Source organism: Scyliorhinus torazame, chromosome 9 (genome assembly GCF_047496885.1).
Source record: "Scyliorhinus torazame isolate Kashiwa2021f chromosome 9, sScyTor2.1, whole genome shotgun sequence".
Classification (NCBI taxonomy): Eukaryota; Metazoa; Chordata; class Chondrichthyes; order Carcharhiniformes; family Scyliorhinidae; genus Scyliorhinus; species Scyliorhinus torazame.
The window spans coordinates 220,927,583-221,071,761 of NC_092715.1; positions in this window are offsets into that span (position 1 = coordinate 220,927,583).

Here is a 144,179-nt window from a genome sequence, read left to right on the forward strand (position 1 = left end):
GCGGAGATCGCCGTGGCACTGGAGCTGCTGCGGTAACTGGATCTTGAACATCTTGCCTGGGTATCGTTGCTGGTTGTCAGTGTACGCTGAGGTGCCGGCGATGCGGAGCGGCGGCGGCGGGTTGATGTTCTCCATACTTCAGGATGCCGGAAAGCTGATTAGTTGCAGGTGGGTCTCAGAAGTGCTAGTATGCAACCACTCCTTGTACCATGATGTGTTGTGTGTTCTGGATCACAAACAGGTCACCAACACTGAAAGTGGTGCAACTCTATTTTATTATAAGGTTAACTATATTAACATACTTGAACTGTGGGTAAATGCAATACCAGCTTGAACTGTTGACCCTTGCCTAGTCCTAACCAGGTGATGCACTCAGCACATGGTGAAGGTGTGTGTTGCAGGCTGTGAGCTCTGTGCTCTGAGCTGGCTGCTACTAGAATGAGTGGGAACTCTCCTGTCCCCTGTCTTTATAGTGCATGTGCTCTCACTGCTGATTGGCTGCGGTGTTGTGTATGCTGATTGGTCCCACTGCATGTCCATCAGTGTGTGTGTGTGTGTGTCTGCACCATGATATACTGGTGTATATTATGACATCCCCCCTTTTATATAAAGAATATGTGCCTGTGTGACAATAAATATCGTGTAGTGAATGTACCTGACTATGTGTGTGCGTGTTATTTACATGACTATGTACATGCGGCTAATCATTTACACGGGAAGGTGCCTGGTGCCGAGAAATAGGGTGTCACACCAACAACGAAATGAACATTATATACAAACTACTGGACGATGAAACAGGATAACAGAACAGATCAAAGAGTCCAACATCGTAAAACTCAGAAGTCAAGTCTCTGAGGTGGGCGACGAATTCTGGTTGACCGTCAGGGTGGCACACCACTCGTCGTCTGGGTCAATGCTGTGCACTGACTGCGGCTGGTGGTTTTGATTCGGGGACAGCCTGTTCTTTGTTATAACAGCGACTCAAAAAGGCTCCCTCGGGTCCTCGGTGTCACTGGTCTGTGGGAAGTCGGAATCGGACTCGGTTTGGGGGTCGGTAACTGCTTGTTGCAGGGTTCTTCGGAGGTTTATTTCATTTCCTGGTTCAATTTGAGGCATTGTGCTGTCAGTCCAGGTGAAGGAAGCTTGTTTTACAGCTTTAAAAGATTTTTTCTTTGATTTGGGACATTTCCCCTTTAAATGGGCATGGTCCGGGACCTCTGACGTCATGACGCGCGTGACGTAGCACGTAGGAGGCATTTGCATATGCGCAGATCGGAGTTCCTTTACTGATGGCCGTTTTCGTGATTGCGCATGCGCGGCGTCACACAACTGCGCAAGTGCAGTCCCTTTAGAAAGGTGGCCACTGACCAAAATCGTTCTCTGCTCTGGGATTTCGGCCTCGTGGTGAGTACTGGCGCTTCTCTTACCTTTCCTTGCTGGTTGGAGTGTGTTTTCCTCACAGTATTTGCCAAATTAATCCAGGACTGCCTGGAAGTCGCTCCTGTTTTGCCCCTTGGAGAACTTGAATTTTTAAAGATTTCTTCTGTTCTGGCACCAGCGATGGTGAGGAGAAGCTCTGTTTCTTCAGGATCAGCCAGGTCTTCTAGTTCGGCTGCCAGCAGGAAGATTTCAAACTTTTGCCGGAATGCCCGCCAGTTTTCGTGGAGATCGCCGTGGCACTGGAGCTGCTGCGGTAACTGGATCTTGAACATCTTGCCTGGGTATCGTTGCTGGTTGTCAGTGTACGCTGAGGTGCTGGCGATGCGGAGCGGCGGCGGCGGGTTGATGTTCTCCATGCTTCAGGATGCCGGAAAGCTGATTAGTTGCAGGTGGGTCTCAGAAGTGCTAGTATGCAACCACTCCTTGTACCATGATGTGTTGTGTGGTCTGGATCACAAACAGGTCACCAACACTGAAAGTGGTGCAACTCTATTTTATTATAAGGTTAACTATATTAACATACTTGAACTGTGGGTAAATGCAATACCAGCTTGAACTGTTGACCCTTGCCTAGTCCTAACCAGGTGATGCACTCAGCACATGGTGAATGTCTGTGTTGCAGGCTGTGAGCTCTGTGCTCCGAGCTGGCTGCTACTAGAATGAGCGGGAACTCTCCTGTCCCCTGTCTTTATAGTGCGTGTGCTCTCACTGGTGATTGGCTGCGGTGTTGTGTATGCTGATTGGTCCCACTGCATGTCCATCGGTGTGTGTGTGTGTGTCTGCACCATGATATACTGGTATATATTATGACATGCATGTGCCTACCTCTGCCTCTGGAAAGTCTACCAGAAAGCCTGTGCCTGGTATCAAGGACCATGGATGATTCCAGAACCAACTTGGCACATGGATTTGCACAGTGCATGGGACCCATCCTTTCCAACGTGGAATTTGTGGAACCCACCATGATGCAGCATCTGATGGGCAATCTCGCAGCTCCCATTACAGCATGAGCAGATTCCATCAAAACTCTTAGTAATGCGCTGGAAGCTGTGACAGCTATCAGTACGGCTCTGGATTTTACCGTTCTCAAGGGCTTCCATGGCATCACAGCGATCGGTCAACCTGTTCTCCAACACATTAGTAGGATTGCTGCAGCATTTCCGTGGAAGAGAGGCGATAACACCATGGTGAAAAAACCCAATTTTCTCCTCTCAGGATGAGAACATTCCTACTCGCACTTTCACTACACCAGTTTTCATACTGTTACCTGTCAGCCAGTTATCCAGACTGCGGCAGTCCTGGCCAAGATGGTGCAGCCTGAAAGCAGGCCAGCCTGGCCCAGAGCTTCTCGAGCTTGTTCATCGTGATTAACTGAGTCCTTTCAACAGGAGGTCAGCAATATTCTTACAGCAGTCTGCAATATTTCGATGTAAAGGTGCATGTCATCATATCACAACATCCCTGTTTTTTGCTAGCTGAAGTTTTACCTTTAAAGAATCAAACTATTTATCTAAAAGAAAAAGAAAAGAAAATTGTGTCTGCAAGTACTTTAACATAGAATTATAAATTTACAAGTCTCTGAAACATATCACTGGTTTCTTTATCCATCCAATTTTAGTTACGGTAAGCTTTGCTGGAGGCTGATGGGTGTTGTTGCATTTCAGACCATATTCTAATCACAACTGGATTTCTCGGTCTTTCTAATTGTGATATTGTCTTAAGTTGGCATCTGTTTTTCTGTACTGCCATGCCATTTGATGCTTGCATTTGATATTTCTGGACACGTGCTGATGATTTAGCTGAATTCCAGGTGTCATCGATTGAATGGTGTACTGAAACTTTCTGTCCAGTGTTCAGTTTGGGTATTTTGTTACCCACATGCTAATCAAGGACATCTTTTATCTTCATCTTTTTGTTGAGTAACGCGTCCCATATTCAAAGAACAAATAAATGTACAGCACAGGAACAGGCCCTTTGGCCCTCCAAGCCCGTGCCGACCATGCTGCCCGACTAAACTACAATCTTCTACACTTCCTGGGACCGTATCCCTCTATTCCCATCCTATTCATGTATTTGTCAAGATGCCCCTTAAATGTCACTATCGTCCCTGCTTCCACCACCTCCTCCGGTAGCGAGTTCCAGGCACCCACTACCCTCTGCGTAAAAAACTTGCCTCGTACATCTACTCTACCTTGCCCCTCTCACCTTAAACCTATGCCCCCTAGTAATTGACCCCTCTACCCCGGGGAAAAACCTCTGACTATCCACTCTGTCTATGCCCTTCATAATTTTGTAGACCTCTATCAGTTCGCCCCTCAACCTCCTTCGTTCCAGTGAGAACAAACCGAGTTTATTCAACCGCTCCTCATAGCTAATGCCCTCCATACCAGGCAACATTCTGGTAAACCTCTTCTGCACCCTCTCTAAAGCCTCCACATCCTTCTGGTAGTGTGGCGACCAGAATTGAACACTGTACTCCAAGTGTGGCCTAACTAAGGTTCTATACAGCTGCAACATGACTTACCAATTCTTATACTCAATGCCCCGGCCAATGAAGGCAAGCATGCCGTATGCCTTCTTGACTACCTTCTCCACCTGTGTTGCCCCTTTCAGTGACCTGTGGACCTGTACTCCTAGATCTCTTTGACTTTCAATACTCTTGAGAGTTCTACCATTCACTGTATATTCCCTACCTGAATTAGACCTTCCAAAATGCATTACCTCACATTTGTCCGGATTAAACTCCATCTGCCATCTCTCCGCCCAAGTCTCCAAACAATCTAAATCCTGCTGTATCCTCTGACAGTCCTCATCGCTATCCGCAATTCCACCAACCTTTGTGTCGTCTGCAAACTTACTAATCAGACCAGTTACATTTTCCTCCAAATCATTTATATATACTACAAGCAGCAAAGGTCCCAGCACTGATCCCTGTGGAACACCACTGGTCACAGCCCTCCAATTAGAAAAGCATCCTTCCATTGCTACTCTCTGCCTTCTATGACCTAGCCAGTTCTGTATCCACCTTGCCAGCTCGCCCCTGATCCCGTGTGACTTCACCTTTTGTACTAGTCTACCATGAGGGACCTTGTCAAAGGCCTTACTGAAGTCCATATAGACAACATCCATTGCCCTACCTGCATCAATCATCTTTGTGAACGCCTCGGAAAACTCTATCAAGTTAGTGAGACACGACCTCCCCTTCACAAAACCATGCTGCCTCTCACTAATACGTCCATTTGCTTCCAAATGGGAGTAGATCCTGTCTCGAAGAATTCTCTCCAGTAATTTCCCTACCACTGAAGTAAGGCTCACCGGCCTGTAGTTCCCTGGATTATCCTTGCTACCCTTCTTAAACAGAGGAACAACATTGGCTATTCTCCAGTCCTCCGGGACATCACCTGAAGACAGTGAGGATCCAAAGATTTCTGTCAAGGCCTCAGCAATTTCCTCTCCAGCCTCCTTCAGTATTCTGGGGTAGATCCCATCAGGCCCTGGGGACTTATCTACCTTAATATTTTATATTACCTTAATATTCCTGGGAGTATTGATGGGCAATGGCTGGAGTGATTTGTCTGCACTTGTCTTCTGCATATTAATTCCCTTGGTTCCGCAATCTGAAGTTTGCAAGTTTAGAATGGGTATACATAATTGATTTAACCAGTTTTGTGTAGCCTGTTGGCTGATGACCTGTGTTACTGTGAGGTAATCTCCCAGTGGAACCACAGAATATCAGGTGGTTCTCCTTGTGGTCCATGGTCCCCATCATTGTCTTGATGATACCATGGATGGTGATCAAGAATAGGTCCTGACATGCTGGTCCAGCTATGATCACTCAACCTGTGGACATGTCCACAACATAAATAACCAGGCTGGGTTGTTGCAGTGACACTTGAATGTAATGGATCTCAGCGATCTCTAAGCTGTTACACCCAGTGAATTTGGCAGTGGTTGGTTGAATCATCACTTGCCTGTCTATGGCTACATACATTTTAGTGAACACAGTGGAAGGATTTTTGCACCTGCACCAGTATCCAGTTTTGCATATAGATTATCCAGTGCGGGAATTCTGTGCAGAATTTAGCTGGCTCATTCGCCAAAGGTGAAAATCCTGTCATGGCCATTAAATCTCGTGAGAGAGCCATAACAGGAGTTGCGCCAGTGAGATCTCAGTTTAAGATTTTCCCATGCCTCCTGCCATGTCATATATTTAAATATTAATTCATGGGGTGGGGGCATCGCTGGTTAGGCAGTATTTATTGCCTATCCCTAATTGCCCTTCAGATGGTGGTGATGAGTTGCCTTCTTGAACCGCAGCAGTCCCTGAGGTAGAGGTACATTCACTGTGTTGTTAGGGAGGAAGTTCCCTTGTGGGGAATACTTCTTTTCCAGAAAGGGCATAGATCTGATTTCCATAATTTGTATTATATTTACATATACTCACCAGGCGTGGTGCGTAACATCTGCCCACGTTTGTCCCTTATTTAAGTCTGCCATGGGCAGCTCCAAGACTTGCTCTTTCCACATGTGTATATAAAACACAATAAAATCTGGCTCTACAGTGTGAGGCGGGTGTAGGCAGTGAGCAGAGCAACAAGTAGTGACAGATGAAGCACTGTTAGTTTTGTGCCAAACTTCCTAGTGTCAATTGATAAATATCTCGGTAGGAGTCAAAAACAAAGGCATTGAATTAACAAAATTTGACAGTTTTTTGTGCAGCAAATGTATTTAAAAAAACACAATTTATAGCTGACCAGACATCACAGAGGATCAGCAGGAAGAATGTTATTACCCCACCACCTGATCAAACAAGAGCTGCAGGCACAGACCCCATATAATTAGTCACAGATTGATGTATTGTGGAGTTAATAAGTGCCCCCACTGCCCCTCGTGCAAGTATTTGCACAGGCCTCAGCATCAAGCTTCAACAGTAACACAAAGAGGCAATTTGCTTCTGGTATCTTCCCTGGGGCGTGTCATAATAAACCCAGTATAAATGATCACATGCAGACATTTATGAAATGTCATCACCTTCCTGAAGTAAAGTAACAATTGTTATCGTTCACTATATTTAAATTCTCAATTTATGTCCCAACTCTCCGAATAGAAAGAAAGATAAATACGGTGTTTTCTGATACCTCCACGGAAGGGATCACCTGCTGATTTTCTAAATGTTGACAGTTCTGCTTGACTCTGTGAAAAGTGAAAATGTCAGGTTTTTTGTATTTGAATACTATTGCTCATACGTGCTATGTTATTTTGGTGCTTATTGCAAAAATACAGAAATACTTTTCTGCCTCTTCTGTCTCTGTGTTTCTATCTTTATATCCCCCTTTCTGTACTTCTCTCTCTGATTATGTATCCTTACTCTTATTATCTAGACCCTAGCATTAAAGGCTAACCAACCTTTGCCTTCCTAATTAATTGCTGTACCGGTATGTAAACTTTTCTGTAATTAGTGCACAGGAGCACCCGAATCCTTCTGAATACTGACAAACTTCCTTTTAAAAGGGCAGCACGGTGCTTGTGACTTGGGTTTGATTCCGGTCTTGGGTGACTATGTGGAATTTGCACGTTCTCCCCGTATCTGCGTGGGTTTGCTCCGGGTGCTCCAGTGCTCCCACAGTCCAAAGATTTGCAGGTTATGTGGATTGGCCATGATCAATGCACGAGGTTAAGGATAGGGTGGGGGAGTGGGCCTTGGCAGAGTGCTCTTTCGGAGGGTGATGGACTGAACGGACTCCTTCTGCATTGTCATGATTCTATTACAAAATATTCAGTAGGTGATAACTTAACAATGCTATTCTGAATGGAGGGTGCTAGAAAGCAGAAAGAAAATAATGGGAATCCTGCAATTATATAATGCTTCTTACATCCACAGGGCATCCCAAAGCACTTTGCTGTCAACTGAATTAGACTGCAGTTCATTTTACAATCTCGCAAACAGACCGCCAATTCGCACAATGCAAGCTACCACAAAGAAGAACGTATTAATGTCCAGATAGTCTGTGTTAGCGATGATGATTGAAGGATAAATATCCTCATGATACTTTGGACTTCTTCCAGAGATTGTTGTGGTATCTTTTATGTCACCTTGAGAGGCCAAATAAGACTGAGACTTAACATCTCATTTAAAAGTTGGCACTCCCAATAGTGTAGCATTCCCTCAGTATTGCACTGCACAACCTAGATTTTTGTGTTTGAGTTTGTGGAGAGAGGAATTCAGTGATGGTAATGCCATTGAATGGCAAGGGACGATGGCTAGATCCTCTCTTGTAGTAGATGGTCAATGCCTAGCACTCGTGTGGTGTGAATGTAACTTGCCAGCCCAAGCCTGGATATTGTCCATTTGGACATGGACTGCTTCATTATTTGAGGAATCGTGAATCGTGCTGAACATTGTGCAGTCATCTGCAAACATCCCCACCTCTGACCTTATGATGGAAGGGAGGTCATTGATGAAGCACCTGAGGAACTCCTGCAGTAATGTCCTGGAGCTGGGATGATTGACCTCCAACCACCACAACTATCTTCCTTTCTGCCACATATGATTCAAGCCAGTGGAGAGTTTCCCCCCTGTTTTCCATTAACTCCAGTTTTGCTCGGGTACCTTGATGCTATACTCGGTCAAATGCTGCCTTGATGTCAAGGGCAGTCACTCTCACCTCATCTCTGGCATTCAGATCTTTTGTCCATGTTTGAACCAAGGTTGTAATGAGGCCAGGAGCTGAGTGAACCTAGAAAAACCCAGACTGAGCGACTGTGAGCAGGTTCTTGCTGAGTAAGTGCCACTTGATAGCACTGTTGATGGCCCCTTCCATCACTTTGCTGATGATGGGGAGTAGACTGATCGGGTGGTAATTGACTAGGTTAGACGTGTCCTGATTCTTGTGTACAGGACACACCTGGGCAATTTTCCACATTGCCGGGTAGATGCCAGTGTTGTAGCTGTACTGGAACAGCTTGGCTAGGTATCCGGCAAGTTCTGGTGCACAACTCTTCAGTACTATTGCCGGAATATTGTCTGGGCCCATAGCCTTTGTAATATCCAGTGCCTTCAGTCATTTCTTCATTTCACGTGGAGTGAATCAGATTGGATGAAGACTGACATCTGTGATACCGGGGAAGTCCGGAGGAGACTGAGATGGATCATCCACTCAGCAATTCCTATTAAAGATTGTTGTGAATGCCTTAGCCTTGTCTTTTGTACAGATATGTTGGGCTCCTCCATCATTGAGGATGGGGATATTTGTGGAGCTTCCTCCTCCAGTGAGTTGTTTAATTCTCCACTACTATTAACGGCTGGATGTGACAAGACTGCAGAGCTTAAATCTGATGCGCTCGTTGTGGAGTCGCTTAGTTCTGTCGATTACTTTCTGCATATGCTGTTTGGAACACAAGTAGTCCTGTGTTGTAGCTTTCCCATGTTGCCTCTTCATTTTTAGGTATACCTGGTGTTGCTCCTGGCATGCTCTACATTATTCTTCATTGAACCAGGGTTGATTCCCTGGCTTGGTGGTAATGGTAGAGTGGGGGATATGCTGGCCATAGGTTTGCAGATTGTGCTTGAGTACAATTCTGCTGCTGCTGATGGCCAACAGCACCTCATAGATGCCCAGTCTTGAGTTTCTAGATCTTTTCAAAGTCTATCCCATTTAGCACGGTGGTAGTGGCACACAACACAATGGAGAGTTTCCTCAATACAAAGAAGTGACTTTCTCGCCACGCGGACTGTGCGGTGGTCACTTCTACCGATACCGTCATGGACAGATGCATCTGCAGCAGGCAGATTGGCATTTCCTCTTGTTGATTCCCTCACCACCTGTTGCAGTCCCAGTCTGGCACCTATGTCATTTAGGACCCGGCAAGCTTGGTTTGTGGTGGTACGACCAAGTCACTCTTGGTGATGGACATTGAAGTCCCCCATCCAGAGTATATTCTGCACCCTTACCATCCTCACTGCTTTCACCAAGTGGTGTTCAACATGGGGGAGTACTGATTCATCAGCTGATGGTGGCTGGAATGTGGTAATCAGCAGGTTTCCTTACCCATGTTTAACCTGAAGCCATGGGACTTCATGGGGTCCAGAGTCAATGTTGAGGACTCCCAGGGAAATGCCCTTCTGATTGTATACCCCTGCACTGCCACCTCTGCTAGGTCTGTCCTACTGGTGAGACAGGGCTGATGGTGGTGTCTGGGACATTATCTGCAAGGTATGATTCCGTGAGTATGACTATGTCAAGCTGTTGCTCCCAATTTTGACACAAGCCACCAGATGTGGGTGGCATGGTAGCACAATGGTTAGCACTGTTGCTTCATAGCGCCAGCGACTTGGGTTCGACTCCCAGCTTCGGTCACTGTCTGTGCGGAGCCTGCACGTTCTCCCCGTGTCTGTGTGGGTTTCCTCCGGCAGCTCCGGTTTCCTCCCACAGTCCAAAGATGTGCAGGTTAGGTGGATTGGCCACACTAAATTACTCTTAGTGTCCAAAAAGGTTAGGTGAGGTTACTGGCTTACGGGAATAGGGTGGATGTGTGGGCTTAAGTAGGGTGCTCTTTCCAAGAGCCAGTGCAAACTCGATGGGCCGAATGGCCTCATTCTGCGCTGTAAATTCTATAACTATGATCCATGATGATGTTAGTAAGGAGCTGAAGCTATGGAGTGTTTAAGAATATCCTGAGGTTATAAAGGCTCAAATAAATGAAAACATTTTCTTTTCCTGATTCCTTTAATTCACTATTTGTAAAGGTTGGAATGTATCAAAATAAGCCAACCATGAACTGCACATTGTTTGAACCAAATAAATCAGTGTTGTCTCAGTTCCCGGACCGAAACATGTGCTTATTTGGACAAACACATATTCAAATATTTTACGAATGAAAAGGGGTGATTGATTCCTAATCCCAGAGTATGTTAACATTTAAAGCAAAGGTCAAGTAGCTGAGGACAACGGGAGAAAACAGCTCAGTAATTACACATGGTAAACAAATCGGGAGCATCATATGCAAATTTGAACTTGGATACTGTCATGATATCCACATCAGCACATCATGGTGCAATCATACACACACTGATGGACAGGCAGTTGGACCAACCAGCACACACATAAGATCGCAGCCAATCACCAGTGAGAGCACACGCACTATAAAACAGAGAACACCCGCTCATTCGACCAGGAGATAGCTCAGAGCACAGAGCTCACAGCGTGCCACTCGGACATAGACCATGTGCTGAGGGCCTCACTAAGATAGTGATAGGGCTGGGTCCACAGGTTATCTGGTGAAGCACGTACCCAAGCCAGTAGTTAATTGTTATTGTTGATTAGACAATAAAACAGAGTTGTACCATCTACAGCCGTGTTGGATCATTTGTGCATCAGAACACCCAACACGACAGATACAACCAGGTTAGTAGGGGTGAACTGACTTCTCTTTTGTACCACTCCTGATTTAGTTATAACTATAAGGTCTGCCCAGTGCCCCGACTTATTGGCAGATGGAGGAAAGGAGGAGAATCCACATGGAGGCCCGAACAGGCCAACTCCAAGGCCCGATTCCAGGAATGCCTGACCAGACCACAATGCTGGAACCGAACATATGACCCGACCCAACCTGACCCAGAAAGCCCCTGCCCCTAAACACCCCCAAACCAGAGAAGACCCGACACGAGGATCTGCACATGCCGAAAGGTAGACAAGTACTCGCGGAACCCCAGGGATCCCCCTATGCGACCCTGAATTTGCATCCAGTTCCCGGGACCCCACAAGACACAATTCCGAAATTGTAACCACCTGGACCCTGTCGGACGCAACCACTTATCTTCCACAAGGTCAGACTTCTTCCATCGGATCCCGGGACCATTGAGAAGCTCTCCAACCCCAGGTCCTCCGGTATACTACAGCGCTGTAAATTTAACTTGGCTGTCAGGGACCCAGGAAAGATGTTTTTGTTGCCAACCTTCGCCAAAATTGCCGAACGCTGCGAATTCAGCACGGCATTGAGTGACACGTTGCATGACTGTCTGGTATGTGACTGCAATAACATCAATATGCAAGGGAAATTGCTGGCCGAGATGAAGATATCCCTGGCGAAGGCAATTAAAATAGCCCAAGTTACTGAATGCAATGAGAAAGGTGTATCAGAGCTTTAATGTGTTCAGGAGGGTGAGGAAAACAAATTGTGGAGTGGAATGGCTGGAAGACACCCACCCAGGCTCACAGGTACAGAAGAGGCTCAGCCACGATCCCAGGAGCAGAATTGTATTCAGAGGTCAGGAGGAAAAACCGTCCGTCAAGCCAGGAATTATGATGAGTGTTATAGATATGGGGGAAGGCAACCTCAGCAGCCACAATTGAAACCCTGTGTCGCATCTTCACTGTCCATGGTCTTCCTGAGGTTTTGGTATTTGGTAACAGCGTATCTTTTCCAGGGGGAGGAATTTCAGCACTTTGTCAAAATAACAGCATCCACCACTTTCAAACAGCCCCTTACCATCCGGTCTCAAACCAGTTAGCAGAAAGATCGGTGCAGACATTTAAATCTGCAATGAAGAAACAAACTGCTAGACCATTACCCCTCAAGTTGGCTAATTTCCTTCTCTTGTACAATACGATCTCCACATCACCACTGGAGTCAAGCCAGCAGAGCTCCTAATGGATTGCTGTCTTTGTACTCGCTTAGAAAATGACATAACTAACATCTCTAAATTGTCTTCCACTGCTCCTCATCGAGGTGATGTGGAGATGCCGGCGTTGGACTGGGGTGAGCACAGTACGAAGTCTTACAACACCAGGTTAAAGTCCAACAGGTTTGTTTCGATGTCACTAGCTTTCGGAGCGCTGCTCCTTCCTCAGGTGAATGAAGAGGTATGTTCCAGAAACATATATATCGACAAATTCAAAGATGCCAAACAATGCTTGGAATGCGACCATTAGCAGGTGCTTCAATCTTTACAGATCCAGAGATGGGGTAACCCCAGGTTAAAGAGGTGTGAATTGTGTCAAGCCAGGATAGTTGGTAGGATTTCGCAGGCCAGATGGTGGGGGATGAATGTAATGCGACATGAATCCCAGGTCCCGGTTGAGGCCGCACTCATGTGTGCGGAACTTGGCTATAAGTTTCTGCTCGGTGATTCTGTGTTGTCGCGCGTCCTGAAAGGCCGCCTCATTGAGGTGACTGTGGGCTCTCTTGAACGCAGGCCATAACTGACACATCACACAAACTACTTGCACAGGTATTCTTGAATCAAGTTTTCTTTATTCGGATCAAATGTGTCACATAGACTCATATGTAGTCAATTATTGTCACACAGGCTAATACTTAACCTTTAACAAAACCATCACACTGACTAATATTCGATAACTGTCACACAGAATTTCACTCAATAAGTGATAATCTACTCGACTCACGAACCAAACTCAAACGTTACCCTGAGCACAACAGCTGGCCTTGCTCTTCTCAAAGGATGTTTTCCTGCTCAACATTGGGTCCTTGGGGTAATCTTCTGCGATGGTTGTTCCCAGGTTTTCACTGGAGAAGCTTCGAATCCATGCTTCTTTATATGATTTCTTCCAAATTTCTGAAGGTTCGATGATGTTAGTTTTATGACCCTCTGGTTGCTGAGGTTGTGTTTTACAGATATAGTAAATAGGATCCATTTATTCAGACAGATCCTGGCAAATTCGCCTGTTTCGTCAAACCATAGCAGCTGCTAATGTTTTATGGCAGTGTTTTTGAAACTTTGTTTCTGGCAACCCATTTTTACGGGATGGCCAACTCTCACAACCTATGCCACATTCACAATAGATTCTCCATCACTGCGTTTAAAAGAACATAGACATTACAGCGCAGTTCAGGCCCTTCGGCCCTCGATGTTGCGCCGACCTGTGAAACCACTCGAAAGCCCATCTACCCTATTCCCTTATCGTCCATATGTCTATCCAATGACCATTTGAATGCCCTTAGTGTTGGCGAGTCCACTACCGTTGCAGGCAGGGCATTCCACGCCCTTACTACTCTCCGAGTAAAGAACTTACCTCTGACATCTGTCTTATAACTATCACCCCTCAATTTAAAGGTATGTCCCCTCGTGCTAGAGATCACCATCTGAGGAAAACGGCTCTCACTGTCCACCCTATCCAATCCTCTGATCATCTTATATGCCTCAATTAAGTCATCTCTTAACCTTCTCCTCTCTAACGAAAACAGCCTCAAGTCCCTCAGCCTTTCCTCATAAGAACTTCCCTCCATACCAGGCAACATTCTCGTAAATCTCCTCTGCACCCTTTCCAATGCTTCCACATCCTTCCTATAATGCGGTGACTAGAATTGCATGCAATACTCCAAATGCGGCCGCACCAGAGTTTTGTACAGCTGCAACATGACCTCATGGCTCCGAAACTCAATCCCTCTACCAATAAAGGCTAACACACTGTATGCCTTCTTAACAACCCTCTCAACCTGGGTGGTGACTTTCAGGGATCTATGTACATGGACACCGAGATCTCTCTGCTCATCCACACTGCCAAGAATCTTACCATTAGCCCAGTACTCTGTCTTCCTGTTATTCCTTCCAAAATGAATCACCTCACACTTTTCTGCATTGACCTCCATTTTCCACCTCTCAGCCTAGCGCTGCAGCTTATCTATGTCCCTCTGTAACTTGTAACATCCTTCCGCACTGTCCACAACTCCACCGACTTTCGTGTCATCTGCAAATTTACTCACCCATCCTTCTACGCCCTCCTCCAGGTCATTTATAAAAATGATAAACAGCAGTGGCCCCAAAACAGATCCTTGTGGTACACCACTAGTAACTGGACTCCAGTCTGAACATTTCCCATCAACCACCACCCTTTGTCTTCTTCCAGCTCGCCAATTTCTGATCCAAACTGCTAAATCACCCTGAATCTCATGCCTCCGTATTTTCTGCAGTAGCCTACCATGGGGAGCCTTATCAAACGCTTTACTGAAATCTTGAACAAGGGGACAACATTTGCTATCATCCAGTCTTCTGGCACTATTCCTGTAGACAAAGATGACTTAAAGATCAAAGCCAACGGCTCAGCAATTTCCTCCCTAGCTTCCCAGAGAATCCTAGAATAAATCCCATCCGGCCCAGGGGACTTATCTATTTTCACACTTTCCAGAATTGCTAACACCTCCTCCTTATGAACCTCAAGCCCTTACAATCTAGTAGCCTGAATCTCAGTGTGCTCCTCAAAAACATTGTCTTTTTCCTGTGTGAATACTGACGAAAAATATTCATTCAGCACCTCGCCTATCTCCTCGGACTCCAAGCACAACTTCCCGCTACTGTCCTTGACTGGCCCTACTCTTACCCTAGTTATTTGTTTATTCCTGACATATCTAGAGAAAGCTTTAGGGTTATTCTTGATCCTACCTGCCAAAGACTTCTCATGTCCCCTCCTGGCTCTTCTTAGCTCTCTCTTTAGGTCCTTCCTAGCTAACTTGTAACTCTCGAGCGTCCTAACTGAACCTTCATGTCTCATCTTTACATAAGCCTCCTTCTTCCTCTTGACAAGTGTTTCGACTGCTTTAGTAAACCACAGTTCCCTTGCTCGACCACTTCCTCCCTGCCAGACAGGTACATACTTATCAAGGACACGCAGTAGCTGTTCCTTGAACAAGCTCCACATTTCCATTGTGCCCATCCCCTGCAGTTTTCCTCTCCATCTGATGCATCCTAAGTCTTGCCTCATCGCATCATAATTGCCTTTCCCCCAGATATAACTCTTGCCCTGCGGTATATACCTACCCCTTTCCATCACTAAAGTAAATGTAATGGAATTGTGGTCACTATCATCAAAGTGCTCACCTACCTTCAAATCTAACACCTGTCCTGGTTCATTACCCAGTACCAAATCCAATACGGCCTCGCCACTCGTTGGCCTATCTACATACTGTGTCAGAAAACCCTCCTGCACTCATTGGACAAAAACAGACCCATCTAAAGTACTCGAACTATTGCGTTTCCAGTCAATATTTGGAAAGTTAAAGTCCCCCATAACAACTACCCTGTTGCTTTCGCTCCTATCCAGTATCATCTTTGCAATCCTTTCCTCTACATCTCTGGAACTTTTTGGAGGCCTATAGAAAACCCCTAACAGGGTGACCTCTCCTTTCCTGTTTCTAACCTCAGCCCATACTACCTCAGTCGACCAGTGCTCATCAAACGTCCTTTCTGCCACTGTAATACTGTCCTTGACTAACAATGCCACCCCTCCCCCCTTTTACCAACTTTTCTGAGCTTACTAAAATATCTAAACCCCGGCACCAGCAGCAACCATTCCTGTCCCTGCTCTTTCCATGTCTCCGAAATGGCTAACAACATGTTGGCACTTCTAGATTATTAAATGTAAAAATTGTAACTTGCGCTGCTGTTTCACCTTAAAGGACAGCTCTATCCTGACACCTTGCTAAAGGGTGTAACTCAGGATTATTTAATTATTTTATGTCTTCACACCCATTGTTAGCATTTGGAGATTTGCGTGCAAGGGCTGGAAAGATTAGGGGCCATATTCTCTGATTCTGAGGCGGAGCGGAGGATCCGTGGCACTTTACGTGGAAAAAAAATCGACAGCGCCTCGTCACCGATGCTGCGCCGGCCTCCACGAAATAAGCAGCCAAAGAATGGCCGGGTCCATGGCCGTGCATGTGCACGGCGACGACCTGCAGTGGTCAAGCCGTACAACATGACGCTTGTCGTGTGTGGACTCGACCTACCACATAGTGTCCCTCTGAACACCCCTTGCCACCCCCTGGCCACCCACCACGCGCCCCCCCCAGCCCTCGCAGAAGCCCCACCAAGCAGTAGCACAGCTGTCGTCCGACTGTGACGACGCTGGACACAGTCCGCAGCCACCATGCTGGGTTCCCGCATGGCTGGGACCACTCACCCCCGCGCCATCATGAACTCGGCCCATTGGGGGCGGAGCATTTGGGAAGGGCCTTCAGGTGACACGCTGGGGCCATCCCAATGGCGTGCGGCGCGCACCGCGATTTCGGCATTAAAATGTGATTCTCCGCCCGATCGCCGATTATGAAATCGGAATCGGGGAACAGAGAATCCAGCCCTAAGAGACTCAGCATTATCAGTTTCAACAACGTCATGTTCACTCTTTCAAACCCTAACATGACCTCCGATAAGAAATTAAACTTAAAATTTCCACTTAGAAACAGGATCACTAACTGCTGAAAGAAAAACATGGTCAGGCAGAATGTCACTGGACGCCTGTCAGTACCAGGTAAATATGTAAAGACTTAAAACATGCTAAAAAAAACAATGCTGGGCAGAACTCAGCTGCCCAATATACAAAACGTGCAGACACATTCCATTCCATACACCTGCAACATTCTACCGGCTCCTGTATACATGAGTGTAGTTTAGTCACCAGCTAATGAAAAAGTTTGTGTGGTACAGGAACCAATTCAGCTGATGTAGTCCATGTAGCCAGATGTCAGAGACTGATGCTTGGGATGAGTACCTGGGAAGAGGGGGTGGATAGTGGTGGGGGAGGTGATAAAAAAAGAAGCGTTCTTGAAGGACAAGATCCCGGTGTGGAGAGACAATTCGGAAGTGGAGTGAGTGGACTTAGGGGGTGAGGCCGTGGAATGCCCTACCTGCAACAGTAGTGAACTCGCCAACATTGAGGGCATTTAAAAGTTTATTGGATAAGCATATGGATGATAATGGCATAGTGTAGGTTAGATGGTTTTTGTTTTTTGACTTCCCATGTCGGTGCAACATCGTGGGCCGAAGGGCCTCTACTGCACTGTATCTTTCTATGTTCTATGTTCTATGTTAAATGCACACAATAAATATACTTTTTCGTTTCGAAAAAGAATAATATAGTCCATTTTCTTTCTTCTTCCTCCAACTGGAATCCATCTTGATTGACAGTCTCTTTGAACAAGGAGGTCTCTGCACGATCGATCCATTTCTCTATGCCTTGGCATGTCTCTTTAAAGTCAGATACTTTAGTTCAATCTGATCACAGAGTCTCTAGTAATTCTCCAACACAGGAGCATTGGTTATCACAGCTTTCAGGCAGTCAAATGCCGGTTGAAACTGCACTGTCCACTGAGATTTTTGACGTTTCTTCAGCAAGTCCATCAGTGGAGCAATTACGCTACAAACCTTTTGCACAAATGTTCGATCAAATCCACTCATGCCAAGAAATCGCATCATTTCCCTTCGTCTTGAGGGTATCGGAAACTCCTCAATAACTGTTGGTTTCACATCCCGTGTGACCATTCGATCCTTTCCGATTGTATGGCCAAGGAAAGTGACTTGGGCTTTTCCAAATTCACTTTTGGCTAGGTTTATCACCAAACCCCACCTCCTGAAGTCAATCGAATAACTCCATCAGATGTTTTAAATGTTCTTTCCATGTCTGGCTGAAAATTACCAGATCGTCGATGTATATAGCACAATTGGGTAATCCTGAAATGACTTTGTTAGTTAACTGCTGAAATGTGGCTAGGGTGCTTTTCATGCCAACTGGCACAACTTTGATTGGTATACACCTTCTGGAGTCACAAAAGCTGAAATCTCCTTTGCCCTTTCGGATAAAGGTACCTGCCAGTAACCTTTGAGTAAATCCAGTTTGGAAATAAAAGCTGATTGTCCCATTTTCTCAATGCAATCCTCCAAACGTGGGATAGGATAAGAGTCTGTTCTTGTAACTGCATTAATGTTTCTATAGTGCACACACAACCTTTGGGTACCGTATGGTTTTGGTACCATCACCATGGGTGAGCTCCATTGGTTGCAACCCACTTCAATTGTACCATATTTTAGCATACTCTTAATCTCTTTGTTAACCTGTGCCAATTATAAAGGGTTAAGTCTATTTGGATGTGTTTGATTGGAACAGCACTTCCCACATCTACATCATGTATAGCCATTTCAGTACTTCCCAATTTATCTCCACAAACATGCCCATGTGATATCAATAACTCTTTCAGGTCAGTCCGTTTTTCCTCTGGAAGGTAACTCAACAATTTATCCCAATTTTTAAGTCTCATTTTCCAATTTAATTTGAGGTAAGTCAAATTCACAGTCATCTGGTTTTGGTTCATCACTTTGAGTTAGAATCATTAAAACCTCCTCCTTTTTCGCCCTTTCCGTTCAAAGTACCTTTTAAGCATATTCACATGACATACTTGGTGAGTTTTCCTTCTATCTGCCGTTTTTGCCACTTAATTCACCTCACTTAATTTCCTTTCAATCTGATAAGGTCCACAAAACCTTGCTTTTAAAGGTTCACCTACCACTGGTAACAATATTAAATCTTTATCTCCACTGGCAAAACTACAAACTTTGGATTTCTTGTCCTCTACCCGTTTCATCACATTTAGTGCAACTTTTAAATGTTGTCTAGCCAATTCACCTGCTCTGTTCAATCGTTCCCTAAAATTTGACACGTAATCCAATAATCTAATTTCCGATTTCTCATTCACCAATTTTTCCTGAATCAATTTAAGTGGTCCTCTTACCTCATCACCAAAAATTAGTTCAAAAGGACCAAATTTGGTTGACTCATTAGGAGCATCCCTAATTGCAAACAGTGCGAATGGAATTCCTTTATCCCAATCCTCTGGATATTCATGACAATACACCCTCAACATTGTCTTTAATGTCTGATGCCTTTCTAATGCTCCCTGTGATTCTGGATGGCATGCAGTTGATATAAATTGTTTTATTCCTAAGCTATCCATAACTTCTTTGAATAACTTTGAGGTAAAATTTGATCCGATTGTATTTTTGTGGGTAGTCCATATCCAGTAAAGAATTTAAAGTAACTCCTCCACAATCTTTTTAGCTTTAATATTACGTACTGGAATGGCCTCTGGAAACCTAGTAGACACATCCATTATCGTCAAAAGATATTGATTCCCACTTTTCGTTTTAGGAAGCGGTCCTACACAATCAATTAGGGCCCTTGTAAAAGGTTCCTCAAATGCTGGAATGGGTATTAAGGGCACTGGTTTTATCACTTCTTGAGGTTTCCCTATCACTTGACATGTGTGACATGATCGACAAAATTTAACTACATCTTTATCTAGTCCAGGCCAATAAAAATGTTTTGGATTTTAGCTTGAGTTTTCCTTATTCCCAAATGACCTCCCACTGGTACCTCATGTGCAACTCGCAGCACCTCCTTTCTATACCCTACCGGCAATACTACTTGATGAACTTCTGCCCACTTTTCATTTGCCTGCATATGTCAAGGTCTCCATTTTCTTGTCAGGACATCACTTTTATGGTAATAACACTCTGGTATACATGCAGATTCCTCTTCCGTGTATGCTTTCTGATAAAACATCCGTTTTATTTCTATATCTTTTTGTTGTAACTCCGCCAATTTTCCTGAACTAAAAATATCCACCTCATCCTCCACCTGTTCTTGTTCTTTTTCAACCATCTGATCAAAAATAATTTCTGATAATTGCACTTCAACGTCATCTTCACTCTTTGATTTATCCTCTTGTCTTAACCTGTGACTTTGCGACCTTGTTACTACTCAATCCGGAAAATCCCAGGATATTCGTCCTTCAACACTTCAGTTGTCTGATTTTCCACTGGCTTATCAACCACAGTAGGCATCACTCACACCTGCGATCCAGCTATATCATTACCCAAGATAATCTGTATTCCTGGACAAGATTGTTTCTCTATTACTCCTACTACCACTTCACCACTCTTCACTGGACTTTCCAACCTTTCCTTATATAATGGACACTACACCTCTCACCCTGAATTCCACATAGTACCACTTTTTCTGGCAATATTCTTACCAAACTAAATAACTCCTCATCTCTTACCATTAAAGATTGACTAGCTTCTGTATCTCTTAAAATTGTGACTTCTTTACCTGCACCTCCTGATGCACATGAGTAAACTTTACCCACACAAGTAAATTATTTCAAGAGATCTGGCACCTTCTTATCAATCACCTCTTGATCAGGCTGTACAATCTTTTGCACCTCCTTCGCTTTACTTGGGCTGTCCTTTACCACTTCAACAAACTTCACTGTCTTATCCTCTTTTACCACATCAGCCTTCCCAGTGCTTTTTTTCAACACTGTGACTTGACATGGTCTAGTTTATTACAGTGAAAACATTTGAAACTTTTCATTTCTTTTCCACCGTCCTGGAGTTCTTTTTTAGTCTGAGGTATACTCTCCTTATTATCTCCCATCAGATCACCTTTACCTTTACACTTGAGTATTTCTCATGTCCCCAGTTTCTATCCCTCACCGGCTGAAACTGATGTCGGAAACCAATCTTTGATTTATGAACAAATTCATAATAATCTGCCATTTCTGCTGCTAATCTCGCAGTTTTAACCCTCTGCTCTTCCACATAAGTTCTCACTACATCAGGAATTGAATTTTTAAACTCCTCCAAAAGCATAATTTCTCTGAGAGCTTCATATGTTTGGTCTATTTTCAAAGCCCTTTTCCACCTATCAAAATTACTCTGATCCTTTCAAACTCCATGTATGTTTGACCAAATTCTTTCCTTAAAATCCTAAACCCTTGTCTGTAGGCTTCAGGTACCAGTTCATATGCACCTAAGATGGATTTTTTCACCTCCTCATACATCCCAGGTACCTCCTCCGGTAGTGATGCAAACACTTCACTAGCCCTACCTACCAGCTTTGTTTGAATCAGCAATACCCACATGTCCTGTGGCCATTTCATTTGTTTAGCCACCTTCTCAAATGAAATGAAAAAGGCTTCTACCTCCTTCTCGTCAAACCTTGGCAATGCTTGGACATACTTAAATAGATCCCCACCAAGCCTTCAACTATGACGCTCTTTCTCACTATCCTCATCACTATCATCCAACTGTACTTTCTGCCAATTTTGACTTACTGTCATGTTTCATGGCCATTTTCTGAAGTTCAAGCTCTCTCTCTTTATCTTTTTCCCTGATCTGTATCTCCCTTTCTCTTTCTTTTTGTTCTGCTAGGGCTATTCTTTCTTTTCTCTTTTCTTCGCTCTCCTTTTCTTTTTCCTCGCGCTCTCTTTCGTATTCAAGCTGCTTTAATTCTTTCTCATGTTCCATTTGTTTAATTTGTAACTGAATTTTTGCCACGTCCAATGAGTCAAACTGTATCTCAGGCAACTTTAAATGCTTAGCCACCGCCATAATTACCTCATCTTTTCGCATTTTGTTAGGGAATGTTAACTGCAATGTTTTTGCCAAATCTAACAGTCTGCTTTTAGTCTCTGTCCGTAAGGTACTGTGTGTGACCGTCTCCACCCCCAGAAACTTCAGAGCCTCTGAAAGAGCCATTGTCCACAACACACTCCCCACTTAAACTAGAATACCACACCTGCAAAGCAACCACAATATGCTCACCCCTCACTGTCGTTAAGTTCACTAAGCCAATCCAACAGATAGACTTTTATCCCTTTGAGCCCCCAATATGTTATGGGCCAGGATTTAGAGAACCTCAAAGTGTATCATGGAGTTCACCAGACCCACCACTTTTGATAGATTGTGGTATGGGGAGCACACGGCCTACTCAACAGGTGTGGTACAGCAGAAATCGAAAAGTATTTTTTAAAGCAAAACAATGTTTATTCTATGAACTCAAGTTAACCTTTTTAAACATGCAGTGAACATCTTAGCAACCATCAATTCAAATACAACCCCAAAAGAATACAAGACTAATAATCCTTAATAACTTCCCAAACAACATCCAGAAGACAAAAGAAACACCTTTTAACAGAAGCACATCAGGTTTACATTCACTACTGAGAACATTTATAATTCTGAATTCGCCAAATGATCAAGAGATAGTCTTTTCATGGCAGAGAGAACAGCAGTACACCTGCTTTATCTGGCTTCAGCTCCAACACTGAAAACGAAACCAAAAAACACAGACACACCCAAGCTTTTCTCAAAGTGAAACTAAAAAGCAGAGCCAGAGCTCAGCTCCACCACACTCTGACATCACTGCAGTAAAATGAGCAGACAGACATTTACTAAAGTGACATTCTCATGACAATATTATTATACCATGCTTTTCTCCCAGTCTCCGCTCTAGTGCATCCATAGTCAGCATCCACTATATTTGTTTTTTCCATCTTTGCAGTAGAATGGTTACAAGTGACTGATAGGTGAGGTTGCCCTAGTCCCAGATGACCATAGGCTGCTTTCCTCTTTGAGGGGGGAGAACTGGCTAATGGCGATTTAAGCTGCAGATCACCAAATCTCAGACGCAGGGCAAGGTTGAGAAGTCAGGTCTTCATGAATAACCTCAGCTGGTACAGGGATTGAATCCGCACTGCTGCCGTTGCTCTGCATCACTAACCACCTGTCCAGCCAGTGAGTCCCCAATTGACTGCTGCACCACTATTAACATCATTATTATTATTATAACGTAAGATGGCAATCGTACCCATTGGTGTATTTTCACATTATTTCCCCTGTTACACATGTCATCCCACTGTGTAGTATCTTTTATAGCTTGTAGTTTCTTGTCAATCCTCTCAATCTCTTGTTTTGCTCACACAAATGCTTCAAATACTTCTACAATTCATCTCCTTTTCCTCATTTTTGTTTTCTTCTTATCGCTACCTCCTGTCTTAGTAAAGTATCTGTCAACTTATCAAATAATTGTGTGAGGATTGCTGAATATCATGAGGGTAACTGAATATCAGATATGTTCGAAATAAGTGGCACCAATTTGTGTTGAACATTATTGTCCAAAGTTGAATCTGTTTTCCCTAATACAATCTGTTCACAGGTCCTTCTACTTGCTCAGGTCATGTCAATTTAAATTTTGGGGTTACAGTCATACTGATTGTTGTCGTGATCATGGTTCTTTCTGTACTCTTAGGCTTGGGAGTGGTAGTTTTGGATCGGAAACATAATTTTTAAAAAATAAATTTAGATTACCCAATTCATTTTTTCCAATTAAGGGGCAATTTAGCATGGCCAATCTACCTATCCTACACATCTTTGGGTTGTGGGGACAAAACCCACGCAATTACAGGGAGAATGCGCAAACTTCACACGGACAGTGACCCAGAGCCGGGAATGAACCTGGGACCTCAGCGCCGTGAGGCAGCAATGCTAACCACTGCGCCATCGTGTTGCCCCAATAGGAAACATACTTGTCCATATCCCCTCGCGTTCTCATGTGTACTGGACCTCATTCAATCTCTAAAACGCTTTGCATCTTCCCAACAAGCTGTCTTGTCGGATTTCACCATTGCATGAATATCTGTGTGGTGCGTTCCACAAATGAATGGTGAACAGTTCCAATTTCCTTCCCAAAAGACCATAAGATATAGGAGCAGAATTAGGCCATTCGGCCCATCGAGTCTGCTTGGCCATTCGATCATGGCTGATATCTTTCTCATCCCCATTCTCCTGCCTTCTCCCCATAACCCCTGATCCCCTTATTAATCATGAACCTTTCTATCTCTCTCTTAAAGCCACTCAGTGATTTGGCCTCCACAGCCTTCTGTGGCAAAGAGTTTCACAGATTCACCACCCTCTGGCTGAAGAAATTCCTCCTCATCTCTGTTTTAAAGGATCGCCCCTTTCATCTGAGGCTGTGCCCTCGGGTTCTAGTTTCTCCTACTTGTGGACACATCTTCTCCACATTCACTCTATCTAAGCCTCTCAGTATTCTGGATGTTTCAATAACATCTCCCCTCATCATTCCAGCATCCCCTTCATCATTCTACACACCATCAAATACAGACCCAGAGTCCTCAACCGCTCCTCATATGACAAGTCCTTCATTCCATCAAGTCCATCATTCTTGTAAACCTCCTCTGGTTCTGGTCATACATTCCACTCTTACCAAAGGGTATATACTGAACCAATATCTGGTTCTATGTTAAGATGCACAGGCTAACCGTTGTCTCTTTCCTCCCATGATCCATTGGTAGAGTTGTGGATGAACACGGCTATTAAATTTGTCTTGACGTCAGGGGCCTAGATAGTCACGGTGTTCAGGATCAGCAAATATCCTTGTCAATTCATCTTTCCTCACTTATGCTTCGAATCTGTGTGGATCACGGCAGTACCTGATATGATTTACAGTTTATTTGCAGCTGGTATCTTTTTTATAAGCACAGTTCTTATTTCACCCAATTGATCTGACTGAGATCGATATCATCGTTTACACGATTCAAACGTCCATCATTCAATAGATGTATCCAGGTCGGGGAGAATAACATTTGTCTGGGCTTATGCTTCATTTTCCATTACGGCAATGCTACCGGAGTTCCTTGGTTGATACTGGGGCTGATCTGCCTGCTGCTGCCGGTAGGGGGCGGGGGGGGGGGGGGGGGGGGGGGGGGAGCTGCAACAACTGGTACTGGAGCGGGCACCCTGGGGCGTCTCTTTGTACCTCTCCAGCGTCCATCATCATATGCTGGTGTTGGCATGCCTGTGCACCGTATGCTTTTACTTGATTGGCATGGTACCATCCGCTTTTCCCAGAGTCCAATTAAACCTTATAGGCAGACGGGCTAACTTTATCCACAATTGCATATGGCCCGTGGTATTTTAGGGATAGAAAGATTCCTGGTTGGTATACCTGTATCATGATCTTTTATCTCACTTCGTATTCAACTGGTGAAACGTTTCCATCAAAATGTGCCTTACTTTTCTTTTTCTGCCCCATCTTGACAGCTGAAGCCACATTATTCAGTATCAGTTGTATTGCTTTCCCATGGCTGATAGCTGATAATTGCAGTTCCAAAATGTTGAGACCCATTAGGGTCTCTTATCCTTCCATGCATTGTCCTGTCATTAAGACATGTGGAGTGGATCTAATTGCTGAGGATACAGAACCTCGCACTAATATTAGAACAAAATGCAAGACTACATTCCAAGTGTGGTTATTTTCTTGTACTGTTTTCCAAATCATCGTTTTCAGAGTTCTATTCATTCATCCCATGATTGCACTGGACTTTGGTGGTAAGCAATGTGAAATTCCCGAATAAGGTCATGACATTTTGCATGATCTGGGCAGTAAGTGTGAACCTTGATCAGATTCTACATTTCGAGGAACTCCTCACTGGGTGAATACATAGATTTTCATAGAATTTACAGAGCAGAAGGAGGCCATTCGGCCCATCGAGTCTGCGCCGGCTCTTGGAAAGAGCACCTACCTAAGGTCAACACCCCCACCCTATCCCCATAACCCAGTAACCCCACCCAATACTAAGGGCAATTTATCAGGTCAATCCACCTAACATGCACATCTTTGGACTGTGGGAGGAAACCGGAGTACCCGGAGGAAACCCACGCAGACACGGCGAGAACGTGCAGACTCCGCACAGACAGTGACCCAAGCCGGAATCGAACCTGGGACCCTGGTGCTGTGAAGCAATTGTGCTATCCACAATGCTACCGTGCTGCCCTTCACATGTTGTTGCAGTATATTGGCAGTCACATTTGCCATGTTGGTTCTTGTGGGGCAAGCTTATACCCATTTTCTGTGACAAAAAAAAACAGAATGCGAAGGGCTCCGTCCTGACTTCCTATAAGGAAAAGTTGTAACTAATGTGCACCAATGCTTCCCAAACTTTATTCCCGCAGCCACTCTGTTTTAATGGTTTTAAACTGACGTGATGCCGGACTGAGAGTGGGGGTTGAGGGTGTGTATGTGGTGGGGTGGGGGGGGCAGGGATTCGGGCATTGCCACACTACCTCTGCCTCTCACAACTATGGTAATCCCTAAAATAGTGATCCCTATCAACATTTTAGCTGTATTTGCAGTGCTTCAGCAGGAAGCTTCACACAATTACGATATCCCACCATACATGAGGACTGATATAAAGCAGCAGCATTAAAACTTCTATTCAAATGACACAGGAATGTTTCATTCCTAATTGAGCCATGGAGTTTATTTGACAAAGGACTATACCTCAGAGCACACATGCCTTGCTCTACATGTAAGTGCACAATAAACAATGCAGAGAATGTGCAGTTACTATTCAGGCTGCAATGTACGTTGGAGGTATGTGTAACCAAAATGTCGGCAACTCCCTCCTGCACCTGAGCCTGCCGATTGCTGGATCAGTCCCGAAAATAGCGTAGTGTCTATCACTGGATCAAACTCAAGGCAACAAAATAGAGGCCGGCTCCAGCAGATCAGACTAATATCCAACAGACTCTGTGTGGAGTACAGTGGGGAGTAATAATTTTATCAATGTGGCCCGTTACAAGAGTACCATTGGGTCACTTCAAGGCTGTCATTTTGATCTCAGGTCTTGCAAATCCAACATTTCATCCTGAAACCCACTGTTTGAGAAACCCACGGATTACACATATGTATAACAGAATCTGTACAGTGCAGAAGGAAACCATTAGGCCCATCCAGTCTGCAACGACCTTTGAAGACCACCCAACCTAGGCCCAATCCTCCATCTTATCCTGGAATGCCACCCAACCTTTGGACACTTCAGGGCAATTTAGCATGGCCAATCCTTGAAACCTGTACATATTTGGACTGTATAACGATGGATTTCACAAAATCAACCAGAACATTTTATCAACAACAATAAAATCCATTCCATCAATGTACAACTGCTGCAGAGCCACTAGAAGTGATTCATGCAGGTATATTAGGGCAGCACGGTAGCAGAGTGGTTAGCACTGTTGCTTCACAGCACCAGGGTCCCAGGTTCAATTACTGGTTTGGGTCATTGTCTGTCTGTGTGGAGTCTACACGTTCTCCCTCTGCCTGTGTCGATTTCCTCCGGGTACTCCGGTTTCCTCCCAAAAGGCCCGAAAGACGTGCTGCTAGGGGAATTGGACATTCTGAATTCTCCCTCTGTGTACCCGAACAGGTGCCGGAATGTGGCGAATAGGGGCTTTTCACAGTAACTTCATTGCAGTGTTACTGTAAGCCTACTTGTGACAATAAAGATTATCATTATTATGTTAGCTTCCCTGGGAGAGATTGAGATATTTATTTTATTCGTTCAAGGTACGTGAGCTTCGATAACTTGGCCAGCATTTATTGCCCATCCCTGATTGTCCTTGAGGATGTTTTTGTGAGCTGCTTCCTTTAATTGTTGCAGTCAATGAGGTGTAGGCACACCACAGTGCAGTTAGGGTGGGAATTCCAGGGTTTGACACAGTGACCGTGAAGGAATAGTCATATATTTCCAAGTCAGGATGGTGAATGACTTGGAGCAGAACTTCCAGGTGATGGTGTTCCCAAGTGTCTGCTGCCCTTCTCCTTCTAGATGATAGCAGTTGTGGGGTTGGACGGTGCTGTCAAAGAGCCTTGGTGAGTTTCTGCAGTGCATCTTGTAGATGGTACACACTGATGCTACTTGATGTTAATGATAGAGGGGGAGAATGTTTGGGAATGAGTTGCCAATCAAGTGGTTGCTTTGTCCTGGATGGTGCCAAATTTCTTGAGTGTTGTTGGAGCTGCACTCATCCAGGCAAGTAGAGAGTATTCCATTAAATTCCTGACTTATGCCTTGAAGGTGGTGGACAGGCTTTGGGGGGTCAGGAGGTGAGTTCACCACAGGATTCCTAGCCTCTGGCCTGTTCTTATAGCCACAGTTTTATATGGCTGGCCAGTTCAGTTTCTGGTCAATGGTAACCCCCAGGACATTGGTATGGTAACTGAGCGATGGTACTGTCAAGCATCAATGATTGGATTCACTTGTGTTGGAAATTCAAGACAAAGCCTGTGTTCCATAGAGTCCCTACAGTGAAGAAGGAGGTCACTTGGCCCATTGAGTCTGCACCAACACTCATATATCATACCCATTTTACTGATTATCGAGAGCAGATTGATGGGGCGGTAATTGGCTGGGTTAGATTTGTGCTGCGATTTGTGTTCAGAATATACCTGGCTAATTTTCCACATTGTTGGGTAGATGCCAGTGTTTTAATTGCACTAGAACAGTTTGGCGAGGAGCGTGGCAAGTGTTGGAGCATCTGCAGCAGGCAGGTTGGTGAGGATGAGGTCACGTATGTTTTTTCCTCTTGTTGGTTCTGTTCTCCATCATCTGCAGTATACTCAGTTAGAAGTCAACCATCTGAAATGAAATGAAAATCGCTTATTGTCACAAGTAGGCTTCAAATGAAGTTACTGTGAAAAGCCCCTAGTCGCCACATTCCGGCACCTGCTCGGGGAGGCTGGTACGGGAATTGAACCATGCTACTGGCCGGACTTGGTCTGCTTTCAAAGCCAGCAATTTAGCTCTGTGCTAAACCAGCCCCTTCTCAGTCAGTAGTGGTGCTGCTGCGTCGCTCTTGGCAATAGAAATTGAAGTCCCCCACCCAGAGTACATTCTGCACCCTCCAAATGGTGTTCAACATAGAGGAATACTGAATCATCAGTTGATGTGAGTGACATGAGGTAATCAGCAGGAGGTTTCCTTGTCCATTTTTGACCTGATGCCATTTGAATTCATGGGACTCTGGAGTTGATGTTAAGGACTGCCAGGGCAACTGCCTCCCATCTGTATACCATTGTGCTGCCCCACAATATCTATTGGGGTTGTCCTGCTGGTGAGACAGGGCATACCCAGAGATGGTGATGGTGGAGTGTCAGTCTAGTCTATGGGACACCTGTCTCAACATTGGCATTAGCCCCCCAGGTGGTAGCAAGGAGGACTTTGCAGGATCGACAGGGCGAAGTGTGCCATTTCTGGTGCATCGGTCGACTTTTAATTTATTCAAATTCCACCCCCTGCCATGGTGGGATTCGAACCCGGGTCCCCAGAACATGACCGTGAGTCTCTGGATTACCAGCCCAGTGGCAATACCACCATTGCTTTGCCTTCACAAAGCACCCAGTCAACATTCCAGACCTCTTTTTGTCAGGAAACAAAATAAAGGGCTGCCTTGTCAGGAACAAGCCTGTAAGATGCAAGAGCCCACCAATGAGAGGCACATGACCAACAGCTATGTTGTTCAACCAGCACACATGTCCTTCTTATGTTAAAGATGTGCTACAGATGCCAAGAAAGGGGGGCTAAAGTATGAGTGTCGTGTTGCTTCCTGTACAACAGTGCGCAGATAAAGGATTACAAATTTAGGATGGCCGAGGCACTCATCAGCCATCTTTGGATGAGGATATCATAGATGAGGTTGAGGACAAGGATGAAATGAGTACTTTGTTGCTGGCCATAACTTGCCAATTCAGCCACAAGAATTGCTGCTTGAATGTCCTAAAAGCTTAAAGGTTCAGCCAGCAATGACTCTCAAAGGATAAAAATAGTACTTTAACCATCTCACATACACCCAATGAATTCTGTTGTGGATTGACATCATGAAATAATGAAAAGGGCAATGAGGCATTTGGGACATAATAATGACTAGAAATATATAGGGTGAATGTTGGAACAATGGTTAGCACTGGTGCCTCATGGCGCCAGGGACCCAGACTCATTTCGGTCTTGGGTGATTGTACTGTGGAGTTTGCACTTTCTCCCCATGTGTTTCCTCCGGGTGCTCTGGTTTCTTCCCACAATCCAAAGATGTTCAGGTTAGGTGGATTGGCCATGCTAAATTGCCTCTTAGTGTCCAAAGGTTAGATGGGGATAGGACAGGTGTGTGAGCCTAGGTAGGGTGCACTTTCAGAGGGTCAGTGCAGATTCAATGGGCCAAATAGCCTCCTTCTGCACCGTATTCTATAGTTCTAATATTGAAGTGGTGCTGAAGAATGCATTTGATGTGGTGTTATATAATTGGAATTTTAACAACATTACATCTTGATAAACATTCATGTGCATATCTTTGGAGAATTATAATTGGTTAACTTGCACTCCCTAGGCGAAATTCTCCCGAAACGGCGTGATGTCCGCCGCTGTTGGATTTCGGCGGGAGCGGTGCGCAAGGCATTTCTGGGAGGTAAGTTTTTCCTTTAAAAAACACTTACCTTCACAGGAGCAGGCCGTTGGATTTCGGCGGGAGCGGTGCGCAAGGCATTTCTGGGAGGTAAGTTTTTCCTTTAAAAAACGCTTATCCTCACAGGAGCAGGCCGTTGGATTTCAGCGGGAGCGGTGCGCAAGGCATTTCTGGGAGGTAAGTTTTTCCTTTTTCCTTTAAAAAAACACTTCTTTTCTGTTTGATTTTTTTTCGACCCGCGGACTTCTGGGAAGGCCCCCCCCCCCCCAACCAATAAATTCTGGTGGAGAGGAAGGGCCTGTTCCTGTGCTGTACATTTCTTTGTTCTTTGTTCTTTGTTTGTTCAGTGTTCTGGCGAAAAGAGTAAATAGGGTGGTCAATAGGACTTTAAACTAAAGATTGGGGGGGAAGGAATATCAGGGAACCAAGAGGTGATGCAATCAGCGGGGAGTGTAGCTGCTTAGGAATACAAAAAAACACGAACAGACAAAACTCAAGAGTGGTTACGATTGTCCCCATCCCACAAAATATGACACAGTGTATGGAAAGGCTCAGGAAACCAAGGTCCACCACACTAAGAAAACAAAAAGGGACGGTCAATAGAGAATTAAAGGTGCTATATTTAAATGCGCGCAGTGTACGGAACAAGGTAGATGAGCTTGTGGCCCAGATTGTGACTGGCAGGTATGATGTGGTAGGCATCACAGAGACATGGTTGCAGGGGGTTCAGGACTGGCATTTAAACATCCAGGGATTCACAACCTATCGAAAAGACAGAGAGGTGGGCAGAGGGGGCGGGGTTGCCTTGTTAATTAGGAATGAAATTAAATCAATAGCACTAAACGACATAGGGTCAGATGATGTGGAGTCTGTGTGGGTAGAGTTGAGGAACCACAAAGGCAAAAAAACCATAATTGGAGTTATGTACAGGCCTCCTAACAGTGGTCAGGACCAGGGGCACAAAATGCACCACGAAATAGAAAGTGCATGTCAGAAAGGCAAGTGATCATGGGGGACTTTAATATGCAGGTGGACTGGGTAAATAATACTGCCAGTGGACCCAAGGAAAGGGAATTCATTGAATGTTTACAGGAGGGATTTTTGGAACAGCTTGTGATGGAGCCCACGAGGGAACAGGCCATTCTGGACTTAGTGTTATGTAATGAGCCAGACTTGATTAAAGATCTTAAAGTAAGGGAACACTTAGGAGGCAGTGATCATAACATGGTCGAATTCAATCTCCAATTTGAAAGAAAATAGGTAGAATCAGATGTAAAGATATTACAGTTAAATAAAGGTAACTACAGGGGCATGAGGGAGGAACTGACGAAAATTGACTGGGAGCAGAGCCTAGTGGGAAAGACAGTAGAACAGCAATGGCAGGAGTTTCTGGGAGTAATTGAGGACACAGTACAGAGGTTCATCCCAAAGAAAAGAAAGGTTATCAGAGGGGGGATTAGGCAGCCATGGCTGACAAAGGAAGTTAGGGAATGCATCAAAGCAAAAGAGAAAGCCTATAATGTGGCAAAGAGTAGTGGGAAGTCAGAAGATTGGGAAGGCTACAAAAACAAACAGAGGATAACAAAGAGAGAGATAAGGAAAGAGAGGATCAAATTTGAAGGTAGGCTAGCCAGTAACATTAGGAATGATAGTAAAAGTTTATTTCAATACATTAAAAACAAACGGGAGGCAAAAGTAGACATTGGGCCGCTCCAAAATGACGCTGGTAATTTTGTGATGGGAGACAAGGAAATAGCTGAGGAACTGAATAAGCACTTTGCGTCAGTCTTCACAGTAGAAGACATGAGTAATATCCCAACAATTTCGGAGAGTCAGGGGGCAGAGTTGAATATGGTAGCCATCACAAAGGAGAAAGTGCTAGAGAAACTAAGAGGTCTAAAAATTGATAAATCTCCGTGCCCAGATGGGCTACATCCTAGAGTTCTAAAGGAGATAGCTGAAGAAATAGTGGAGGCGTTAGTTATGATCTTTCAAAAGTCACTGGAGTCAGAGAAAGTCCCAGAGGATTGGAAAATCGCTGTTGTAACCCCCCTGTTCAAGAAGGGAACAAGGAAAAAGATGGAAAATTATAGGCCAATTAGCCTAACCTCGGTTGTTGGCAAGATTCTAGAATCCATTGTTAAGGATGAGATTTCTAAATTCCTGGAAGTGCAGGGTCGGATTAGGACAAGTCAGCATGGATTTAGTAAGGGGAGGTCGTGCCTGACAAACCTATTAGAGTTCTTTGAAAAGATAACAAATAGGTTAGACCAAGGAGAGCCAATGGATGTTATCTATCTTGACTTCCAAAAGGCCTTTGATAAGGTGCCTCACGGGAGACTGCTGAGTAAAATAAGGGCCCATGGTATTCGAGGCAAGGTACTAACATGGATTGACGATTGGCTGTCAGGCAGAAGGCAGAGAGTTGGGATAAAAGGTTCTTTTTTGGAATGGCAACCGGTGACGAGTGGTGTCCCGCAGGGTTCAGTGTTGGGGCCACAGCTGTTCTCTTTATATATTAACGATCTGGATGACGGGTCTGGGGGCATTCTGTCTAAGTTTGCCGATGATACAAAGATAGGTGGAGGGGCAGGTAGTATGGAGGAGGTGGGGAGGCTGCAGAAAGATTTAGACAGTTTAGGAGAGTGGTCCAAGAAATGGCTGATGAAATTCAACGTGGGCAAGTGCGAGGTCTTGCACTTTGGAAAAAAGAATAGAGGCATGGACTATTTTCTAAACGGTGACAAAATTCATAATGCTGAAGTGCAAAGGGACTTGAGAGTCCTAGCCCAGGATTCTCTAAAGGTAAACTTGCAGGTTGAGTCCGTAATTAAGAAAGCAAATGCAATGTTGTCATTCATCTCAAGAGGCTTGGAATATAAAAGCAGGGATGTACTTCTGAAGCTTTCTAAAGCATTAGTTAGGCTCCATTTAGAATACTGTGAGCAATTTTGGGCCCCACACTTCAGGAAGGACATACTGGCACTGGAGCGGGTCCAGCGGAGATTCACACGGATGATCCCAGGAATGGTAGGCCTAACATACGATGAACGTCTGAGGATCCTGGGATTATATTCATTGGAGTTTAGGAGGTTGAGGGGAGATCTAATAGAAACTTACAAGATAATGAATGGCTTAGAGAGGGTGGATGTAGAGAAGTTGTTTCCATTAGCAGGGGAGACTAGGACCCGGGGGCACAGCCTTAGAATAAAAGGGAGTCACTTTAGAACAGAGATGAGGAGAAATTTCTTCAGTCAGAGAGTGGTGGGTCTGTGGAATTCATTGCCACAGAGGGCGGTGGAGGCCGGGACGTTAAGTGTCTTTAAGACAGAAGTTGATAAATTCTTGATTTCTCGAGGAATTAAGGGCTATGGAGAGAGAGCGGGTAAATGGAGTTGAAATCAGCCATGATTGAATGGCGGAGTGGACTCGATGGGCTGAATGGCCTTACTTCCGCTCCTATGTCTTGTGGTCTTATGGACTGGCGCCCAAAACGGCGCCAATCAGACGGGCATCGCGCCGCCCCAAAGGTGCGGAATGCTCCGCATCTTTCGGGGCCGAGACCCAACATTGAGGGGCTAGGCCGACGCCGGAGGAATTTCCGCCCCGCCAGCTGGCGGAAACGGCCTTTGGTGCCCTGCCAGCTGGCGCGGAAATGACATCCCCGGGCGGCGCATGCGCGGGAGCGTCAGCGGCCGCTGACAGCTTCCCACGCATGCGCAGTGAAGGGAGTCTCTTCCGCCTCCACCATGGTGGAGACCGTGGCGGAGGCGGAAGGGAAAGAGTGCCCCCACGGCACAGGCCCGCCCGCGGATCGGTGGGCCCCGATCGTGGGCCAGGCCACCGTGGGGGCACCCCCCGGGGCCAGATCGCCCCACGCCCCCCCCAGGACCCCGGAGCCCGCCCACGCCGCCTTGTCCCGCCGTTCAAAAAGTGGTTGAATCCACGCCGGCGGGACAGGCAATTTATCGGCGGGACTTCGCATACGGGCCGGAGAATCGAGCGGGGGGGCCCGCCAACCGGCGCGGCCCGATTCCCGCCCCTGCCGAATATCTGGTGCCGGAGACTTCGGCAACCGGCGGCGGCGGGATTCACGGCAGCCCCCGGCGATTCTCCAACCCGGCGGGGGGTCGGAGAATGGCGCCCCCTATCTCTTATATGTAGTGCATGCTGTATTGCGTTAGTGGAGGTAGAAACAGGCTGCTAAGACCCCTGACTGACTGCGGAGATATCTTCGGCTGGATTCTCCAGTTGCCGACGCTGAAATCGCGTTCGGCGATCAGCCGAGAATCAAAGTTCCCAACCAAATTGGGGGCGGCGCCGCTTTGGCGATGCTCCGCCCCCTCCAAAGCGGCATACCGTAGGAGTACTCATTTGACATATCGACGGCCTCGGCCTGCCCCCGATGCTCTACCCCTGACCGACCGAGTTCCCGACGGTGTGGGTCTCTCATGGCCTCACCCGTCGGAACTCAGCATGGCGACTGCGGACTGAGTCCACTGTCAGAGGAGGGCCGATCCGCGGGCAGGGGGGACTTTATCTGGGGCTGGGGGCACTGTTGGGGGGTGTCCTGGAGTGCACGAGCTGGCCAAACGGGGGCCACTATTTCGCAGGCCGGGTCTGCATGCGTGACCACGGACCCGGCAATTCTCCGGGCAGTACCGGCAGCTAGAGCCGGGTGCTCTACGCTGCCAGCATGCTAGCCCCCAGCTACACGGAGGATCGGTAGCCATTGCGAACCAAATATTTGGGCGTAAAACATTACCATTCCCACGCCGGATGAGGACATAGCATCATAATCGGAGAATCCAGACCCTTTTGTTTATTCTGTCTGGGAGTTGGAACGTCTCAATGCTCAACAAAGACTCCTCCACGTGCACTTGTACAGGTACAGACTTGGCTGTTGAGAGACGATGCAGTCAGTTGAGTGCTGCCGCACTGATGGAGTCTCAGCGGATGGCAACAGCTGAGAAGTGAGAGCACCTCTTTCATCAATCAGTCTTCTCCATGACCAGTGCTTCAATATCCCTATCACTCTGTTGGAGATCAACTTTTGAAGATCAGTGACGCACTGTAAGGCCACAAACAAGGTATCTGGCATCCATTAAGGCAACAGATTTCTCTCACATCGTCATGGCACTGGTCTGAATAGACTCGTTCTTGAAGATCCATTGAGTTCTCACCATGGCAGACATTTTCAAAATGATCTGTAACACTCAACCACCAAGTCAAGTTGTGCTTTGTTCATCATCTACGCTATGGTGTCGCATGTCATAGATTATCATAGAATTTAGAGTGCAGAAGGAGGCCATTCGGCCCATCGAGTCTGCACCGGCTCTTAGAAAGAGCACCCTACCCAAGGTCAATACCCCCACCCTATCCCCATAACCCAGTAACCCCACCCAACACTAAGGGCAATTTTGGACACTAAGGGCAATTTATCATGGCCAATCCACCTAACCTGCACATCTTTGGACTGTGGGAGGAAACCGGAGCACCCGGAGGAAACCCACGCACACACGGGAAGGATGTGCAGACTCCGCACAGACAGTGACCCAAGCCAGAATCGAACCTGGGACCCTGGAGCTGTGAAGCAATTGTGCTATCCACAAGGCTACCGTGTCTGTCAGTTGTTGCTGTACTTCTATCAATGTCCTTCTCAAAGAATGCACCTAGGCCTCAGCATCTGAGCAAAGCTTAGGGAATGCTATAGCCCATTCCGTAATACAAACTCTACACCGCTGTCCCTGCCACCGGTGTACGCTTGCATTTATCTGTGAATTGTGAATGAACAGGTGAACACCCAACTAACACTCTAATTCGACCCAGGGAAGTGTGAGTATTTGCACTGATGTGCTATGACATCCTGTGGCATGGCACCCTTAGGGAAAATGATGTCCTCTGAGGAACTAGTCTTATGCACACCCAGCAACACTCATTGGGTGTATGAAGGCCCTCTGAGAAACTAAAAGACAACAATTTGATTTAGTCCCAAAAATCAGCACACTCAAGTTTCTCATAATTCACTTATTGATGACATAGGCTGGAATTCTCCGGTGGATCCGATTCAATTTTCCCACCGGCAGTGCAACCCTGCCATTGGGCTTTGCAGGGGTGTGAGATAGTTTCAATGGCAATTCCCATTGACAATCGGCGGGAAGATAGGATCCCGCCAGCAGAGAACAGCATACGGCCGCAAAACACGTGGCTGGTGGACCGGAGAATCCCATCCATACTGTCTGTCATAATATATACCTATGTATACAATGGATTGCAGACAGACAGTTATTGACACACAGGATGACCAATAAGCACACAGAACAGAGCAGCCAATCACCAGACAGGACACAACCACTATAAAGCCAGAGGGCACCAGTTTTCCCACTCTCTCGGGACCCAGCCTCTGAGACAATCAGAGTTAGTGAGCTGGCCAGTGCAAACACCATGTGGTAGCTAGTAAGTCTGGTTAGGCTAGTATCAGGTCTGCAGTCAAGTCAGCATAGTGTCAACCCACAGTTGAACATGTATAATAGTTTAGATGTTGAATAAAATCATGTTGCATCTTATCAAGTGTTGGAGGTCTGTCTCTCGCTACACTGCATCAAGTGCAGTCCACATCGACCCAGCCTACCCAACACATCACTGTCAACTTATGTGCCCCTTACGTCCATGGTCTCCTTGGCCTGCATCTATGAGCAACATGAACTGTGGCATGCCCTTGGCAGCCCTCTCCCTTGCAGTTAGCTCCATCTTCTTTTACAAGCAACAAAAGTGAGTGGGACAGTGAGTGATTGAATGACCTGATGGGTGCAGTGCAATCGGTAAACATGGCGATCAGATCGATGCATCACATTGTATGAGGATTAGGGTGAGTGGCAATGATAGATGGAGACATTAGGAGCAGAGATGGTGCAGAGAAAGTGAAGAATGGATAATGGTGAAACTGTATTGGATGTGAGAATTGATTTGATCGAATAAGCTTGACAAGACGGCGCCTGTGGGGCTGAGGGTCCTCGGTTGGGGCGATGATGTACACCAGCAAATGTATTAACTTTTCTGACCTGGTCCAAGACCAAGCACAAAAAATGCATTTAAATTCAGCTGCAAGAGTAGCTTTCTTCATTGACTCGAGAGCACTTTGGGAACTCCTGAGGCTGTGAAATGCATTATATACATGCAAATAATTCTTTCTTTCCTTTTCTCACTGCGTGGATTAATCAAGGTGGAGAAAATGGTCTTCATAATCTGTAATGATGATAAATTACTGACAAATAAGGGTGACACTGCAACGGGTCGACAATCGTCTCCTTATTTGAGTGGCATCACTGATTTAACAATCTAAACATGAGGTCTAATTCAACAAAGTTTACAATCATAATAATATCAATGTTTATTCGATTTTCTTGACCGTACAGTCACTGAAGGCCCCAAATACATGGCCGTGTCCACTGCATGTTCCCTCTCCATGGCCACCCAGGTATGAGCAAAAGCGAGACAGGCAAGCAGAGTGACCATCTTTGTGAGCCACGATAATTATTTTTAATCTGGTGGAGATAAAAATGTTTAATTGCTTGAAGTCACAGAAATAAATAACCCAACTGTGGGAGTTTGTAAAATTGTGACGGAATAGGCATTAAGTAGTGACACAATACACAATCACAGTATAACATCAAAATATATCATGCACACAAAAGAATTCATCACCAGGGTCTTTGAAAGATTTGCCTTTTGTCACATTCAGCCATCTGTGATGTTCCCAGCAAATTGAATACCTTACGCAACAATGTGCAGTAATTGAAGAAAAACTGGAACAATAAAAATCACATCTTATCGGAGCAGAATCTTCCAGAGCTCCTCATCTGCAAGATTTTCCTGCACACCCGTGGCATGTTTTCCAGTGGCGGAGGCAGCTCGCCATTGGCTGTTGGTGGGATCTTCCGGTCCTGCCAATGTCTGCAGCATATTTTTCAGGCTCACCCATCCTGCCGCAGGGAAGTCGCCTTTGGTGGGACCAGAAGATACCACCATTGGGAAGGCATGGAGAATATTGCCTTAAATGTGTTTGCATCCTCATAGAGTAACTTGGTTAGGCCTCAGAGCGAATTACGGTATCTCATGATGTCGAAATGGCATGATTATTGCATTTTTAAGGTTAAGGCTGCACAGGTGGAGAGCATTGATTGATTAATCTGGATTACAATGTGAGCCACTAACAAACTGGCATCGAGTTAATAAGATCAGAGAGTTAAATGCATGGCTCAAAGATTGGTGTGGGAAAAATGAGTTTTGATTCATAGAGTATTGTCACCCAGTACCCGAGAAAAAGGGGAGTTGTGTCATGAGGGCATTTTTACCTGTATTGCCAAGAAGGCATCAAATTAATTATTGTGGGAGTGTGAGTTGGGGGGGGGGGGCAAGGATTCGCATGTGAGGAGATTTAGAAAATTAAAATGAAAGGATAAAGCAATCGCGAAGTATAATGATGTGGGAAATGATAACTAGAGTGTGACAGGAAGGGACAAAGAGAGTTGTGAGATCCAGACTTAACCCATCAGCGAGCAGGAGTCAGCAAATCCAAGTTCCAAGAGACCTCGCGAATTTTCTGAATGCACAGACTGAGAGCAGGCAGTGCACATACAATCAGGCGTTCTATAGATCTTCAAACTGCTGTCCCACCCAATGCGCCTTGGTGAATACAAAAAGAAAGAAATGGTGTGGACACAGGATCAGGTGACCAGGAATGGAACAGCATAATCAAGAAGAGTCCAGGGCAGGGGACATGGAGAAGGTGAAGGGAGAGGTCCCAGTTAAAAAGAAAGAACAGCAGTGAAAGAGGCTTCCACTAGAAATATTTTAATTTATTTTTTTTAAATTTAGAGTTGTTGCTCTCTTTGGTTGGCTCTTAATTTGGCTCTGTTTAATTATATTTGCTCAAGAGTCACCAGGTATCTTTCGACACCGCCACAAGGTTCAGATCCGAATACTGATCAATTACTCTATACACCAGTTAGTAAGTTCAAAAGCAATGCTCATTTATTTACACACAGTCAAATCTACTCATGCATCAACTCTACAAACTAAACTACCACTGTTACTAAAGCCTATACTTAGCTTCGGGTGCCCACTCAGTCAGAGGAACAATGGCCGTTGCTCGGTTCTGAGGCTGCTGCTGTAGCTGCTAGGCAGGTCTCTCTCTTCGCTGAGAGCCAAAGCCAAAGGAGAAAGATTCTCCCTTGGGAATACCTTTATACTAAAAAGGGCTTCGCTCGCTTTTGGACGGGCCTTGAACTTGGCCTCAACTAATTGTGTCTTTCCCCAATCAGTTGTATCGATCTTCCTCCAATAGAGGGGTGGTTCCCTGATTGCTGGGCGTGTCCTAGTGACGGTTGGTCTGTTTTGTTTTAGCTTCTTCTGGCGACAGGATGTCTGCCTTAACATTGTGTATCTAAATGTTTCCCTATTGTCCCTGGAGATGGCTCATTAGTATGTAAATTGCTTGGCAGTTTCTGTCCTGTCTGAGAGTTTGAGGTTCCAATCAACAGACAGAGCTTGCACCTGCTTGTTTCTTAGTATTGTCCAATTTTCCCTGCATTCTTTGCAAGTGTCCATATTGTAACCGGGACGTGGCCATCCCAGATGGCTACACCCTCCTTGTGATCCTCAATGCGAATCCTCGTCTTCATCCTCTGACCAACCGGGGCACCCATACTTAGGCTCTACACAGTCCTATCCTATGCAACACAATTTTACCTAAACCATTTTACACACATTCATTATCATAACCCTCTACGGGGTGCTATGACATTAATACATGCATTACAGAAAAATAAAAAACTGGAACCTCTAACTATTCTCAATAAACTATCCTCATTCAAACATCCAAAAATACAAACAATCCAAAAATAATCTATACATCTTAAACTGTACAAAATAGCAGCCCACAAATGTCTCTGGCCTGGCAGTCAGACACAGAGGTTTACATCTCTTTATTCCACAGAATACCTGAAGAAAAATGGATGCATTTTAATCCAATCCAATGGGTTCGGGGATCTGGTGAAATCCGAAAATGGGGGACCTAAACCTGAAGACCGGGGTGTGAGAGCGATATTCTCTCTTTCGCCATTTCCTAACTCGAAATGTTTGCAAGACGCTGCAAAGTATCGCCAGCACAAAGAGTGCTTCGACTACATATGAGAGTGAGTACCAGGTGATAAACTTATCACACCAGGTCGGGGTATTGCTAGCTGTCGCGGGGCTAGTTATCTCGGGGTTCCGTGCATTGCAGGGGTGGGAATCATTTACAGTTTGTGTGGTAGGAGTCAGCGGGGGTAGCGTCTGCGCGCAACTGACGGGATCCCGCTAAGATCCATGTGAGCACGAAGGCTGTCTTCATCTTTGTCGGTCTTCTTCTTTGTCTTCCTCTGGGGTTCCTGGGTTTCCGGAGTTCTGTGAACACAAGCATAGTTTCTGTTATTATCTTGCTTAAGATCTTGTATGTCTGTCCTTTACTGCCAATTTCCCTTTATAATTGGTCACCAACTGTGACTCCCTCATTTTTTAAAAAAACCGAATATTTGGACTAGACATCCAAGAAAAATACTGCTGTACTGCGAGCCATCTCACAGCCTGTGTGATTTACCATCCCAGTGTTTGAGGATGTAAATAGCATAGGGAAGAAACCTGAGGGCTACCAAAACCAAACAAAAGAATTTTCAACATAACGAGCCAACAAGAGGGTGCGTGTGGGCCGTGCGCGGCGGGTAAGAAATGGGTGGAATCCCCGGGTAGGACGGTGATCAATGGCGCTTTTGCTCTGCCCGAGCATAGTTGACCAGAGGGGGGTCCTCAGGCAGGGCGGGGTCCAATGCAGTTTCTCCACTGCCTGAGCAACCGGCAAGAACGGGTAAGAATGTGGTCGTCGTGGGGGCTGCCTCTCGAATTAGGAGAGCAACTATGAGTCGTGTTCTGTCGACAAACTAGTTCCTCGGAACTATTGTCTGGGGACAAACTTGTTCCATTCACAAGTTTCTGGGGACAAACTAGTTCCTCTAACAGCCAGGGGGCGTTAAAGGAGTGGTGACGTGGGGCCGTGAAAATTTTCGAGTTTACAATCAACACTTAGCGTTAATACTAATGAACAATCATTCAACAAACATGGTGCAGGTTCCATCAGATAGGACACCGTATCTCTCCATCGGTTCCTTTTTTCTCCATCATCTGGACACCTCACTGCTCAGTAGCGAACAGGGTCGCAAAGGGATTTGTTTGGTGCGAGTCAGACTCTAAGTCATCCTTTTCTCCCGGCTGCCAAACTCTTGTCTGTAGGAACCGTGCTAAAGCTGCTTGGGGCGAATTGGGGTCCATCTCATCATTCCGGATGAGCCTGAACGAATTGTCTCGGTGCCAGAATCGTGTGTCAAGGTTGGAGCTACTATGCTTCAATCCATAATCGTCGGGCGGTGGGTCTGGGTCAGGGGCTTTGATATAAGTAATCTCAAATGGGTCAGTAGAATCATGCTCGGATTCGCTGGGAGTGGTGCCTGGTGCAGGTGTATAGTCGTAACGTGGTGTGCTGTGGCTGTCGTCATTGTGATCACTATCATGATCGCTGTCGCTGCTGGTTGAGGGAAGGGAGAGGCAGAGACGTGCCTCTGGGGGCAGAGTTGAAGTCGTGTCTGAGGGTGGGCTGGAGCGGTTGGGGGAGGTTAGGAATACGTCATCTGTGGGCGGGGCGTGATCGTCTGCTGCTGCAAGCAGGATGTGTGTGTGGTTTTCTGTGAGCCATAAGCCTTGAGCTGGTTTATATGAAACCATGCAGACTTACCATTGGGATAGGTTATTTTGTATACTGAGGGGCTGACTTTGTCCGAAATGGAGTACGGTCCGGAAAACTTTGGGGAAAGGAATGAGCTGGGGTTGTAAAGGGAAAGCATGACTTGTTGCCCTACTGTAAACTCAGTGGCGTGTAATGTTTTGTGGAAACAAGCCTTGCTCTGTTTCTTCCTGTTTCCAAGTCTCACTGCTGCTGCGAGTTGGGCTGCCTTTATGTTCTGTACCAGTTGTTTAACCATATTTTCATGTGTGAGGGCTGTAACTGCAGGGCTGGCCAAATCCAGTCCTAATAAATAATCAGTGCCTTTCATGGGGCGTCCGGTCATGAGGGTGTGGGGGGTGTATCCTGTGGATGTGGGTACCGTGTTTCCGAAAAACATCAAAGCAAATGGGAGTACTGAATCCCAGGTGCTGTTATTTTGCTGTACCATTTTCCTGAGGGTGGCTTTCAATGTCCTATTCATCCGCTCTACAGTATCATTTGACTGGGGGTGGTATGCGATATGGAACTTTTGTCCAATGCCGAAAATCGTGAGGACGTTTTTCATTACACGTCCTGTGAAATGGGAGCCTTGGTCGGACTCTATACTGCGTGGGGGGCCCCATCTTGTAAAGATGTGGTGTGCTAATATCTGAGCCATTGTCTTAGCCATATTAGTTCGCGATTGAAATGCTTCCACCCATTTTGTGAAGGTGTCTATGACCACCAACACATACTTGTAACCATTTCTGCACGGGGGTAGGGGTCCTATATAATCTATCTGGAGATTTGTCCATGGTCCATTAACGGGGCGGGTATGACTAAGTTGAGCCTTTTTAGTATATCTGTCCGGATTGTTCTAGGCACAGATTAAGCAATTCTCTCTGGGTTACATCGGCTTTTAAATCAGGCCACCAACAAAGTGATCTGAGGTGGGCTTGGATGGGTTCAATCCCTTGGTGTCCATGATTGTCATGGAACTGACAAATGATCTGGTTCCTGTCCTGGCTGGGAACTATATAAATGCCATCGTTTGAAATCACACTGTCGTGTGTGGCGATTGTGTTTCTGTATTTATCATACGGGGCTGGAAAGGTTCCCTTTAAAACTTCCCTTAGTTTCTCGTCCTCTTTCTGTGCCTTTGCGAGATCCTGAATATTGGTCTGTGAGACCTGAACTGCGTGTACTGGGGTGCTTTCAGGGGCGTTCCAAAAATAACCATGCCTGGAACCTGCCTTCGCTAGGGAGTCTGCTTTAACTTTACCAGGGGGAGAAGAACGGTAATGATTGCGAACCTTAATTATTCCGTATTTCCTATCCTTCGCTGTCACTAAGATATGGCAGATTAATGGGGCTGAGGGTAGGGGTTTACCGTCCGCGGAAACAAATCCTCTTGTTTCCCACAGGGGTAGGAATTCTGTCAAACTATTACAGACATACAAGCTATCTGAATAGATGTCTGCTGGGGTCGGAAACGGGTCGGGGTGGTCTACAATGTGTGCAATCGCTGCCAGCTCTGCTGCCTGCGAGCCTCAGTGTCCTGGCAACTTTAAGGAAATTTCATCTAGGGCGCGTCCCTGCACGTCCTCGACATATATACCGCAACCAGTAATTCTCTCTCCATTTAACACTGTGGAGGAGCCATCCAGATAAATCTTCAGGGGTGTGCACGTGTCTGTGGGCTTGGGTCTCTGGGGTGTACTACCTGTTTTCCTGGGAGGTGTCTTGGGAATAAATGAGCCTGTGTTCTGTTTAGTGGTGATGATCTCACATTCATGAGGGGTGCCTGCATACTGCAAATTATCGGCAAGGAATGTGTGGATTTTGGTTCTCTTTACCCGTGATGTCCCATTCCTGCAAAAGAAGGGTCAAATGGGCTGCGCGGATTTGGCTGACTGTGCCATCCTTAAGTCGGCCGTCTAACAATAGCTGTGTCGGTGTCTGTTCTGTGAGAATGGTGATGGGGTTGAGTCCTGTAATGTAGGCGAAGTATTGTACTGCCCAAAAAACTGCGGGCAAGTGCCTTTCACAGGCAGAAAATCCTTGCACTACGGGGTCTAACACGCGTGAGGCGTATGCTACTTGGTCGTGGTGTTCCTGGAGGAGCACGGCCGAAAGGGTTCGGTCGGTGCTTGGAACTTCGATTGCGTATGGGGAAAGTGGATCTGGGACCTGTAGTGCGGGGGCTGTGCTGAGTACTCTTTTTAAAGCGTCCACAGCATCTGTATTCTGTGGAAGCCATTCCCAAGGTGCCTGCTTCTTGAGAAGTTCGGAAAGGGGCGCTGCTTTAGTGGCGAATCCGTCAATATGGTTTCGGCAGTAACCAACTAGTCCTAAAAATGACCGGAGGGCTGAGACATTGTGGGGATGGGGCAATTTGACGATTGAGTCAATTCTCTTTTGCTCGATCTCACGTTTACCATGAGTGATCACTGTTCCTAAGTAAATCACTTTTTCTTTCAGAATTTGGGCCTTCTTGGGGTTGACTTTACAACCAATTTCTCTCAGGAGTGCTAGGAGCTCGGCGAGAAGCAAAATGTGGCGCTCACCCTTTGTGTCTGTCTGTAGTAACAAGTCGTCTACGTGCTTGACCAGACAATCGGGGCGGGAAAATATTGCTAATCCATTTGCCAGCTGTCGGTGGAAAATGGAGGGGGAGTTGTGGAAACCACGTCCCCGTGTACTGTTGCCCTTGGAATGTAAAGGTGAATTTGTACTGGTACGCTTTAACCTATGGAATGGACCAGAAGCCATTACTAATGTCCAAAACCCAAAAACATTTTGACTGGAGTCCCTGTTTGAGCATGGTCTCGGGAGTCGTGGCTACGGTGGGGCCTGCTGCTGGGGTTACTTTGTTCAGTTCCTGGTAATCAATGGTCAGTCTCCATGATCCATCGGGTTTCCTGACGGGCCAAATCGGTGCATTGTTTGTAGAGGCTACTGATCTGAGTACGCCTTGATCCAACAAACTCTCTATTACTTTGGAGATTTCTCCCTCTGCTTCCTGGGGAAACCCGTACTACTTCTGGGGTTTAGGGTCGGGACCTGTAATTTTCACAAAGCCAGCCAAATTGCCACAGTCATGCTTGTGCTGTGCAAATGCTGCTTTATGTTTCTGCAGGACTGCCCTAACCTGTTTGTCTGCCACTAATGGCTCAAAGGTCGAACCAGAAGTCTCCTACTGAGCTAATCCTGTTTACGTACTCTCCTACTGTGAGCGTGGCGGGGGATTGTGCTGCCTTTGCCATTTTCCAGACACACTTGTTAACTGGGTCGAAAGAAAGGTTATGGGAGCTCATGAAATCGATCCCAAGGATATGTTCTGCTGTCTGGGGCAGATCAACTAAAACAATGGGGTGCTTAGTCGTGATGTTCCCTATTTGTATTGCTACAGGGGCTGTGATGTGTCTCTGTTGTAAATGGCCTGTAAAACCATTGAGTGTGATGGTGTCTGTTGTGGGCCACGTGTCTCGCTGAAACATCGTGGAGGAATTGAGTGTGGTGCGGGACCCTCCTGTGTCCCAAAGAAATTCTATGGGTTGTCTCAGACTTTGCCTGCTACTACCGGTCTAACGGACTTGTCCCAAAGGGTGTCGCAGACCCCAGTTGGGGAGCCCGAACACCGTCAGTTCATGTCTGCATTCTCTGAACAGGCGCTAACGCTATGGATCAGCTTTGCCCTATTCCTGTTTAGGGTGCCTGTCTGTTGGTTTCTCTGCTGCTTCTGGTGCGCGTTGCACTCTCATGCAAAGTATCCTAGCTGTCCACAGGTGTAACATTCCTGAGCCTTGGGCTGGGGTTTGCTCTTCCTGTCCTCATTTACCCATGCGGGGTTCTGGTGTGTTTTAACTGGATTCATATCTGCCGGCTCTTCATCGGGTTTTATAAATGCGGTTTTGCTTTGGACTGATTGCTCCCAAGCACGGGACAATCTCTTCAAAACCCATTTTTCATTGTGGGACTCATCTGAGGGGTCATAATTTGTGCAAGCTTTTCGTCCTGCTTCTGTGGCATGGGAGACGAGAATTCGGCTCCATTTGGCCATATTATCTGGGGACAAATGGGCGTGGGCTAACTCTCCAAAAACTGCAGTGAAGTGAATCCACAAACGTCCAGCAAACGCTGTGGGGTGTTCTGTCTTCTTTTGCCCACACTTATTTAGGCCTTCTACGGGGTCTCCTCTGTTAAAGCCAATCCCATCAAGGATCGCTGTGTGCATCTCTTGGAGTGTGCCTCCTCCTACATTCTGTGGGTCGGGAAGGGCTGCTACGACTGAACGGTCGAGGCTTAAGACTATCAGCTTCACTTGCTCCTTTTCGTCCAGGCCGTACATGGTAGCCTGTTGTTTGACTTTCGCGAAAAATTGGTGAGGGTCTGATGTGGGAAGGAACGGTGTAATTTTTCCACACGCGTCCCGTAATTGGGTCACAGTTAACGGGGTGTATAAAGGAAAACTGCTTCTCCTTCTCCTGCGGCCCTGCGGTGTGTGGTCACAGGGTTCATCGGGGTGTCTTCTGCCTGTTCAGTTGGGGGTTGGGACGCTTTCCTTTTCTGGGGTTTTTCCTGCGTACATCTCCCATGTACGTATCTATGGGCAGTCTCGTTCAATTCCTGCCAATCAGGGCCGTTTTCTTGATCTACTTGTGGTCCGAATGTACTTTGAAATCCATTTTGAATGGAAAGCAGAGATTGCTTCCGGCATTTTGCATGGTCTACGGAGCTCTGCCTTTGTTCCGTTGTGGAAGTATGGAGTGCTCGTAGGGCTGCTTTTAAATCATTGCATTGTTTCTGCAATTTCTCAACTTGCTGTTCTGTTTCTTGTCTTACCAAGATCGCACGTTGCGTGTCCTGGTAGGCCTTATCATATAACGTCTGAAAGCTGTTCAAATGCGCGATGCCCTCTTGGCATCATCCATCACTCTGTCCCTTGCTGCTAACTGCTCTTTTAAATCTCGATTCTCCTTCTCTACCTCACTCACGTCTACCTCACTTCTGTCTCTCTCCTCTATCTCTCTACAGAGCATCCTAACGACCTCCTCTGTGCCTTGAAATTGTGCCAAGCAGGACACGATTGCCATCGGCTTGCGAGCTTTCCCTAAGCTCTTCTTGTGGATCTCTGACAGGTTCTCCCAGCAAGTATGTCCTATACTCCCGGGTCCTGTTTCCTCATTATTGCAAAATTCACTCCAAAGGGGCCATCCTTTACCTTTGAGATATTTCCTGATCTCATCTTCCCAAACGGTACACTGTCCTACTCTACTGGTCGCTGCGACCTCAAATTCCTGGGGGTTCATTCATTGCCATTGTCTCTATCTAGGTTCTCTACTGAATTTGGAACAGGGTGTGATAAGGTGGTGATGTAAACACGGGTACGGCTTACTCTAACTTCTGGCCTACAAAACTCCTGACAGTTTGACGCAACAAAATCTCTCAGGTTTACCTTCTATCCCTGTTAATACGCATGCATTAACACACTTCCTAACCTCAGAGGCTTGATCAGTACTATTTTGACGCTTGCGGTTTTTCTTTCTGTTCTCTATTGGATTCTCAATTCAAATTTTGGGTTCTCTCGGGGTGGTTAGGCCACTTCTAAATCGAGTCCCGGCAGAGTCGCCAGTAAATGTTGCTCTCTTTGGTTGGCTCTTAGTTTGGCTCTGTTTAATTATGCTTGCTCAAGAGTCGCCAGGTATCTTTCGATACCGCCACAAGGTTCAGAACCGAATACTGATCAATGACTCGGCTTAGTAAGTTCAAAAGCAATGCTCATTTATTTACACACAGTCAAATCTACTCATGCATAAACTCTACAAACGAAACTACCACTATTACTAAAGCCTATACTTAGCTTCGGGTGCCCACTCAGTCAGAGGAACAATGACCGTTGCTCGGTTCTGAGGCTGCTGGGTTGAGCTGTTTACAGAGTAGCAACTGGGAGCGTCTATCTCGTAGCGTGCGTTGACTTGGAACTTACTTGGTCTGATGTAGCTGCTAGGCTGGTCTCTCTCTCCGCTGAGAGCCAAAGCCAAAGGAGAAAGATTCTCCCTTGGGGAATACCTTTTATGCTAAAAAGGGCACAGTTTTTAGTACTGTTGCCTCACAAAGCCAGGGACTCGAGTTCAATTACGGCCTTGAGTCACCGTGTGGAGTTTGTACGTTCTCCCCATGTATGTGCCGGTTTCCTCCAGGTGGTTGGGATTTTTCCTACATTCTAAAGATGTGCAGGTTAGGTGGATTGACCATGCCAGATTGCCCCTTAGTGTCCAAAGATGTGCAGGTTAGGTTGACTAGTCATGATCAATATGCAGGATTATGGGGATAGGCTGAGGCAGTGGGCCTCGGGAGAGTGCTGTTTTGCAGACCCGATGGACTAAATTGCCTCCTTATGCACTGTAGGGATTCTATGGATTCTATGGATAACAGAATGTACCAACAAATAGGTTCAGAGTAGGCAATTATGGTAAAGAAGGAGAATTAAAGTCGCTTTACCTGAACTCTTGCAGTATTTGTAACAAGGTGAATACCTCATCACACAAATAGAAATAAATGAGTATGCTATGCTAGCTATTAAAGAGGTGTGGTTGCAAGGTGGACAATGCTGGGACCTGAATATTCAAGGATATTTGACATTTCAGAGTGGCAGATGAAAAATAAATGAGGTGAGGAAGCTCTCTTACTAAAAGATGAGATCAGTTCAAGATTGAAAAATGATCTTGGTTGAGAAAATCAAGATGCAGAATCAGGATGTGAGATAAAAGTAAAGAAAAATAGTTATTTATTGAAGTAGTGTATAGAAACTCCAACAATGGTTACATGAGACTTGTTAAACATGCAGACTGAGGGCCAAATGCAGCGCTTGAAGTCCCTCTATGCTCCCCCTGGATCCCATTTTCAAAATACTGGTCAAACAGATACGTTTAAATGAAAGAATCTGCATGAAACTGCTCCTTCAATCACAGGTATTTTCTTTCCCAAGTATGCTGTTGATAGGTTATGGCCATCATCAGCAAATATGGGAGAGAAACAATGTGTGGTTGGGGAAACAACGAACACCAGTATCAGTGAGTTCAGGGTCTGGGGAGCCAATGGCTGGAAGCCGAGGAGCATGACTCGGGAGCCGAGGGCTGGGAGAGAGAAAGCCAAGGGAGCAGAGGTGCCAGGGATTGGGGCTCTTGGTAGCAGTGGTGCCTGGGATCACAGATGCTGGGCTGCACAGGTTCATAACAATATTAGAAAATCAAAAGACAAAAGGGAAGAAGGAACTGAAACAATCACTATCACAAAAAAAACGTAATGGAAAAACTAATGGGAATTAGGCCTGACAGGTCCCCTGGACCTAATGGTCTGCATTCTAGGGTCTTAAAAGATGTGGCTGCAGAGAAAGTGGGCATATTGGTTGTAGTTTTCCAAAATTTAGAGTTTCTGGAAAGATCCAAGCCGATTGGAAAACAACAAAACAACAAGTATAACAACTGTAATCAAGAAAGGAGGGAAACAGAGAGCAGGAATCTCTTGGCTCGTTAGCTCAATGTCTGCCTTGAGGAAAATACTAGAATCTGTTATTAAAGAGGACACAGCATGATGTTTAAAAAAGAGCCAAGCAAGGTTTCTGATGTTTGACAAATTTTACATGTCATTATCGGGCAGGAACCCAAATCACCAGCCTCCTGGGATGCTACAGCAACCCCCCTCCCCCAGCTGGGAGTCATGCTGATGTGAAGTGCTGCAAGTACTGACGAGATAGGGCCTTGTACCCTGAGGGGGAGCGGGGGGCAAGTGAGTGGGCACCCTCTCTACACTTGTGTCCAGGTTGACCAAGGGGTCCTTCAGGGGATGTGGGTTTGGGGGGGCTTGGACTGTGCTGTAAAGGCTCAGGTGGGGGTTCTTCCCGGGATTTCATAGAATTTACAGTGCAGAAGGAGGCCATTCGGCCCATCGAGTCTGCACAGGCTCTTGGAAAGAGCACCCTACCCACACCTCCACCCCACCTCATCCCCATAACCCAGTAACCCCACCCAAAACTAAGGCCAATTTTGGGCACTAAGGGCAATTTAGCACGGCCAGTCCACTTAACCTGCACATCTTTGGACTGTGGGAGGAAACCGGAGCACCCGGCGGAAACCCACGCACACACGGGGAGAACATGCAGACTCCACACAGACAGGGACCCAAGCCGGGATGGAGGGCATTTGGTATGTCTTCCTATCTTGTTACAACACCTTGGGCTGATGTGTGGTCAACTCCAGCCCCACAGGCCCCGGAGTCCCAACACAAGTGAACTAAGCAATAATTTGCATAAAGTTTCTGAGATTTTTGGCTCTTGACTGCTTCAGTGGCTTACAGGCAGAAGATTTGTAGGTGAAACATATCAAATGTTTATTTATAACAATAATAGAGATAAGACATGCAATAGTTCCACTAACGGCCAGCTAATCTACTACACACCCGCCCCCCTTCACTGTCCTAACCTCAACCTAAACACACACAAGACATACATGCGCAGAGGGAGGGGGAGTGGAAAATAAAAGAGGATTAATGTGAGATGGAAGATGAGTGCCCTTGCTTCGGATGTTGAAGTTGTTTTTTCAGCTGATTGTCCTTCCAGGGCACGGAGTGATTGAGAACCACAGGTTGCATGGCTAACGAGGATCTTCTGGCTTGAACATTCAATCTGAATCCCCATACTGTGTGACTACCTCTGGGTAGTCACTTTAACTCTTATTAACCTAGGCCGTTACTCAAAGGATCCACCTCGGGTCTGGTTAATTCTGACTTGTTTCCAACTCCACCAGAATTACCAAAAGCCTATCCGAGGAAAGAACAGAGTTCTCCATACAAGATTACAAGAAGGAGTTTTTAACAACTCACCCTGCTTTCAGCTAGCTGCTGGATCAAATCCTTAAGATTCCTTGTCTCCCTTCAAACCCAGCTCTCAGCTTGTATCGTATCGCTACTTGGTGTCAAATCTCACCAGAATGTCTACCAGCTTGAGAAAACAGAGCCATCAATTGGGGTGTTTGAGAAACATCTACCATTTTTGGGAGAGATAAAGTCAAAAGAACCTCCTTCAGCCCTGAGATCAAAATGAAACAAATAGCAAAAAAACCAGTCTCGCAGAGTAAGGAACATTCCAGAGAAAAACCTCTTCAATCAGCACGGTCTATTGAAAAGGTCCAGCAAGTCTATTGGCCAACAGCCAAATCCATCAAGATGTGTCATCATTGATGTGAGAGCAACAGAACAGCTTGCTGGAGGTTCTTTATTCAAATTAAAGGGGAAATCCATCTTAAAGACATAGGCAAATTACTTGTCCATGTACAAAAAATGAAATAGCAGAATAATAGAAATTAAAAGGAAAAAAAAAAGGGACAGATAGGGTTTAAGAGGAGAATTCTTGCAATCTGTAGCCTTGAAAATGATAAACTGTCTTTCAACATGTCAGATTCCTCTGATGTGTTGGAACCCTTTGATGTCTATCCCAGCATGCCAAGTTCAAAGAACTGTCAGATAAAGGTGAAAGTGTTCCCTCTGCAGCCTTAAAATCTTTAATCCCTCTCCCAACATGTCGATATCAATGATCTGTCAGAAAAAAGTGAAAGTTCCATTTTATGTTGCGGAAATCTTTGAAGTGCTTTTTTCACAGAACTTCTAGGAAGAGCTCCCTAGAAAGAGCAGGCTCAGGGGCATCACTCAGACAGAGCACCTGTTCTTGCTAGAAAGCTCTTCAGGTCAAACAGACAGCCTCTTTAAAAGAAAACTGTGATTAGAAAGGAAACATACGCAAAAGAGGAAGCAGTTCAAAATTAATGGACCCCTGTCGACCTACAAAAATAAACAACTGTATCCCTCCTTTGAAACGGCTTGGACCTGTCAAACAAGAGGCTTGTAAAAGCCAATGGACTGTGAAATTGAATATAACAATTGCAGCTCAAAGTTTTTAAGCTTTTAAGCATGTACTGAAGCTTTAAAAAGTTAAAGAGCAATCAAATAGACTGCGGAGAAAGCACTTCAAAGGTTTGCACCATATTAATGGGGGGACTTTCACTTTCTTCAGACAGTGCATTGATAGCAACATGCTGGGAGAGAGTTTAAATGTTTTAAGCCGAAAGAGGGAACACTTTTACCTTCATCTGACACTACTTTAGAACTTGATATGCTGGGAGAGATATCAAAGGGTTCCAACACATCAGAGGTAAGGCTTTAAACTGAGACCTGACAAGCTGAAAGATAGTTTGATGATTTTCAAGGCTACAGATGGGAAGAACTGCCTCGTGGTCCACATCCCAGGAAGGACGCCCGACCTGAGACTCTCCAACCGAGCCCAAATCCCCCCCAACCCCCACCTCCATTGAAGGACCACCCTTAACTTCAACTAAATATTTCTAATTCTTGAGAGCCAGGCATGGGCAAGTGACCCTTCAGATAGCCTCAAAGGGTGAGAATATGTTGAGTCTTAGTTAAATGTCACTCTTATTTATGAAAATAGACAAGGATCTGTATGGTAAAATATTAATACGCAATTTATTTAAAGAAAAAAGGTAATACAAGTATATTTGATAAATGATACAGTTTGACAAACACAGAATATGTGATGAGTTAGCCTGTGACCTCCCTAACTACATATTTGCTTAAGCTATAAACATCTCATACTTACATTGACTAGTAGTTTCGGAATTCGATACTCAATCAATGAGCGGAACCCTACGAGTCGAGATAACAGCTTGGTCAAATAAACACCAGCAATCTCCTAAACAGCTCTCCAAGCGAAACTCTAACTTTCGCAGCTTGTTCTTAAACATTTATATCTTTTTTGTACTTAGGGAGTTCTGGGGAGTTTTTGCAGAGCATTTGCTTCTGAAAAATAGATTGACTCCCCAGTTATTTTCAGACCAAGAACAGTCTCTCTCTTGGCCGGCAAGACCTTGGTTTCTAGGGAGGTCCAGCAGGGCACTTATTCCTAAAGATATGAGGTTGATACCACCGGTCGCTATCTCCAGAAAAACACCAGCCTCCCTTCTTGGCATGGCCTCTTGCCAGACAGTATCCTCCCTTAGTGGCAAGGTCCCTAGACACGTGATATCCTCCCTTAGTTGGCAGAGCTTATTCCCAGACAAGGCCACAAGACTTAATGAGTTCACTGCATCTGGACTCTTACAAAGATAATGTCTGTATTACTTGTTGAAAAACATTATTGCGATAAGTAATGGTTTACAAAAGATAAATGACTTCATCAGTCATCGGTTTTTAATATAAAGTGAATATATGATTTAATATAAGATCAGTTCTGATCAGCCTTTAATTATAGGTGGATACCGCCACATGCCTCAATATGGCTGGGAGTCTGTAAGCCTAGAGAAGGTCAAATGTAGTTTAAGAAGGAATGAGGAAGAGTTTCATAAAATATGGTGTCCATTCATGTCTCACTTTAAGGAATTAACTCAGTCAACAGCTAAAAGGGGAGGGTGATAATTAGTCAAATAATTGTTTTTGGGTTGAGGAAGGAATTGTTAAATGTTAGTTAAATATGGATAATGTAATTTATGTACAATAAAATTTTTGAAAAAGCTAATAAAAATATTTATTAAAAACAAATTTGACCAAAAGAGGAAAATCTGTTAATGATGTGTTAATAGTTCTGAACAGTTTTGTTCCCTATTACGGGGTCTGACCAGAACCCCAGTTTCTTACTTGGGAAAATTGTGAAGCAATGTTATTGCACCACAGGAGTGACAACACTGATCAGCAGGCAGTTTTTAATTCAAACACAGAATTAAATACAATAGCCACAAAGGGGTAGCTTACATTTAATAGTTAAGCTTTTTACTTGTTTTCTAAGCATGCCTCCATTTAGATACATGTATATTCCAATTAAGCAAACCCATATGTAATAAAATACCATATGTGAATAATTTTAAAAATCCAGGTTTTACTTGCTTCCCTTGAGGATTTTTGGGAGAGGGATATTTCTTTAGAATCAAACTGGATGCTCCCTGTCTGCAATCCAAAAGCCCACCACATTCTTGTGCTTGTTACAAAATGTCATATTGCCACTGAAAAAAATCACTGATTCTCTCCATTTGTAATCTCAGCAAAAATACTAAATACAAACTTTAAAATATGAACAGATTTTAAAAGATCGCGGCCAAGTTTCGGGAGCCGTTCGGAGGAGGAGGAGCAGTCTCTGTCAGGGAGAGAACCTGAGAACATCTAAGACACTCAGAAGGTAAGAAGGTAAGTAAGTGATTTTTACTCATTTTTAATTTTATACCTTTTTCAAATTGTGTGTGTGTCGGGGGGAAACTGAAGTGACATCACAGAAAAGCTGTGACCTGAGTGGCTGGTTGGGAATATACACTAAATAAAAAAAATTAAACATTGGTAACTAAGTAAACATAATTACTTAATTATAATTTAGAGGAGTATCTAAGCCAGAGATCGGAGAGTACTATATTTAGCTTTCGCATTTATATTAGAAATCTAGTGCTAGGAAACAGATAGTTAACAGTAACGTTAAAAAAAATAAAAAATAAAAATATTTTTTCAAAATTTAAACTTTTAATTTTAATTAATTGACGCAATGTCAGTTAGAGGGGTGCAGTGCTCTGATTCTGAGATTTGGCAGGTCCGGGAGGCTTCCAGCGTCCCGGGTGGCTTCATCTGCAGACAGTGCACCCAACTGGAGCTCCTCACAGACCGCATGGTTCGGTTGGAGCAGCAATTGGATGCACTTAGGAGCATGCAGGTGGCGGAAAGCATCATAGATCGCAGTTATATAAATGTGGTCACACCCAAGGTGCAGGCAGAGAAATGGGTGACCACCAGAAAGGGCAGGTAGTCAGTGCAGGAATCCCTTGTGGTTGTCCCCCTCTCGAACAGGTATATCCCTTTGGATACTGTCGGGGGGGATAGCCGATCAGGGGAAAACAGCAGCAGCCAGAGCAGTGGCACCACGGCTGGCTCTGATGTTCAGAAGGGAGGGTCAAAGCGCAGAAGAGCAATAGTCATAGGGGATTCTATAGTCAGGGGCACAGATATGCGCTTCTGTGGACGTGAAAGAGACTCCAGGATGGTATGTTGCCTCCCTGGCCAGGGTCCAGGATGTCTCCGAACGGGTAGAGGGCATCCTGAAGGGGGAGGGCAAACAGGCAGAGGTTGTTGTACATATTGGTACTAATGACATAGACAGGAAGGGGCATGAGGTCCTGCAGCAGGAGTTCAGGGAGCTAGGCAGAAAGTTAAAAGACAGGACCTCGAGGGTTGTAATCTCGGGATTACTCCCTGTGCCACGTGCCAGTGAGGCTAGAAATAGGAAGATAGAGCAGCTAAACACGTGGCTAAACAGCTGGTGTAGGAGGGAGGGTTTCCATTATCTGGACCACTGGGAGCTCTTCCGGGACAGGTGTGACCTATATAAGAAGGACGGGTTGCATCTAAACTGGAGAGGCATAAATATCCTGGCTGCGAGGTTTGCTAGTGTCACACGGGAGGGTTTACACTAGTATGGCAGGGGGGTGGGCACGGGAGCAATAGGTCAGAAGGTGAGAACATTGAGGGAGAACTAGGGAATAGGGACAGTGGGGCCCTGAGGCAGAGCAGACAGGGAGAAGTTGCTGAACACAGCGGGTCTGGTGGCCTGAAATGCATATGTTTTAATGCAAGAAGTATTACGGGTAAGGCAGATGAACTTAGAGCTTGGATTAGTACTTGGAACTATGATGTTGTTGCCATTACAGAGACCTGGTTGAGGGAAGGGCAGGATTGGCAGCTAAACGTTCCAGGATTTAGATCTTTCAGGCGGGATAGAGGGGGATGCAAAAGGGGTGGCGGAGTTGTGCTACTGGTTCGGGAGACTATCACAGCTGTACTGCGGGAGGACACCTCAGAGAGCAGTGAGGCTATATGGGTAGAGATCAGGAATAAGAAGGGTGCAGTCACAATGTTGGGGGTTTACTACAGGCCTCCCAAGAGCTAGCGGGAGATAGAGGAGCAGAGACGTAGACAGATTTTGGAAAAGAGTAAAAACAACAGGGTTTGGTGATGGGAGACTTCAACTTCCCCAATATTGACTGGGACTCACTTAGTGCCAGGGGCTTAGACGGGGCGGAGTTTGTAAGCAGCATTCTGAGGGCTTCTTAAAACAATATGTAGACAGTCCAACTAGGGAAGGGGCGGTACTGGACCTGGTATTGGGGAATGAGCCCGGCCAGGTGGTAGATGTTTCAGTAGGGGAGCATTTCGGGAATAGTGACCACAATTCAGTAAGTTTTAAAGTGCTGATGGACAAGGATAAGAGTGGTCCTAGGATGAATGTGCTAAATTGGGGGAAGGCTAATTATAACAATATTAGGTGGGAACTGAAGAACATAGATTGGGGGCGGATGTTTGAGGGCAAATCAACATCAGACATGTGGGAGGCTTTCAAGTGTCAGTTGAAAGGAATTCAGGACCGGCATGTTCCTGTGAGGAAGAAGGATAAATACGGCAATTTTCGGGAACCTTGGATAACGAGAGATATTGTAGGCCTCGTCAAAAAGAAAAAGGAGGCACAAGTCAGGGCTAAAAGGCTTGGAACAGACGAAGCCTGTGTGGAATATAAGGAAAGTAGGAAGGAACTTAAGCAAGGAGTCAGGAGGGCTAGAAGGGGTCACTAAAAGCCATTGGCAAATAGGGTTAAGGAAAATCCCAAGGCTTTTTAACCGTACATAAAAAGCAAGAGGGTAGCCAGGGAAAGGGTTGGCCCACTGAAGGATAGGCAAGGGGACCTATGTGTGGAGCCAGAGGAAATGGGCGAGGTACTAAATGAATACTTTGCATCAGTATTCACCTAAGAGAAGAAATTGGTAGATGTTGAGTCTGGAGAAGGTTGTGTAGATAGCCTGGGTCACATTGAGATCCAAAAAGACGAGGTGTTGGGTGTCTTAAAAAATATTAAGGTAGATACGTCCCCAGGGCCTGATGGGATCTACCCCAGAATACTGAAGGAGGCTGGAGAGGAAATTGCTGAGGCCTTGACAGAAATCTTTGGATCCTCACTGTCTCCAGGTGATGTCCCGGAGGACTGGAGAATAGCCAATGTTGTTCCACTGTTTAAGAAGAGTAGCAAGGATAATCCAGGGAACTACAGGCCGGTGAGCCTTACTTCAGTGGTAGGGACATTACTGGAGAGAATTCTTCGAGACAGGATCTACTCCCATTTAGAAGCAAATGGACGTATTAGTGAGAGGCAGCACGGTTTTGTGAAGGGGAGGTCGTGTCTCACTAACTTGATAGAGTTTTTCGAGGAGGTCACTAAGATGATTGATGCAGGTAGGGCAGTGGATGTTGTCTATATGGACTTCAGTAAGGCCTTTGACAAGGTCCTCATGGTAGACTAGTACAAAAGGTGAAGTCGCACGGGATCAGGGGTGAGCTGGCAAGGTGGAAACAGAACTGGCTAGGTCATAGAAGGCAGAGAGTAGCAATGGAAGGATGCTTTTCTAATTGGAGGGCTGTGACCAGTGGTGTTCCACAGGGATCAGTGCTGGGACCTTTGCTCTTTGTAGTATATATAAATGATTTGGAGGAAAATGTAACTGGTCTGATTAGTAAGTTTGCAGATGACACAAAGGTTGGTGGAATTGCGGATAGCGATGAGGACTGTCAGAGGATACAGCAGGATTTAGATTGTTTGGAGACTTGGGCGGAGAGATGGCAGATGGAGTTTAATCCGGACAAATGTGAGGTAATGCATTTTGGAAGGTCTAATGCAGGTAGGGAATATACAGTGAATGGTAGAACCCTCAAGAGTATTGAAAGTCAAAGAGATCTAGGAGTACAGGTCCACAGGTCACTGAAAGGGGCAACACAGGTGGAGAAGGTAGTCAAGAAGGCATATGGCATGCTTGCCTTCATTGGCCGGGGCATTGAGTCTAAGAATTGGCAAGTCATGTTGCAGCTGTATAGAACCTTAGTTAGGCCACACTTGGAGTATAGTGTTCAATTCTGGTTGCTACACTACCAGAAGGATGTGGAGGCTTTAGAGAGGGTGCAGAAGAGATTTACCAAAATGTTGCCTGGTATGGAGGGCATTAGCTATGAGGAGCGGTTGAATAAACTCGGTTTGTTCTCACTGGAACAAAGGAGGTTGAGGGGCGACCTGATAGAGGTCTACAAAATTATGAGGGGCATAGACAGAGTGGATAGTCAGAGGCTTTTCCCCGGGGTAGAGGGGTCAATTACTAGGGGGCATAGGTTTAAGGTGAGACGGGCAAGGTTTAGAGTAGATGTACGAGGCAAGTTTTTTACGCAGAGGGTAGTAGGTGCCTGGAACTCGCTACCGGAGGAGGTGGTGGAAGCAGGGACGATCGTGACATTTAAGGGGCATCTTGACAAATACACGAATAGGATGGAAATAGAGGGATACGGACCCAGGAAGTGTAGAAGATTGTAGTTTAGTCGGGCAGCATGGTCGGCACGGGCTTGGAGGGCCGAAGGGCCTGTTCCTGTGCTGTACATTTCTTTGTTCTTTGTATTTCTCACATTTGTCACACCTCATCCCTGAAAATAAAAATGAACCAACAATATGAAAAGCCGGCTTCATTTTCCAAAGCCATTTCAACTTGATGTGCTATTACGAAACAAACCTCTTCATAATTAGATACATATCTTGTCAAATTTAACATCAGTATAGTCCATTTTGGTCTTTCTTTTTCAACCTTTTCTCCGGTACAAAGTCTTTCGAACATCACCATCATGCTATTGCTGCAAGTCGAGCTTCTTCTCCTGAAATTTTGCTTCCAGCATCTTTGTCTTAATCTCTAACTCTTTCTCATGCATTCGAACGAGAGTCTGTTCATTGCAGGATTCGCAAACATTTCCCAGACCTGCTTTTAGTAAAATCGGAGGCAGAGGTATTGGTTTCTTCCGCAAATATCTTCTCCAAAGATGTTGGTTTCTATATAGGACACATCTCAGTCTGCTTCTTTCAACAGCAAACATTCAATTTCTCCAGACTTTCCGTTCTATTCGGCCTCCAACACGACAAAATCGATCTCTTCCCCTGACAATGGGAATGCTGTACTCATTCAGGAGTGAAGGTGACATGGAAGTCATTCTGTGCTGAACAAATGCATCATATCCTTAAGAAATGCCTGGAGAGAAGTCTTTATCCAGTCATTTTAGCCTTTTCCCATGTTCTTGGGGTTTTGCATGCCTGATCTGCCATTTCTCCATCAGTGATCCAATGAAGTGTGGCAAAGTTAGTTGATTCTGTAATTCAAACATCTCTTGCTCCAGTTCTGCTGTAACATTGTGTAACTTTCTCTCCCAATCATTTTTTAAAGAATCAAACTAGGAAGTACAAAGGCGATTGATGAGACATTATGTGGATGTAGCGCTGGATTCTCAGTCCCGCAACGCCAGCGACGTAGATCGCGATCGGGGGGGAGAATCAGCCTCTGGCAGAAATTGAGCTTTCCGATAGGCGGCAAAATAATTGCGATGCTCCAACCCCTTGCCTGCAGCGGGATTGGGGTTCACGCCCGCGTGCCACCGGAAGGATGCAAAGGGCCAGCACCATAGTCGCCAGGTCTTCGTGATTCTCCAGACCTCTGAACCGGGAATCATTTGGATGGGAATTACTACAGGTATCACCAAACAGGAACCCTCAGGATGGGACAAGGAAGTAACCCCTTAAGGGAGTTGCCCCCAAAGTCCATCTGAGTGCCACCATCCCCCCACAATGCACAACCTACCCACCCCTCTCCTACCAGATCCACCCCCCCTCCCCAAGACCCCAGAAAATGACAGACTTCCCCAGACACCCACTAAATAGGGAGACCCCCCTGGGACACCCGGAATAGGGAGACTCCCCGGGACCCCCTAAAAAGGGAGACCCCTAGGGACCCCCAAATTAGTGAGAGTGACCCCAATCACCCTCCTTCACGCTTGAGTGATTTTGAGGTGCTGAGCTGATGATTGACAGCATTTAACTCTCTTTGAAGTGGTTGATGTTTGTAAACATTACAGGTCCAGCACTTAAGAGTTATTCAGGCATGAAGTGAGATGAATGTAGCAAGGTTCACAGCTGTTTTGTGGAAGCCTTCAATCACAGCTCACTTCGAGAAATTAATGAATGGCTTTCAGCGAAAAGCTCTGAGTGGTTTAGCACAGGTCACCTGCACATGCACGGCCACGGACCCAGCCATTCTGCGGTCGTATCTGCAGGTAAAGCTGGGGGCTTTATGCTGCGCGGCTGCTAGCCCCCCACCGGATGGAGGATCGGTGCGGGGGTGGCGCAGACATTCTGGCCGATCCTGCGGACATAGCCGCTGGATCGGAGAATCCAGCCCCACGTATTCTGCGTTGGCATCAACAGAAATGGAGAATCCCACCCTGTGTGGCCGGCCAGAGAATCAAAGTTTCCGACCGAAACAGGGTCAGCGCCGCTTTCGAGATACTCCACCCCCACAAAGCGGCGTACTCTGAGAGTACACTGCACAACGTATCCACGGCCTCAGGACATTGCCTGAGGCCTGCCCCCTGATGTTCCGCCCCTGACTGGCCGAAGGGGGGGACTATTTTGCGGGCTGGCTATGCGAGCAGCCTCCACCATGAAGCATGGCGCGGCCACTGCACGGAGCCCGCAATTCTCCACGGCGTATCAGCGGGTGCTCTAGGCTGCCAGTATGCTAGCCTGCAGCAAAACAGGGAATCGGTAGCTGTTTTGCACCAAAACGCCAACGCTCCCATGCTGACATGGGGCCATAGCCCCAGAATCGGCGAATCCAGCAGCGGCGAAGTGGCAGCTTGAACGGAGAATCTGCAGGAGGTTTACGATAAAAAAACGGCACTGACCCCTCACCGATCCCGGGACCAGTGAGGTGCTAGAAGCGGCACCAGGTTAAAGTCCCGACTCCCATCCCGAAAATGGCCGAAGAATAGCCGGGTCCGTGGCCGTGCATGCGCACAGCTGACGACCTGCAGAGGCCGTGCCATAGAACATGGCACCAGCTGTACATGGACCCGATCCGCCATCCGTGACCCCACAGCCCACCCCTGGCCACTCCTGGACCACCCTCCACCAGTCCCCCAGCACTTGCGGAAGCTCACCATGCCAACGGTACGGATCCCCGCTGAGTGTGGTGGTGATGGACACAGTCCGCAGTCACCACACTGGGTTCCAGCATGGGTGAGACCATACGTGTCCCGTGCCATCGGGAACTCTGCCCATCGAGGATGGAGTATCGTGGGAGGGCTGGCCAATGACGTGCCAAAGGCATTGCAACAGCACACGCGCGCGGAGTGGTGACGCCATTTCCAAGGGGCGGTGCATGGCTGACCGGCATCAAACCGGCACCGGCCCTGATTTGGGCGTCGGAGTCGATTCTCCGCCCGATCGCCAATTACAATATCGCCGTGGGCAACAGAGAATCCAGCCCCCTGTATCCCTTAAGATTTTTAGGGGCCATTCATCCCATCGAGTATGCACCGACCCTTGGAAAGACCACCCACCTAAGCCCACACCTCCACCCCATCCTGGTAACCCAGCAACCCCCCCTAACCTATTTTGTACACTAAGTGCAATTTAGCATGGCCATTCCACCTAACCGACACATGAGTAAACCTCACCCTCACAAATGAAATCTTTAAAAAGATCTGACACCAGCTTATCAACCAACCTCTGAACAGGCTGGACACTCTTTTGCACCTATTGAGCTGCAACCATGGTTGGAGAATCCCCGTTTACACCGGAATCGTGGGCAGATTTTGCAATGTTCCTCCTCCTCAAGTACGGTGTACTCGGGGAGTATGCCGCACGCCATATGGACGGCCTCAGGACGTCACCTGAGGACTTCACCTGAGGCCCTCACCCGACGGGCAAGTCCCCAATGGCGTTGCTCGCATGTTCTCACACCATTCGGGGGCCTCGCGTGATAGCTGTAGACTGAATCCAGCGTAGCCACAGTTAGGGGGAGCCGTTCCACTTGCAGGGGGATCTTCAGCGGGGCTGGGGGGGGGGGCTCGTGGACGGTGGTCTGCGGGTGGCGAGGCTGGTTACAGGGGGGCAGTTATTGGCAGGCCGGGTCCACGCGCGGCTTGCACCATGTTGCACGGCACGGCCACCGCAGGTCGCCGCCGAGCGCATGCGTGTCACGGACCCAGCCATTCATCGGCTGTATCTGCAGGTAAAGCCAGGATATGCTGCGCTGCCGTTAGCCCCCCCCCCCCCTTGGCCCCTCCCCCCCCCCCCCCCCCCCCCAACCGGGCAGGGGATCGGTCCGGAGGCAGTGCCAACTTTCTGGTTGTAAGACCAGACCGATCCTGCAGGCATAGCCGCAGAATCGGAGAATCCAGCTCATGGTTTCTATTGCCACTTTAACAATCCAGTTTTTCTTCCCAGTACTTTTCTTAAGCCACCAACACTGTGATTTTTATGTCCAACTTTATTACAATGAAAACATTTGAGTTTTCTTATCTCTCTTTCACTCTCATAAGTTTTCTTTTTAACCTGAGGCAAATTCTCTGTAACATCTCCTTTGACTTGATCAACTGTGGATTTTTCCTTTCCCCAGCTTCAATCCTTCACAGACTGAAGATCAAACCTCGATGTATGAGCTAAACCAAAATTGTCTGCCATTTCTGCTGCCTGTCTCGTAGTCTTAACCCTTTGATCTATCACATTCTCACTGCTGCAGGAAGTGAATCTTTAAATTCCTTCTGAATAATCATTTCCTTCAGAGCTTTATATGTTTGGTCTGTTTTAATGCTCCTATCCACCTATCAAAATTATTTTGTTAATTTCTTCCAAATTCTAAGTGTGGCATTTTTCGTTGGCCGACTTCGGAATAGGTGGAGAATCGGTTTTGATGCTGAAATCGTACTGGGCGACAGTTTCACGCCAAATCGCAACTCTCCGGTGCCTCGACAGAAGCGTCACTGCGTTCCACATTGCAGGTACAGTAAAATCCATTGGCGTATCAGTGGTGGGCCTTCCCAAGTATTTTCTGGAGCCTCCTCAATGCTCCGCCTTCACTCGTGCGAATTCCCGATGGAGAGTTCACTTGTGCTTTTAAAAATCATGAAACAGGTGCCGTGGCTGCTGAGGGAGAGAGAGGGATATGGAAACTGTGCAACATCACCATTTTTTGCTGAAAGTTGTGCCACTGGATGTGGGGCTTCTGCCATGGCTGGGGATAGTAGCAGTCGGTGGCCAGGAGGTGGGCTGTGGGGTAGGGGTGGACAGGCAGGTAACACCATTGCCGCAGACTGCAAAGCAGCCATGCAGCTGCGCATGCCACTGAGTGCCCATGGTGAACCTAGCACCATGGGTCGTATTCTCTAGTCCCCGGAGAATTGCTGCGAATTGCGCGCACGAGCGGTCTACGCAGCGCAGGTAGGGGGCCATTGACAGAGGCCACCACAGCGATTCTCCGATGAAAACTGGCCGAGTTCCCGGCGGTGTGGTTCTAACTAAATTTTGCCTGTCGGGAATGGCCAGTGGCAGCTACAGAGTGTGGTAGTCACCACTGTTGTATATATCACATATGAGATGTAATACGGTAAGGCTCCTGTACTACAGGTACAGGGGAAGATCCCTGCCTGCTGGCTCTGCCCAGTAGGTGGAGTATAAATGTGTGTGCTCACCGAGCTGCAGCCATTTCGGCAACAGCAGGAGGCTACACATCTCTGATTAATAAAGCCTTGATTACACTCTACTCTCGTATCGTCGTAATTGATAGTGCATCACAGAGTCAGTACGTGGCCGCCCTGGTGGGGAGCGGGGGATCCTTCACCGGGGGGGTGGGCGCCGCCTCACGGTCGGCCAGGATAGCGATCGGGGGCCACCGATCTGCAGGCACACGTGATCTCGGGGGGGGCCTATGTTTGCAGGGGCGGTCCGCGGTGCAAGTGCGTCATGTCACATGGGGCGGCCGCCGAAGACCACCACTGTGCGTATGTGCGGACTCCCGACCGGAAGTGCAGCGCTCTGTATCCGCAGCCAGAGCTACGAGGAGTAATCAGAGGCCCGGCTAGTCCCCTTCAGGTAGGAGAATCACTCTGGACATTCTTCAGGAAAGTCCAGAGTGAAACGCCCGCGTTTTGACGCTGGAGTGGGACATAACCCCATTATTGGAGAATCCTGCCCACTGTCTTTACATTCAACAGTCCCAAGCCAAACAAGGAATTATACAGTCCCAAGCCAAACAAGGAATTATACAGTCCCAAGCCCAACAAGGAATTATACAGTCCCAAGCCAAACAAAGAATTATACTCTTCAAATTCTACCAAAAGAACCCCAAATTATTACGGGTCCGGACCAGAACCCCAACGTTTTACTTTGGAAAACTGAGGAAATGTTACTGCACATAGGATTGATAACACTGACCAGCAGACAGCCTTTATGGTAAAACAAACTTTAATTTAAGCACAGAATTGAAAACAATGCAACAAAAGAATAACTTACATGTAACATTTGCAGCATTTTATTTGTTCTCTGACTCTGTTGTTATATGTACACGTATGCATTCCAATCTAAGCAAACCCACATGTATTAAAATACCATGTGTGAATAATGTTAACAGTCAGGTTTTACTTGCTTATCTTGAGACAGACTTTGGGAGGGAGAGATTTCTTTAGAGCCAAACCGGACCCTGCCTGTCCAGCTTGGTGTTCCAGAAGAAACTCTCAAACATGGCCACTCCCATTAACTGTGCCACCTGAAATCCAAAAACAGGCTGCATTCTTGAATCTTGTTACAACAGATTACTGTGTCCCTTGCAAAAATCAATGATTCTCTCCCCTTCTAATCATTGTAAAAATACTAAATGCAAACTTCAAAATATAAAAACATTCTCGCATTTGTCACAGCCCCCTTGACTGTGGAAAGACTGTAGCCACGTAAAATGGCTGCGTTCCGATTAATCTGGCCAAAACCCAGTTTAAAATGGCTAACCCGAAAGACTGCTGGGAAAAGCAGCTAAGAAGACACAAGCAGGCAGCTGCAGACAGTATTGCATATTCGGCTCTGGGAGGTTAGCCCAGATCGATACTCAGGGCTATCAACAGCCCATCAACCCAGGTATTTGCAGTTGCATTCAGGACTGTTTGCAGCCCATCTATCCATACATCTGCAGTTAAATCGGCTATCCCCGGGAACAATTGCAACATATTAGCAATTGAATACCGGGCCAGACCTGTCGGCGCCTGCAGTGGCCGAAACAAAGACAGGTGAGCGACTACCCCCCGATCGAGGAATCGCCTCACCATTGGACACATCGACCCCAGAGATTGGGGACAGAATCCAATCACTTGGGACTCAGGGTCTTGCAAGGGCCGCCCCGGGAGGCGGGAAGCCCCTGGGCCCTATAAAAGTGAGGGTCCAAGTTCAGATCTCTCTCTCTCTCCTCTTCGCCTGCTCGAGACCTTCGCAAGAACAGCAACCGGCAACAGTAAGTTTGAATCCAGCGATCGCTATCCGGTAGAGACACCGGTAGCCACCGACCTGTAGCAGTCTTTTGAATCCCGCGGGCCAGATCTGATTGGACAAGCCATTTGTTTCCCTGACCTGGTGGGCTCTTCCTAAGTTAAGTATTGGCCAGTAGTAATAGGTTTATTATATAGAAAGTAGTATTAGGGTATTAATATTGCTTGTTGTACATAATAAATGACCGTTGTTTTAATCCTTACGAAGCGGTGTGCTGTATTATTAATCATAACCTGAACCTGAACTTGAACTTCATAAAGATACCTGGTGACTCATGAGCAAAGGTGATGTAAACAGAGCAAATAGACTAAGGTTAAAAAGAGCAACAAGACATACTGGCATTGGAGGCAGTCCAGAGGTTTATTGAGTTGATTTTGAGTAGGGAGGGATTATCTTATGCAGAGTTTAAGTAGTTTGGGCTGTACTCATTGAGGTTTCGCAGAATGAAAAGCAACCTTATTAATTCTTATAGGATTCTCAAGGGGCTTGACAGGGTAGATGTTGCAAGGTTGCTTCCCCTTGTGGGAGAGTCTAGGACCAGAGGGCATAATCTCAGATGAAGGAGTTGCCCATTTGAGACAATGAAGAGGATTTTTTTCCTGCAGAGGGTGGTGAATCTGTGGATTTCTTTACCACAGACAGCTGTAGAGACTGGGTCATTAAGTATGTTAAAGGTTGAGGTAGACAGATTTTTAATCAGTAAGGGAATCAAGGGTTATGTGGATAAGGTAAGAAACTGGAGTTGAGGATTATCATACCATATCAGTCATGATCTCATTGAATGGCAGAGCAGACCGATGGGCTAAATGGCCGACATCTGTTCCGACAAATAAAGGTCTTCTGGCCTAATTATGTTATTATGGTTAAGGATATACAGGTGCAAGGCATTGACTGAGGACCTTGTGCATATTTAATAAGAGACGTTTGGTACACTGAGTGTTGGTTTGAGAGAAGACAGACATCAATAATGCTGCATTCTGCAAATAAATCATGTATTCAATAAAAGATTAACATTTGGTTTCCTACTTCAACATCTTGTTATCAGAAATATAACTTGATGAAACTCCGTGATTGAGCCCATTGTGGTAAGATTTTATACACGTTCCAGATGAGACTATAATCTTTTTTAGAAACAATTACTGAACGGTGGCACAATGGTTAGCACTGCTGCCTCACAGTGCTAGGGACCTGGGTTCAATTCCGGCCTTGGATGACTGTCTGTGTGGAGCTTGTATGTTCTCTCTGTGTCTGCGTGGGTTTCCTACAGGAGCTCCAGTTTCCTCCCACAGTCCAAAGATGTGTAAATTAGTTGGATTAACCATGTTAAGTTGCCACCTGGTGCCCAAAGGTGTGGTGGGGTTATGGGGTTACAGGGCAGGGGAGTGGGCCTAGGTAGGGTGTTCTTTCAGAGGTTCGGTGCAGACTCAATGGGCCTAATGGCTTCCTTTTGCACTGTGGGGATTCTATGAAATAGTTAGAAAAGTATATTTTGGTTTGCTTAATTTCCTCTTTTTATCTTTTTTGGCATATTTGATGTGATTGTAAAGGAGTTTTATTGCATGTGTATTAACAAATTAGTCTGCTCTATGGCTTTATGATAGCACGATGATGTATATGAATTTTTTTGTCTCATTTCAATTGAATATGAAGAAAAGTTGTGCAGATCTTCCAGAAACCTCTGACACTGATCAAACTCAAAAATGCGCACTCAACGATTTTTCTGAGAAATCTTCCGATGGAGGTTCCTTCATAACTGTGGGCGCGATTATCCGCTCCCGCGCCGGTTTGGAGAATCGCCTGGGTCGCCAAATTTTTCCGCGACGCCGGTCTGACACCCTCCCGCGATTCACGGAAGCGGCCAGATCGGCACAACCGCGTTTTGCGCAGCATGGTCCAGTGAATCGCCCGAGACAGCCAAAATGGCGATTCACAGGTACCCCCGCAATTCTCAGAGCCGGATGGGCCGAGCGGCCTGCCCAAAATGGCGGGTTCCCCCCGGCGCCGTCCACACCTGGTCGCTGCCGGCGGGATAGCGCGGAATCGCTGGGGGGGCGGCCTGCGGGGGGAGGGGGGGGGGGATCCTGCACCGGGGGGGGGCACAAATGGAGTCTGGCCCGCGATCGGTGCCCACTGATCGTCGGTCCGGCCTCTCTGAAGGAGGACCTCCTCTTTTCCGCAGCCCCGCAAGATAAACAAAGAACAAAGAAATGTACAGCACAGGAACAGGCCCTACGGCCCTCCAAGCCCGTGCCGACCATGCTGCCCGACTAAACTACAATCTTCTACACTTCCTGGGTCCGTATCCTTCTATTCCCATCCTATTCATATATTTGTCAAGATGCCCCTTAAATGTCCCTATCGTCCCTGCTTCCACTACCTCCTCCGGTAGCGAGTTCCAGGCACCCACTACCCTCTGCGTAAAAAACTTGCCTCGTACATCTACTCTAAACCTTGCCCCTCTCACCTTAAACCTATGCCCCCTAGTAATTGACCCCTCTACCCTGGGGAAAAGCCTCTGACTATCCGTCGGACATCTTCTTGCGGGGCGGACTCGGGGAGGATGGCAGCCACGCATGCGTGGGTGACGCCAGTTATGCGGCGCCGGCCGCGTCATATATGCGGCGCCGCCTTTATGCGGCGCCAAGGCCTGGCGCGCGTAAATGACGCGGCGCGGCTTCTAGCCCATTTTCGGGCCCTGAATCGGGCGGGATAGGGGCCGTTTCGCGCCGTTGTGAACCTCGCCAGCGTTCACGACGGCGCGAACACTCTGTCTCCATTTCAGAGAATCGCGCCCTGTGTGTCTCAACGTAACAAGCCACAAAGGGAGTAGCACAGAGAATCCAAGCAGAGACGATGCCCCCTTGATGTGGCACTACATGCTGGCTGCTGTATTCTTATGTCGCAAAGCTGCTTTGAAAACAGCTACAGAGAAATACTAAGTGTGTTAGGTAGGTGGGTGAGTGGGCTGTTGGGTTGGGGGTAGATGGGTAGGATTGGGGGGGGCAGTGGGGGCCTGGAGGAGTCTGGTAATGAGGCCAGTCAGGTCAAATTGGGGGCTGGTCATGTTGTGTTGCTGCAGGGATGTCTGGGGTCTGTGTGAGTGAAGGGTTGGGCAGAGGACTCAGTTGTTTAGTTCCCTAGATGTTTCCCATATTTTAATCTGTCTAACATTCCCTAGCTATCTATCCAGGTAAGTAAGGCAGAACTGTCCAAAGTCTCCAACGCTAATTTGGAAATGTTTTGGAGGGGCCTGGGGAACAGGGGAATTAGAAACATAGAAAATAGGAGCAGGAGGAAACCATTTGGCCCTTTGAACTTGCTCCGCCATTAATTATGACCAAGGCTGATAATCCAACTCAATAGCCTAATCCCTCTTTTCCTCCCATATGAATTGCCTATCATGGAGTCATTGCATTGTGACTTGAGGGCTCTGGGGCGAAATTCTCCCGAAACGGCGCGATGTCCGCCGACTGCTGCCCAAAACGGCGCCAATCAGACGGGCATCGCGCCGCCCCAAAGGTGCGGAATGCTCCGCATCTTTGGGGGCCGAGCCCCAACATTGAGGGGCTAGGCCGACGCCAGAGGAAGTTCCGCCCCGCCAGCTGGCGGAAACGGCCTTTGTTGCCCCGCCAGCTGGCGCGGAAATGGCATCTCGGGGCGGCGCACGCGCGGAAGCGTCAGCGGCCGCTGACAGTTTCCCACGCATGCACAGTGGAGGGAGTCTCTTCCGCCTCCGCCATGGTGGAGACCGTGGCGGAGGCGGAAGGGAAAGAGTGCCCCCACGGCACAGGCCCGCCCGCGGATCGGTGGGCCCCGATCGCGGGCCAGGCCACCGTGGGGGCACCCCCCTGGGGCCAGATCGCCCCGCGCCCCCCCCAAGACCCCGGAGCCTGCCCACGCCGCCTTGTCCCGCCGGTAAGGTAGGTGATTTAATTTATGCCGGCGGGACAGGCAATTTATCGGCGGGACTTCGGCCCATCCGGGCCCGAGAATCGAGCGGGGGGGCCCGCCAACTGGCGCGGCGCTGAATATCCGGTGCCGGAGACTTTGGGAACCAGCGGGGGCGGGATTCACGCCAGCCCCCGGCGATTCTCCGACCCAGTGGGGGGTCGGAGAATGTCGCCCCTGATCTCACATCTGTCAGGTTATGTCCAAATCGCTGACTTATCTGTAGGCCGTAAGATCAGGTACAAAATATTCTCAATTATACATGCCAATCTGTTGATACATTTAGCAAAACAATAAACACATTCATGAGAAAACAAAACCCTAGGTTCATAATGCCTTTTTATCTAAAAGTACGAAGTCAACATGTCGTTATTTGAAATTGTGTTTACAAATATTTCAGTTTTGACTGTCTGCACAAATAAAACTCCTCCTTAAAATGAGCACTGAATTCAACTGCATGATGGGTATCTAACTGGAAAGAAATAATAGCTTGGATTTTATGGTTGTAAGGAAGGCAAAACTGTCAGTGTTCACCATCATTTCAATTGTGAACTTCTGGCATTCATATCTACACAGTTAAACATGTAATCCGGAAGTGGCAACAGTAATCTTACTCTTCTTCAATGTATGCTGATCATGATAATGTCCCAAAGATGATAATCCTTATTAATCAGTGGACTGCTAAGAACTGCCCCTGTATCGCTGTAAAAATCTCGGAAAAAGTTATGTCTTGTTAATTTTCTGGACAGTTTTCATTGACCAGTGAGCATCATAACTTTGCTGCTGACTGCTTAAAAACAAGCTAATAAAAGAAGCCAGGCATCATATTGATCATTCTTGTTTTTTTCATTAATTCATTGCGGTTATGTCTTGTCTTGGAGAGAGCCTATATATAACTGTCTTCAATGGCTCTCAACAGAGTAGCCTTGTTATGTTTTCTGGAAGTAAAACGACTGGAGAGAACTGAGGGAAATGCCTTTAAAAGTTAACCATACTTCATTAAAATTGTAGCGTTTATCAAAGGCAACAAAAGGGTCTGAACATTCCACTTGTCATGGCTCACAAAAAAAGAACATTTGCACAATGATGTATTGGACGCCTTTATGTTGAACACTCTGCATTGCTGGATGTTAAAGATTGATCTTAAAATATAAACTGTGTGGTGGTATGTATTAAGGGTATTAAGGTACCCTGGGATGCCGAGAGGCTATTGGTGTATAGACACTGGATCCCGATTGGATCAGCCGCCTGCTGGCTCCACCCAGTTAAGCGGAGTATAAGAGCCCGGGTTCTCCCAGCAGCCGCATTCTGTAACTGTGCTGCTGGGGAACAAGTCTGCGTAATAAAGCCATCGTTCGACTCCTTCTCATCTCGTCTCGTGAGTGATTGATTGTGCTACAATTTATTACGCAAACTTTTAAGGACATGGAGCTCCGAATCATGCCGGAGTGTCTGCGAATCAGCCCTCACGTGGCAAACGCAGCGGCCACTTTTAAACATTGGTTAGCGTGTTTCCAGGGATACCTCCGAACGGCCCCCGGCATACCTACAGAGGAACAGAAAATCCAGATCCTGCATGCCAGGGTGAGCCCTGATATCTACACGCTCATAGAGGATGCGGAAGATTTCCCGACGGCGATCGCGATGCTGATAGGAATCTACGTTCGGCCCGTCAACCAGGTCTACGCACACCACCAGCTCGCGACGAGATGGCAGATCCCCGGGGAATCGCTGGACGAATTCTACAATGCGCTGTTGATACTGGGGAGAAACTGCAACTGCCCATCGCTTGCGGCTAATGAACACACGGAGCTGCTGGTCCGAGATGCGTTCGTGGCAGGTATGCTTTCATCCCAAATTCGCCAGCGATTGCTGGAAAGAGACACAGTAGGCCTCAAAGAGGCACGGGCCCTCGCAGCCTCGTTTGATGTGGCGTCACAGAACGCCCGCGCCTACGCACCCGACCGTGCGGCAGCCCCTTGGGCACCGTGGACCCCCGCCATGACCGAACCCCCAGGACCCCCCGCTCCCCCCGCAGGCCTGCGCTGCCAGAGCGGCGGATCACCCGGGGGGGGGGCCCGCTGCTACTTTTGCGGGCAGGGGAAACACCCCCGAATGCGCTACTCGGCCCACTCGGCCCTCTGTAAAGGGTGTGGGGAAAAGGGGCATTTCGTAGATGTGTGCCAGGCCCGGGGGGTAAGCCGCAATCTCCGGGGGAGAACCCCAAACTCAACCCCCCCCCCCAGTGATCCATGTGCAGCCAACGGGTGCCGCCATCTTGGGTCCCGGACTCCATGTGGGAGGGATGGGCGCTGCCATTTTGTGCTCTCCCGGCAACGTGCGATCCATGGGCGGCGCCATCTTGTCCATACCCGACCGTGTGCGACCCGTGGACGCCGCCATCTTGGCTAACGTCTAAGGACCCCGGGATGGACGGCCACACGGGGCCTGAAGAAAACGCCCCAATGCAGCAACTACAACTGGCTTCTGTGACCCTGGACCAGTCACGGCCCCGAATGCTCCAAACAGCATCACCAACTATATTTGTAAACGGGTACGAGATGCCCTGCCTGATCGACTCTGGGAGCACGGAGAGTTTTATACATCCTGATACAGTGAGACGCTGTTCCCTTCCAATCCACCCGAGTAATCAAAAAAAAATTCTGGCGGCGGGGTCCCATTCGGTAGAGATAAAAGGGTTCTGCATCTCGAACCTCACGGTGCAGGGGAGGGAGTTCAAAAACTACCGGCTTTACGTCCTTCCCCACCTCTGCGCTGTCACACTCCTGGGATTGGATTTTCAGTGTAATCTCCAGAGCTTAACGTTTAAATTTGGCGGCCCTATACCCCCACTCAATATCTGCAGCCTCGCGACCCTCAAGGTCGATCCGCCTTCCCTGTTTGCGAACCTCACCCCGGATTGCAAACTAGCCTCCACTAGGAGCAGACGGTACAGCGCCCAGGACCAATTTTTATCCGGTCAGAAGTCCAGCGGCTGCTGAGGGAAGGCATAATTCAGGCCAGCAATAGTCCCTGGAGAGCCCAGGTGGTAGTTGTAAAGACCGGGGAGAAGCAGAGGATGGTCGTAGATTATAGTCAAACCATCAATAGGTACACGCAGCTGGATGCGTACCCTCTCCCCCACATATCCGACATGGTCAATCGGATTGCACAGTACAAGGTCTTTTCCACGGTGGACCTTAAGTCTGCCTACCACCAGCTCCCCATCTGCCCGAGCGATCGAAAATACACTGCTTTCGAAGCAGATGGGCAGCTCTATCAATTTTTAAGGTTTCCATTCGACGTCACTAACGGGGTCTCGGTCTTCCAACGGGAGATGGACCGAATGGTTGATTGGTACGGTTTGCGGGCCACGTTCCTGTATCTCGACAACTTCACCATCTGCGGCCACGACCAGCAGGACCACGACGCCAACCTCCGCAAATTCCTCCAGACCGCAAACGCCCTGAATCTCACATACAACAAGGAAAAATGCGTGTTTAGCACCGACCGTCTAGCCATCCTCGGCTACGTAGTGCGAAATGGAGTGATAGGCCCAGACCCCGAATGCATGCGCCCCCTCATGGAGTTCCCCCTCCCCCACTGCTCCAAGGCCCTGAAATGCTGCCTGGGCTTCTTCTCTTATTATGCCCAGTGGGTCCCCAACTACGTGGACCACGCCCGTCCGCTAATCCAGTCCACGGTTTTCCCCCTGTCGACAGAGGCCCGCCAGGCCTTCAGCCGCATCAAAGCGGATATCGCAAAGGCCACGAAGCACGCAATCGACGAGTCCCTCCCCTTCCAAGTCGAGAGCGACTCATCCGATGTAGCTCTGGCGGCCACCCTCACCCAAGCGGGCAGACCCGTGGCCTTTTTTTCACGCACCCTCCACGCTTCAGAAATCCGCCACTCCTCAGTGGAAAAGGAGGCCCAGGCCATAGTGGAAGCTGTGTGACATTGGAGGCATTAACTGGCCGGTAGGAGATTCACTCTCCTCACTGACCAACGGTCGGTGCCTTCATGTTCGATAATGCACAGGGGGCAAGATCAAGAATGACAAGATCGTGCAGTGGAGGATCGAACTCTCCACCTATAACTATGAGATCTTGTATCGTCCCGGAAAGCTGAACGAGCCTTCCGATGCCCTGTCCCGCGGCACGTGTGCCAGCGCACAAGTGGACCGTCTCCGAACCCTCCACGAGGACCTCTGCCACCCTGGGGTCACTCGGTTCTATCACTTCGTAAAGACCCATAACCTGCCTTACTCCATCGAGGAGGTCAGGACCGCCACCAGGAACTGCCAGATCTGCGCAGAGTGCAAGCCTCATTTCTACCGGCCAAATAAAGCGCACCTGATAAAGGCTTCCCGTCCTTTTGAGCGCCTCAGCCTGGACTTCAAAGGCCCCCTCCCCTCCACTGATCGCAACACGTACTTCCTCAACATAGAACATAGAACATAGAACATAGAACAATACAGCGCAGTACAGGCCCTTCGGCCCACGATGTTGCACCGAAACAAAAGCCATCTAACCTACACTATACCATTATCATCCATATGTTTATCCAATAAACTTTTAAATGCCCTTAATGTTGGCGAGTTCACTACTGTAGCAGGTAGGGCATTCCACGGCCTCACTACTCTTTGCGTAAAGAACCTACCCCTGACCTCTGTCCTATATCTATTACCCCTCAGTTTAAGGCTATGTCCCCTCGTGCTAGCCATTTCCATCCGCGGGAGAAGGCTCTCACTGTCCACCCTATCTAACCCTCTGATCATTTTGTATGCCTCTATTAAGTCTCCTCTTAACCTTCTTCTCTCTAACGAAAACAACCTCAAGTCCATCAGCCTTTCCTCATAAGATTTTCCCTCCATACCAGGCAACATCCTGGTAAATCTCCTCTGCACCCGCTCCAAAGCCTCCACGTCCTTCCTATAATGCGGTGACCAGAACTGTACGCAATACTCCAAATGCGGCCGTACCAGAGTTCTGTACAGCTGCAACATGACCTCCTGACTCCGGAACTCAATCCCTCTACCAATAAAGGCCAACACTCCATAGGCCTTCTTCACCACCCTATCAACCTGGGTGGCAACTTTCAGGGATCTATGTACATGGACACCTAGATCCCTCTGCTCATCCACACTTTCAAGAACTTTTCCATTAGCCACATATTCCACATTCCTGTTTTTCCTTCCAAAGTGAATCACCTCACACTTCTCTACATTAAACTCCATTTGCCACCTCTCAGCCCAGCACTGCAGCTTATCTATATCCCTCTGTAACCTGCTACTTCCTTCCTCACTATCGACAACACCACCGACTTTAGTATCGTCTGCAAATTTACTCACCCACCCTTCTGCGCCTTCCTCTAGGTCATTGATAAAAATGACAAACAGCAACGGCCCCAGAACAGATCCTTGTGGTACTCCACTTGTGACAGAACTCCATTCTGAACATTTCCCATCAACCACCACCCTCTGTCTTCTTTCAGCTAGCCAATTTCTGATCCACATCTCTAAATCACCCTCAATCCCCAGCCTCCGTATTTTCTGCAATAGCCTACCGTGGGGAACCTTATCAAACGCTTTGCTGAAATCCATATACACCACATCAACTGCTCTACCCTCGTCTACCTGTTCAGTCACCTTCTCAAAGAACTCGATAAGGTTTGTGAGGCATGACCTACCCTTCACAAAGCCATGCTGACTATCCCTGATCATATTATTCCTATCTAGATGATTATAAATCTTGTCTCTTATAATGCCCTCCAAGACTTTACCCACTACAGACGTGAGGCTCACCGGTCTATAGTTGCCGGGGTTGTCTCTGCTCCCCTTTTTGAACAAAGGGACCACATTTGCTATCCTCCAGTCCTCTGGCACTATTCCTGTATCCAATGATGACATAAAAATCAAAGCCAATGGTCCAGCAATCTCTTCCCTGGCCTCCCAGAGAATCCTAGGATAAATCCCATCAGGCCCCGGGGACTTATCTATTTTCAGCCTGTCCAGAATTGCCAACACCTCTTCCCTACTTACCTCAATGCCATCTAATCTATTTACCTGGAGCTCAGCATTCTCCTCCACAACATTATCTTTTTCCTGAGTGAATACTGACGAAAAATATTCATTTAGTATCTCGCCTATCTCTTCAGACTCTACACACAACTTCCCATCCCTGTCCTTGACTGGTCCTACTCTGTCCCTAGTCATTCGCTTATTCCTGACATACCTATAGAAAGCTTTTGGGTTTTCCTTGATCCTTCCTGCCAAATACTTCTCATGTCCCCTCCTTGCTCGTCTTAGCTCTCTCTTTAGATCCTTCCTCGCTACCTTGTAACTATCCATCGCCCCAACTGAAACTTCACACCTCATCTTCACATAGGCCTCCTTCTTCCTCTTAACAAGAGATTCCACTTCTTTGGTAAACCACGGTTCCCTCGCTCGGCACCTTCCTCCCTGCCTGACCGGTACATACTTATCAAGAACACGCAATAGCTGATCCTTGAACAAGCTCCACTTATCCAGTGTGTCCAAAACTTGCAGCCTACTTCTCCACCTTATCCCCCCCAAGTCACGTCTAATGGCATCATAATTTCCCTTCCCCCAGCTATAACTCTTGCCCTGCGGTGTATACTTATCCCTTTCCATCCTTAACGTAAACGTCACCGAATTGTGGTCACTGTCCCCAAAGTGCTCACCTACCTCCAAATCCAACACCTGGCCTGGTTCATTACCCAAAACCAAATCCAATGTGGCCTCACCTCTTGTTGGCCTGTCAACAAACTGTGTCAGGAAACCCTCCTGCACACACTGAACAAAAAACGACCCATCTAATGTACTCAAACTATATCTTTTCCAGTCAATATTTGGAAAGTTAAAGTCTCCCATAATAACTACCCTGTTACTTTCGCTCATATCCAGGATCATCTTCGCCATCCTTTCCTCTACATCCCTAGAACTATTTGGAGGCCTATAGAAAACTCCCAACAGGGTGACCTCTCCTTTCCTGTTTCTAACCTCAGCCCATACTACCTCGGAAGATGAGTCCCCATCTAGCATCCTCTCCGCCACCGTAATACTGCTCTTGACTAGCAGCGCCACACCTCCCCCTCTTTTGCCTCCTTCCCTGAGCTTACTAAAACACCTAAACCCCGGAACCTGCAACATCCATTCCTGTCCCTGCTCTATCCACGTCTCCGAAATGGCCACAACATCGAAGTCCCAGGTACCAACCCATGCTGCCAGTTCCCCTACCTTATTTCGTATACTCCTGGCATTGAAGTAGACACACTTCAAACCACCTACCTGAACACTGGCCCCCTCCTCCGACGTCAAATCTGAGCTCCTGACCTCTATACTCTCATTCTCCCTTACCCTAAAACTACAATCCAGGTTCCCATGCCCCTGCTGCATTAGTTTAAACCCCCCCAAAGAGCACTAACAAATCTCCCCCCCAGGATATTTGTGCCCCGCAGGTTCAGATGTAGACCATCCTGTCTGTAGAGGTCCCACCTTCCCCAGAAAGCGCCCCAGTTAACCAGAAATCTGAATCCCTCCCGCCTGCACCATCCCTGTAGCCACGTGTTTAATTGCTCTCTCTCCCTATTCCTCATCTCACTATCACGTGGCACGGGCAACAACCCAGAGATAACAACTCTGTTTGTTCTAGTTCTGAGCTTCCATCCTAGCTCCCTGAAAGCCTGCCTGACATCCTTATCCCCTTTCCTACCTATGTCGTTAGTGCCAATGTGGACCACGACTTGGGACTGCTCCCCCTCCCCCTTAAGGACCCGGAAAACACGATCCGAGACATCACGTACCCTTGCACCTGGGAGGCAACATACCAAACGTGAGTCTCTCACGCTCCCACAAAATCTCCTATCTGTGCCCCTGACTATAGAGTCCCCAATTACTAATGCTCTGCTCCTCTCCCCCCTTCCCTTCTGAGCAACAGGGACAGACTCTGTGCCAGAGGTCTGTACCCCATGGCTTACCCCTGGTAAGTCGTCCCCCCCACAAGTATCCAAAGCGGTATACTTGTTTCTCAGGGGAACGACCGCAGGGGATCCCTGCACTGACTGTTTTTTCCCCGTCCCTCTTACAGTTACCCATCTATCTCCAATCTTTGGTGTAACTAATTCCCTGAAGCTGCTATCTATGACCCCCTCTGCCTCCCGAATGATCCGAAGTTCTTCCAACTCCAGCTCCAGTTCCCTAACTCGGTCTTGGAGGAGCTGGAGATGGCAGCACTTCCTGCAGGTAAAATCAGCAGGGACACTAACGGCATCCCTCACCTCAAACATCCTGCAGGAGGAACATTGCACTCCCTTCCCTGCCATTCCTCTAACTTTCTACCAAGATCTGGCTAACAACTAAATTTAAAAAAAATTTTATATATAAAAAAAATAAAAATAACGAATAAAAATTATTAATAACAATAATAAAATATGGTACTTACCTCACACCAAAGGGTTTTATTATTAGGTTAGAGGAGGAGGGCGGGTGGGAGACACTACACGTGTAGTGTCTCGGGTTTCCTCTCCACCAGAATTTATTGGTGAGGGTCTTCCCAGACGTCCGCGGGTCGACTTCCTGTTCCCACCTTAAACACTAGAATTTTTTTTTTAAAATGTATTTAAAGGAGAAACTTACCTCCCAGAAATCACTTCCGCACTGCCCCCGCAGAAATGGACTAACCTGCTCCGCTCCTGCTGAAATCGACTTGGCCTGCAAGGTAAGCAAGTTGTTAATCTGCGCTTTTTCAAAATTCCCGCGCTGATTCTAAGGTCCCAGCTCTCACTCCCGAACTCAACAGCTGACCTGCAAGGCAAGTAAGTTAATCTGTACAACATGATTGATGAATACTCCCGGTTCCCATTCGCCATCCCCTGTCCCGACGTGACCGCGGCCACGGTCATTAGAGCCCTCGGCACCATCTTCACACTGTTCCGTTTCCCCGTCTACATACATAGCGATAGGGGGTCCTCCTTCATGAGCGACGAACTGCGTCAATTCCTGCTCAGCAAGGGCATCGCCTTGAGCAGGGCGACCAGTTACAACCCCCGGGGGAACGGTTAAGTAGAGAGGGAGAATGGAACGGTCTGGAAGACCGTCCTACTGGCCCTGCGGTCCAGATGTCTCCCAGTTTCCCACTGGCAGGAAGTCCTCCCGGACGCCGTCCACTCCATCCGGTCACTGCTGTGTGCAACAACGAATCAAACACCTCACGAACGCCTCCTTGTCTTCCCTAGGAAATCCTCCTCCGGAACGTCACTTCTGACTTGGCTGGCCGCCCTGGGACCCATCCTGCTCCGAAAGCATGTGCGGACGCACAAATCAGACCAGTTGGTCGAGAGGGTTCATCTCCTCCACGCGAACCCTCAATACGCCTACGTGACATACCCCAACGGCCGACAGGACACGGTCTCCCTGCGGGACCTGGCACCCACCGGAGCCTCACACCCCACCCACCCTTACACCAGTGACCCCCTCTGGAGCCACGCACACCACCTCCAACACCAATCACCCCCTCCCTCCCGCCGGCGCACCCCACAACCCTTCCAGGGTTGATCGGTCCTTCCCCCGGCCCCGAATAGGGATATTGAAGCGGGACGAGGCACCGCGATGCTCCCAGAGATGACAAGGCCGGAACCTGCACCTGCATCAACACCGGGGCTAAGACGATAGGCGAGGACGACCAGGGCGTCCATTCGACTCATCGAATCTGTACAATGAAGCAAGAAATGCCTCTGTAAATAATTTTTTAGGGTTGCCCAGTAAAAGCGACATTGTAAGTATTTAATATCGGAGCATAGTCGCCGTGTTAGTGGCATCCTAGGTACCGACTCTAGAAACTCCGACCACCATATGGCCCACTACCCCGCCGGGTTCCTTTTTAACAAGGGGTGAATGTGGTGGTATGTATTAGGGGTATTAAGGTACCCTGGGATGCCGAGAGGCTATTGGTGGATAGACACTGGATCCCGATTGGATCAGCCACCTGCTGGCTCCACCCAGTAAGGCGGAGTATAAGAGCCCGGGTTCTCCCATTCTGTAACTGTGCTGCTGGGGAACAGGTCTGCGTAATAAAGCCATCGTTCGACTCCTTTTCCTCTCGTCTCGTGAGTGATTGATTGTGCTACAAACTGATTATTAGGAAAATTGTATTTTTGTTTCTCACATTTTAAATGCGTTTTATTTACTGCCAATTAGTTTTGAATTAGAATATTTGTCATTGAAATCAAAAATCAGCATTAACATTTGTCATTATACAAAAACAACATCTTGGAATTGCTGTGGGACATTGTCGGAATGTAAATAGGTCAGTTTGAAAGACCACTATTTGGCATTTTAGCAGACACATTAAATGGGTTGATGCTTCAGTTGATATAGCAACCAAACACTTTTTTCTGAACAACATATTAATCTTGCAAACCCTATTATGTCACAGTGTAACTTAAAACCTTGTGTGCAATAACTGATGATGTGCCATTAGGAAACCAAAAATCCTCTTTTTATCCAAAAATTACAGTGATATTCTATATATTTTGTTCAAAATAATTCAAAATCATAGCTCACAAAAATGATACATATAAAATGTGTATTTTTTTTGTTAACATTAGTGATAAAGCATCAAATAGGATCTGTAAAATTTATCTTTAAATGCTCCTCAAACAGCAAATGAACCACATGACAAACAAGTGCCTGGTGTCAAACCGAGGCCAACAGCTGCCTGGTTTCAACCTTCCAAGGAACGTGTGGTCCACACTTAACGGGTTCAGGACCGGCCACGCCAACCTCCACAGATGGGGCATTAGTGCCAGTTCTCTGTATGCCTGTGGGAGAGAGCAAACTGCGCACCAGATGAAATGAACATGAAAATCGATTATTGTCACAAGTAGGCTTCAAATGAAGTTACTGTGAAAAGCCCCTTTTGATGAAAGTCCAATTCACAGGCTCACTGGAGGCCAATCCTCACTGAACACAACGGGACCAAGAATTTGGCTTAAGAACTATGCATTCACTAAATTAATAAATCACTTAATTATTATAAAAGTCTGTACATCAGACTGTTGAAGTCACTAGCAGGGAAAAGTGGTGAAAAGTCCAATTCGTCTTACAAACGTTACATGCAATCAGGCACAAAACACTTAAATCAAACTTTCGTATTGACAGTTTTGTAAATATACTGTAAGGGTCCTTCCTGTTTATTCCGTTATTTCCCCTTTATTATACCATTATCATTTTTGATCCATGGATGATTAATGGACATGTACCTTTAAATCAAGCAGAAGAGAGAATAAGGAATTGCGAAGTTACAAGAGAGAATCCTCTGCTAGTTTGTACAAAAGATCCCAAACTGTTCGGCACCAGAGAGAGAGAGAGGTTGGGATTTGTTTTGATTTATGAGCTGGTGGCCAATGACTTGGCAAAAGGCTGTACTCTGCCTAGTAACAGGTGGTGATTGATCCAAGGAGTTTCAGTTTGACTCCTGGACACAGAAAGACAAGGACATGTTTTCTTTCCCTCTCCCGAAAGGCTGTGAGTGCTGTATTCCTGAAGCTGCACAGAACCTGGATGAATGACTGTACAGGAAAACCATTAAAGGCTGCAAGCAAACACCTGGGGCGTCATTCTCCGACCCCCCGCCGGGTCGGAGAATGGCCGTTGGCCGCCGTGAATCCCGCCCCCGCCCCCGCCGAAGTCTCCGAAGGGAGAAAAGTCGGCGGGGCGTTAATGGCGCCGCTGCCGCGGAGAATGTCACGGGTCTGCGCAAGGCAGCCGATTTTCGGCCTGCCGATATTCTCCCTTCCGGATGGGCCGAAGTCCCGTCGACGTGATGACCGTTCACGTCGACGTGAATCAAACCTCCTTTTCATCGGCGTGACCCGCTGCTCCAGGCTCACGCCGACCAGCGAGGAGGTGAGTGACGGCCTGGGGGGTTGGCTCTGGGCAGGAAATGGCGTGGCCGCAGACTGATTGCCTGAGGAGAGGTGTGTCTCGGCTTGTGTGTGTGTGTGTGCGGCCGTGGGGGGGGGGGGGGGGGGGGGTGGAGGGGGGGGGGGTGGTTAGAGTAGGTTGGGCTCCGGGGGAGTGCCGGGAGGGGGTCCGTGCCGGGGCGGAGGTCGGGGGGGGGGGTCCGTGCCGGGGTGGAGGTTGGGGGTTGGGGGGGGGGGTCCGTGCTGGGGTGGAGGTTGGGGAGGGGGTCCGTGCCGGGATGGAGGTTGGGGGTTGGGGGGGGGTCCGTGCTGGGGTGGAGGTTGGGGAGGGGGTCCGTGCCGGGATGGAGGTTGGGGGTTGGGGGGGGGTCCGTGCTGGGGTGGAGGTTGGGGAGGGGGTCCGTGCCGGGGTGGAGGTTGGGGGTTGGGGGGGGGGGTCCGTGCTGGGGTGGAGGTTGGGGAGGGGGTCCGTGCCGGGATGGAGGTTGGGGGTTGGGGGGGGTCCGTGCTGGGGTGGAGGTTGGGGAGGGGGTCCGTGCCGGGGTGGAGGTTGGGGAGGGGGTCCGTGCCGGGGTGGAGGTTGGGGGGGGGGGCGTGCCGGGGTGGAGGTTGGGGAGGGGGTCCGTGCCGGGGTGGAGGTTGGGGAGGGGGTCCGTACCGGGGTGGAGGTTGGGGGTTGGGGGGGTGTCCGTGCTGGGGTGGAGGTTGGGGAGGGGGTCCGTGCCGGGGTGGAGGTTGGGGGTTGGGGGGGGGGGGTCCGTACTGGGGTGGAGGTTGGGGAGGGGGTCCGTGCCGGGATGGAGGTTGGGGGTTGGGGGGGGGTCCGTGCTGGGGGAGGAGGTTGGGGAGGGGGTCCGTGCCGGGGTGGAGGTTGGGGGTTGGTCCGTGCTGGGGTGGGTGATGGGAGGGCAAATGAGTTGGTCCACCTGGCCAGGTGCCAGCCTCCAACAGTTGGACCCATGCGGTCCATGCCACCTGGCTGGGGGGAGGAGGGGATATGGGCAATGATGACATGTCGTCGTTCCCCTCCCCCCCACCAGGCCGTCATGTTTTCAGACCATCCAGCGATGTTGGCCGCCGTGGTGGCAGCCGCTCATTTCTATGTTGCCCTGGATGAGGAGGAGGAGGAAGAGGAGCGTGCCAGAGAGGCGGCGCAGGCTGCCGCAGAGGGGCAGGCGGCAGCCGCCCAGGCTGGAGGGATACCTGACCGACAGGACGAGGAGGGGGAGGAGGACGTCGCGGCCCCACGGCAACGGAGGCACCCGAGGGCGCCCCGTGTGTACCGGCCCTGGCAGTCATACCAGGACCTCACGGACCGGGAATGCAGGAGGAGACTCCGGATGAGCCGGGAAACCGTGGCACACATCTGCCACCTGCTGGCACACCTGTCACCGCGTGGCACTGGCGGGGGAAAACCTCTCCCCGTGTCCGTCAAGGTTACGGTGGCCCTGAACTTTTATGCAACGGGGTCATTCCAGGCACCGAGTGGGGACCTGTCCGGCATATCGCAGACATCGGTGCATCGGTGCATCCGGGCAGTGACAGATGCCCTTTATGCCATGGCGCACCGCTACATCCGCTTCCCCGTGGACCGGGCCAGCCAAGATGCCCGGGCCGTGGGCTTCTCTGCCATTGCCGGGTTCCCCATGGTCCAGGGCGCGATCGATGGGATGCACGTCGCCGTGCGGCCACCTGCAGATAACAGGGCCGTGTTCACTAATAGGAAGGGGACCTATTCGATGAACGTACAGGTGGTCTGCGACCACCGCATGATGATCCTGCACGTCTGCGCCCGTCACCCAGGCAGTGTACACGACTCATTCGTGTTGTCGCGGTCATCCATCCCCGGCATGTACGAGGGACGCCATCCCCGGCTGAGGGGCTGGTTGCTGGGCGACAGGGGCTACCCATTGCGATCGTGGCTGATGACGCCTATACGGAGGCCACGCAATGAGGCGGAGAACCGCTACAATGATGCCCATGTAGCGACAAGGGGAGTGATCGAGAGGTGCTTTGGCGTGCTGAAGATGCGTTTCAGGTGCCTGGACCTCTCTGGGGGCGCCCTCCAGTATCGGTCAGATAGGGTCGGCCGCATCATTGTGGTGTGCTGCGTCCTGCACAACATAGCCCAGCAGAGGGGCGATGTGCCGCAGGCAGAGGAGGGCGGAGTGGAGGAGCAGCAGGAAGAGGCCCAGTCCTCCCCAGATGAGGGGGATGGGGGCAATGGTCAGGGCAGACGGGGTAGACACAGACGGGTGGCTGTCCACCGTTACCGGCTGGCCCAGCGGGCACGGGACAGACTGATAGCCGCCCGCTTCACTGACTAGATGGGCGTGGGAATCGGGTAGTATGGCCACAGACCGCACACCATGACAACAGCCGACCACCCACACCCCCCACCCATCCACCCACCCAGCACCCTCACCCCCCTCCCCAACCCCACACACCCCACCCGCATGCACACCACCCCCCCCACCCCCAATTGCCGATCCAACGGCGGCACAACGGGCCGGGCTCACCCAGTTGCGGGTGGACGCGTGTCTATCGCAGGCCATGGAGAATGATGACAACCCGCCTCCGATGAGCTCCTGGCTCTACATCGTTGGACTATGTCTGACCCATGGCCACAGTACCACCATCCACCCGGACCATCCCTGCATGCGGCTGTGACACTGCAGCGCACGGTCCCGTCCTCTGCCCGGGGGATGTTGATGGCGGCCCAGGGGGAAGGGGGCAGACTCACCTGGGGCTGAGGTAAGACCACCCCTCACACACACACTTGCGCTCAACGTACATGACACCCCCCGCACACTTTGGACAGAGCACAAAGGCAGCTTCGGTAGGTGTGACATTGACTTTAATAACCAAAGGAGTTCATGCACGTGCCCTAGCGCCTAAAACTCATCTGTGCCCTGCACCCGTGCCAACTTACTCAGTGTCTAATTGTTTGGCCTTACGGGCCCTTTGACTACGTCTACGTGGTTCCCCAGACGGTACAGCAGAACTGGAGGTGGACTCCTGTGATTCCTGCCCTCTGACACTGGATCCCTTTGGCGGCCGTTTCCTGGGGCGTCCTGGCCTAGATGGGCCAGGCTGCGGCCCGGGCGACTGGGATGGCGAGCTGCCAGCCTGTCCTGCCCGTTGCCCACCCGATGCACCTGGGACGGAAGGGGGGGAGTCCGAGGTGTCGCGGTGTACCCGGACCTCCCCTACAGAGGGAGCCGGGACGGACCACACCACCTCCTCCTCCCTCGGGGTGCCCGATGGCCCCCAGGCCTCTACATGGGTGGGGGATGCGAACGGACTGGCCATCCGACGCGCCCCCGACATCTGGCGCTGCCAGTCCTGGAGGCCCGTGCTGGTATCGACAGGGGTCTGCAGGTTTGCAGCCATGGAGCCCAGGGGGTTGTCGAACCCTGTCTGCGACAGTGCGACGCCAGCTCGCACATGGCCACTGGCGCCGATGCCCTCAGCGATGGTCTGCAGAGACTGGGCCATGGCCTGCAGAGACTGGGCTATGGCCTGCTGAGACTGGGCTATGGCGTTGAGCGCCTCTGCCATCTGGCGCTGGCACTGGCTCATGGCCTCCTGTGAGAGGGCAGCCATTTCCTGGGCCACAGACGCCGCCTGCACGGAAGGCCCCAGGCCTCGCAAACCGTTCCCCATGTCTGACACCGTCGCACCCATTGCCTCCACCGCGGACGCCACCCGTGCGGTGTCAGCCTGGGTGGCACGCATGACCGGGACCACTCCCAGCTCCTGGACGCGGGTGGACTCCTCCACCTGTGACCGCAGCCGCCGCAAGCCACCCGTCACCCTATTCGCTCGTCTCCGTGTCAGTGGTTGCATCGGATCTATGTGTGGGTGTGGTAACTGCAGGAACCCGGGATCCATCTGGGCGGCAGATGTTCGCTTGGCCTGGGCTGCCCTCCGACCGCCCGGTCCCTCTGCTGCTCCTACCTCCACCTGCTGTACCGGGACGGCTGTGTTGTGCGCACCAGTGAGTGTACCAGACGCCTCATCACTAAAGTGCCCAACCGTGGTGAGTGTTTCTGCGATGGTGGAGGGTGTTGGTGACAGCAGTGGCGTTGTGTCGTGCTCTTCGTCCCACTCTGAGTCCATGGCACTTTGGGGTGGGGGTTCGTCTCCACCCATCCACTCTGAGTCACTGTCCGGTATTTCGTCTTCCCGGGTAGGGGTGTCCTGGGTAGTGCTGTCCCGGGTAGTGCTGTCCCGGGTAGTGCTGTCCCGGGTAGGGGTGTCCTGGGTAGTGTTGTCCCGGGTAGGGGTGTCCTGGATAGTGGTGTCCTGGGTAGTGGTGTCCTGGCTCGGGTGTGACGGGGGCCTGTGGCTGCCCCCCTCATCGCTGGGTGGTCGCTCCCGCACGTGACGGGAGTGTCGTCTCCCTGTTGCTCCAGGTCTCTCCGTCTCCTGTGGTCTCCGAGGGGCATCCTGCGGGCGTCGCATGCTGGAGGGTGCGGGTCTCTCCGTCTCCCGTGGTCTCCGAGGGGCATCCTGCGGGCGTCGCATGCTGGAGGGTGCGGGACTCTCCGTCTCCCGTGGTCTCCGAGGGGCATCCTGCGGGCGTCGCATGCTGGAGGGTGCGGGTCTCTCCGTCTCCTGTGGTCTCCGAGGGGCATCCTGCGGCGGTCTGCATCTGCGGGGATGGGTGCCTGGACGTTTGGTCCTGCGATACACAATGAAGCATGCATGGTTAGACATCAGGCAGTGATCAGGTGATACGGGAGAGGGGGATATAGGGGAGGGGGGATATGGGGACGGGCTGTTGGTGGCTCACTTGCTCGTGGGGCCCCGACCTCTGCATCAGCAACCTCCCGGTCCTCAGGTCCGCCAGCCAGTTCCAGGGCCCTTTCCTCGTGTACGGTCAGTGGCCTCTCATCAGCGGGCCCTCCTCCAGTCCTCACATGCTCCCTATTGTTGTGTGCGCGCTTCTCCTGGGGGGGGGGGGGGGGGTGTTGGCAGGGGTAAAAGGCAACAGTGTTAGGCAGGTATATGAATGCACGCCATCGGTTGCGCGTGCATTGCAGAGGTTAAGGTTAGGGCTGGATTCACTTGGGGATATGGGGGATATGGGGAGGGGGGATATGGGGGAGGGGGGGATATGGGGAGGGGGGATATGGGGGAGGGGGGTTATGGGGAATATGGGGGAGGGGGGATATGGGGGAGGGGGGATATGGGGGGATATGGGGGAGGGGGGATATGGGGGTTATGGGGGAGGGGGATATGGGGGAGGGGGGAATATGGGGGATATGGGGGAGGGGGGATATGGGGGAGGGGGGAATATGTGGGAGGGGGGATATGGGGGATATGGGGGAGGGGGGATATGGGGGAGGGAGGAATATAGGGGATATGGGGAGGGGGGATATGGGGGATATGGGGGAGGGGGGATATGGGGGAGGGGGGATATGGGGGAGGGGGGAATATGGGGGATATGGGGGAGGGGGCATATGGGGGATATGGGGGAGGGGGATATGGGGAGGGGGAATATGGGGGATATGGGGGAGGGGGGATATGGGGGATATGGGGGAGGGGGGATATGGGGAGGGGGGATATGGGGGAGGGGGAATATGGGGGATATGGGGGAGGGGGGAATATGGGGGATATGGTGGAGGGGGATATGGGGGATATGGGGGAGGGGGGATATGGGGGATATGGGGGAGGGGGGTTATGGGGAATATGGGGGAGGGGGGATATGGGGGAGGGGGGATATGGGGGGGATATGGGGGATATGGGGGAGGGGGGATATGGGGGTTATGGGGGAGGGGGGATATGGGGGAGGGGGGAATATGGGGGATATGGGGAGGGGGGATATGGGGGAGGGGGGATATGGGGGAGGGGGGATATGGGGGAGGGGGGAATATGGGGGCTATGGGGGAGGGGGATATGGGGGATATGGGGGAGGGGGATATGGGGGAGGGGGAATATGGGGGATATGGGGGAGGGGGGATATGGGGGATATGGGGGAGGGGGGATATGGGGGAGGGGGGAATATGGGGGAGGGGGGATATGGGAGATATGGGGGAGGGGGATATGGGGGAGGGGGGAATATGGGGGATATGGGGGAGGGGGGATATGGGAGATATGGGGGAGGGGGGATATGGGGGAGGGGGGGATATGGGGGATATGGGGGAGGGGGGATATGGGGAGGGGGGGATATGGGGGAGGGGGGGATTTGGGGGAGAGGGGATATGGGGGATATGGGGGAGGCTCACCCTGCCTGCTCTGACGAGGTCGTTCACCTTCTTGTGGTACTGGGTGCCTGTCCGTGGTGTTAGGGCCACAGCGGTGATGGCCTCAGCCACCTCCCTCCACAGACGCCGGCTGTGGCGTGGGGCAACTCTGCGGCCGTGCCCGGGATACAGGGCGTCCCTCCTCTGCTCCACCGCATCCAGGAGCGCCTCCACATCGCGTGACTCGAACCTCGGGGCTGAGCGACGGCCAGCCATCAAGTCGGGTGTTGCGGTCGGCTGTTCCGGTCGGGTGGGGGGGAGCTGCGCGGCCTTATGAGCCGTCACGCCGTGCAGCGCGTATGACGCTGCATGGCGTGAACCACTGCGCAAGCGCGGATCCCGTTACGTCGCTGCTAGCCCATTTCGGGCCGCAGACTATCGGCCCATTTTTATGACGTGACGCAAGTGGGATTTGCGCCGTTTTTTGCGCCGATCGGCGGAGTTTCCGCCGATAACGGAGAATTTCGCCCCAGGGCTCTTGATCTGTCTCCAGGAAGGCGATGAGTACAGACTAGAACAAAGAACAAAGAAAATTACAGCACAGGAACAGGCCCTTTGGCCCTCCCAACCTGCGCCGATCCAGATCCTTTATCTAAACCTGTCTTCTATTTTCCATGTATCTACTTCCCTCTGTTCCCCGCCTGTTCATATATCTGGCTAGGTGCATCTTAAATCATGCTATCGTGCCCGCCTCTACCACCTCCGCAAGCAAAGCGTTTCAGGCCCCCATCACCCTCTGCGTAAGAAACTTTCCACACACATCTCCCTTAAATTTTCCCCTGCTCACCTTGAAATCGTGACCCCTTGTAATTGACACCCTCACTCTTGGAAAAGGCTTGTTGCTATCCACCCTGTCCATAGCTCTCATAATTTTGTAAACCTCAATCAGGTCCCCCCTCAACCTCCGTCTTTCCAATGAAAACAATTCTAATCTACTCAACCTTTCTAAATAGCTCGCACCCTCTATACCAGGCAACATCCTGGTGAACCTCCTCTGCACCCTCTCTAAAGCATCCATATCCTTCTGGTAATGTGGAGACCAGAACTGCACGCATTATTCCAAATGTGGCCTAACTAAAGCCCTATACAATTGTAACATGACCTGCCGACTCTTGTACTCAATACCCCGTCCGATGAAGGCAAGCATGCTGTATGCCTTCTTGACCACTCTATCGACCTGCATTGCCACCTTCAGGGTACAATGGACCTGAACTCCCAGATCTCTCTGCACATCAATTTTCCCCAGGACTCTTCCATTGACCGTATAGTCCGCTCTTGAATTAGATCTTCCAAAATGCATCACCTCGCATTTGCCTGGATTGAACTCCATCTAACATTTCTCTGCCCAACTCTCCAATCTATCTATATTTTGCTGTATTCTCTGACAGTCCTCCTCGCTATCTGCAACTCCACCAATCTTAGTATCATCTGCAAACTTGCTAATCAGACCACCTATACCTTCGTCCAGATCATTTATGTATATCACAAACAACAGTGGTCCGAGCACGCATCCCTGTGGAACACCACGAGTCGCCATTCTCCATTTTGAGACATTCCCTTCTACCACTACTCTCTGTCTCCTGTTGCCCAGCCAGTTCTTTATCCATCTAGCTAGTACACCCTGAACCCCATACGACTTCACTTTTTCCATCAACCTGCCATGGGAAACTTTATCAAATGCCTTACTGAAGTTCATGTATATGACATCTACAGCCCTTCCCTGTAGGGGAGTCTAAAACTAGAGGGCATAGGTTTAAGGTGAGAGGGGAGAGATTCAGAAGGGCCCAGAGGGGCAATTTCTTCACTCAGAGGGTAGTGAGTGTCTAGAATGGGCTGCCAGAGGTAGTAGTAGAGGCGGGTACAATTGTGTCTTTTAAAAAACATTTAGATAGTTACATGGGTAAGATGGGTATAGAGGGTTATGGGCCAAGTGCGGGCAACTGGGACTAGCTTAATGGTAAAAACTGGGCGGCATGGACTGGTTGGGCCGAAGGGCCTGTTTCCGTGCTGTAAACTTCTATGATTCTATGATTCCCTCATCAATTAACTTTGTCACTTCCTCAAAAAATTCTATTAGGTTTGTAAGACATGACGTTTCCTGCACAAAACCATGCTGCCCATCACTGATAAGTCTATTTTCTTCCAAATGTGAATAGATCCTATCCCTCAGTATCTTCTCCAACAGTTTGCCGACCACTGACGTCAAGCTCACATGTCTATAATTCTCTGGATTATCCCTGCTACCCTTCTTAAACAAAGGGACAACATTAGCAATTCTCCAGTCCTCCGGGACCTCCCCCATGCTCAAGGATGCTGCAAAGATAGCTGTTAAGGCCCCAGCTATTTCGTCCCTAGCTTCCCTCAGTAACCTAGGATAGATCCCATCCGGACCTGGGGACTTGTCCACCTTTTAGAATACCCAAAACCTCCCCCTTCCTTATGCCGACTTGACCTAGAGTATTTAAACATCCATCCCTAGCCTCAACATCCGTCATGTCCCTCTCCTTGGTGAATACCGATGCAAAGTACTCATTAAGAATCTCACCCATTTCCTCTGACTCCACACATAAATTCCCTCTTTTGTCTTTGAGTGGGCCAATCCTTTCTCTAGTTACCCTCTTGCTCCTTATATACGAATAAAAGGCTTTGGGATTTTCCTTAATCCTGTTAGCCAAAGATATTTCATGACCCCTTTTAGCCCTCTTTATTGCGCGTTTGAGATTTGTCCTACTTTCCCGATATTCCTCCAAAGCTTCATCAGTTTTAAGTCGCCAAGATCTTAGGTATGCTTCCTTTTTCATCTTAGCTAGTCTCACAATTCCACCCGTCATCCATGGTTCCCTAATCTTGCCATTTCTATCCCTCATTTTCACAGGGACATGTCTGTCTTGCACTCTAATCAACCTTTCCTTAAAAGACTCCCACATTTCAAATGTGGATTTCCCCTTAAACAGCTGCTCCCAATCCACATTCCCCAGCTCGTGCTGAATTTTGTTATACTTGGCCTTTCCCCAATTTAGCCCTCTTCCTTTAGGACCACTCTCGTCTTTGTCCATGAGTATTCTAAAACTTAGGGAATTGTGATCGCTATCCCCAAAGTAATCACCAACTGAAACTTCAACCACCTGGCCAGGATCATTCCCCAATACCAGAATCCAGTATGGTCCCTTTACATACTGCCCCTATTTACATACTGCTATAAAAAACTCTCCTGGATGCTCCTTACAAATTCTGCTCCATCTAAGCCTCCAACACATGAGTCCCATTCAATGTTGGGGAAATTAAAATTTCCCATCATGACCACCCTATTGCACCTACATTTTTCTATAATCTGTCTACATATTTGTACCTCTACTTCACGCTCGCTTTTGGGAGGCCTGTAGTAAAGTCCCAACAATGTTACTGCACCCTTCCTATTTCTTAGCTCTACCCATATTGCCTCAGTGCTCGAATCCTCCATAGTGCCCTCCTTCAGCACAGCTGTGATATCATCTCTGACCAGTAATCCATCTCCTCCACCCCTTTTACCTCACTCTCTATCCCTCCTGAAGCATCTATACCCTGGGTAATTTAGTTGCCAGTCTTGCCCTTCCCTCAACCAAGTCTCAATAAAACCAGTAACATGATATTCCCAGGTACTAATCCAAGCTCCAAGTTCATCTGCCTTACCTGCTACACTTCTCGCATTGAAACAAATGCACCTCAGAACACCTGTCCCTTTGCGTTCATCATCTCTTCCCTGTCTACTCTTCCCCTTAGTCACATTGAGTTTATTATCTAGTACCTTACTGGCTTTAGTTGCTGCCTCTTTACTGACCTGTAACTTCCTAATCTGGTTCCCATCCCCCTGCCACATTAGTTTAAAACCTCCCCAACAGTGTTAGCAAAAGCACCCCGAGGACATTGGTTCCAGTTCTGCCCAGCTGTAGACAATCCGATTTGTAATGGTCCCACTGCCCCCAGAACCAGCTCGAATGTCCCAAAAATCTGAACTCCCTCCCTCCTGCACCATCTCTCAAGCCACGTATTCATTCTGATTATTCTTGAATTTCTACTCTGACTGTCTCATGGCACTGGTAGCAATCTTGAGATTACTACCTTTGAGGTCATACTTTTTAACTTATCTCTGAACTCCCTAAATTCTGACTGTAGGACCTCATCCCTTTTTTTTAACCAATATTGTTGGTGCCTTTATGCACCACGACAACTGGCTGTTCACCCTCCCCCTTCAGTATGTCCTGCAGCTGATCTGAGACATCCCTGACCTGTGCACCCGGGAGGCAACATACCATTCGGGATTCTCGTTTTCGACCACAGAAATGCCTGTCTACTCCCCTCACGATTAAATCCCCTCTGACTACAGCCCTGCCAGTCTTTTTCCCGCCCTTCTGTGCAGCAGAGCCAGCCACGGTGCCATGAGCCTGGCTACTACTGCCTTCCCCTGGTGAGTCATTTCCCCCAAAAGTATCCAAAACGGTTTGCCTGTTTTGGAGGGAGATGACCGCAGGGTCCCCTGCACTGCCTTCCTGCTCTTTCTCTGCCTTTTGGTCACCCATTCCCTGTCTCTCTTACCAATCCTAATCTGTGGTGTGACCAACTCACTGAACGTGCAATCCACAACCTCCTCAGCATCGCGGATGCTCCAAAGTGAGTCCATCCGCAGCTCCAGAGCCGTCATGTGGTCTAACAGGAGCTGCAGCTGAACACACTTCCCGCACATGAAGGAGTCAGGGGCATCGGCCGCGTCCCTGAACTCCCACATTGAGCAAGAGGAGCATAACACGGTTCTGGGATCTCCTGCCATTTGTACACTCCCAACAGTAGTTTTTCAAAAAAAAATTTACTCCCCTTCTCAGCAAGCACTCACTCAGAAACCACTGCGCCCCGCACGATAATGCCTCAGGGAAAAGAAAAACTACTCACCAGTCACAGCCAATCACTTACCTGCAGGATGTGACATCACGGTTCAACTTCTCTCTACTTCTACCTGCCCTCGAGTCCCCCTCTTGATCTTTACTCGGCTGGGTCCCTTAAAGTGATTGTATTTTTTTTGTTGGTCAGAGGAGGAGGTAGGGAGGGAAACACTGAAGAAGTGTTTCAGGTGTAACTGTCACTTGACAACAGCTCCTCCACAAACCACCTTTTGGATGCAGTGACCGCAATGCACAGATGCAAATTTTCCCTGCAACAGCCAATCAGCAGCTTCACTCTACTGCCCTCTGCTGGATGTTTGCCTTGACTTGAACACCTAGGGTGTCTTGCTCAGGTACACTTTCTGGATGCAGTAACCGCAATGCACAGATGCAAATTTTCCCCGCAACAGGCAATCAGCAGTTCCGCTCTACTACCCTCTGCCGGGATGAAGACCACATTTCTTGGTTGAATTCTGAAGTCCATTGTCTATACGGAGTGAAAGTCAGATATGTTAGCACGATGCGTATCCCCATGCCTAACCAGGTTGACCAGGCTACACAGTGGCCTTGGTCTGCACTACAGCTCCTGCCCACACCCACCTGGTCTTTTACGCTGGCATTCTGCCCTTGCACCCCTGGCCCTGAGGTGCCTGGCATCATGGGGGCTTCTGGCCCTGGCACCCATCCCTGCTGCCAAAGGTACCAGTGGCTGATCTACCCATACATGGTACACACTGCGGCCCTTGTCCAGCACCGTCCTGCAGGGGTTTCCATAGGCATTGGGCTTGGGTAGGCTGTGAGCTGCCCGCTGGTGGGTGGTGGGTGGTTGGGGGGGGTGAGAGTTGGCCGGGTGGGGGAATCCATATGGCCGGTGTCCCTCTGCACAACGGGCCTCAGTGGTGTGCACGAAAGCTAGCACCTTGCAGGCCGCGGCAATGGCAGTCTGTGCACACCCCGGTCCCATGGGGGTCACTCCAACCCCATGGCCCATTCCCTGTCATGCCCTGCTGCACCCCTCAGTCCTAGAGGAGGCCCCATCCCTTGCCAGCCATGCCAGTGGCGGGACCAGTAGCCCCCGGTCGTGCCTCTGCATGTCCTACCTCCTCTCTCTCCCTCATAGGCGTTCATAGGAAAACTTGTTTCCCGGGTTTTTAAACCACAAGTGAAACTCTCCATTGGTAATTTCCCAGCTGAGGAGGAGCATCATCGAGGCACTAAAAAATATCGGGTCAGGCCCGTGAACGGCGAATATGTGAACGGCGTTTACTGCTACGTGTGGAGTAGAACACATTGACGCTGCTGTCGGGGCACCAGGGCATGTGCCGGTGCCTGCCACAATTTTGGCTTCTTTCATGATGAGTTCTCTGCCCAATCGCCTTTTCCAATTTCGGCATCGGGCGATGGAGAATCCCACCCTAGTTCTACATTCCTGAAACTACAGGGGTCTGAATGAATCTATAATAAAAACCCCAAACTTAAAACAAAGTTAGAACAGGAGTCAGGTGCTGGAGTGTTGTTTTTACCCTTTTCTTCACCTCTGCGTGTGCGTGTGTGTGTATGTAGAATTTGGGGGACAAGATAAATTGGGGGATTAGGAACAAGATAATACCAGTTAACACCAGTTGTATTTCTTGCATATTTTATTATAGTTCTTGTTACAAATAAAAGTAATTGTGTAACTTACTAACCTGATGAATGCAATTATTGAGCAGCCAAGAGCCAAAGGGAAATTGGTTTCAAAGAATTTCTTTTTTTTTTAATTTTAGAGTACCCAATTCATTTTTTCCAATTAAGGGGCAATTTAACATGGCCTATTGACCTACCCTGCACATCTTCGGGTTGTGGGGGCGAAATCCACACAAACACGGGGAGAATGTGCAAACTCCACACGGACAGTGACCCAGAGCTGGGATCGAACCTGGGACCTTGGCGCCGTGAGGCAGCAATGCTCACCACTGTGCCACCGTGCTGCCCTTCAAAGAATTTCTAAGAATTATTGGTTAAATCACGTGTGTTGTGAGTCCTGGTCATGTGGGACAGGAATTGGCTGTGCACTCTCCCAGGATGCCATAACAATACAGATGTCAATTTTATATCATGCGCCCTGATCAAATGAGATTGATGTAGTGAATTTCCTTTTACTTTTGTTTGTATTTTAAGAATTGTGTTTCTAAAATTCTTTCAGCCATCGTACCTTGTTCAGGGACTCCGTATAGTGCCATATAACACGTGTGTGCAACTTATTTAATTTAATCAGTGAAATTGGTCATTTAAGTCTCTGACTCTGAGAGACGCTTGGAAGAAGGAGAAGTATTCCTGAAGCTCAGGAAAAGTTTCACTTGCAAGGCAATCTCTTGTTCGATCAGTAATCACTGCAGTCGAGGAGAGGACTTGCATTTATATTGCAGCTTTCGCAACCTCAGAACATCCAAAGTACTTTTCAAGTATTATCACTGTTTAATATTTTACCTCGTCCTCTAAACGTCTATCACGGTGCAAATTGTAGGAATGACTTTGCAGCATCAAATTGTTAAGAATGCTGTCTGAATGGAGCATAAATGTAACAACTGTAAATGGAATCATACATGGCAAGTCTTGAACATATCTCCTTATGAATTTTTGATTCATTTAACAAACATCTAGGGCGTCATTCTCCGACCCCCCGCCGGGTTGGAGAATCGCCGGGGGCTGCCGTGAATCCCGCCCCTGCCGGTTGCCGAAGTTTCCGGCACCGGATATTCGGCGGGGGCGGGAATCGGGCTGCGCCGGTTGGCGGGCCCCCCCGCTCGATTCTCCGGCCCGGATGGGCCGAAGTCCCGCCGATAAATTGCCTGTCCTGCCAGCGTGGATTAAACCACCTTTTGAACGGCGGGACAAGGTGGCGTGGGCGGACTCCGGGGTCCTGGGGGGTCGCGGGGCGATCTGGCCCCGGGGGTGCCCACACGGTGGCCTGGCCTGCGATCGGGGCCCACCGATCCGCGGGCGGGCCTGTGCCGTGGGGGCACTCTTTCCCTTCCGCCTCCGCCACGGTCTCCACCATGGCCAGCTGGCGGGGCAACAAAGGCCGTTTCCGCCAGCTGGCGGGGCGGAAATTCCTCCGGCGTCGGCTTAGCCCCTCAATGTTGGGGCACGGCCCCCAACGATGCGGAGCATTCCGCACCTTTGGGGCGGCGCGATGCCCGTCTGATTGGCGCCGTTCTGGGCGCCAGTCGGCGGACATCGCGCCGTTTCGGGAGAATTTCGCCCCTGAACTGCACCATCCACAAGGAAATAACTTTTTATTAATTTACTGGTTAGGCCAACATTTATTGCCCAATACTAGTTGCCCTTCAGATGGTGGTGGTGAGAGGCCACCTTGAACCGCTGCAGTACTTGAGGTGCAGGTACACCCACTGTGCTGTTAGGGAAGAGTTACAATATATTTCCAAGTCAGGGTGGTGAGTGACTTGGAGCGGAACCTCCAGGTATCTGCTGCTCTTTCTCTTCTAGATGGTAGAGGTCGTGGGTTTGGAAGGTGCAGTCTGAGGAACTTTGGTGAATTACTGCAGTGCATCTTGTGGATGGTACATACGGCTGCCACTGTTCGGCGTTTGGTGGAGGATTTGAATGTTTGTGAAATATTGATATAAAATAAAGCTCTGGTTTCTGCCATCTGTTAGCTGCGATGTGCACAGTAAAATGTTCGAGAACTCCTTTGGCTTCAGTATTTGTATCACATTCCACGACTGACATTAATGATCAATCACCAGCAGCAGGAAGATTTATTTTGTTCTAATCTCATTCCATCCATCCACTTTTCTCGGAACATGAAGAAGTTAGCTCCATAAACCTGGAAACACATCGGATCAGATTTTAAGGGCATCAATCCTTTCATTGTAGACTGGACTCTATTCTTGTTGTGAAGAGTCATTTAATTTTGCTTGGAGATGTGAACACAGGAAATGACAGTTATGACTTTGCATTTAAAAATCTGCATCAATCACGTTGCAGATAAAAATGTCAGCCCTGCTTTAAAATCATGTTTTACAATATGAAAGCTAATAGTAAGTTGCAGAGCAGGTTGTACGATCAGATATGAAAATATATCAATTTAAATAACCAACTGAGAACATCCACACTGTGGGTGGAGTTTTACACTCTATCTCCCAGTTGTAGGGAGTATGGAAAATCGGGTGACATGATGGGGCGTCATACCTGGCACCAAATCCTATGCTTATATTTTACCAGCATCAGGGTATGTGGTGGGCAGCCCACCGCCCCTATGCCAATTGCTGCCCCAGAGTGGCCAATTAGGAGCCTCCTCTCACCATGCTGTTGTTTTATCAACATTGGTGAGGCCATGGTATATGGTGCTGCGACTAGATGAACCCTTGTAGCAATGTTGAGGAGAGTAGAAGGGGTCCCTGCACTGTTCAAGCACTGTCCACAACGGAGAACCCCCAAGGTACTACTCGGACCCCATGTGTTTTTCCTTCACTGCCTCTCAATCGCAGTCGACCTCCTTGACTAGATTCTGCCTGAATGTCCGTGCAAAAACTCCATCCACACTCGTCTTATTATCCAGCTACAGTGATACAAAGAAACATAAGAAATAGGAGCAGACGTAGGCTATTCAGCCCCTTGAGCGTGATCCGCCATTCACTGAGGTCATGGCTAACCTGTTTGTGTGAGTTTGACATTCCCCAGTTACCCCCGATCACCTTTTGAATCCCTTGCTGAACAGCCTAACAAGAATTTATCTACCTCTGTCTCAGGAATATTCAGTGATCCCACTTTCATTGCCTTCTGAGATAGAAAGTTCCAAAACTGCACAGCCCTCAGGGAAATGAATTCTCCTCACCTCTGTATTGTAAGGAGGACCCATAATTTTAAGAGTGCCCCCTAATCTGGATTCATCCACAAGAGGAAACATCTTTTCCACATCGGATCATTCGGGATCTTATATACTTCAGTCAGCTCACCCCTCACTCTTCTAGACTCCAGTGGAAACAAGCCCAGCCTGTCCAACCTTTCCTCATAAGACAATCCACTCACTCCAGGTGTCAATCTAGTAAAACGCCCTGAAATGCCTCCAGTGCATTCACATCCTTCATTAAATAAGGAGGCCAAATCTACACACAGTATTTGAGATGCAGTCTCAACAAAGTTCTGGAAAACTGATGCCTAACATTCTTACATTTTTGTTAATTTCCTCTCGGAACAAAGGGCAGAATTCCATTAGCCGCGTGTTTACATTCTGCACCATCACACTATCTTTGTGACTCATGCACGAGAACACATCAATCCCTCTGTGCCTCACCATTCTGCAGTTATTCTCCATTTAAATACTCTGCTGTTTTATTCTTCATGCCAAAGTGAACAACTTCACATTTTTCCACTCCATCTGCCAGGGTTTTGTTAACTTACTGAACCCATCTATATCCACCTGCAATCTCCTTATGTCCACTTCACAACATACTTCCCTATCTATCTTTGTGTCATCTGCAAACCGAGCAAACATGCTTTTTCTCCCCTCGTCTAAGTCATTAATGTCATTGGAAAAAAGTGAGGCCCCAGAACAGACCCTGCGGGTCTCCACTCATCTTATCCTACCAATCATACAAAGACTCATTTCTGTATGACCGCTGTTTTCTGCCACTCAGTCAATCTTCAATCGGGGTAATGTGTTACCCCTACACCATAGGCTTTAATTTTTTGCAATAACATTTGATGTGGCATCTTATCAAATATCAAGTACAGTACAAGCTATCCTCTATCCACAGTACATGTTACTCCTTCAAAGAACACTAGTAAATTGGTTAAACATGATTTTCCTTTCCGAGAGCCATGATGATTCTTCGCAATTACTTTGAGTTTGTCTAAGTGTCTGTTTAATGATCAATGCTACTTTCACCTCTACGACAGATGTAAAGCTAACTGGCCCATAATTTCCTGTTTGCTGCCTCCCTCCCTTGTTGAATAGAAGGAATAGAAGCCTCCCTTGTTGAATAGAAGGGTTACATTTGACACTTTCCAATCTGATGGAACCTTTCCAGAATTTGGAAAATGAATACCAACGCATCTACTATTTCACTTCTTTTAAGATTAATCCGGGTTTGATTGCAGACTTGGGTGACTGTGTGACTTTTGCACGTTGAAAAAATGAAAATCGCTTATTGTCACAAGTAGGCTTCAAATTAAGTTACTGTGAAAAGCCCCTAGTCACCACATTCCGGCACCTGTTCGGGGAGGCTGGTATGGGAATTGAACCCGCGCTGCTGGCCTTGTTCTGCTTTACAAGCCAGCTGTTTAGCCCACTGCGCTAAACCAACCCCTTCACGTTCTCCCCGTGTCTGCGTGGGTTGCCCCCGGGTGCTCCAGTTTCCTGACACAGTTCAAAGATGTACAGGTTACGTGCATTGGCCATGCTGAATTGTCCCTTAGTGTCCAAATATGTGCAGGTTGGATGGGTTGAGGGGTTAGGTTGGGAGAGTGGGCTTAGGTCGGCTGCTCGTTTGCAGGGTCGCTGCAGATTCAATGGGTTGAATGGTCTTATTTGACACTGTATGAATTCTAGGTCCATCAGGACCTGGAGACATGTCAGTCCCCAGCTCCATCAGTTTGCTCAGTACTGCTTTCTTAGTGATTTTAATTTCACCAGGTTTCTCCTTGGGATGTTTCTTGTTTCCCTTGCTATGAATACAGAAGCAAAATATCTACTCATTTCATCCATTTCTTTATTATCTACTATTAACCCCAATTCTCACTCTCCAGAGGAACAACTCTCTCTTACTTACTCTTTTCCAGTTTAAATACCTGTAGAAACTCTTGCTATCTGTTTTTGCATTGCTAGCTGGCTTCCTCTTGGACTCTAATTTATTTCTCCTGATTAACCTTTCAGTATAGCATCAGCCTTCTTAATTATAATATCCACCTGCTGTGCTATCTTATGGCATATGGTGTACATGCACACCAAGATCCGTCTTATCCTCTTGTGCTTCCCAGGGTCCTGCAAGGGCCCCAACACAATGCCTGTGGGACCCCATTTGTCAAGGGCTTCCATTTAGAAAAACACACCTCAACCATCATCCTCTGCTTCCTGCCACTCAGCCAATTTTGGATCCAATTTGTCAAGTTTTCCTTGGATCCCATGGGCTCTTACCTTCTCTATCAGTCTCCCATGTGGGACCTTATCAAAAGCCTTACTAAAGTCCATGTAGACTACGTCAAATGCATTTCCCTCCTCTTCACACCTGGTCATCTCTTCAAAAAATCAATTAAGTTGGTCAGACATGACCTCCCCTTGACAAAACCATGCTGACTGTTCTTGATTAATCCCTGCCTCTCCAAATGCAGATTAATTCTGTCTCTTAGAATTGCTTCCAATAGTTTCCCCTCCACTGAGGTTAAACTGACTAGGCTGTAGATTTCCATTTTATCCCTTCCTTCCTCCTTGAATAGTGGTATCACATTGGCTATCGTTTCGCCCTCAGGCACCTCTCCTGTGGCCAGAGAGGAATTGAAAGTTATTGCATGCGGCCCTGCTATTTCCTCCCTTGCCTCATTCAGCAGCCTGGGATACAGTTCATCTGGCCCTGGTGATTAGCCTACATTTAAGCCTGTCAGACCACTCAGAACCACTTCTCTGTCTATATTCGACATAGAATTTACAGTGCAAAAGGAGGCCATTTTGCCCATCGAGTCAGCACCGGAAAGACCAACCCACCTAAGCCCACACCTCCAGCCTAACCCCACAACCTAGTAACTCCACCAAACCTTTTTGAACACTATGGAAATTTAGTATGGCCAACTATCCTAACCTGCACATCTTTGGACTGTGGGAGGAAACCGAAGCACCTGGAGGAAACCCACGCAAACACTGGGAGAACATGCAGACTCTGCACAGACTGTGACCCAAGTGGGGAATCGAAACTGGGACCTTGGAGCTGTGAAGCTGTGAAGCAACTGTGCTAACCACTGTGCTACCATGCTGCCCTAATATTAATCTGTTTAATTTTATTACAGTCCTTCTCCCTGATTTCTATACCCACACATTGTCCCTCTCACGAGTGAACACTGACACAAAGTATTCATTATTCATACCTAGATTCCCTGGCCACACAAACTCAAATTACCACTGTGGTCCTTAATTTCTCTAGTTATCCTTTTACCCTTAATGGACTTGTAAAACAATTTAGGATTTTCCTTTATTTTACCTGCCAGTATCCTTTCATGTCCCCTTTTGGCTCTCCTGATTTCCTTTTTCAGTTATCCCTTGCACATTTCATACAATATCTAGGACCTCTGCTGTTTGCAGCCCTCTTGACGTGTAACAGTAATCTTGACAACGCATGGATATCTTTTGAAACTTCACTCCAGCCACTATCTGTGTAGCTGTTTTTCTTGCTAGCACCATAGAGGCGGCAAAATCCACAGCAGTTTTGAGAGTTAAATCATTTCAATTGAGCAGCTTCCTTCTTAATTCATTATAGGTTTTATCTCCCGGCTTTGCTGGATGAACTAGGTTTTGCAACAGCTTAAATGTTGCAAAAATGTTGTTCAGCTGTTGCACTTTTATGCTCAACCGGACTGAGAAATGTTGCAACCTTTAGGTCCTCTTGTGTTTGACTCTCCATGAGCTAATGTTAAATTTTCTCCTCATATAAGTTCCAAGTCTCACAGTCTTCATCAAATCCATCCATGGTGCCCAGTTTTCCCACCATTCTGGGTACTGGTTTCTCGGGTCTATACTTAAACCAACGTTCTCCCTCCCATTTATTTTTGATCTACGGAACAAGAGATCTCCTTATCCACGATGCAACTTTGACATATTTTTTTTGCCTGACTATGGTTTGATTTTTTCCCATGCAGCGGCCTGTACAGAGTCGGAAGACTTCTGAGCCCCTTTCCCGCAGCCCATTTCACCTAACCTGCACGTCTTTGGACACTAAGGGCAAATTCTAGCATGGGCCAATCCACAACACCTGCACATTTTTGAATTGTGAAACAAAACCGAGTACCCGGAGGAAACCCACGCAAACATAGAGAGAAAGTGCAAACTCCACATACAGGTCCCCGGCACTATGAGACAGCAGTGCTAACTGGTTCCCTCGATTCTAGCTTCGCCACGGGAATATAGACGGTGTGGTAGCACAGTGGTTAGCTCTTTTGCTTCACAGCGCCAGGAAACCAGGTTCGATTTCTGGCTTGGGTCACTGCCTGTGCGGAGTCTGCATGTTCTCCCCATGTATGCGTGGGTTTCCTCTGGGCACTCCGGTTTACTCCCACATTCCAAAGATGTGCTGTTCGGTAATTTGGACATTCTGAATTCTCCCTCAGTGTACCCCAACAGGTGCCGGAGTGTGACGACTAGGGGATTGTCACAGTAACTTCATTGCAGTGTTAATGTAAGCCTACTTACATACCTGCATACTAACTTGTGACAAAGATTATTATTATGGTGGTGCCCACTGGTTTCATCTGTTCAGCTGTTGAAGTTGTGGCCTTACCTAGACTATGTGTTTCCACACTTGTCTTTCTTGCACGTCCACTCAGCCCAGCGCTGCAGCTTATCTATGTCCCTCTGTAACTTGTAACATCCTTCCGCACTGTCCACAACGCCACCGAATTTAGTGTCATCTGAAAATTGACTCACCCATCCTTCTACGCCCTCCTCCAGGTCATTTATAAAAATGACAAACAGCAGTGGCCCCAAAACAGATCCTTATGGCACACCACTAGTAACTGGACTCCAGTCTGAACACCTCACATCAACCACCACCCTTTGTCTTCTTCCAGCTAGCCAATATCTGATCCAAACTGCTAATTCTCCCTGAATCCCATGCTTCTGTATTTTCTGCAGTAGCCTACCATGGGGAACCTTATCAAACGCTTTACTGAAATCCATATACACCACATCAACTGCTTTACCCTCATCCATCTGTTTGGTCACCTTCTCAAAGAACTCAATAAGGTTTGTGAGGCACGACCTACCCTTCACAAAACCGTGTTGACTATCTCTAATCAAATTATTCCTTTCCACATGATTATACACCCAGCAGGTCGGAGAATGGCCGTTGGCCGCCGTGAATCCCGCCCCCGCCGGTTGCCGAAGTACCAGAGATTGGGCGGGGGCGGGAATCGGGTCGTGCCAGTTGGCGGGGCCCCCCCCCCGCTCAATTCTCCGGCCCGTATGGGCCGAAGTCCCGCTGAGAAATTGCCTGTCCCGCCGGCGTAAATTAAGATAGGTATTTACCGGCGGGACAAGGCGGCGTGGGCGGGCTCCGGGGTCCTGGGGGGGCGCGGGGTGATCTGACCCTGGGGGGTGCCCCCACGGTGGCCTGGCCCGCGATCGGGGCCCACCGATCCGCTGGCGGGCCTGTGCCGTGGGGGCACTCTTTCCCTTCCGCCTCCGCAACGGCCTCCACCATGGCGGAGGCGGAAGAGACTCTCCCCACTGTGCATGCGCGGGAAACTGTCAGCGGCCGCTGACACTCCCGCGCATGCGCTGCCCGGGGATGTCATTTCCGCTCCAGCTGGCGGGGCAACAAAGGCCGTTTCCTCCAGCTGGCGGGGCGGAAATCCCTCCGGCGCCGGCCTAGCCCCTCAATGTCAGGGCTCGGCCCCCAAAGATGCTTTTGGGGCGGCGCGATGCCCATCTGATTGGTGCCGTTTTAGGCGCCAGTTGGCGGACATCGCGCCGTTGGGGGAGAATTTCGCCCGCTATCTCTTATAACCCTTTCCAAGATTTTGCCCACAACAGAAGTAAGGCTCACTGGTCTATTGTTACCGGGGTTGTCTCTACTCCCCTTCTTGAACAAGGAGACAGCATTTGCTATCCTCCAGCTTTCTGCTTCTGGCACTATTCCTGTAGACAAAGATGACTTAAAGATCAAAGCCAAAGGCTCAGCAATCTCCTCCCTAGCTTCCCAGTACAGCATCCATTTTGTCAGCTGCTGTAGGAGGCCACACATCTCAGTGTAATAAAGCCTCGATTACATCCTACTCTCGTCTTTGTGTGATTGATCGTGCATCAGGAATTGATGTCTCCTTTTCACAAGGAAAGTGACTAACATGTTGATCCTCGGAAGTGAAAGGTGTCTGATGCCTGCGGTGCATCTGTGGACATATTTGGCCTATGTAGCCAGTAATGGTTGGTGTAAAATCTTAATGCAATTTTAATGACCCTCCATGCCCGAGGAGAGAAATCTAAATTGTACAATTTGTCTCGGAATCAGACTCCAGGAGAGAAAAAGGTAATGTAGCAGTTTTCTTTGTGAAACAGAGGTGTTAAAGCTAATCATACTCGTACATTCATCTCCTAATGCGTCTCCTGAGCAGCTGAGTGTAGATCCCGGATCAGAATGGGTTTATATATAATGTGTAAAGGCTTCTTGTGCATGTCCCCATTGGAAATGCTCATCATTCTCAAAATGTAGGAATCCCACTGGAATCCCTGAAGGAAACAGCAGCCTGCCAATTACGGGAGCTCAAACCAAATTGCAGCTATCATTAAAAACATACATTTGCAAAGGAAGTCTTGCAATCTAAATAATAAGGGTGAAACAGCTTTTTAAAAAAGTAAATTCAACAACAAAATTGCTGGTAATTCTTAGTCCTCGTAATTCATAGCCCCAGGGCAGGATTCTCCGAAAATGGGTGTTGACGCCGTCATGAAAAACGTGGAGTTTCATGACGGCGTCATCCATCAAGTCCCAGGTTCCACTTTCAGCGGCCCACAAAGGGCTAGCTCAGGCGCAACGTGAAGCGCCCGAGGGAGCGGCCGCCGATACGCGGGTTGTGTCATTGACGCAACGCCATGGCTGCTGAAAAGCATTCTTCCCCCCACACACAGCGATCGCAGGCAAGATGTCTGCCAGACGAGCTGCCTCGCGATTCAGGGATGGCGACTTGGATACCATCCTGGACAACGTGGAGGAGAGGAGGTTGGTTCTGTCTCCTGGGCTGGGCCGTAGGACAGCAGGCGCCATTGTTCGGTGTGCCTGGGTGGAGGTGGCAGAGCCCGCCAGTGCCGTTGGGCTGGTGGCCATAACCACAGACCAGTGACGGAAAAAGCTGCACGACCTCCTCAGGGCAGCCGGGGTGAGTACCCAGCACTATGCCCCTGGTGCCAACCACCCTACCCCTCGGAGGACGGTCCCACCCCCAACCTGACCCACGTGGCTGCACCCATCCATGCCAGCCACAATGACCGGATGCCTGTGCACTGATGCCATCAGATACCCAACCCTTGGGCTGCATGCGCGAACTGTCTAACACTGTTGCTGTTTGTATTTGCCCCCCCCCCCCCCCCAGGACAAGTCCGCGCATAACCGATGGGCACGGGAGAAGACCGGAGAGGGACCACCAGAGCTGTGTCCCCTCACCGTGCCCGAGCAGCGGGCACATCGTTGGCGGATCGGATGAACAGGAGATCACCGATGCAGAGGTCGGAGGAACGCCACCAAGTGAGAACCCACTGCTTGTATGCGGCCCCTCACAACACGTGTGCCACCCTCACCCCACCCCCTCAATACATCGTGCCTCACCCGTCGGTCTAACCTTACATGCTGACTTGTGGCTTGCAGGACCAGCCAGCGATGGTCCTGGCCCATTCGGCGCCCCCGGCCCCGCCCCCAGCCAGTACCTAGGCCGGTGCCCCCCAGGGACCCAAGTACCGACTGGGAGGCTAGCCGTAACAACAGCCCTCTGGCCGAGACGAGCCAGGACACCGTGACCCAGAGGGCAGACACACAGCGCACCACGACACAGGGGAGGACTAACACACGGGACAGACACACAGGGGACCCACACATGGGGCACAGACACACAGGAAACCAACACACAGCACACCATGACACGGGAGACCCTGGACTTTGGGTCGGATGATGACATAGATCTTCCGTCACTGCTTCTCGTACACCCCTCCGCCGTCTCGGAGACTATCCCCTCGGTTGGGATCTTTAGTGAGGAGGCTTCTGGGACACTTATTGCTGCGCACCACACAGCTGCTCCAGTTCAGCAGGTGGAGGTAGAAGCAGCCGAGGGACCAGACAGTCGGAGGGCAGCCCGGCCCCAGTAACCAGCTGCCGCCCAGACGGTTTCCGGGTTCCTGGAATATCCTCTCCCACCAATAGATCAGGTGCAGTCAGAGACCCAGGGACCAGATAATGGGATGACAGCCGGCTTCCAGCAGCTGCAGACGCAGGTGGAGGAGTCCAACCACCTGCAGGAGCAGGGAGTGGTGTCGGTCATGCGTGCCACCCAGGCCAAAACCGCACGGGTGGCATCCGCGGTGGAGGCAAAGGTGCTGGACATGTGTCAGGTTATGCAAGGCCTGGGGCCATCTGTGCAGGCGGAGGCCGTGGCCCAGAACATGGCTGCCCACTCACAGGTAGCCAATTGCCAGGGCCAGCTGCAGATTGCAGGGGCGCTCCTCAGTGTGGCCCAGTCCCAGCATGCCATGGCTGAGAGCATCGGCGCCATTGCCCAAGTGCTGGCCAACGTCGCACAGACCTAGACGGGGATGGCCCACTCCCTGAGCTCCATGGCCGCTAACGTTCAGACCCTGGTTGATACCAGAGCGGGCCTCCAGGACTGGCAGTGTCGGGGGCCTCAGGGTTTGGCTCCGCTCGCAGCCCCGACCAATGGAGAAGCCCGTGGGCTATCGGGCACCCCGAGGGAGGAGGAGGTGCTGGGGCCCATGCCAGTGACGCCTGCAGTGGGGTCCGGGAACACAGCAGCACCTCGGACTCCCCCGCCCGCCCCTCCTGTCCCTGGTGCATCTGGTTCGCAGCCAGCAGAACAGGGTGGCACCTTACCAGCCTGGACCCCTGGGGAGCAGCCGGGCCCATCCAGGCTGGGCCGCCCCAGGAAACGTGAGCCAACGAGGACCCTAGTCGCAGGGCAGGGGTCACAGAAGTCCACCTCCACTCCTGCTGTACCATCAGGGAAACCACCGAGGCGTAGTGTTAGGGCCCGTAAGGCGAGAAAGATAGACATCAGTTAAGTTGGCACGGGTGCAGGGCACAGTTCGGTTATAGGGGCTAGGGCACAGACTGTACATACATCTGCACATTAAACACATGTTATCACCGATGAAAGCTGCCTCTGTGCTCTGTCCGATAAGTGTGGGTGTGGAGCGGTAAGTGAGGGCCATTGTGGGTGAGGTGTGATGGAAGAGTGATGCCCAGGGGGTGCACCGTGCAGCCCCCCATATTCCCCCCCCCCATTCCCCCCCAGACATCCCCGTCCCCAGCGATACAACAGGGCCATGTGATGGAGTGGCCAGCTCGCATGCAGAGACCACCCAGGTGGAAGGTGCTAGACATTGTCTAACAATGTGGAGCTCTAAACTCATCGCAGAGCGGGCTGTCATCATCCTCTATCCCATGGACCAGACCCGCTGTCACTGGCAAGCCAGTGCCCCCAGATCGTTGTGCCGCAGGTTGATGTATAATGGAGGGGTGGTGTGAATGCGGGTGGTTCGGTGATAGAGAATGTGAGTTGGTTCAGTGTTGTGGGAGGTGAAGGGTTGCGGTATTGTGGTGTCCGTGCCCCTGCCCACCAACCCCCCCCCCCCCTCCCCCCCCGGTACCTGGCACAGACGTGCTGGATCCTCATCTGATGGTCACAGACCACCTGAAATTTCATTGAGTTGTATCCCTTCCTGTTCGTGAACATCGGGCTGTTATCCGCCGGTGGCCGTAGGGCAACATGCATCCCATTGATGACCCACTGGACCATGGGCATCCCGGCGATGGCAGTGGAACCCCGCTGCCCGGGCATCCTGGTGGGCGAGATCCACACATGTATCAGTCGCAAGGATATAAAGGGCGTCAGTGACGGCACGGATGCACTGTGCACAGATGCCTGGGTGATGCCGGACAGGTCCCCACTCGGCGACTGGAACGACCCCATGGCAAACGTCACCTTGACGTCCACCGGTAGCGGGTGTTTCCCCCCCCCCCCCCCACCCCACCCCAGTCCCTCACAGTGCCATGTGTGCCATCATGTGGCAGATGTGAGCGATGGTTTCCCGGCTCATCCACAGTCTCCTCCTGCATGCCCTGTCCAGGAGGACCTCGAAGGATATGCGGTGCCAGTAAACGCAGGCCACATCAGGTGCCTCCTTGGCACCACCACCACCTCCTCCCCTTCCTCCTCATTTTGTTACTCCTCCTCCTCCCACTCGTCCAGTTCCTCTTCCTCCTCATTGGGCGGGAGGCCCTCCAGCCTGAGCTGCCGCCACCTGCCCCTATGCAGCCTGCTCCTCTGCTGTGGCCTCCGCTTCCTCTCTGACCTGCATGCAGGGCAGCAGCCCCCGCCACGGTGGCCAGCATCGCTGGGTGGTTCCCAAACATTACACTCTGCAATGGGTGAGGGGACACATGTTATCATGGTGCATATATTCGTGCACAACCAGGTGCCATGCGTAACATGGTGGCCTCAATTGGCACGGCGCCCCAGCCACGTATGCCCCCATTCCCGCCCCATCGGTGACCCCACTCCTGGCATCTGTCCCTGCTGCCATGGCCACCGTTTGATGGCACTGTCCTCACTGGAGGCTGCTGTGGGCCTGGGTGGTCCCCCAGTTGGTGTTGCCAGTTGGGTGGAGTGGTCGGGGGGGGGGGGGTGGGGGGTGGCACCCACCCATACAGCCGTTAACCCAGCACCCGGGCAACAAGATGGCTGCCGTAATGGCGCCCGTTGCGTGAGCACTGCCCTTTCATACCGGGGGCTCCCCGACCCTTGCAGACCCGCCTTCCCCCTGCAGAAGGCACAGCTGGTGTTAGTTACGGGAGCCCGCAGTCGTCGTTCCCCCCATGCCCACGCCAACTCCTACCTCCTCACGCCGCCGCATCAGCTAGCACACCGGCATTACGATTTTTTTATAGGTGGCTAGAACCACGCCGTCTGGACTTTGGCCCATCCGGGCCGCAGAATCGCTGACTCCCCGGCGAATCGGTTGTCGGGCACCTTATGCGATTCTCCGGACTGCGCGATTCCGTCATGTTGGGGGGCCCAGAGAATCAGAAATCACCGTGAAACCGGCGTCATTGGAGCCGATTCTATGGCCGAACGCATTTTGCGATTTCTGCGAGGCGCTGCGGAGAATCCAGCCCCCAATCTCCACTTTTTGTGCACAACCTTGAACGTTCCCTATCCTAAGGTACCCGCCAGCTCCATTTTAAAAATACTGATGGAATCAGCTTCCACCATCTTTTCTGATTGGGCGCCAAAGATTAAGGGTGAAATTATTTCTCCTCAATTTTCCTCTAGATCTTTTGAGATGTTTTTAGATCTACTTCATTAAAATATCATATGATCCGAAAACATTGATTGGCTCACCTCTTGACCATCCCTGTTCCAAGGAGAATAATCCTAACTTTCCTAACCTTTTCTCAAAACTAAAGTCCTTCATCCCAGGTAACATCCTGCTCAACTTCCTCTGTACTCTTTCCTAAAGTGTGATTATCCCTAAATTATCCACAATACTCCAGTTTGAGTTAACCAGTGATTTGTAAAGTACTCGTGTTATCTCTTTGCTTTTGTATCCTTCTATTCATTAACTGAAGTAACACGTATGCTTTTTCAATTGCTTCATTAACGTGCCCTCGTGTAAAGAAGGGATCGTGTTTATGGAAATCATGGTCTCTCCACTGATTTAAATTTTTTAAAATTGTGCCAGGGCCAGTTTAGCTCAGTGGGCCAGACAGCTGGTTTGTAATGCAGAACAAGGCCATCAGCGCGGGTTCAATACCCACACCGGCTTATCCGAACAGGCGCCGGAATGTGGCGACTAGGGGCTTTTCACAGTAACTTCATACTTGTGACAATAAAAAGATTACACTATTATTTACTGTCTTTTCATTGTGAGGGTATCTGTATTTTAGGGTTTGCGCTATGTATCTGGAGCTGAGGACAACAACTCCTGGCATGCTCTCAGCTCCAGTGCGCTAATCTCTGCTCCAGCATTGTTGGGGGTCTGTGCCCATTGCCCAGTGGAGGTGTTCCAAAGGTAAGTGGTTCAGGAGATCTGACTGTGCATCCAGGTGAGACTGCACTTGCAGAATGAAAACCAATGGCAGGAATGTTAGTGTTGCTGTTACACGTTGTCATGGTGATGAGTAAGATGCACAGGCATGAAAAATGGCCGATGGCATTTTTAAAATTGAACCACGGAACCTGGGGAGATGGTGTGACAAGCTTGCTTGAGTTACCCATGCTGAGTGGCACAGAAAGTGCCCCCATAGGAAAGGAATGCAGTGCAAAAATGAGCCATCGTGATAAACAAAGAACAAAGAAATGTACAGCACAGGAACAGGTCCTTCGGCCCTCCAAGCCCGTGCCAACCATGCTGCCCGACTAAACTACAATCTTCTACACTTCCTGGGACCGTATCCCTCTATTCCCATCCTATTCATGTATTTGTCAAGATGCCCCTGAAATGTCACTATCGTCCCTGCTTCCACCACCTCCTCTGGTAGCGAGTTCCAGGCACCCACTACCCTCTGCGTAAAAAACTTGCCTCGTACATCTACTCTAAACCTTGCCCCTTTCACCTTAAACCTATGCCCCCTAGTAATTGACCCCTCTACCACGGGGAAAAGCCTCTGACTAGCCACTCTGTCTATGCCCCTCATAATTTTGTAGACCTCTATCAGGTCGCCCCTCAACCTCCTTCGTTCCAGTGAGAACAAAGCGAGTTTATTCAACCGTTCCTCCATACCAGGCAACATTCTGGTAAATCTCTTCTGCACCCTCTCTAAAGCCTTCTGGTAGTGTGGCGACCAGAATTGAACACTATACTCCAAGTGAGGCCTAACTAAGGTTCTATACAGCTGCAACATGACTTGCCAATTCTTATACTCAATGCCCCGGCCAATGAAGGCAAGCATGCCGTATGCCGTATGCCGTCTTGACTACCTTCTCCACCTGTGTTGCCCCTTTCAATGACCTGTGGACCTGTACTCCTAGATCTCTTTGACTTTCAATACTCTTGAGGGTTCTAACATTCACTGTATATTCCCTACCTGCATTAGACCTTCCAAAATGCATTACCTCACATTTGTCCGGATTAAACTCCATCTGCCATCTCTCCGCCCAAGCCTCCAAACAATCTAAATCCTGCTGTATCCTCTGACAGTCCTCATCGCTGTCCGCAATTCCACCAACCTTTGTGTCATCTGCAAACTTACTAATCAGACCAGTTACATTTTCCTCCAAATCATTTATATATACTACAAACAGCAAAGGTCCCAGCACTGATCCCTGTGGAACACCACTGGTCACAGCCCTCCAATTAGAAAAGCATCCTTCCATTGCTACTCTCTGCCTTCTATGACCTAGCCAGTTCTGTATCCACCTTGCCAGCTCACCCCTGATCCCGTGTGACTTCACCTTTTGTACTAGTCTACCATGAGGGACCTTGTCAAAGGCCTTACTCAAGTCCATATAGACAACATCCACTGCCCTACCTGCATCAATTATCTTCGTGACCTCCTCGAAAAACTCTATCAAGTTAGTGAGACACAACCTCCCCTTCACAAAACCATGCTGCCTCTCACTAGTACGTCCATTTGCTTCCAAATGGGAGTAGATCCGGTCTCAAAGAATTCTCTCCAGTAATGTCCCTACCACTGAAGTAAGGCTCACCGGCCTGTAGTTCCCTGGATTATCCTTGCTACCCTTCTTAAACAGAAGAACAACATTGGCTATTCTCCAGTCCTCTGGGTCATCCCCTGAAGACAGTGAGGATCCAAAGATTTCTGTCAAGGCCTCAGCAATTTCCTCTCCAGCCTCCTTCAGTATTCTGGGGTAGATCCCATCAGGCCCTGGGGACTTATCTACCTTAATATTTTTTAAGACACCCAACACCTCGTCTTTTTGGATCTCAATGTGACCCAGGCTATCTACACACCCTTCTCCAGACTCAACATCTACCAATTTGATGCTCTTTTTCACTGTCCTCATCAGTATCATCCAACTGTACGTTTGCCTTTACATCTGCCAATTTTAACTGAATGTCATGTTTCATGATCATTTTCTGAAGTTCCAGCTCTCTCTCTCTTTATCTTTTTCCTGATCTGCATCTCCCTTTCTTTTTCTTTTTGTTCTACGAGGGCTATTCTTTCTTTTCTCCTTTCTTCTCGCTCCTTTTCTTTTTCCTCTCTCTCACTTTCATATTCAAGCTGCTTTAAGTCTTTCTCATGTTCCATTTGTTTAATTTGCAACTGAATTTTTGCCATTTCCAATGAATCAAATGGTATCTCAGGCAACTCTAAATGCTTAACCACCGCCATAATTACCTCATCTTTTCGCATTTTGGCAGGTAATGTTAACTGCAATGTTTTTGCCAAGTCTGCTTTTAGTCTCTGTCTGTAAGGCACTGTGTGTGACCTCCCAAAAACCTCTGAGCCTCTGAAAGAGCCATTGTCCACAACACACTCCCCACTTTAACTAAAATACCACACCTGAAAAGCAACCACAATAGGCTCACCCCTCACTGTCTTTAAGTTCACTGAGCCAATCCAATAGATAGACTTTTATCCAGGACGAGCCCCCAACTGTTATGGGTCCGGGTTTACAGAACCCCAAAGTGTTTCATGGAGTTCAACCGACCCACAACTTTTAATAGATTGTGGTGTGGGAAGCACACGGTGTACTCTCCAGGTGTGATACAGCAATTATGGACAAATGGTTTTTAAAACAAACAATGTTTATTCTATGAACTCAATTTAACCTTTTGAAAACAAACATTGAATATCTTAACACCCATTACTTCAAAGATAACCCCAAAAGATTACAACACTAAATAATCCTTCAAACTGTTCCTTTAAACATCCAAAAGACTTCAAAACCTTCAAAAACATACATGAGGTTACATTCAATATATTTATAGTCTTTGGATTTGCAGACCTCAACAGACCAGCTCTGTATTTTTCTTCCTGCAGCTCTCAGCAAAACACACAGACAGCTTTCTCCTCAAACTGAAACCAAAAGCAGACGTGAGCTCAGCTTCCCCCACCCTCTGCCATCACTTCAGTAATATGATCAGCTCCATTTCTTAAAGGTCCATTGCTTACATCCATTTCTTAAAGGTACTCTCACACGACAATATTAACTGCAAATTTTATAATTCTGCTTGTTACATCCAAAGCAAGGTCATTTATAAATTTAAAATGTGCAATGGACCCAGAATGGACCCTTGGGTCACTGCAAATTCCCTCCCAAACTAGAAAAGATTTGCTTGATACCACACTTTGCTTCATGCCACAAAGACTAATATTTGTATCCAACCCAGCACTTTCCACTTAATTCCATGGGTGTCTGTCTTACCAACAAGCCTCCTGTGTGGTAAATTGTTGATTATTTTCCATAGGTCCCTGTAAACAATATCAGGGGAGGCAGTGGATTAGTGGTATTGTCACTGGATCAGTAAAATACTCTGGGGACCCTGGGTTCGAATCCCACCATGGCAGATGAGGACATTTGAATTCATTAAAAAGTTTAATGATAACCATGAAACTATTGCCTCAAAAGCAAATGTCCTTCAAGGAATACTATCCTTGCTTGGTGTTCACAGCAATGTGGTTGGATCTGTGGCCTCGTTCAAGGGCAATTTGGGATGAGCAATAAATGCTGACCCAGCTGGTGGCGTCCACACTAATAATCTTTATTAGTGTCACAAGTAGGCTTACATTAACACTGCAATGAAGTCACTGTGAAAATTCCCTCGCCGCCGTACTCTGGCGACTTTTTGGGTGCACTGGGGAGAATTCAGAATGTCCAATTCAACTATTAGCGCATCTTTCAGGACTTGATGGACTTCAGTAAGGCCTTTGACAAGGTCCCTCATGGTAGACTAGTACATGAAGGTGAAGTCACACGGGATCAGGGGTGAGCTAGCAAGGTGGATACAGAACTGTCATAGAAGGCAGAGAGTAGCAATGGAAGGATGCTTTTCTAATTGGAGGGCTGTGACCAGTGGTGTTCCACAGGATCAGTGCTGGGACCTTTGCTCTTTGTAGTATATATAAATGATTTGGAGGAAAATGTAACTGGTCTGATTAGTAAGTTTGCAGACGACACAAAGGTTGGTGAAATTGCGGATAGCGATGAGGACTGTCAGAGGATACAGCAGGATTTAGATCGTTTGGAGACTTGGGCGGAGAGATGGCAGATGGAGTTTAATCCGGACAAATGTGAGGTCATGCATTTTGGAAGGTCTAATGCAGGTAGGGAATATACAATGAATGGTAGAATCCTCAAGAGTATTGAAAGTCAAAGAGATCTAGGAGTACAGGTCCACAGGTCACTGAAAGGGGCAACACAGGTGGAGAAGGTAGCCAAGAAGGCATACGGCATGCATGCCTTCATTGGCCGTAGCATTGAGTATAAGAATTGGCAAGTCATGTTGCAGCTATATAGAACCTTAATTAGGCCACACTTGGAGTATAGTGTTCAATTCTGGTCGCCACACTACCAGAAGGATGTGGAGGCTTTAGAGAGGGTGCAGAAGAGATTTACCAGAATGTTGCCTGGTATGGAGGGCATTAGCTATGAGGAGCGGTTGAATAAACTCGCTTTGTTCTCACTGGAACGAAGGAGGTTGAGGGGCGACCTGATAGAGGTCTACAAAATTATGAGGGGCATAGACAGAGTGGATAGTCAGAGGCTTTTCCCTGGGGTAGAGGGGTCAATTACTAGGGGGCATAGGTTTAAGGTGAGAGGGGCAAGGTTTAGAGTAGATGTACGAGGCAAGTTTTTTACGCAGAGGGTAGTGGGTGCCTGGAACTCGCTACTGGAGGAGGTGGTGGAAGCAGGGACGATAGTGACATTTAAGGGGCATCTAGACAAATACATGAATAGGATGGGAATAGAGGGATATGGACCCAGGAAGTGTAGAAGATTGTAGTTTAGTCGGGCAGCATGGTCGGCACGGCCTTGGAGGGCCGAAGGGCCTGTACCTGTGCTGTACATTTCTTTGTTCTTTGTTCTTTGTGGGTGGCACGCAGGGGAAACACACATAGACATGGGGAGAACGTACAGACTCCATGCAGACAGTGACCCAAGCCAGGAATCGAGTCTGAGACCCTGGCACTGTGAAGCAACAGTGCTAACCACTATAATACCGTGCCACCCCTCAACACATGAATGATGTGAAAAAAACTGGATCAACTTTCCCTATTACCTTTATGAAGTAATTCAATCAAATGAGTCAAACAGAATTTTCCCCAACAAACTCATACTGGGTCTCCTTGATTAACCCCGATCATTTCAAACAAAAGTTCATTTTGTCTGTGATATTGGTTTCCAATACTTTCCCCACCATCGCTGGTGGGCCAAAAGTTCCCTGGTTTATTCCTCCCTCCTTTCTTGAAGAGTGATAATAACATCAGAAACCCTCCAATGCTTCAACAATACTTGTGTATCCAATTAGAATTGAAAGATTGTTATCAATGGCACTGCTATTTCTATCTTTGCTTCTTTCAGCATTCCATCAGGATTTTTCGGCTTTTCGTAACTCTAATCATTTTAGTACATCTTCTCTATCGATTGCTATCTATCATAACATTCCTTCCCTTTCATGGCAAACTTCACGTCTTGCACTTGCTTTGTGAAGACAGATTCAAAGTTCCCATTTGCTAAATTAACCATGTCTTCTGCCTGTACATGAAGATTTCTCTTTGGATCCTGAATAGAACTAACTGCTTACAATTTCTATTTCTATTATATATTTTTGAGTTCAAATTAATGTTGCATGCAAATCTTTTCTCATATAATCTCTTTTTGCCTCCATTTTCTTTTTCAATTTTCCCAATAATCTTTCTGCAATCTTCTGCAGATTAACTGGAACTTGCTCTTAATAATTGTCATTGCTCTCTTCTTTGATTTTAACCTTTATTTCCTATTCTGAATGTCAAGAGACTTTAGTTTTCCTCTTCAAAGAAGTACCCTGAGCATAGCGGAAGGGGGAGATGTTGGCATTGGGTTAATCCAGAGGCTCAGATTAATGATGTGGGGACACAGGTTCAAATCCCACCATAGCAGCGAGTGGAGTTTGAGATCAACAAAGAACAAAGAACAAAGAAATGTACAGCACAGGAACAGGCCCTTCGGCCCTCCAAGCCCGTGCCGACCATACTTCCCGACTAAACTACAATCTTCTACACTTCCTGGGTCCGTATCCTCTATTCCCATCCTATTCATATATTTGTCAAGATGCCCCTTAAATGTCCCTATCGTCCCTGCTTCCACTACCTCCTCCGGTAGTGAGTTCCAGGCACCCACTACCCTCTGCGTAAAAAACTTGCCTCGTACATCTACTCTAAACCTTGCCCCTCTCACCTTAAACCTATGCCCCCTAGTAATTGACCCCTCTACCCTGGGGAAAAGCCTCTGACTATCAGTTAATAAAATGTGGATTTTAAAGCGAGTCTCAGTAATGGTGAATGTAATCCATTGTTGATTGTTGTAAAAACCCATCTGCTTCACTATTGCGCACCCGACACCTGATGTGTTAAGTAAGTTGGTTCAACGTTGACTGCAACTAGATGCAGTGAAACTAGAAACAGGCTTCTGACACAGGAGATGGCCAAACACTGTTTTATTGAACTTCCTGATTGCTGTACATAGTCTGCTGTGAGTTGACACTCTGTCAATCTAATTGATAACCTCCTACTGGCTTGACCAGATTAACTCTCTACCTCATGGTGATAGTGCTCACTGGCTTGTGCACTCTTACTATCTCAGTAGCTGTGTCCTGTAGAGAGAAGGAGAGTCTTAATGCCCTGTGTGCTTTATAGTGGTGGTGTCCTGTCTATTGATTGGTTGATATGTGTTGTGTGTTCACTGGTTATCCTGTGTGTCAATCACTGCCTGTCTGTATCTCATTATATACATGAGTGGATATTATGACATCTCCTCTTTTTGAAGTAAATTTTGGAACCTGGCGATATATATACATGCATGATTACATACAAGTGGTGAGTGAATGAACATATGTATATGGGAAGGTGTCTATCGTGCAGATACAGAGCAAGCTGAACAAAATTTACAAGATTTAAGTCTATCGATTCAGTCTTTGTGGCGGGCAACAAATTCTTGTCGGTCGCGTCAGAGGTGGAGGGGGGGACGCCAGCACTTGGACAGGCGGGATTGCCGCCATGTCGGTGGCCTCATGGAGAGGTGGGATCGCTGTCAGATCGGTGGCCTCGTGGTGCGAGATATCCTGAGGAGGCATGATGATATGCGGAGAAGTGAAGCCAGGCGGTGAACAACAAAGTACAAAGAAATGTACAGCACAGGAACAGGCCCTTCGGCCTTCCAAGCCCGTGCCGACCATGCTGCCCGACTAAACTACAATCTTCTACGCTTCCTGGGTCCGTATCCCTCTATTCCCATCCTATTCATGTATTTGTCAAGATGCCCCTTAAATGTCACTATTGTCCCTGCTTCCACCACCTCCTCCGGTGGCGAGTTCCAGGCACCCACTACCCTCTGTCTAAAAAAACTTGCCTCGTACATCTCCTCTAAACCCTGCCCCTCGCACCTTAAACCTATGCTCCCTTGTCATTGATCCCTCTACCCTGGGGAAAAGCCTCTGACTATCCACTCTGTCTATGCCCCTCATAATTTTGTAGACCTCTATCTGGTTGCTCCTCAACCTCCGTCGTTCCAGTGAGAACAAAGCGAGTTTATTCAACCGCTCCTCATAGCTAATGCCCTCCATACCAGGCAACATTCTGGTAAATCCCTTCTGCACCCTCTCTAAAGCCTCCACATCCTTCTGGTAGTGTGGCGACCAGAATTGAACACTATACTCCAAGTGTGGACTAACTAAGGTTCTATACAGTTGCAACATGACTTGCCAATTCTTATACTCAATGCCCCAGCCAATGAAAGCAAGCATGCCGTATACCTTCTTGACTACCTTCGCCACCTGTGTTGCCCCTTTCAGTGACCTGTGGACCTGTACTCCTAGCTCTCTCTGACTTACAATACTCTTGAGGGTTCTACCATTCACTGTATATTCCCTGCCTGCATTAGACCTTCCAAAATGCATGACCTCACATTTGTCCGGATTAAACTCCATCTGCCATCACTCCGCCCAAGTCGCCAAACAATCTAAATCCTGCTGTATCCTCTGGCAGTCCTCATCGCTATCGGCAATTCCACTAACCTTTGTGTCGTCTGCAAACTTACTAATCATACCAGTTACATTTTCCTCCAAATCATTTATATATACTACAAACAGCAAAGGTCCCGGCACTTATCCCTGCGGAACAGGGTGGGCAGGGAACTTTTCGTAGCACCCTCCTGTTGCGCCGTAGCATGGAGCCATCAGCCATTTGGACAACGAAGGACCTAGGGGCAGCCTGCCTGACGACAATAGCTGGGGCTGACCAACCTCCCTCAAGCAACTGGACATGAACAACATCGTCTGGAGCCAGCACAGGTAGATCCTTGGTGATCTTCTGCTGGTCCCTGGATCGCTGCACTTTCTGCAGCACCGTGAGTAGGTCAAGGTCTGGAACATGGATGGCTGGAACAGTCGTCCTCAGGTTGCGGTTCATGTTCAGCTGCACCGGAGACAAACCAGTCGACAGAGGGGTTGCCCTGTATGCCAACAGCGCCAGGTTGAAGTCCGAGGCTGAGTCTGCAGCCTTGCACACCAACCGCTTGACAATATGGACCCCTTTTTCGGCCTTCCTGTTTGATTGCGGGTAATGGGGACTGGATGTGATGTGACTGAAGTCGTAGGATCGTGCAAAGTCGGACCACTCTTGGCTGTAGAAACATGGGTCATTGTCACTTTACTGTGTGTGGTATGCCGTGCCTGGCAAATGTCTCTTTGCAGGCTTTAATCACTGACTTGGACGTGAGGTCCGACAGTTTCACCACTTCCGGGTAGCTGGAGAAGTAGTCGACCAAGAGCACGTAATCATGCCCATTTACGTGAAAGAGGCATATCCCCACCTTGGACCATGGAGAAGTCAAGATCTCGTGCTGTTGCAGTGTTTCCTTGGGCTGAGCTGGTTGAAACTTCTGGCATGTTGTGCAGTTGAGGACCGTGTTGGCAATGTCCTGGCTGATGCCAGGCCAGTAGACTGCCTGCCGAGCTCTGGGTCAACATTTTTCGACCCCAAGGTGACCCTCATGCATCTGTCTGAGCACCATAGCTTGCATGCTTTGGGGGATGACGATTCTATCTAGTTTAAGAAGGATCCCCTCGACAACAGTTAACTCGTCGTTAACATTGAAGAACTGCCCCCTTTACCAGCCATGGGCAAGGTGTTGCATCACGCGCTGCAGGAGAGGATCTTTGGCAGTTTCTTCGCGTATCTGGACAACTCGTTCATCAGTGGCTGGGAGGTTGCTGGCGCACAACTGCACCTGTGCCTCAATGTGGCGAATGAAGTCACCCGGTTCACATGGCATGGTGGTGGATCGGGATAGGGCATCTGCGAAATCAGCTCCTTGCCCGGTGTGTAGACCAGTTCAAAGTCACATCGGCAGAGACGAAGAAGAATTCGCTGCAGCCAAGGTGTCTTGTCATTTAAATCCTTCTGGATTATGTGGACTAAAGGCCTGTGGTCTGTTTCCACCATGAACTTCAGCAGACCGTATACATAGTCATGAAACTTGACTATTCCTGTCAGGAGACCCAGACACTCCTTTTCGATCTGGGCATACCGTTGTTCGGTCAGAATCATGGCCCTGGAGGCATATGCCACTGGAGCCCAGGACGAGGAATCGTCTAGCTGGAGGAGCAATGCCGTCCTGGCTTGCATCTGTGGATATCTTGGTATCCTTGGTTGGGTCAAAGAACGCCAGTACTGGGGCTGTGGTGAGCTTCGCCTTCAGCTCAAGCCACTCCGCTTGATGTGCGGGAAGCCACTGGAACACTGTTGACTTTTTAATGAGATGTCGGAGGGCCGTGGTGTGGGATGCCACGTTGGGAATGAATTTTCCGAGAAGACTTACCATCCCGAAGAAGCGGAGGACCGCCTTTTTGTCCTCTGGTGTCTTCATGGCATTGATTGCCAGCACCTTGTCGGCGTCAGGCTGGACACCTTGCTGTGAAATTTGGTCACCTAAAAACTTGATAGCGGACCGCCCAAACGAGCATTTGGCCCTTGAGCTGGAGGCCATTGTCATGAATCCTCTGGAAAACCTGTTTGAGGCGAGCAATGAAATCCTCGGGCATCGTGGACCAAATGATCACGTTGTCCACATAGAGTCGCACCACCTCGATGCCCTCCATCATTTGCTCCATTACGGAAGCTGATATGATACCAAAAGGCATGCGGGCAATACCTGCCGTACGGAGTGTTAAAAGTGCACAGCTTCCGACTGGATTCGTCCAGCTGAATTTGCCAGAAGCCACGGGAGGCGTCCAGCTTGGTAAAGAATTTGGCGTGAGCCATCTCACAGGTCAATTCTTCACACTTCGGGATCGGGTAATGCTCTCGCACGATGTTGCGATTCAGGTCTTTGGGATCAATGCAAATGCGGAGTTCGCCAGAGGGTTTCTTGACGCAGACCATGGAGCTGACCCAGTCTGTGGGTTCCGTGACCTTTGAGATGATGCCCTGGTCTTGGAGCTCTTGTAGCTGCATTTTCAATTGATTCTTGAGAGGAGCCGGCGTGGTGCATGGATGACTGGGGTGGCATTCGGCTTGAGCAATATCTTGTAGCGATATGGGAGCGTGCCCATCCTATCAAACACACTGTGGTATTGTGTGAGAATGTCGTCTATCTCAGCCTGGAGATTCGCATTGGGTGAGGCCTTCGCCGGTGTCGAGGACATGGCATGAACTCACTGTACCAGATTTAGGAGTTTGCATGCGCGAGCACCGAGCAGGGATGCCTTGTCAGGCCGGACGATCTCGAATCTCAACGTCGCCTTGATTGTCTTGTGAGAGGCAGTTAGCTGACACGACCCACTGGCAGCAATGGCATTACCATTGTAGTCAAGGAACTGGCAGGTTGGTGGAAGAATGCTAGGTTGGTGTCGGATGCTGTCGAGGTCCGACTGTGATATGAGGTTGGCAGACGCGCCAGTGTCCAATTTAAATCGGATGCGAGACTGGTTGACTGCGATGTCGGCACACCACTCGTTGTCAGGATCCACACTGAGGATCAAAAGGCGGTTGGCACGCACGGTAGATGGTGTGGTGATGATGCCCACCCGATATGGAGATTCGAGGCAGTCAGCATCGGGGTCCGTTGGGCTGTCTGGATCAGAATCCTGCATGCCTTGTTGTACGCAGCGGGCACATCTGCTTTGCAGCTGGGATTGTTGGCTGTTGTTCGGTGGAGCGGTCGTGCAGAAGGCCACGTAGTAGCCAGGCTTTCCACACTGTAGACATCGCCTGCCTTTGGCTGGACATTGCTACTTTAAATGTGTTGAGCCACAATTCGGACACGTCATGACGCTGACGTCAGCACGTTCTGTGCGCCATCACACATGCGCAGTACGGTCGGCCTCATCATCCACCCGGTCGTGGCGCGCATGCATGGGGACCCGAGAAAAGCGTGCGAAACGGCCACTCTCCTTAATGTTCAGGCCTTGCATTTTCGCTATGGCCTGCACCCTTTCTGCCTCGTGGGAGGCCAGTTTTGCAGTTTCTGCCACCTGATGCGGGAGAAGCGATTTCTAGCATGCTCATGGACAATGCACGTTTCGATGGCGACGGAGAGGGTCAACTGTGTGATTTTGAGGAGCTGCTCCCGCAGGGAGTCGGACTGGACCCCGAAAACGATCTGATCCCGGATCATGGAATCAGTCGTTGAGTCATAATTACATGACTGCGCTAGGATGTGCAGATGGGTCAAGAAGGACTGAAAAGGTTCATCCTTACCCTGAAGCCTCTGTTGGAAGATGTACCGTTCAAAGCTCTCATTCACCTCAATGTCGCAGTGGCTGTCGAATTTCAGCAGAACTGTCTTGAACTTTGTCTTGTCTTCGCCATCGGCAAATGTTAGCGAGTTATATGGATGGCGTGATCCCCGCAGTCGATGCTGCCTCGAGGTCGGAGGCCTCGATGTACAGGAGGAACCTTTGTCTGAAGACTTTCCAGTTGGCTGGAGATCCGGAGTTACGAACGAGGCTGGATCCTTTCCATGCCGCTGGATGGCTGCTTGCTGTTTGACGCAGATGCACTTGAGGTAGGTTCGTTAGGATTAATAGCTACCATGATGTGTTAAGTAAGTTGGTTCAACGTTGACTGCAACTGGATGCAGTGAAACTAGAAACAGGCTTCTGACACAGGAGATGGCCAAACACTGTTTTATTGAACTTCCTGATTGCTGTACATAGTCTGCTGTGAGTTGACACTCTATCAATCTAACTGATAACCTCCTACTTGCTTGACCAGACTAACTCTCTACCTTATGGTGATAATGCTCACTGGCTTGTGCACTCTTACTATCTCAGTAGCTGTCTCCTGTAGAGAGCGGGAGAGTCTTAATGTCCTGTGTGCTTCAGAGTGGTGGTGTCCTGTCTGGTGATTGGTTGTTATGTGTCGTGTGTGTTCATTGGTTATCCTGTGTGTCAATCACTGCCTCTCATTATATACATGAGTGGATATTATGACAACACCTATCTAGGCACCGGAAACGACAACAACAATCTCAGCTTTGTTGACCCTGCAAAAGACCTGACTAAAGTATCTTGGGTTGTGCCAGAATTGGGAGGGCTGTCTCTCAGACGATTCAAGCAACAGCCTGACATAGTATGTATCTTACAGGCAATGTTCCAGATACCACCATGACCATCCCTGGATGTGGCCTGTTGCACCAGCAGGACAGATCCAACGGAGGTGGAATCACTGTGGTATACAGTTGGGAGTGAGTTGGCCTGGGAGTCCTCAACATCAACTCTCGGTCCCGCAAAGTCTCATGACATCACATCAAACATGGGAATGGAAATTTCCTGCTGATTACTATGTACTGCCCACCATCAGCTGACAAATCAGTACTCCTCCATGTTAAACACAAATCGGAGGAAGCACTGATCGTGGCAAGGACACAGAAAGTACTCTGGTTGGGGGAATTCAATGTCCATCACCAAGAGTGGCTCAGTTACACCATTACAGACAAGGCTGGTACAATCTAAAGGAATAGCTGCTAGACTCGATCTGCCGCATGTGGTGAGGGAACCAACACGATGGAAAAAAGCGCATGCCAGGAGCAATGCATGCATACCAGAAATGTGGTGTCACTCTGGTGGAGTTGCAATGCATGCCAAACAATATAAGCAGCAAGAAACAGACAAAACTCAGCGATCCCACAACCAATGGATCAGATCTAAGCTCTGCAGTCCTGCCTCATCCAGGTGTGAATGATGGGGAGAACTAAATAACTCCATATCTCCATCCTCAATGATGGTGCAATCCAGCACATTCGTGCAAAAAATAAGGCTGAAGCATTTGCAACAATCTTCAGCCAGAGTCGATGGTCCGCCTCAGCCTAGCCCGGGGATCCCCCGAATCACAGAAGTCAGTCTTCAGCCAAGTCCGCATGACAGCAAGAAATGGCTGAAGGTACTGGATACTGCAAAGGCTAAGGGCCCTAATGATATTCCAGCAATAGTACTGATGTCTTAGGCTCTAGAACTTGCCACACCCCTAGCCAAGCTGCATTAGTACAGCTACAACACTGACATTTACCCAGCAATGTGGGAAATTTCCCAGTTATGTCCCAGATATGACAAACATGACAAATTCATCCTGGCCAATTACCATCCCATTAGTCTATTCTCAATGATGTGGAGATGCCGGCGTTGGACTGGGGTGAGCTCAGTACGAAGTCTTACAACACCAGGTTAAAGTCCAACAGGTTTGTTTCGATGTCACTAGCTTTCGGAGCGCTCTGAAAGCTAGTGACATCGAAACAAACCTGTTGGACTTTAACCTGGTGTTGTAAGACTTCGTACTCTATTCTCAATCATCAGTTAAGTGATGGAGGGAGTCATCAACAGTGCTATCAAGTGGCATTTGCTTGGCAGTAACCTGCTCACTGACACTCAGGTTGAGTTCCGGAGGGCCACTCAGCTCCTGACATATTTACAGCCTTGGTTCAAACATGAACAAAAGAGCTGAACTCCAGAGGTAAGAGTGACATCAAGGCAGCATTTGATTTAAGTATGGCATGAAGGAGCCCTCACAAAGCTAAAAGTTACAATTAGGAACTGGGGGAAAAATCTCAATTGGATACAGTCATACCTAATACAAAGGATGGTGGTTGTTGGAGATTATTCATCTCCGTTCCAGGACATCACTGCGGGAGTTCCTCTGGGTATGCTCAATCATCTTCAGCTTTTTCATCAATGTCCCTCCTTCCATCATTAGGTCAGAAGTGGGGAATTTCGCTGAAGATACAATGTTCAGCACGATTCACAACTCCTCAGACACTGAGGCAATCTCTGTCTAAATGTAGCAAGACCTGGACAATATCCAGGCTTGGTTTGACAAATGGCAAGGAACATTCATGTTACACAAATGTCAAGCAATGACAGCTCTAAGAAGAGGGAATCTAACTATCATCCTTTGACATTCAATGGCATTATCATGTCTGAATCCCCCTCTGTCAACATCTTGGTGGTTACCATTGATAAAACACCAAACTAGGCTAGCCATATAAATACTATCGGCGAGATATTTTGCGCAACACATAGCGTGTTTCGTGGTGGCGGAGGTGACCTGCTAGTGGCCGACGGCAGGATCCTCTTGTCCCGCCACTGTCACCGGAATTTCCTTTTGTATGCACCCCTCCCACCGGGAAACCCGTGATGGTGGGTGTGCCGTCGACTGGACTAGAATATCCTGCCTGTGTCATTGGCTGTAAAATCCCAGCCTACATCTACAAGAGCAGGTCCGAGGTTAGGAATCTAGTGGTGAGTAATTCATCTCCTGACTCCTCAACTCTTGTCCACCATCTAAAAGGTACAAGACATGAGGGTGGCGATACATAGGGACACCAGCACCACTTGGATGTTTCCTTTCAAACCACTCACCATCCCTCTGCTACTTTTATTTTATTTTTTAAAATTTAGTGTACCCAATTACATTTTTTACAATTTAAGGGGCAATTTAGCATGGTCAATCCACCCACTCTGCACATCTTTGGGTTGTGGGGGTGATACCCACGCAGACATGGGGAGAATGTGCCAAATCCACATGGACAGTGACCTGGGGCCGTGATCGAATCTGGGTCCTCGGTGTCATGAGGCAGCAGTGCTAACCACTGCGCCACCGTGCCACCAATGGGCAGCACGGTAGCACAGTGGGTGGCACTATTGCTTCACAGATCCAGGGTCCCAGGTTCGATTCCTGGCTTGGGTCACTGATTGGGACTCGCGAATTGGCGTGTTCGCGGAGTACTCCGCGCGGCTGTGGGGCCATTGCCAGAGGCCCGTCCAGTGATTCTCCGCTCCCGTGCTGGCTGACGCTGACCAGTGAGGAGGTGAGCGGACTGTTCCGCAGCTCCTGGAGACCGGGTCGGCTTCCCCGAGAAGGCTGTGGCCAACGGGGGGATGAGGGAGAGTGTGCAGGTGGGAGGGGGTGTGAGGGAGAGTTTGCAGGTGGGAGGGGGGGTGAGGGAGAGTGTGCAGGTGGGAGGGGGGATGAGGGAGAGTGTGCAGGTGGGAGGGGGGATGAGGGAGAGTGTGCAGGTGGGAGGGGTGATGAGGGAGAGTGTGCAGGTGGGAGGGGTGATGAGGGAGAGTGTGCAGGTGGGGGGGGGGGGATGAGGGAGAGTGTGCAGGTGGGAGGGGGGTGAGGGAGAGTGTGCAGGTGGGGGGGGGTGAGGGAGAGTGTGCAGGTGGGAGGGGGGTGATGGAGATTGTGCAGGTGGGAGGGGGGATGAGGGAGAGTGTGCAGGTGGGGGGGGGGGATGAGGGAGAGTGTGCAGGTGGGAGGGGGGTGAGGGAGAGTGTGCAGGTGGGAGGGGGGATGAGGGAGAGTGTACAGGTGGGAGGGGGGGATGAGGGAGAGTGTGCAGGTGGGAGGGGGGATGAGGCAGAGTGTGCAGGTGGGAGGGGGGTGAGGGAGAGTGTGGATGGTATCGTCCATCCGCGGATGCAACATGTCAGCTGCCCTGATATGGCAGGACGGTGACGAGGACAAAGCCGCAGGTTGCCGTGTGGCTGATGGGCACAGGTGAGTGGCACACTGGGAGGAGGATGGTGTGAACTGACCGTTGGACGCAGACAGTGACCAGATGTTAGGCTGGCTGCGTATCTGCAGCGCGACCATGCCACCGGGGCACAAAGGTATCCCCTGCAACCCGGCAGGCGAGGTGTGGAAGAACCTCCGTGTAACATGTCATTTCTCTGCCCCCCACCACCCTCCTGCAGCTCACCATGTATGCCAACCAGACAGCGACGTTCACTGCCGTGGTTGGAGCCGCAGTTCTGGAGTTTGCCATCCGGCAGCGTAGAGTCAGACGGCCCACAGTGGCTGAAGATGCAGCAGTTGCCGGTGCAGCAGAGGGGATGGCCGCGGAGTGGCCCGTCGTTGCCGCGCAGGCCGCAGGCGCTCAGGACCTGAATGTACAGGGGGTTGCCGAGGGGAACATTGACGCCCTGACGGCGAGGAATGCAGAGGAAGTGCTTGGGAGGGAGCAGGAGGAGGAGGAGGAGGAGCAGGAGGATCCACTGATGGTGGTGCCAGGGCGCCACAGGCGTCCAGCAAGGCCGAGGGTGTACCGTAACAGAATGTCGTTCGAAGCCCTACCGGACATCACATGCAGGAGGAGACTACGGTTCAGCAGGGAGATGGTCGCACATATATGCCACCTCGTGGCGCACATCGCACCACTTGGAACTGGTGGAGGACACGCGATACCAGTCTCTGTCAAGGTGACGGTGGCCCTAAACCTTTTGCGACTGGTTCCTTCCAGGCGCCGAGCGGGGACCTCTCCGGGATATCACAGGCATCGGTCCACAGGTGCATCAGGGTCGTCACCGACGCCTTGTACGCCATCGCGGACAGGTACATAAAATTCCCCGAGGACCGAGCGCAGCAGGAAGCACGGGCACGTGGATTCGCCAAGGTGGCCGGGATACCGATGGTCCAGGGTGTCATCGATGGTGTGCACGTCCCCATGCGCCCACCTGCAGACAGCAGGGACGTGTTCATGAACAGAACAAACAAAGAACAAAGAACAAAGAAATGTACAGCACAGGAACAGGCCCTTCGGCCCTCCAAGCCCGTGACGACCATGCTGCCCGACTAAACTACAATCTTCTACACTTCCTGGGTCCGTATCCTTCTATTCCCATCCTATTCATATATTTGTCAAGATGCCCCTTAAATGTCCCTATCGTCCCTGCTTCCACTACCTCCTCCGGTAGCGAGTTCCAGGCACCCACTACCCTCTGCGTAAAAAACTTGCCTCGTACATCTACTCTAAACATTGCCCCTCTCACCTTAAACCTATGCCCCCTAGTAATTGACCCCTCTACCCTGGGGAAAAGCCTCTGACTATCCACTCTGTCTATGCCCCTCATAATTTTGTAGACCTCTATCAGGTCTCCCCTCAACCTCCTTCGTTCCAGTGAGAACAAACCGAGTTTATTCAATCGCTCCTCATAGCTAATGCCCTCCATACCAGGCAACATTCTGGTAAATCTCTTCTGCACCCTCTCTAAAGCCTCCACATCCTTCTGGTAGTGTGGCGACCAGAATTGAACACTATACTCCAAGTGTGGCCTAACTAAGGTTCTATACAGCTGCAACATGACTTGCCAATTCTTATACTCAATGCCCCGGCCAATGAAGGCAAGCATGCCGTATGCCTTCTTGACTACCTTCTCCACCTGTGTTGCCCCTTTCAATGACCTGTGGACCTGTACTCCTAGATCTCTTTGACTTTCAATACTCTTGAGGGTTCTACCATTCACTGTATATTCCCTACCTGCATTAGACCTTCCAAAATGCATTACCTCACATTTGTCCGGATTAAACTCCATCTGCCATCTCTCCGCCCAAGTCTCCAGACAATCTAAATCCTGTTGTATCCTCAGACAGTCCTCATCGCTATCCGCAATTCCACCAACCTTTGTGTCGTCTGCAAACTTACTAATCAGACCAGTTACATTTTCCTCCAAATCATTTATATATACTACAAAGAGCAAAGGTCCCAGCACTGATCCCTGTGGAACACCACTGGTCACAGCCCTCCAATTAGAAAAGCATCCCTCCATTGCTACTCTCTGCCTTCTATGGCCTAGCCAATTCTGTATCCACCTTGCCAGCTCACCCTTGATCCCGTGTGACTTCACCTTTTGTACTAGTCTACCATGAGGGACCTTGTCAAAGGCCTTACTGAAGTCCATATAGACAACATCTACTGCCCTACCTGCATCAATCATCTTAGTGACCTCCTCGAAAAACTCTATCAAGTTAGTGAGACACGACCTCCCCTTCACAAAACCGTGCTGCCTCTCACTAATACGTCCATTTGCTTCCAAATGGGAGTAGATCCTGTCTCGAAGAATTCTCTCCAGTAATTTCCCTACCACTGAAGTAAGGCTCACCGGCCTGTAGTTCCCGGGATTATCCTTGCTACCCTTCTTAAACAGAGGAACAACATTGGCTATTCTCCAGTCCTCCGGGACATCCCCTGAAGACAGCGAGGATCCAAAGGGCGCATACTCCATGAACATTCAGGTCGTGTGCGACCCCCACATGAAGATCATGCACGTGTGTGCAAAGTACCCCGGCAGTGTGCATGACGCCTACATTCTGGCACAGTCATTCATCCCCGCAATGTTCAATGGATTCCACCCCCCCGACTGAGGGGCTGGTTGCTGGGCGACAAGGGCTATCTGTTGAGGTCATGGCTGATGACGCCAATACGGAGGCCTCAGACCAACGCGGAGAGCCTATACAACGAGGCCCATGCAGCAAGCAGGGGTGTGGTGGAGCGGTGCTTCGGCCTGCTGAAGATGCGCTTCAGATGCCTGGAGCGCTCCGGAGGGGCCCTGCAGTACCGACCCGACAGGGTCGCTCACATGGTTGTGGTCTGCTGTGCGATGCACAACATTGCCATGCAGAGGGGAGGTGACCTGGTGGAGGAGTCGGAGGGAGGACCCGATGGCAACGGAGTTAACGCAAACAAGGGGGATGGGGAAGAGGAGGATGCAGAGGATGAGGATGATGGCGCGAATCAAGGTGGGGGGAGGGGCGCAGGACACAGACACTGCTGGTTACGTCCAGGAGGCTGCACGTCGGCACCGTTGAGGACGGCGCGCACGCGACGCGTTGGTGGCCGCACGGTTCACGCACAGTTCACGCACTGTGGGGGTGGTATTCGCTGAACACTGCCACTTGCACCATCACTCCTGCACACGGACACCACACAGCACCCACCCCCCCCCCCCCCGCACCACACAGCACCCACCCCCCCCCGCACTCCCACACCACCGCACCGCGTACACGGCACCAATTCCACATCACCTTACCATTGCGGCACTACGGGATTGCACAACATTGATGATTGTGTAAGCGGGTGTGATCAGTGCCATGTTGAATATTAATGGCCCGCTCTGCGATGAGCTGTGAGCTCAGATTCGCCAGCCGAGGTCTGACTCATGGCTATAGCTGAACCATGCACTCCGGTGGTCACAGCCTTTGTGACGGATATTTCACCATATGCCCGTATGGGGTGGCTGGCGTCGGTGTGCCGAGGACAACGGTGTCCGATTATGGGAGGCATGGGGGAAAGGGACAGCACATCCGGAACAGACCTTGAAGCGCTCGTATACCACTACGGCACTCGGTCACCCTCACGAACCCCCTGGCACCGGACATAGCACAGAGTCTTACAAGTCAAATTCAACAGTGAGTTTAATGTGTGATTAACATAGGTGCCCTACCCCCTACAACTAAACTGTGCCCTGCACCCGTGTCAACTTCTTACGTGCCTAACTTCTTTGCCTTACCACTACGTCTAGGTGTGTTCCCAGATGGTACAGCAGGAGTGGAGGCAGACTGCTGTGAATCACGCCCTTCGACATGGCTCCTTCGGCACGCGTTTCCTGGGGCGGCCCGGCTTCGATGGGCCAGGCTGCTCGGCGGGCGTGCTGGATGGCGTTGTGCTACCTTGACCTGCCCGCTGCCCACCAGATGCGCCAGGGACGGAACGGGGGGAGACTGCGTGTGCCGGGACGTCCCTTGATGGAGCTACCGGGACGGGCCAGAGAACCTCCTCCTCCCTCGGGGAGCCCGGTGGTCCCCGGGCCTCACTGTGGGACGGAGATGCGATCGGAGACATGCCCCGTCGCACCACTGCCACCTGGCGCTGCCAGTCCTGGAGGCCTGCAGCGGGATCGACCACGGTCCGAATGTTCGCCGAGACGGAGCCCAGGGAATGCGACATTCCTGCCAAGGACTGGGCTATCTCAACCTGTGACTGCGCCACGCAATCCATCCCGTGCGCCAGGCGGTCTATGCTCTCTGCGACTGACTGCTGGGACTGTGCCATCGCCTGCTGGGACCTGGCCATGGCATGGTGAGACTCGGCCAGGGCCCAGGGAGCAGCGGCAATGTCCTGTTGGCTCTGTGAGATGGCTACCTGAGAGGGCAGCCCTCTCCTGGGCCATGGATGACGCGTGCACGTTAAGCCCAATGCCTTGCAGAACCTGACCCATGGCCGAAACCCTTTCACCCATTGCCTCCACCGCGGACGCCACCCGTGCAGTGTCGGCCTGGGTGGCTGCGATGAGAGGCACCACTCCCTGCTCCTGAACGCGGCTGGACTCCTCCAACTGCGTGTGCAGGTCCTGGAAGATGGCCCTCATCCCGTTATTCAGTCCCTGGGTATCCACATGCATCGGTTGTCCGGGTGGGTCAAGTACATCCAGAAACCCGGGAGCCGTCTGGGTGGCAGCTGTTTGCTGGGCCTGGGCCGCCCTCCGACCGTCCAGCCCCTCGGCTGCTCCAAACTCCACCGTGACCCGGGAGCCTCATCACTTATATGCCCAACCGAGGTGAGTGTCTCTGCGATGGTGTATGGTGTGGGAGACAGCAGTGCCGCAAACTCAAGGTCATCGTCCGTTAGGAATTCTAGTCTGTTCTCCTCCCACTCATGGCCCGGCGCAAGCTCAATGCCGGCCATGTCCTGCTGACCTCCAGGTGATTCCACCAAGTGTGTGGCCGTGATGTGCGATTCATCTTCAATGTCTGCCCTGTGCCCCTCACTATTGTCTCTCTCGGTGGTTTGAGTGTCCCAGTCCTGCGTCCCATACTGAGAGGTTTGCCCTCCTGTCCAACCGACTGCCAACCTCTGGCGTGCGTCCCTGGGTGCACTTGTGGTGGGCGATGTTCCGCTGTCTCTTGGCCGAGGTGTTCCTGGACGTTCGGCGGCTGGCCCTGAGGAACATAAAGATTCGGGGTTCGTTAGACACGGTGGCCCGGGTGTATGGTGGTGGTGGGTGCACAGTGTGAGGGGGGAGGGGAGCGAGGGTGCAGTGGGCAATGTGTGAGGGAGACGATGACAGGTTGGGGGGGTGGGGGGGGGGTGAGGACATGCAGTGTTGTCTCACTTGCTTCTGCACCTCCGAGCTGGCATGTCGCGACCTCCCGGGTGACGGATCCCCCAGTGAGGTCCAGGGCCCTCTGCTCGTGAATGTTTAGGGGGTGCAGCATGGGAGAACCCCCTCCGGTTCTCATACGCTCATGCTGGTTGTAAGCTGTCTTGTCCTGGGAGGTGGTTGGATGAAGCATCACAATTAGGCGGGTATCATCAGGGCATGCAGATATAAACTACATTTTTGCTGGTTCAGGAGACAGCACGCATGGCATCGCTCGGGGGGGGGGTCCCGGGGCTCATGTGGGTCGAGTAAATCATTGGGCACCCGGGCCACCCCAAACCCCCCCTGATGCCCCAACACCCCTTGATGTCCCAATCCCCCCTGACCCCCCCAACCCCCCTGACCTCCCACCACCGCCCTTGATGCCCCAACTCCCGCCTGAACCCCCACCACCCCACTTCCCCCCCTCGTTCCTGGGGAGGGGGGGGGGGTTGGGGGCACCCTCATGGCACTTACCCTCGCAGCCCGAGTGAGGTCGTGCAGCTTCTTCCGACACTGCGCCGTCCGGGGGGTCTGCCCCACAGCACTCACAGCGGTGCCAACCTCACGCCAACCGCGCCTCACCGCGCTGGATGGCTGGCGATGCCCAAGTCTTGGGGAGAGGGTGTCCCTTCTCTGCTCGACCTCATCCAGCAGGGTGTCCAGGTCCGTGTCCCGGAACCTCGGTGCGGCTCATCAGGGCTCAGCCATCTCTTCCTCTCTCTTCTCCTCTGGGTCCTCTGTGCACGGATCGCGCCATTTATGACGCAGCGCCGCGTCATTCGGGCGTCGCGCGGTGACGACGCGGCTTTCGCGACACGCCCCCCCCGAGTTTCTCGCGGCCCGGATCCTAGCCCATTTTCGGGCCCTGAATCGGTAAGGATGGGGGCCGTTTCGCACCGTCGTGAACCTCGACGGCATTCACGACGGTGTGGGCACTTTGTCGCGGGAGCAGAGAATCGCGCCACTGTTCAGGCATTAAGTTTGCTGGACATTCAATGCACTAATCAACCTCTGAGGCATGGCACCTGTGCCCTCAAGAAGACACTTGAGAGTTGAGGAGCCTGAAGTGCTATCACAACGAACAAAGCTAATTTGTAATAGCCTTCAGCTGTGAAGCTAGAGGTTGCTCACAGGCAGGGAATGAAATTGAATTTCAGGATAGAAACTGCAGCAGGCCTCTGTCCTGGAAGTGTTTGACCAGACAGACAGGTTGTCCTGTGGTGCAGCTGTGGTTGCCCCAGGTATGGGTCGCCGCAATATTTAAAGATGGCTTGAAGGCCTCTCGGGGGCAAAGCCCCTCAAATTTCCGGCCAAGGGCTGGCCCCTGACCTGGAATGCTTCAGTTCCCTGACCAAGCCCACCCCTCCCTGAGAAATCCTGCCCCCTCACCGAGAACTGGGGTAGCTCCGGTGCCCTTGAGCTGCAAGCCAGAAAATAGAAATGACTACTCACCTCCTCACTTCCCCTCAGTAGCTATTGTCCCAGCTTCACGTTTTAGAAAAGAAGTAGTAAACAACGCCCTCATGCCTTCCCGCTGATGAGTTGAGTAAATCTCCTCAAAGGGGAAAGCAGCCTATAGTCATCTGGGACTATGGCGACTTTGCTATTTACTTTATTAAAAGAGACATTGATAGATTAACCGAGTAAGCAAAATTGTAGCAGATGTAACAGACGGAGTTCAGTGCACGAAAGCATGAGGTAATACATTTTAGTCCCGTTATGGCAGGACCTTCCGCGGGAGATTCAGCAGCCCAGTCAAAAGCCTGTTGTAATTTGGTGGGACCGGATGATCCTGATGGCGGGTCGGGCCAGAAAATCCCACCTAGAGACCAGAGTGCTCCTTAAACCGGTGAAAACCAAGAACAATGGTGGCCGAAAGGGTTTTATGAATCCACATACTAAATTGCACTAGTTAGGTGCATAGAATAATCATGGGGATGAGTGACCATAATATGACAGAATTCTTCTTCAAGATAGAGAGCGACGTAGTTAATTTCGAGACAAGGGTCCTGGATCTAGATAAAGAAAACTAAGATGGTATGAGGTACAAATTGGCTATGACGGATAGTGGAACGTTATTTTAAGGGATAACAGGGAATTTCAATGGCAAACATTCAAAGAGCGCATGGGTGAACTGCAACAATTGTTCATTCTTTTGTGGAGGAAAAATAAAATGGTAAAGGTGGCCAAACCATGGATTACAAGCGAAATTAGAAATTGTGTTAGATCCAAGGAAGAAGCATACAAATTGGCGAGGAAAAAAGCGCAGACATTAAGATTGGGAGCAGTTTAGAATTCAGAAAAGGAGGACAAAGGGATTGATTAAGAAGGGAGAATAACGTATGAGGGAAATGTTGCAGGGAACATAAAAACTGACTGTAAAAGCTTCTTATAGGCTTGTGAAGAGAAATACATTGGTGAAATCAAAGGTCCCTTGTAATGGGGAACAGAGAATTGGCTGACCAACTAAATACATACTTTGGTTCTGTCCTTTCCTTAGATTGCCACCTTGTCATGGTAGAGTGGCTTGAACGTTCCGATGATCTCAAGAGCAATGTCTATCTCAAATTCCCTTCTTAACATTCCTACTAGATTGGCTTTCACCACCCTTTCAGCCAATGCAGTCCAAATAATAACAACTCGCTGCATAATTGTATCTCCTCAACTCTCCTTTTTCTGTTGCCAATTATCTTATAGGGCGGGATCCCCGCACCTCAGCATAAGTGCCTGGGGCAAGCTTACCTCCATTTTGCAGGCTTACTCTGCTTTCATTATTATGAGGCCAGACTTCTGTCACTCCTCAAGAGGATGTCTCGCCTAATTTAGCTGCTGGCCATTGGAGATAAGCAGCTCTGCAGTACCGACACTGCCACCACGAGAAGTGGTCACTGACGGTGTAGTAGGTGATCCAGGAAGACGGACAACCATGAACACCGCAGGCACGGTGGCACAATGGTTGGCACTGCTGCCTCACCATGCTAGGGAGCCAGCTTCAATTCCAGCCTTGGGTCACAGTCTGTGTGGATTGTGTACATTTCCGTCTTGTCTGCGTGGGTTTCCTCAGGGTGCTCTGGTTTCCTCCCACAGTAAAGATGTGCTGTTTCAGTGGATTGACCAGGATAAATTTCTCCTTCGAGTCCAGGGATGTGCTGGTTAGGTTCTGGGGTTGCAGGGATAGGGTGGGGTAGGCGGGTGAGTGGACATGGATGGCAGGTTCTTTCAAAAGATCGGTGCAGACTTGATGGGCTTGATGCACTATCAATTACGACGAGATGAGAGTAGATAGTAATCGAGGCTTTATTAAGCAGAGATGTGTAGCCTCCTGCAGCTGCTGCCGAAATGGCTGCAGCTCAGTGAGCACACAGATTTATACTCCAGCTACTGGGCGGAGCCAGCAGGCAGGGTTCTACCCCCGTACCTGTAGTACAGGAGCCTTACCGTATTACATCTCGTATATGATATATACAACAGTGGTGACTATGACATTCACCCCCTGTTAAAAAAGAGTCCAGCGGGGGTGGTGGAAAACTATTTACATGCATTTTAAGGTTTACATTTTGGGCAAAGTTCACAAATTCAGCTGATCGGGTCCCTTGATCCTCCGTTGTGGGCGCCGCAGTCCCGGTGATGATGCAGGCGTCGGCTTGGTCGCTGGTGACTCCGGGAGCGTGTAGACCTCATCTTCATCCCCGGATGGGACCAAGGGGAGGATGGATCGTCCTGGAGCGGGGGCTGTGGTGAGGTGCGCTGGGCGGAGGAAGGGTGGGGGGGGGGGATGACCCAGCTGGTGCCAGGTCCCTGAGAGAGACGGTGTCTTGGCGGCAGTCGGGGTACGCCATGTAGGCGTACTGCGGGTTTGCATGGAGTAGCTGTACCCTCTTGACCAATGGGTCCGCCTTGTGGAGCCGCACGTGCTTGTGGAGGAGAACGGGTCCTGGAGCTGCCAGCCACGTTGGGAGCGAAACCCCGGAGGTGGATTCCTGGGGAAGGCAAGGAGACGTTTATGTGGGGTTGCATTAGTCGCCTTGCAAAGTAGCGATCGGATGGAGTGAAGGGCATCGGGGAGGACCTCCTACCAGCGGAGACCGGGAGATATTTGGACCATAGGGCCAGCCTTCCAGACCATCCCATTCTCCCGCTCCACCTGCCCATTTCCCCAGGGGTTGTAGCTGCTTGTCCTGCTTGAGGCGATGCCCTTGCTGAGCAGTTACTGATGCAGCTCATCACTCATAAAGGAGGATCCCCGGTGGCTGTGGACGTAGGCGGGGAAGCCGAACAGGGCGAAGATGGTAACCTGGAAACCTGGTAATTCCAAGATCTTACTGGAGCCTGGCTGGCAGGCCCCTTGGCCATTCTTATTGAACAGGATGGGTGAGTATGTATATGGGGAAAGAAAACAGTGTGGAGGGCTTCCAATTAGCATGGGGAGCCCAGAAAGGAGGTATACCACAGCTGCTCCTGAGTGCCGAGCAGCCCAGAGGGTCAAACCTGCCTGGCAGCAAGTGGCATGCAGGCCTCTCCCTCCGCCCATTAAGAGTAGGGATGTGGTGACCTCAATTGAGCGACTGGCTTGCCTGCTTATTCTTACCCCCAACCCGCTGCTGGTAAAATCACAAGCATTTTGGAGGGCACAGTTGTGGATGCACCGTCAATCGCATGGGTCCAGCCTTTTCCACTGCCCAGCAATTTCCAGGCAGTTTCATTTCTATCTTTATTTAAGTTTCCATTTTGTTTGGATGGTTTATTGCATAATCTAGCACATTATTTACACTTCCTGTGGTGCCCATAAGGGAGTGAAACCAGCAGCACCTGATAATTGGATGTGCTGATAACATCTGCGAAGTTCTTGTGTTTAATTGTCGACATTAAAACTAAGGAGGTCATCAAACTAAGAACATAGGCCAAGGGTTTCCTTTTTGGGTGCAATCACTGATCCAGCTGAAAATTGTACTCAAAACTGTGTCTGTCGAGAAGGTTTCTCCCCTCAAAAATATTTGCCAATTGCTGAATGTAAAAAACAGCCATGATCCTAAACTGTATAGATTTATTAATACCGCAGAAAATGGGTTTATCACTAAAAAATGGATAATCCCAGTATCCAGTCCATGACTTGAGTTAAATAAACTGAAAATGATTTCAAAAAATGAACGAGAAACATTTCCTCATTTTTATTGATATATGGTAGCTTGTTTCTTCATAAACAGAAATCGACAATACTTCAAAGTTTTAAAACCTTCCTATTAGTGTCTTTGGGCGGAGTTCAGGAGCCCCATTCTGGCAGGGGTGGGGTCAGAGAATGTAGCAAACAGTTCAAAATTCCATTGACTTCAGCGGGACTGGAATTCTATTATTATTATTATTATTAACATGACTGTGCCTCACGTCGAAAAAGAACAGGTTAATTTAACAACCTCCTCGAAATTTAACAGCCTCCTCGAAAACGCTCCAACTTGATGAGCAGAAACATGCAACAGTGATGAATTTGATCTCGGGATGTGGCCAATTTTGAGAGCAGGTCCGGTTTCCCGCACAATGGGCTAGATTCTCCGCTAGTGGGACTCTCCATTGAACCGGCAGCGCACCCACGCTCGGGGACTTCCCAACGGCGTGGGGCTGCCCACAATGGGAAACCCCATTGGCCAGCTGGCGGGACGGACAAACCTGCTGCCTGCGGGCTGTGGCAGGTCAGAGAATCGCATCTAATGTTTTTAAATTTGAAAATATTCCGGAAATCCAGACGGTCTTAGATATTATTTGCCCTTAAATATTCCACTTGGTTGCACTGGTTTTCTAAATTCCGAGTGAATTTCAGTTAAAAAAAGCCAGTGCAACCAAGTGGAATCTCAAACCGTTCATTATTTCTAAGTCCTTTGAGAATGATAGCAGTTGTTCATTGCCAAATTCCAAAACAAAATTAAACTAGGTGTGTGTTCCCATTATTTACCGGCTAAACTCCTGTTTCCTATTTTTTTTCCAGTCGTATTCAACCTTAACCTTGCAAATGCAACATCTCGTGATTTGATATGTAGAAGAAATTATGGGCATATTGTGAAAACTGAAAAAGCTTCTGGTACTCAGGTGATTTCTAGGGGCAGGACAGAAAACAGGAATACTTTTGGAGCTATGAGGCTGTAAAATTCAGAGTGGGTTGAGATTATCTGAGTTTATGCAATGTAATTGGTCATTGATTTTAGCAACAGACATCTATCTATGTACTTGTCTATAAAGATGATCCTGAGAATCCATCCTCGGACCAAACCCACATTTTGAATGCCTTGCACGTAAGATATTGCAGAGTATTTTCCAGGGGGCAGCTTCTTCACCCTCACGATGTGGGTGATAACTGGCAGGGCTGCGATTATCATCCATCATTTGATTGTGGTTGACCATCGTTTTGATTTGTTACGACCCCCAAAGGGGTTTGAACACACATTGTATTGGATTCCCCTCCCACACCTTGGAATACGAACTCCCCAGGCGGAGATTCCTCCCAATTGGAGAATCTCCCACAGGATATAAACCCCAGCCTGGAAGCAGGTTCGGGAAGAGGAACAAGAGGGGGAGTGGGGAGTGAGAGAAAGTATTGTATTGAGGAGTAGTAGAATAAACCCAATGTACCCTGTCTGTCTGGCTACGTGTGGACCCCTTGTCTTCAAGCACAACAATGATTCTAATTACTTATTGGGCTACTTCTGAGGACATTAAAAATCAACCAGATTGTTTAAACTAAAGTCACAACTGGGACAGACTAGGCCCCCACAGAAATCCCTGAAATAAAGGTGTTTGCATCTGGGGTTTTGGTTTAAATTAAAACTGTGCTTCTATTATGGTTAGAGAATTTATAGTGTAAAAAGCTCAGAGAAGTAAAAGACATTGCTTACAACTGGGGCACCTTTAGGTTAGGAAGACTTTTTGTGTCCAGTTTTAACTGAATTCATTGGCAGTTGAAGACCGGAGGTGAACATCTGTCAATTCTACCAGAAGAAAAGCTGGGCAGGAGAAGGGAGCTGCAAAAAGGCAGACTTCCCAAAGAACCAGTTAAAGTCCAGACAACCAGGAAATTGGGATAGAAAGAATGCCTTAGGAAGATTGAAGTTAAAAGAACAGAGACTCATGATGTTCAATCATAGAATAGAATCTTTACAATGCAGAAGGAGGAGATTCAACCCATCGGGTTTGCACCAACCATTCAAAAGATGTCCCTACACAGGCTCGATCCTTGTCCTATCCCTGTAACCCGATCTAACCTTTGACCACTTCGGAGCAATTTAGCATGGCCAATCCAACTAACCAGCACATCTTTGGACTGTGGGAGGAAACCGGAGCACCCGGAGGAAATCCACTCAGACATGGACAGAATATGTAAACTCTACATGGACAGTCATCCAAGATCAGAATCAAACCCGGGTCCCTGGCGCTGTGAGGCAGCAGTGCTAACCATTGTGCCACCGTGCCGCCGGACAAGGTGCTGTTCAGGAGAATTCAAGGGAAAAGCAGATGAAGTGTTCTGAGGTAAAGAGATAGCTGCAGTAACCAGATTTGAAGGAGGAAAGCAGGCTTCAGAGGTAAATCTAAAGCTCGGTGGCATCTTAATGCAATCTAGGAATCAATATTTAAAGTAATTTTGAAGAGATTGTGCAAAAACCATGACAAAAGAATCTTCAAATCTTGATGGAGCAGCTAAGGGAAAGCATTGTTTAAAAGAAGATTTGAAAGTGTGCCTTTTTGAAAGCGGAATTTGAAATTACTTGCATGGAAACTGGTGTACAGTGAAACACGTTGGCTCATGGGGGGGAATTTTGAGGAGAAACTCACAAAAATTACTCGAGCTCAGAGGAGAGTGTGCTTGTCCAAAACTAGCCTGTGTGTCTATGCGAGTGAGGCCATTATAGTCTAAGATATATTTTGTAACCCATGTGAACCTTAAAATCTGTGTATATTTGTGAAGTTAACTGGGAGTAAAGGAGTATTATATTATAGTCAAACTTCTCATGTTAAAGAAATGTATTTTTTCTTGTTGTTAAAGACTAATTAGCGGTTCTGTGACTGTTCCTCCACATTTTCTAAAAACAAGTAAATGTTTCGATCATTTGAGCCCTGGTTCCTTTCTGATTTTTAATGTAAACCACTTTCAGCTGAAAATTGACCTCATGGTTATATTTATAGCATAACATCATCATGTTACATCAGAACCTCTTCTCTCAGAGTGGTGAACTTGTGGAACTGTCTACCACAGAAAGCTGTAGTGGCCAGTTCATTGGATATATTCAAGAGGGAGCTGGATGTGGCCCTTGTGGCTAGAGGGATCAAGAGGTATGGAGAGAAAGCGGTAGTGGGACACTGCATTTGCATGATCAGCCATGATCGTATTGAATGGTGATGCAGGCTCAAAGGACTGAATGGCCTACTTTTGCACCTATTTCCTATTTTTCTGTTTCTATGATTGTAGGACACTTTTTCGCCCAACATATGCCTAATTGCAAGTCGTCTCTGTTCCTCACCTCAATGGACTACGTCACAGCCAGAGGCTAAAATCTCCTTTCAGCCATGCAACTATGTGAGTGCAAAGTTTTCAGTTCAGTGAGCCGAGGGGATGGGGGGAAGAAGAGAGAGAGTGAGACAGAGAGGTGGGCCTTCGTTGCTGAATGCAAAATACAAGCCTCAGGATGTAACATTTATGCAAATTTAGAACAGATATATCTTGTCAATACATGGAGAATGGGCAAAAGACAATAGCAGGGAGACCAGAGTCAGAGGTCCGGCACTCTGTGACAAATTAATTTTGCAAATTTAGAAAGTATTGCAATTGTAAATCAAACTAATTTGAAAACGAATGCCCTATGAAGTCAGGCAGCTTCTCTGCATGCAGAAAACGTTCCACTTTAAGGCTGGATCAATAAGCTAATGACATTTTCAGTTCTCAGCTCATAAAGCAATCATCTCACCTCCTATCATCCTGAGGAAGAATTTTAAGAATTACAGCATTTCCGTCAATCTTACTTTTAAAAATGGGGGAGATAGTTGGAGAAATGTGTTCAGTAAATTTGTCACTTAATTAGCATGTAGAAAATTGGAATACAGGTAATCGGGATAGTGGAAGCAAATATTCTACACAAATTCAGTGTGTCTTCAGATAATTACTGGGCGTTGTGAAAGCATGAATTTAAAAAAACCTACTCAATCCATTAAGATTACTCCTTCCATAGAGCATGTATAGCATTAGCCATTATGGTTGCCACCCCCACTCCACACCAAATCTGTTTAGGAGTACAGGAATAGGTAATTTAACCCCATGTCGCTCTTGAAGTTCATATATGATTTGCGAACTAACTCCATGATCTGAATTCGTAAGGTTGCTTGTTGTTTCACTCAGGGACCTGGATGCTTATGTGGTTGAACATAAACTGTTGATTTTTAACAGGCAACTATATACATAGCTCCATGGTATAGGCCTAACTAGGTGCTATTTTCCTGCCAAATTCTCTCAGACTCCACAGCACACAGTCCACTATCACGTGACTCTCTACATCACAATGTGGGTGCTCCTGTTCTCTAATCGCACATTAACCAACGGGTGTGCCAGTTAATTCGCGGGAGAGGTTGAAATGGGGATCCATGCAAGGTACAAATTGGTTCATGATTTAACCGGCCCACTCCAGTTGGCGGATTTCAGATTCTGCCCAAACGTGGCAAGACACTAATTAAGACCAATATGCATCTCATTAGCTAGATGGCAGTCCAATCTAATGGCCTACTGGGAACTAACTTGCAGTCCAGCGAGAGATCATGCCGGCACCATTTAGCACTGGTCCACACAAACGTGGACCAGGCGTAACGGCACCAGGGGGGAGGGCTCCAAGGTCATTGGAGACCTCTGGGTGGGGGGGCTATGAAAGAGGGGATGAGGGGGTTATGAAGTGTGGTGCGGGGTGAATGGTGGGTATGAAGGGGCTTCCTAAAGGTTGGGAGTGAAGGGTTGGGGGTCCTCAAAGGAGGGGTGCCGAAAGGGGGTGGGTGGGGAGGCCTGTAAAGGAGGGCCCTCAGAGAGTGTCCTCACCTCGGGAGGGTGTAGGGTAATGCCGATGAGTGCTGAGGAAGAGTAACATTGCCCATGGGCTGAGGGCGTGAGGAACCCTCAAATCCACTAAGAGATCAAGTCAACCTTTCAAAATGGTGACCCGATCTCTGAGAAGCCGGTCTTGCCGGCGAGTTCAAGTACCCATTGTTGAAAACATTTCTAAGTGTGGGCTGGACTGGGGAGAAGCTCCCCAAGGCCCCAAAAATTGACTGAGGGGTGAATTCTCCGTTTGAGAGACTATGGGGGGGATTCTCCATTTGAGAGACTGAATGGCGGATGTTCCTCTGTCCCAATGGCAGTGTCGGTCCCAGAGCAATTCAGGACATGCTAATGGGCATTACTCGTACCACGTGGAACTAGTGAAATTCCAACTGACACCAGCATCGAATTCACTGCATTTGGAATTGGCACTGGAGAGTCTCATAAGCTGGACCTGCATAGAAGCGCTCCACCCGCCATACACGCTCATTCCAGCCAAGAATATGCCACCCCAGAGAGCTGCCCCAAGATTTGCCGATGCAGAGCTCGAAATGCTGCTAGATGCCATGGAGGAGAGGCTGTTCCCTGGGGTTCTTCCTGGCTGCCACCCACTGGCGTTAACCAACCGGGACACATATGGTAAAGGTGGTCAACGCCATGGGTCCTACCCGAGGACTGCGAACAGTGCCAGACAAAGCTGCACGGCCTCGTCAGGATAGCCCAGAAGAGTCGCCACTCCGTCCCATACAGCCCCACCCCACACCCCTCACGCTCCACCCCCCCCCCCCCAGAGAGTAACTGCACCCCACCTGCCAGCACCAGATGCCCCAGATGCCAACATCCGTACCACCCGCCATGCGGAACCTATCTATCCCGCAGGAGAAGGCTGCCCACAACTACCGGGAGAGAGAAAAGACAGGAGGGGGCCCGCGGGACCTGTGACCTCTGACTGTCGTGGAGCAGAGGGTGTTGGACCTGGTCAGCAGGGTGGGAGAGTGGGCAGGTGCAGAGGTGGAGGTTGGCATGACACAAACAAGTGAGCCCCAATTGCGTTACGATAACCCTACAGCATATGAGTGACCTCCCCGCACCAAGTTTACCCGCGATCTCTCCTCCATGTGGAAGGAGGTGTCATAGTGGTATTGTCACTAGACTAGTCAACCAGAGACCCAGAGTAATGCTCTGGGGACACAGGTTCAAATCCCGCCATTGAATTTGGTGGAATTTGAGTTCAATTTAAAAATAAATCTGAAATGAAATGCCTAATTATTACCATGAAATCATTGCCTATTGTTGTTAAAACCATCTGGTTCACTAATGTCCTTTTTAGGGAAGGAAATCTGCCATCCTTACTTGGTCTGGCCTACATGTGACTTCAGATCTACAGCAATGTCTAGATGCGTCCAGCGCTTTTGGAAAGAACGGTCCCATCAATGTTTGGGATGCAGGCGCAGAGCGGGGGACTACACGAGGGGGTGTCGATGAGCATCCAGCACCTGCAGATGCAATTGAGGAGCCTAACCATCTGCAGGAACAGGAGGTGGTGCCGTACATGTGTGCCACCCAGGCCAACACCACAGAAACAGCATCGTGGTGGAGGCCTTGAGTGAAAAGGTATTGGCCATGGGTCAGGATGTCCAGGGCCTGTGGCACAGTGTGCAGGCAGTGGTTCAGGCACAGGGTAGGCTGGCCATGTCACAGGCAGGCATGCACCAGGGCCATGTGGACATTACTGCGCCACTCCAGAGCATGACCCAGTCGCAACGGGCCATGATTACGGGCATCGAGACCATTGGCCCTGTGCTGCTGACCTGAGCCATGGCATGGGCCCTGAGTGACGTCGCCCAGTCCCAGAGGGACATGGCACAGTCCCAGAGGAATGTCTGCTGGCCCTATGCCGGGCCCGGTTGTATCAGCGGATGTTCGACAGAGAACCCAGGTCACAGGGCGGGATACGCAACAGGCTGCCTCTACTTCTGCTGTACCGACTGATGGTATAACATGCCACCAGTCGGTTGGAGGACGGCATGGTCTAGGGCTCCCAGGATGGTCAGGGGTACCCCAGTGGATGTCCTTGGAGATGGCAGGGGCCTGGACCAGAGGTGCTGGGGCACCGGGCGGTAGGGCTTGGCCGGTGTGTGACCCTGCTCCACACTCCCCCTTTTGCCCTGGACATCAACCCCACCCCCAGAAGGACTGTGGGCCTGTTGCCGATTTCTCTTTACTATGCTCTTTACTCTGGCTCTGTCCCAATTAGGGCAATCAGTGAATTTGCCTTCTTTCTATATTGTCTATGTCCGAATGCTTAGAGTCGCCAGATATCGAATGATACCACCACAAGTTTCAACCGGCTATCGATCAAAGAGCCAAACACCAGTTAGTTAGTTCAAGGTCAAGGGTACTTTATTTACATACAATCTATCATGCAACATAAACACTACTAGTTAATTACACCTATTACTCAGACAACCTGTTCTTAACTTCGAGCAACTGGCTTAGGTCAGAAAACAGTGGCCGCTGTTCAATTCTGGATCTCTCGGGTTTGAAGGAGTAACTGCTCAGCTGGGCTCATCCGTCTGGTAGCGGGCGTTGAACTCGAACTTGCTTCTGGTGTTGCTGCGATTGGTACCAGGAAAGACCCCTGGCATAAACCCCCGGGGTACCAAGGTCAAAAGAGAGTGAGCATATGGCGAACTCTTCCTTTATACTCAGGGGCTTTTGCACTCTTTTGGGCAGTCCTTCGATTTGGGCTTTACTAATTGGGTGATTCCCTGATCACTACGTTCGATTACTTAGCCAATAAGTGGGTGGGGATCAGGATGACTGGGTGTATCTCAAGCAGTCATTGACCCCGTTGTTTGTGTTTCCCTTGGACAGGGAGTGGCGCCGAAATGTCTGGAACT